This window comes from Mustela nigripes, chromosome 6 (assembly GCF_022355385.1).
Source record: "Mustela nigripes isolate SB6536 chromosome 6, MUSNIG.SB6536, whole genome shotgun sequence".
NCBI lineage: Eukaryota > Metazoa > Chordata > Mammalia > Carnivora > Mustelidae > Mustela > Mustela nigripes.
This window is the reverse complement of record NC_081562.1, coordinates 11,255,980-11,388,581: the sequence shown is the minus strand read 5'-3', so window position 1 is coordinate 11,388,581 and position 132,602 is coordinate 11,255,980. Positions and strand designations below refer to the sequence as shown.

Here is a 132,602-nt window from a genome sequence, read left to right as displayed (position 1 = left end):
TCAGAGACACTGTGGGCAACACAACCCTGAGTCCTTGTACCTCAAAAAGAAATCCCTTGCTGGGGGAACGCCCAGAGGCTCTGGGCCTGCTCTGCTTCCTCCCAAGTTTCCGAAAGCATGAACACCCTGACATCTGCCTTCCATCTGGGGTCACCTGCCTGCCACCCAGGCTAAGCGGAGTCCCCCTCCCTCTCCACGGTTTTGGGGGCACAGGAGGAGGGGAGAAGCAGTCAGACAAACCCGGCTACAAATCCGGGCTGCGTCCCTGCTCCGTGTGGGACCTGGGGCTGGAACTGCAGGTTCCCCCACATCAACAAAATCGTGACAACACCCAATCCTTTCCTGACAGAGCTGTTTGGAGGGAGAGTCCACGGGCAGGGCCACACCCCCGAACTACCCAGGGATCATCCTCAGAGCTGAGGCACATCCAGGGGTTCGTGGCTATGTGGACCCGGGTGTGTGTCTGGGCAATAACCACACCTCGGAGCCCAGATATAGCGGGAACCTGAAGGGAACCTGAAAGTGTCCACGTCCCAGCAGCTTGTGAAGAAACAGACATGTCCGGGCCGGTCCCACTCACCTGCCCACCCTCGGCGGACATTGACTCCCTCAGAGGAACAAGCCCACACCTGACACGCCGGGTCCTTCTCCCTCAGCTCTTCCTGCCACTGACACACTGTGGGACCCTCAGCAAGTGACTCCCCCACCCACTAACACCCTCCAGGGCTTGTTCCCAGCCTCTCCTCTCTGTTCCACCCAACGCACCCCCCACCACCATGCCTGCCTTATTCACCTCCGTGTCCCCAACATACCAGGTGCTCACCAGGTACTTGCCATATGGCGGCCACTAAATGCCATCCAGGTGGCTTCCAGGCATTTATTGATGCAGATCCTCCTGCCAGGAGCACCTGCTTCACCACCTGGAAATAATCAAGCTCGTACTTCAGAGCCCAACTCAAGCATCACCTCCTCTGAGAAGCCCTCCAGCAGCCTCCCTGGCAGAGTCCCTGTGTCCTACTCTGATCTCACAGATTCTGGGAGAGGGGCCGAAATCCCTTTCTTAGGTACCAGTGTCCGTGTCTCCCCCTGACCACATCAGATTTACTCAGGTCTCGCTAGACTTGTCCCTGATGCCAGGACAGCCCCAGGACGCCCGCCCTTGGTGGCCAAGTGCCCCTTGCAAGGCTGCAGATGATTGCGGAAGACAACTGAGGAACCGCTGCTGCTTTCAACAGTGGACAGAGCTGGGGGTGCACCAGGCGCTGGGAGCCCCGTCCACGCAGTCCTGTCTGGTTCCCACAGCAGCTCTGGGAGATCCGGCCCCCTGCACGGACACAGAAGCTGAGGGGGAGGGTCCGTACAGCTTGTGAGGTGTGCAGAGTCTGGACAGCAGTGGGCTTTGCACCTGCACACAGGGAAGCCAACCTGACCCTCCCATCTGGACAAGTGTCCCTGGGCATCGTGTCTCCTCCGCAGGATTGAGGGAGGGACAGAGTGACAGACTGATGACCCAAGGATTGCACCCCAAGGTTTGTGATGATCACCCCATGTGTGGCCCAGGAGTTCAGCCTGAATTGGCAGATGGGGAAAGTCAGGTGAGGGGACAGGTGGTGGTGGCTTGGGTCCAGCCACTCAGGACTGGAGCCGGAAGTGAAGGCCACGCTGACACTCGGACCTCGGACATGTGGTTGAAGTTCTGTTTGGTCCACGACGCCTTCCTTGGTTACTTGTTGCTCACTGTCGTGCGAACTCCCTTCCTCCTGATTGTTTCCCCTTTCCCAAGCTGGTGGTTCGCCTGCCGCCCTGATGGAACCACTGTGAGATGCAGAGCGCGACACGACAACCCTGGGAGCTGCGGCCCAAGGGTCTCGTGCCTGTGTATCATGTCCTCGAAGTGGGTGGCCTTGCCGGGCTCCGGGATCACGGCCCCGCGGGGCGGCAGCCAGGCAGGGGCTGCAGGCCCCTCAGGTGAGGATTCGGTGTCTCTGACCTGCAGGGACGAGTGCCGAGTCTGCCCCACCTGGGGACCTAAATGATCTAGCAGCTATAAAATCAGGCTCCTCTTGACCTCCAAGGATCACAAGGAAAGACACCCAGGATGACCGCAGTTCCAGAGTCGGGGTCTCAGGCAACATCTCTGGTCAATAAGCCACGTCAGCCCTCGGGGACGGGGACCCCGGCTCCCCGGGAGAGTCACCCTCACACCATGGAGGGATGTGTCTGGCTGACACCACAGCACCATCAGACGGAGGCTGGGACAGTCAGCAGACAGAGGCCCACAACCAGCATCCCCACCCCGTCTCTCCATCCCGTGGGGACACATGCTGGGCTCGGCCCTGCTGGACCTTAGGACTTGTGTTTCAGAGCAGGGACCCCACCTGCCGGGTCTCCCTCTGTCTAGGGACTGGGGCGGGGGTGGCCCGTGTAGGGGCTGCAAACTGGACATGGGACAGTGGGGACTTCTGAAGCCATCAGAGTGGCTGCCAGAGACCCACACCTGAGGGGAGGGCGTCCATGCTGACGGCACCTGGTCACTCATGGGACGTGGAAGGGGAGCCACGGGTCAGGGTCACTTGTGACCCAGCTGCCAGCGTCACCCAGTGGACACTTATTGGTCCTTGCACAGATCCCTGATCAAATCCTACTTCAGGAAGGCTCAGAACTAAGTATGAAGATGACAAAATCAGGGGTACCAGGGTGGCTCAGTTGGTTTGGCGTCTGCCTTCAGCTCAGGTATCATTACAGGGTCCTGGGATTGAGACCTGCATCGGGCTCCCTGCTCAGCAGCCGGCTTCTCTGTCTCCCTCTGCCTGCTGCTCTGCTTCCTTGTGCTCTCTTTCGATCTCTCTGTCAAATAAATAAAATCTAAAAAAAAAAAAAAAACCAAAACAAAAGATGACAGAATCCAACATGTCGTCTTCTCACATAGTCCAACAATTCTAACTTTATTATTCCTGGCCTTCCCATTGCTTGTTCCTCCACACTCTCTTGATCTACGTCCCCTGCGTCCCCTTTAGTCCCATCCCCTGTCTGTCCCCAATTTCCATACTCCAGGTTCCTTGTTCCTTCCCCTCTTTGACTCCCCCTGCCCGCTCTGCATTAACCCCTCCCTCACTGGGCTCAGCTTCAGAAATGCCAAACTCCTCAACCCCCAACTCAAAAGCTTTATTTGGCACTTTTCCCCCCTCTAATAAGGCACCTCCATGTCTTTGTCCCACACATGTCCCTGCTCCCGACCCTGCTCGGGGATCACGGAGTCGGGCCCTCCTTCAGAATTTCAAAGATCTCGCTGAGCTTCTCCAGCTTGCTCTCCAGCTCCCGGGCCCGCCACCTCATGTCTTCAGCTGACTCTACCTTTGCTTCTTTTTTCAAGTGCTCTGAGTCTTTCACGAGGTTGACCACATCCATCGCAAGGGAGAGACCGGCGGTGGTCGCACCTATGATCCGAGCTCCTTTGGTCATTGCCAGAGCAGGGCCTCCAAAAGCTTTCTGCACCTGCCGGCCACCTTGAACTGAGACTCTCGGAGCTGTCATAAGGCACCTGGCATTGACTACAAGGCGAGGTTTGACTTTGGCTAGCTTGATGGCATGAATATTCTTTGCAATGTTCTGTAGGGCTCTAAAGCATTTATCTGTTAAGGAACAAATCTGGGGTCTGCGGTCATGCAGAACCATTTCAACGATCTGTCTTTTGTCAAAATTAGTTGATGTCAGGTTGGCTTGGATTTTTGCGGACAACTTGCTTGAATCTTCCACGATGCTGGTAGACACCTGGGTCACAGTGGCTGCTGCTCCCAGCCCCATTCCAGTTGCCAAGAGTGCCAGACTGGCCCCTGCTCTCACAGAAGCCAGACCCAGACCAAGGATGCTCAGGAGGCCAGACACAACACTAGTGGAGCCGGCTACTACGTTGGCGATGGTGCAGCCACTGGGTACCCTGTCCACCTCATCTGCAAGCTCTTGGAGCTTTCTTAGGCGCTCCTCAAGCTCCACATTCAACTGGGGAAACTAATGCAGAAACCTCTCCCTAGCCAGCTGCTCGTCGGCCTCCATAGCCATGGCTCTTTGCAGCTCGTTCAGACCTTCACGTAGGGCTTCTACCTCCTCCCTGTAACAGGGAAGGTCAAGGGATTAGGAGAAGCTTATCCGGAAAACAGGCTCCATTAGATCTAACCTACATATACCACAGAACTTTTACTGCAAACCAAATGGAAAAGAGTTTTACTAATGCAAAGAATCCTTCCTGCAATGTTGCACACATTCCGCACACGGCTCACGCTGCACAACACACCCAGTGGGGGAGTAAATAAGTCCGTGTCATCCTCAGAGGCTCTTAAATAGTGGCTATTGGAGGAAGACGGCCTCATAGTCAAGGACAGGGCCCCACAGTCAGTACCACAGTGTGTGCAGACTGGGAACTCTGTAGATGAAGAAAGGAAGTGCGGTTGGAGTAGGAAAACCTTCGTTCAGAGAAACCTCATGTGTACTGAGGGATGAACTTACCCACAGAGGTCTGCTCTTGCCCTGGGCACTGGGAAGGGAGCGCTAGGCCCCACCTAGGATGTCAAGGGTCCTAAAACGATACGACTGTCTGCCTGGGCCATTGGCCTCGGGACACCCTGACAAGGTGATGGAGTCCTTGGGTCATGAGCTGTCAGTTGTGACCATGGAGGATCTAGAAACTGGCCTCCCAGGGGAGTGGAAGGCAACAGGTGAGCCATGCAGGCAGATGTGATTGAGCCCCAGTAAACTCTGTCTTGAGGTTCAGGCTGAAAAATACTCTCTCCTGGAAAACATGTTACCCGGGCTCTCATGAGCCTCCTCCTGACTGCATCTTGACCATGGTCTTCTGTGCCCTGTCTTTGACAGCCTGTCATGCCCAGTCTGAATAAGAACCCTGTTGGGGGGGCGCCTCGGTGGCTCAGTGGGTTAAGGCCTCTGCTTTCGGCTCAGGTCATGATCTCAGGGTTCTGGGAGCGAGCCCCGCATCGGGCTCTCTGCTCAGCGGGGAGCCTGCTTCCTCCTCTCTCTCTCTGCCTGCTTCTCTGCCTACTTGTAATCTCTGTCTCTCAAATGAATAAATGAAATCTTAAGAAAAAAAAAAAAAAAAGAACCCTGTTGGGTCAGGTTAGCAGGAATCCCCCCACCATGACGTCTCCTCTTAGTGATTTCCCATCCCCTCCCCCCGCCCTGCCAATCGGCTAAAAATCCCTACTGGTCTTCACTCTGTTCCAAGATGAGCCCAATCTCTCTCCCCTATGACATCACTCTTAAGTGACAAGTGTCACAGTAATTGCTTACTTGCACCCTGTGAGCACCCCTGGTGGGAACAGCTCCCTGTGCACTGTCACACACTGAATACAGGACAGTAAGGCCTCCTGAGGATGGCGGAAGCTTTGCACTGGAAACCCTCCCAGACTCTGCCCCAAGTGTCTCTCTCTATGGCTGATGGGAACCTGTATCTTCCCCTGTCACACAGCATAACTGAGGGGACAACTCTAGGCAAGCTCTGTGAATGGTTCTGGGGAATCATCCAATCTCAGGGGAATTTGGGGACCCTCAAATATGCAGCTGGTGCCAAAAGTAAAGTCAGTCATAGGGATTGTGTCCTCAGACTTTGCATGTTCACTAGCTCTGGGTACTTGGAATTTAAAAAATAAGACTTCAGAGCGAGAAAGGACCTTAGTGACCATTTTGCTTGGCAGCTGCTCTCTTTCTCAAGCCTGCTGTCCTCTGATGGGGCCCAGCCACTGCCCCAACTGACTGAGAGCCGGGACACCCACAATCCTGATTCCCCTCGGACTCTCTAGCTCATGTCACCGACTCCCGAGCCACCACCCCAGCACCCCTGACCTCACAGGTGTCACCAGCCTAACTCACACCTTAGCTGGTACACCAAGGCCATGTGCAAGATTACAACATCTCTTAAAGATGCAGGAGACTTCGCGAACCTTCTCTATGAATCACACAGCCTGAAATGACCTGCATCCTGGCAGCTAGCAGAGGAAGTACTTTCCTCTTTGGTGGGGACCTTTGAGGCTCAGAATCCCTCAAGGGTACACAATCGGCAGCTGCACCCTGCGGAGCTGGAAGTTGTCACAAAGTCACACTGTCTCCTACTGGTCTGCAGCTGCACTGTGTAGAAGAAAGGGGCTTCCAAATGGTAGTAAGACCCCCTAGACCCCGGGCAAGGTATGGAAGAAACACCCTCTATGACCCCGTATGCCTGGTGGGGAGGAGATCAAAGGAGGAAGGGAATAAATGTCCCCTGTCCCAATAACAGGACCTCTGCTAGGTCCCTGGTCTCCTCAAGTTTGTGCCCTAGGGCTTCCCTCAGTCCCAGACCCGCTGCCCAAACCTACCTAGTCCTCCAACCTAGATGCCCCCTTGTCCATCCTGATTGTCATCTCTGGCCCTGGTCCAAGCCTCCTGGCACCTTGGACAACATGACTGCACTTGGTTCTTCAGTTTTCACCTTGAAATTCACACAAAGGCCCTGGCCACGATCTTCTTAGATTGATTTACTGTCCCCATGGAACAAATGCCCAATCTGACACTCCCAGACACACAGACCCAGGGAGCTCCAGGGCTGGGCAGAGAGAGGGTCAGGAGCCAACCAGCTCAGTCCAATTCCACTCCAGCCTCTCCACCTCATGGGCCCGCAGGATCCTGCATGTTCACGGAACTGCTCAGATGGGGAGTGAAGGCTCTAATCCGAATCCCCAGGGCCACAGACTGAGGTGTCAGTGCTCCTGAGACTGGTCCCAGAGGATGTCGTGCTTGGCCCTCATCTCCAGGAAGAAGAACCTTGACCCCCGTCACTTCTCCGCAAACCTCTAAAGACTTAACATTAATGGATATCAACTATTGTGCCATCACTATGCTAGGGATGTTACACACATTGTCTTCATTTTCTCATGATAAAATTGAACAGATGAACACATCAAGGCAGAGAAGGGTCAGCTTTAGGTTAAAGCCCAAGGTCACATAACCTGCCTCTGCAGGTTTTGCCTCGCCTCAATCTGAGGCCATTCACTGCCAGTGATTGTCATGGAAAACATGTTCCTCATGGACTGTGGAGAAGGAACATGCTCAACCCAACCCAGGACACTGTCCCGCAGAGACCTGGGTGACCATCCTGCGGCATCTGGGTGGGGGTTGGTTACCTAGTCAAAGTGGCCTTAGCCATGAATCTCTTCCAGGCTTCATGGTCAGTCAGCAGGACATGCAGCATCTCTCTGCTTACTGCATTCTGGAAAGTTTCAATGACCTCCTTGAGAAAACTTCCACTCTCTAGATGGAACGAAAAAATGAAAGTTTTTCTCTCTTATTCCTTTCTCTCTTATTCCTGCTTCACTCAGGGAGAGAAGAAACCAGGGCTTACCTGGAGGGAAACCATAGCACTAAACTGTGCTTTTATGGACTTTTTGTTGGGACAGAGGTGTGGGGTGGTGGGGCAGGAAAATAGCTGAGACTCGGCCTAGGCAGGCGTATTGAGATCAACAGAATCAGTTCCTGCCCCATTTTCTTTTCTGATAGGCAGGGGCTTATAGCTGGGACACAGGACAAATGCCCTAACATAGCCATGGGAGGCCAGGGGGTGCTAGGGGAGGAGAGGTTTTACGTGGAACTAAGAGGTTCCAGGACAAGGGACAGCAACAATACTTAGGGAGGACACACTGTGTAGCAGGCCCTGGCCCAAACACATAAACACATTCTATTTGATCCTCATAACCACAGAAGGAAATACTCTCATTTTACAGGTAACATTAGATAAAACACTCCAGATCACATAGCTGGGAGGTGGCAAAGACAAGACTGGGGTCCAGGTCGTGGCCCACTGACCCTCAGACAACACTCGTGCTGGCAGCAGGGTGAGAGCTGGAGGAAATGGTCTCCATTATAAGGCCCCACAGTCATTCTGAGCCATGCTGGAAGCTTGGACAGGGCAAGAGGGCAGGGGCACGCTCCAAGGTTGCTGGTCTACCCCCTACCCCACCCTGCTGCAGGATCCCTTTTTTCTCCTCCTTTCTGCTGTCCCTCTCCTCTCTGTGGACTGTCCTGGCCTCACTTCTGGGTCATTGATGGATTTGATGGGCAGCAGGGGAAGGAAGGAAGGAAGCACCTCAGCCATGACCCTGAGAAGAAGACCGGTGGGAGGTGCCCCTACAGACTCCTGGGCTGGGGACTCCCCTTGACCTCTCTTGGGGACTCAAGGAAGCTCTTCAAGGGACCGATTCCTCGGTAGGTGAACTCAGCTGGAGGCATCCCCGCAATCCCAGGGATCATCCAGAGAAGTGGAAGGCGACTACCTGGGCTGAGCCCACGGGCTACCGAGGTCATAGTGTCGCCATAGTTTTCCCTACACCTTGCGACCGCGTTGCAGTTAGAAGGAGCTATCGCTTCACCTAGGGGGAAGAGAGAACAAATCATGGGGTCAAATGTGAGCCAGCGGAGGCAGCAGGCCGCAGTGAGGGGCCAGGTCTTGGGGCTTTCCTCTGGGATGGCGACAAATGCCAAAATGGACTTTACCCCGTGTGTTTGTGTACTGGCTTTTGCCAGCTGCTATTTTTTTTTTTTTTTTAAGATTTTATTTATTTGTCAGAGACAGAGGGAGAGAGAGCGAGCAAGCACAGGCAGACAGAGAGGCAGGCAGAGGCAGAGGGAGAAGCAGGCTCCCTGCCGAGCAAGGAGCCCGATGTGGGACTCGATCCCAGGACCCTGGGATCATGACCTGAGCCGAAGGCAGCTGCTTAACCAACTGAGCCACCCAGGCGTCCCAGCCAGCTGCTATTTAAGGAAAGTTACTCACCTCACTCCAGCTCACTCCCAAGCCCAATCAGGGTCCTGTCGCCTGTTGGGGCACAAGAAGAAGGTCATCGGACAAGGAGACTGCCATCTGAGAAGTTACACAAGCAATAAAACCAAACACAGAAGAAAAGATGGGAACAAGTGTGCTGGAAATTCCTTGAGGTCGGGAACGTATGTGTTTACTAAGGGTAAGAGCTAATACTGATCAAGTATTGATGATAGGCAGGCTCCTGATGTGTCCGCTCACTGAGTACCCACTCCAGGATGTGGGGCTCCTGGGACTCCCACTAGTAAGTGAAGGAAACCATCACCTGAACTTAGGTTAGTCCAAGTTCTCACAATAGCGCTAGAGTCAGGACGGGAACCCGAGTGTCTCTGATCCAAATTCTGTGCTCTACTCCCTTTAATCTACAAAAAGATTTATTTATGTACAGTGACCTTTGAATAATACAGGGGTTAGGGCTGCTGACCTTCATCCTCGTGAAGTAAAAAATGCATGCGTAATTTCTGACTGTCAGAACTTAACTACTAATAGCCTACTCCTGACCAAAAGCCTCACCAATAACATAAATAACTGATAACACACCATTTGTATGTTATATGTATTATGAAACGTGTTCTTGCAACAGAGAAAGCTAGAGAAAATTAAAATGCTAAAATCATAAGGAAGAGAAAGTACATTTACTGTACTGCACATATATTTAATGAAAAAATCTGCATATAAGCAGATCTGTGTCATTTAAACTTGTGTTCTTCAAGGGTCAACTGTGTATTTATTTGTAAATGACTCCTCTCCTTCCACAGAGCTGGCTTGCATCGCTAACCAGTCTTTGTCTCACTCAATTTCCTGGTGCCACAGCTTCCCGCAGCCTGTGTCCTCCTTGCTTCTGCGAGATTCCTCATCCCACAGGGTCCGGAGTCCTGCTGAGTCCTGGCGCAATCCCTACAGACCTTGTCTAGGCTTCTTGATAATGTGCAGTCCTCTCTATAGTCTTCCCCCAACTGGGAACCTTAGACTCTTTCTGATTCTTCATCTAAATGTAAATGCAAAGAACAATCTCCTTGTATGAAACACTGCCTGTATTTGAGATTGTTTCCTTAAGACTCTTCTAGAAGCACGATGACTGGGTCAGAAGCTATCAACACATACAAATTTTTTCTTACCTAGAGCCCCACTGTTACAAAAAATGTTATACCAATCACATGCACACTCACAGTACATGAGGGTGTCCCTCATCCTATTTTTTAAAAAAACAGACCGTTGGGCGCCTGGGTGGCTAGGTTACTGACCATTTGCCTTCAGGTCTAGTCATGATCCCAGGGTCCTAGGATGGAGTCCCATATTGCCGCTCTGCGGGAAGCCCTCTTCTCCCTCCCCTACTCCCCCTGCTTGTGTTCCTGCTCTCCTGTGTCTCTCTCTGTCAAATAAATTTAAAAAATCTTAACAATAAAAATAAAAATAAACTAAAAAACAGACCCTTAACAAGAATTTATTTCTATTTTATATTTATTTATATATATATAATTAATAATATATATTATATAAATAATTTATTTATATAAATAATTTATATTTCTTTTAGTTCTGTTATTACTTTGGCTTGGGAGATGAGGAAAGATAGCAAATGTTGATTACATTTAAGCATTATATTTTAAGTTAACTTTTTTTTTTTTTTTAAATAATCTCTATACCCGATTTGGGACTCTAACTCACAACCCCAAGGTCAAGAGTCCCAGGCTTTTCCAAATGAGCCAGTCAGGAGCCCCTTGGCACTATCTGAACAAGACAAAAGAGCATTTAACAGCCACCCCTCCTGAGACCTGACTGAAAGAGAGTAAAAGTACTTATAGGTATAAAAATAACAAATGAGAACAGTGACTCACATTTGTATCCTAAGCTCTGCGCTGGTGATTGCTCTAAGACTTTACAAATAATAACCCGTCTTCTTCCAGTAATCATTGAGCTGCGTATCGCTTGCATCCCTGTTTGCAGATAAGGAAACTAAAGCACAGACTATGTGATTTTTCCCAGAGTCAGAAATCTGGTCAGCGGTAGCCTGGGTGCAACCCTGCCTGCTGGACTCAAGAACCCACACAGCGTCTCTCTTCATTCGCTGCCAATGAAAAAGGAGAACGGGGCCCAGAGGTTGCAGACTGGTCAGAAAAATAGAGGGAATTTCCATCAGAAAAACAGACAGAGGGCAAATAGGCACGAAGAATGGTCTGCTAGGCAGAGCTTCGGAGAGGGAGACCGAAGGTGAGAGGCAGGTGGAGGTGAGCAGGAATAAGGTTATCAGCCCCACACCCAACCCTCTATTCACATCAGCCCAGGTCTACACCAGAAGGGGAAAAGGAGAATTGAAAGCCTCCAGAAAAAAATACCTGTCTTCTGGCGTCTAGGAGGCCCTCATCCAATCACTCTGCATGAAAGCCTGTCAGTCAACTTACCTCTCTCTTAAATACAGATGGGCAATCTAGGTTCAGATATGTAAGAAAGATGACCAGATGAAAAGGGTGGCTCAGATCGATTAAAAAATGACACCAGAAGGGGTCCGTGGCTGGCTGAGGACCAGAGCATGCAACTCTTGATCTCGAGGTCAGGAGTTCAAGCCCCATGTTGGGCATGTAGCTCACATTATAAAAAAAAGTCAGAATAATGGGGCATTTGGGTGGCTCAGTGGGTTAAGCCTCTGCCTTCGGCTCAGGTCATGATCTCAGGGTCCTGGGATCGAGTGCCCCATCAGGCTCTCTGCTCAGCAGCGAGTCTGCTTCCCCCACCCCCCACCTCTGCCTGCCTCTCTCCCTACTTGTGATCTCTCTCTCTGTGTCAAATAAATAACTAAAAAAACCTTAAAATAAATATAAATAAAAATGAAGGGAATGAAGTTAGCTATCATGGTGGGTGACTATCTAATTTGCACCAGGCACCGTTCTAAGTGATTTGGATGCATCAACTCATACATTAGTTCTCACCATGATTCTGTAAGAAAAGGAAATGAAACCCAGAAAGGGTAGGTAATTCAAAGCACTCAGCTAGTGCCAGAGCCACAATCAAATCCAGACTCCTTATCTCCAGAGCCTACACTCTCACCTATTCTGTTCTCCCACTGTAGGAATATCATATAAAGATACTGATTAACCACCTAAAGAAAAAGCAACAAATTGAAAGTGATTCTTTTTAATTGGGAAAGTAGGTTAGCAGAGCCCTCGGGACTAGTGGATTTGTTTTAACCATTTGCGCTTGTTACTTTGATTTCTTTTTTAATTTTAAGAACGTGGAAGTCCCTTTAGAGCAGTGAGTAACAGCTCACCCCAATAATGGGCTGGTTTCTGGCACCACCATGTTCAATATGATGAGAGCCAGTGGATCATTACCCATAAGAAATCAGCCTGACTCCTGATGTGACAACTGACAGCATGGGAGAAACCTCGGTGGTTGATAAAGTAAGTTCTCTAAGAAAAGTGGGATGATAACATAGGTTCAATGAGAATAATCAGCACGAGTGCCACCCTTCCACAGGTAATATATATATATGGACTAGCCATCCCTCGCCCACTCCCACAGGCATCCATGGCTTTTCCTCCACTCAAAGGTAGCAAGACACCTTGGAGGAAAACGGAAATCCAGGGGCCTTCAACAGCCCCTACTCCAGAAGGAAAGGATGCTTCAGGGATGTTCAGAGCGGTACTCAATAGAGTACCCACTGGCGATCCTACCAAATTACATAGAGTAATAATGATACTTGATAATGATTACTTTGATCATGTTTAATTGGGCCAGGCTGAATCTGTGAAAGGCCATGAGTTCCTAATGTTAAAAGGAGAAGAGTTGAGACCAAGTGCACAAAAAAGGTAGATATAAAGGTAAAAAGTTCGTATGCAAAAAGGAGTTAGTATAATGGGGACTCTTTCATGGTTAATTAATCCTAATAAGAAATGGAGTCTTTTTTAAATAAAGATTTTAGTTATTTGAGAGAGAGCGCGCGAGCATGAATGGGGGAGAGGGACAGGGAGTGGCAGGCAGAGGGAGAGGGAAAAGCGGGCTTCCTGCTCAGCAGGGAGCCCAATGTGGGGCTCCCCAATCACCATCACCATTCAGATCCTGAATCACAGACTTAAAAAAAGAAAACACAGGGCCCCTGGGTGGCTCAGTTGCTTAAGTGACTGCCTTAGGCTCAGGTCATGATCCCGGAGCCACAGGATCGAGTCCCACATCAGGCTTCCGGCTCCACAGGGAGTCTACATCTCCCTCTGACCTTCATCCCTCTCATGCTCTCTCTCTCTCTCTCTCAAATAAATAAATAAATAAAATCTTTTAAAAAAAGAAACTTAGGTGTTAAAAAAAAATCCTATAGAGTATAGACTCACAAAACAAAAAAGTATATTTCACCCCATTTCCCTGGCAGTGACATCTTCCCTAACTATGGTCGTTCTCAAAGCAAGGATACAGACCCCGGTTCAAGTAATTGGATGATGGACCTCACTCAAACCGCCCTAGTTTCTGCCCACACTCACTGGTATGTCTGCATGAGAGTCTGAGGACCCATCGATTCACAGGACCCTCACAACACTCGAGACTGTTACATCCCTGCAAGCAAACTCCCTGGCACTCACCTTTTAGGGTCACCTTCCCAGGACTTCCCTAACTCCTGGCAACCACTGACCTGCTTTCCATCTCTGTAATTTTGGCATTTTGAAAATATTTGACAAGTGGAGTCACACAGTATGTAAGCCTGTAAGACTGGCATTTAAAAAACACACCCAGTATAACGGGCTTGAACCCCACCCAAGTTCCTGCCTATACAAATAGTCCTTTCCTTTCTGTGGCTGAGTGACCAGGCTCTAAAATCAGGCAGGACCTTGGGGACCCCTCCCAGCCTCCCACTGTGCCAGGATCCCCTCCAGAGCCCCAGACATGAGGGTTTCGCCTCCAGGAAGCAGCTTTTCCACATCACATTGCTTTTCTGCACAAACAGACCTACCTGATCATGGCTTCTCGCCTCTGCCCTAGTCTTTGGCTGACAACTCCTTCCCTGTCCCCTTCCAAAACATACACTGTGAACTTCTTTCCCTCTCGGCCTGTTGGGTGGGTCAGGCAACCCTGGGACTGCCCATCCCTTGTGGGCATGGTGGGTTCCCAGTCGGAATTTCCCCTGCACAAAGGGCAGAGTCGAGTCACAGAGCTGAAGGCAAAGGACGGATATTTGCAGAGTACTGCAGTGGACTGAATGGTGGTCCCTAAAAGATACATGCATGACCTCATGTCTGCAATCCAATAACTGACATCATGTAGAAAAACCTGTCTTTGCAAATTCTTTAACTTAAAGATCTTGAGATCATCACTGAATATCTGGTGGGCCCTAAATCCAATGACTAGAGTCCTTACGAGAGACACCCAGAGGAGAGACAGCAGGGAGTTGAGGGGAGAAGGCCACGTGAAGGCAGAGGCAGAGATCAGAGAGAAGCCTGGAGTCGCCACAGCTGGAGGAAAGGAGTTCTCCCCTGGATCCTCTAAGAAAGCTTGAAGCACCCAGAGTCGTCTGGTGCCTGGCACCTGGCTACCCCCAGCCATCATCTGCGGTTTCCTCCCCGGGGCCAGCGAGCACACCTGCACCTGTGCAGAGGCTGAAGGAGTGGGCAAATGGAAGCCCACCACTTTCTGTAGCAGACAAGCCGGCCCCACAGTGGTCCCGGGACCCTGGTGGTGCAGAGGTAGGCTGCTTGGGTCCATGCCATAGCCCTTCTCTAAGGGATGCCTTTCCCTCTCCTCCCTCTTGCTCCTGCAGGGACCCCTTGTCTTCCTTGTCCTCGTAGGGCAGGTGCCTGCAAGAGGCCAGGTTCTCCTCTGCCTCTGCTAAAAGAACCAATGAAAGAACAAAAGTTTGGCAGCCTCCTGTTCCAATACCCACAGGCCCCACCACTGGACTCCCTTGGTCTTGCTTATGTACAACTCGAAATGAACCTCCAGAGGGCAGGCTTTGTCTAACAACTAAGGATGTTCCTAATTCAGCACCTAGATTTGGGTCCCTAAACCCCTGTCAAACACACAGTGGGTACTCAGTAACTGAAGTAAACGGAAGTTTTAAAAGACCCTCTTAGCATCCTTGCCCCTGGTCCAGTCTCCCTTTCTAGCTTACCTTTCCTGCACGACTGCCACTCCTCACCCCAGTCTGTGCCTCGGCCATGCTGCACTATGGGAAGCTTTTGAAGATGCTCAAAGGGTCACTAGGCTCAGTCAGTGAAGCGTTTGCCTTTGCCTCGTGTCATGATCCCATCAACCTAGGATCAAGTCCTTGCATTGAGTTCCCCGGTCAGTGGCGAGCCTGCTTCTCCCTCCTCCTCCTCTTGTGCTCTTTCCCCATCTCTCAAATAAAGAAATAAAATATAAAAAGAAGAAGATGATGCACAAAGTGGATGCCATCCCATTCAGGCAACCCGCTCCGGCAGAGAGACACCAGCAGACACACGGCTCGTAGCACGGTACTCTTTATTGTGACGCTCAGTGGAAAACATCTGTAAACCAGCTTACTGTAGTGGTGACAGCTGTAACACATGCTAAGGCACTTTTATTATATAAAAAAGGGGTGGGGCTGGGAGCTCCATTCACTCCTTTGTGACAGCAACTGGGACCTGAATTCAGAGCTTTTTAGGCATACGTAGCTTTCATATATATCTTCATGATTTGTTGAGTTTTTTTCAAAAAAGAAAAAAAAAGATGCCTTCTTTGCCATAAGTAAGTCTAAATGCAGCATATACAAAACAGTTAGGAATACAGGTAAATTCAGCAACCAGTGTAGACCAGTGTAGGACAAGCTACTCTCTTCTAAACATGGTTCCAAAGGAAAGGCAGTGATAAAGACTTGGAATTTTATCATTTATTATAAGGCGAGGGGAGAAGAAACCTTTTTTTTTTTTTGCTTTCAAACACATCCATGCAGATGGCAGATCTTTAAACCATACTGAGTCGACGGTGCAGATTATGTACCCTTGGGCCCCAGTCCTGGAGTAGATACAAGGTCGTGTGGGAGGGCCGCTGGCCCTTCGCAATGCTCTGGCTGTCAGACCTGGGACAAGTCCCTTAACCATTAAATATATTTGGTCCCCAAGAATGTTGGGAGAAGCCCCCGATGGCCTTCCCAGCGTGGCCCCGAAGCCCTGTCTGTGGGGCCCAGCAGCCCCCTGGTGGCAGGGGCCCGCTGCCCTCCACAGAGGAGGGAAGGGGGTCATCATTGCACTTGAGACACTCTGAAACAGGAAGGGGACCACTGTGGCGCTGCCCAGAGCGCGTGGGGAGGGACGGCTCCTTCCTTGCACCCCGCATTCTGTGCCCTGCACAGAGGGGGCAGCCCTGGGCCTGCCCTTACCCAATCACCCAGGGCCCTCGGGAGTGCGGGGCCAACGGGGCAGAGGTCGTGAGGTCGCCGTGTGTGATTGCCAACAGCAAAGGAGGAGGGGGAGCTGGTGGCGGAGGTGGGGGAAGGTGACAACTCTTCTGGGGTGCTGGGCTATCAAAACTTCTTAGTCTGAAGAAAAATAGATTCGTAGAAAACTCTCTTTGCCCATCCCCGGTGGCCTGCCCTCCTTGTCTTGTGCTATGTGGCAAGGGAGGGCCGAGAGCCTGCTGGTCACTCAGTTCCCAGGCCAGGGGCCCAAGACTCTGACTCTTTGGTATCGGGTGCTGGGGGTGGGAGGGTGCAGAAGCGGATGCAGTGGAGGAAGCCAAACACCCTCAGCAAGGCCTGGGGGGCGGGCGGGGAGGCGCAGGCTTGAGGTCTCCTGGCCTGGTGGGACTGGGTGGGGAGGTCACGGTCACGGCAGTCCCCAGAAGGTGGAGGAGGGTGCTGCGGGGGTGGGGGGTGCTGGAAAGGGGAGACGGAGTCATGTGGCGGTCTGTCCATCCGTTCCAGGCAGCAGGAGGAGAGATTACTCAGCAGCTTTGGCCTCAGCCCCATCCGCCTTGCCATCCACCTCCTCGTCCGAGCAGTCGCCAGCACCTTTCCGGGCCATCCGGCGGGGCACGACAAACGGCAAGTCCCCTCGCCTGGGGACAGAGGCACAGGGTCAGCAGGGCCGGCCAGGAGGGCAAGTACAGCTGGCACCCCTCCAAGCCATCTGTAGACGGACACCAGGCCCCAGCGCCCTGGGCAGTGGGCCAAGAACCGGGGAGCCTGGAGAAACACGGGCTCCCACTTCATTCCAAATCACCAGTGAGAAGCCGTGGGGAAGCCGGGGCTGACGGCGAGAGAGAGGCCCAGCAGCAGACGCAGTCACCCGCGCGAGACACACGCCAGCCCGCACACCCGGGCTCCGACGACGCAGCAGCGGGGCAGACGGAGACACGGGGACCGCACGTGGGACGGGACCCCGACGCCTACTCCGGGTCGCGCGCACAAAGCTATCAGCGACGGGCTGGAAGGCGGCCTCCTGTCGCCTTCACGCCGAAGGGAGAGAAGCAGCGGGAATCCCGGGAAAAAGAGCCTCTGCCTGCCCCGCCGGCTCCCCCTCCGGCAGCAACGCTCCGCGAGAGCGCACAGCCGCGCCTCCCCGCGGGCACAGGCGCCGTGAAGGCCGCGGGGCCGCCTCAGCCGGCGCCCCCAGGCCCCCAGCGCGTGCCGGGCCGGCCGGGCCCCCGCGAGCGGCCGCCAGGGCCCCACAGCCAGCCTGGAGCCCCTCCGGGCCGGCCTGGTTCCGCGGGCGGGGTTTTCCCAGAGACGGAGCGCAGGGCTCACCCGGGAGCCCCGGGAGCCGCACGGGCGGAGACGGCGCGGCCCCGGACGCAGACGGGGGCGGCTCCTGGGAGTTTCGTCTGAAACGAGCTTTCCGGCGCCCCGAGCTCAGGGAGGGGAGGCCGCGGCCACGGGGCTCACCTGAGCTTGTTCTTGAGGGTGCTGACCTCGCGGTTCATGGCGTCGGCGGTCTCTGTGGCGTCCTCCAGCTCGCGCTGCAGCTTCCGGCGGGAGGCGTTGGCCCGCTGGGCCTCCTCCTCAGCCTCCTCCAGCTGCCGCTTGAGCTGCTTCAGGCGGGCCGACGCCTTGTCAGCCTGTGGAGACCAGAAGTCGGGTCAGGCGCCACAGCCGGAGAGGCCCACCAGGCCCCGCCGCCTGGTGCACGCGCTCGCGCGCACGCACACGCTCCCACGCACACGCGCGCGCACACGCATGCGCACACACCTGGTCCTTGAACTGCTCGGCGTTCCTCCGCTCATCATCAACCTGCAGCAGCACGTCCTTCAGCTTCTTCTCGGCCCGACGGACCTGTTTGCAGGCTGCCTGGCGCTCCCTGCAGGGCAGAGAGGCGGCGGCTCAGAGACCCCGGCTCAGAGGGTCCGGCCACACCACACTACACCGGCTGGACGACCTGTCCCCGCGCCTCACGGGCATGTCCCCCACGAGGAAGCCCCCAGGCGGAGGCCGGCCCATCTCCACCCAACACCCACGACGTGTTTGGTCTCCTGCGGGGGACGCACGGCGACTACCCCATTTCACAGAGGAGGAAGTAGGCTCCGGGGAGGGGGGACACAGCCCAAGGAGCAGGTACGTAGCAAGGAAAGGGGAAACTGAGATTTGCAACCCAGTGTGACCTTCCCATTACCTCCAACGACACCCCAGTCTTGCTGAGCCCATAGACTAGCTGCCCAAGCAGGCAGCAACCGCCACCTCTGCCTGATTCAGGCCCGAGAGACATTTGTCCGAAGCCCCAACTCTAGAGGTGGGCCCATGGACTCCTACGCAAACTTAGAAGCCCCAATGGAAGGGATGAGCAGCCATCAGGAGGGGGACAACAGTCTCTGGGCCTCGGGCAGCAACAGAGGAGTCTGCAGGCTGAGTCCAGCGATGGGAAGGAACACCTACTTGGTCTCGTTGTCCAGCTGCTCCTCCAGCTGTGCGATCTTGGCCTCCAGGGCAGTGATGGAAGCCTTGTACTTGGACTTGACAGTGCCCTCCATCTCCTGAAGCTTGACCTTGAGCTCCTTGTTCTGGCGCTCCAGCTGCTGTCGCACATTCTCGTTCTTCTGGGCGTGACTGCGCTCGAGGTTCAGGTCGGTATTGATCTGGTCGATCTACAGGAAGGAAGGCTGGTGACCCCAGGAGGGCTGGGGCGGGGGTTCCCTGGGGCAGAAGCTGGGCCACTGGTTCCTCAAGAGCCTCAGAAAACACTAGGCCCTCGGGCCCCAAGTTCATGAGCTCTGGACCCTCCTAGAAAAAGGAGTTCCCCCACAGCCAGGGTCGAGAGAACGAAACCAAGGGAGACCTTCACAGGTGCCAGGACACCCTCTCCAAAGCCCAGCAAGCCCTAGGCTCCTGCCAGCATGGTCTCAAAGGAGCAGAGCCTGGTACGGAAAAACTCCAGGCGGCCCTGGCCCCACCCACCTGCAGGTTTGCCTTCTTCAGCCGGTCGTTCACCAGCTCCGTGTTGCCCTGTTCCTCCTCCAGCTCCTCCTCCAGCTGAGCGATGCGGGCCTCCAAGCGCCGCTTCTCTTCCAGCGCCAGGGCTCTGGGTGAGAGCGGGGAGCAGTGAGACAGGGCCTGTCCCAGAGGATGGGCACACCTGCCCTTAGCTCAACATGGCATGCCACGGCTCACCCTTTGCCACTGCTGTTGGCAATCTCGTCAGCCAGCTCATCCCGCTCCTGCTGGGCCTGGCGCTTGGCACGCTCGGCGGCTGCCAGTTCCTGCCATGAGAATGTGGACTGTGACCATCTGGGACACCCCAAAGTCCCTTGGGCCCCCCCTCCCATTCCTGGAACTCGCAGCACCATGCTCCCCCAGCCCCTTGCCCTTCCTCTCAAACCCCCTCCCAGGTCTGCCTCTTCCATGAAGCCCTTCCTCATGAGCCCCTCTGGCTTACAGGGCTGATTCCTCCCTCTGAGACCATGACTTAGGCACCTCATTTGCAAAGCCCCTCTCTCTAAGTGTTACAGCCAAGTCAGAGTGGGGAGGTAGAGGTAAATAAAAAACTGTCCTGTGCTAATGGGATCTGGTCCCTCTGCATTCTGGGGAGACCGGAAGTCGGGAGGACAAGGATGGGAGTTTGGGTGAGAGCACAGAGTCTGAAAGCCAGTTGGGTAAGGTGGTCCCAATAGAGAGCCACACTTGATCTCAGAGGGAGGGCTGACCCCAGGCCCAGGCTCGAGGGCACAGCCATGAGGACAGTGTGGACGAGGACATGCCCAGACACCCAGCCCCAGTAGGAGCACCAAGTGGCCCATTAACCCCAGGCTGAAGACCGCCTAGAGCAGAGGGAAGGCTCTAGCGATACACCTCTTGTGTGACAGACAAGGCAGCAAGGGGGACACGTGGTGCCGGAGCATTTGGGAAAGCGCCCTCCCCTTGCCAGGCGTAAACACTCAGCAGGAGGTGGGGAGTACCAGGAAGCTTCATTTCATGCAAGGGAGCTGGCCCCTATTTAAATAGTGACAGTTTAACTCAAACACACAGTTTAGTCACACCAGGAAGCCCAGCTACTTTACGAAACCCTGCAGGGACTTCTTTCACGAAGCCAAACCCACCCCCAACCCACTGCTGAAGTTGGCCTGTTGGCTGCCAGCTGGGCCACTGGGCGGCCCAGCCTGGCTGGGCAGAGGCCGTAGGCTGCCCCCTGCTGGTGCCCCGAGTGCCCTCCTGGGGCCTGGCCCACCTCCTGCAGCTGGATCATCTCGGCCTCCATGCTCTTCAGCTTCTTCTCGTTCTCCTTGGCCTGAGCCAGGATCTCCTCTCGTGATGCACGTGTGTCCTCCAGTTCCCGCATGTAGTCCTTCATCTGGGCCTGGGGTGGGCAGGTGAAGCTTGGTACCCCCCACAGCCACCACCCCACCCTCAAGACCTTGGGCTGCTTTCAGCCTGCTGCCACATGTAACCAACTTAACAGTAAAGGGCATAATAATGACACGGATCTTTTTAATCCTTATCATTTTCACACGTTTTTTGACCATCGGGTTTTACAAAGCACACCTTCGGCAGTGTCAGTCACCAGCTACCCATCAGCCCGAGCTGTAATCTGGGCTACACTTTTTACAACGTCCTGTTGACCCAAATGCAGCAGCGCTCCAAGGCTGCTCCCTGGGACACCAGCTCCTCCGGGTCCACACCCACCTGCCAGGTCAGCCCCCACTATAGGGAAGAAACACATTTCCTTTGTTCTCCTGTGATTGGTTCTAACTCTAAAGATCTTAGTCAAATAGGTTTGTTTCTTTTTTTTCTTCTATAGATAAATCCTCAAGTGGGACTCCTCAGGCCAGATGGTAACAGGGACAACTGCCTTACGACCTCACCGACAGACCCTAAACTTTTTCTTTCTGTGGCTGGGTTTCGGTGTGCCACGTGGCTTCGCAGAGCTGTTTTTTAAAATTTATTATCTTTGGGGCGCCTGGGTAGCTCAGTCTAAGTTAAGCATCTGTCTTCAGTTCAGACCATGATCCCAGGGATCAAGTCCAGCAACGGGCTCCCTGCTCAGTGGGGAATCTGGTTGTCCCTCTGCCTCTGCTCCTCCTCCCACTCGAGCTCTCTAATAAATATACAAACTCTTTTAATAAATAAAGAGAATCAAATGAAATTTGTTATCTTTCATGTATCCTGATGATCACAGAGTACTGTATGGACATAGTGATGAATAACTGTGTCATACATGTGAAACTAACGAAACACTATATGCTAATAATGTTGAAGTTATTAAATTTTAATAATACTAAATTTTAATAATAAAAAACATATAAATAAACAAGACCTATGATCTTTACTTATTGGTGAAGTGAGAATTTCCCAAGTGTGCATTCTGTGCTGTGGGCTGCAGATGGGGTCTATGCTCACCTCGGAAGCTTCAATCACTGCCCACTAAGGCTGTATGGGGTCGGGACCTGGGCCATGACCCCAGGCCATGTCTGGTTTACTCTGGAATCTACCACCAAGTACTACATCCCTACATCACTGTGTTTCTAGGTTTATGTGCATTTCCTTGCTTAACACACACAAAATCAACGATCTTAGTGCAAGTTTCTTTCTGTTCCAAGACTGAGGGCATCCTAGTCGGCCATGGAGAGGAGAGGGTGGTGTTCCTCGGCACTTGTCAGCCACCGACTAGTGCCCAGTCCCTGCCTGAGCCCAGGTAGCCGCGCCCCGCATGGCCCGTGGCCTCACCTGCAGTTTGCGCAGCTGCTTGATGGCCTCATCTCGGTTCTTGTTGGCAGAGTCGATGTGGGCCTCCAGGTCTTTCAGGTCCATCTCCAGCTTCTTCCGAGCAGCCACCGCCATCGAGCGCTGCTTCTTCTCATCCTCCAGTTCTGCCTCCATCTCCCGCACCTGGGGGACAGGCTAATGGCTCAGACAGCAGCATCCACACCCAGACCCTGCCCCGCTCTGAGCCCAAGCCAGGCTGCACAGGGCCTCCAGGATCCCATGAAGACTACGGGCCATCAAAGAAAGGGTCCCTGACCCTGGAGACAGGCGACTGGAACCTGAAGGAGTGGAGGAGGAGCCCGACACAACCCAGGGGGAGAAAGGAGAAAGAAGCCTGCCAGAAACGGGGGTGAGCGTGGGGGGCCGTCCACACCTGTCTGACCAGCTGCTTCTTCTTCTCCTCACTCTGCTCATCGCGGCCCTGCAGGTCCCGCTCGAACTGGGCCTTCATGGCCTGCAGGTTGACCTCCAGCCGCAGCTTGGCGTCCTCTGTGGCCTGCAGCTCATCCTCCAGCTCCTCCAGCTGAGTCTTCATCTCCTCCACCTGCTGCTCCAGGGCCCGCTTGGACTTCTCCAGCTCGTGGACCTGACCCCGCCGAGGGAAACCGAGTCAGGAGCTGAGGAATGAGGTCCCCGACGTCCCCAGCCTTGGTGTCCGCTCAGCCCCTAGTCCATGGGGCTGTCCCCACTCAGCCCTCCCCAGAGCCAGCCGCCGACCCGGTACTCACGCTCTTGCCGACGTCATCCTTGGAGCTCATGAGGTCCTCCATCTCCGTGCGGAACTGCTTATTGAGCCGCTCCAGCTCCGCCTTCTGCTCCATGGCCTCCTCCAGAGCCCGGGCCAGGGACAGCGCCTTGGTCTCCTTCTCCCGGGCCTCTGCCTCTGCCCGGTCACGCTCCTCCGCATACTTGGCTGAGATGGTCTTTTCCTCTGCCAGTAGCTGGGGGAGAGGTGGTCACTATGAGCCTCCAGCCCTCAGGTGAGCAAAGCCTCCACACCCATACTCCTTGGGGACTAAGGGTCCTAGGTGCGGGTCTAAGGGGAGGGGACCAGGCTGTCGCCCAGGTTACTTGGCGGGCCCCAAGTGTGGCACATGCCATGTAGCATGTCCTTGTAACCAGACTAGGACAGAGATCACCTCTGCCAGCACCCTGTGAGGCCAGTTTTCATCATTTAACAATCAGCACCCCTTCCCTGAGAACGTACACGGAATGTTTCTCCCTCAGAACTAGAAAAAACCCTGTTCTCCTGAACAACCAGTTGCTGTTTTCCTTAAAAACCATGTCCATCTGGCTGTTTAGAGGCCCACCTGTCGCGCTCGTCAAGGATGCCCATTTATGTTCAAGTTCTTGGGTGTCCACTCTCCGTGCAGGCCCACCCGCGGCCAGACCTCATCACCCCATCTCCCCAAACCTTCTGCCGATACCTCTTTATTCCCCAGCCCCATTTCTTAAACAGTGAGGATCAATGTTCTAGACTTCGCCAGCACCTTGCAGGGGTGCAACTGCGGACAGCAGCGAGGAGAGGAGCGTGGCGGGATCCGGTGCACCTCCACCCCCAGCAACATGTATGGGGCTACACTTGACCAGTTTGCCTGAACTGTCCTACCCCACTGTCTGGATCTCTCCGTAAGGGGCCCCAGAGCTTTTGGAATGAGGCAGAGGTAGGATGTATCAATAAAAATCCTATATCACAGGGATGTCATTAGGACATGTGCATACTTGACGTTGGGGTTTTGAGTTCAAACCCCATGTTGAGAGTAAAGAAAAAAAAAGTCCTATGTAAGAGTCCTATGTAAAAGTCCTATGTAAGACCATCTGAAAGATGTCAGACGTGGGAAAGGGGAAGAACACCCTGCTGCAATGGGGAGCCCTGCCCTCCCCAGCGAGGTGTGAGGTGACCCCAGCCTCGACGCCCCATGGATGTGCCTGACGGGACAGGCCCGGGGGGCAGCCTGGCCGCACCCACCTGGTCGAACTTCTTCTGCTTCTTCTCCAGGTTGGAGGCCGTCTGGCGTTGGTGGTCCAGGTCCACGAGCAGGTCGTCCAGCTCCTGCTGCAGCCGTGTCTTAGTCTTCTCCAGCTTGTCATAAGCGGCCACCTTTTCCTCGTAGCGCTGGCCCAGCCCCTCCAGATCCTTCTGGAGCTTCCTCTTGGCTTCCTCCGCGGTCTCCAGGCACCCCACGCCATCCTCCATCTTTTTCTTCATGTCCGTCACCTGGGCAGGGGCACAGAGTTAGGCAGACGGCCCAGGTCCAGGGCAGGGGCAGCCAGCTCGCACGCCATGAGCAGAGGCCCAGTTACGGACATGCCCCTCTTCAGCTGAAGTGAGAGAAACAAGGTTTCTGCCGAGGGCATCTGCCTAGTGCCTGCAGCCCTGGGGCGGCCTCTCGGTCAAGATGTACACCAAGCCTCTTGCTTTCCATTGTCCTATATCATCCTCCGACATCGGTCTCTTGCCAGGGACAGAGTCTGTCTGCTGCAGGCAGGAGATCTACGGGCATCAATCCTGCAGCCCCCTTCGCACTCGGAGCCAGAGCTGCCACACCAGCCACCAGCTACTCCCACCCAGACTGGAGCACAGACTACACCCCTCTCCCGAGGAGGCAGTACAGATCTCCTGGCTGGCCGCTGAGCCCTACATGAGATGTAGAATGCGACTCTTAATCTATTTCCGGTTATAGACCCTCTGACGGTCTAGAAAAAGACTGTGACCTCCTTATAATGGTGTTTTAATGAGCGTGAGATGCTAAGATCAGCAAGTACAAAAATACAGAAAAATGCAGTTGCTGGGTACTTCTTTACACTGTGACACAGTGTCCATGTGCTCCCTTGTCAGTGTGTCCGGCACGAGCTCCCGAAGCGACGGGCCCACCGTGATGCCCCAAAGCTCGCCACGGCTCAGACACAGCGATCTGTGGTTTCCTTCACACCTCATGTAGTGCTGCTGCCTGCCTCACAGCCTACATGTGTGATCGAACACCACGCTGATGTCAGCCTGACTAGTGGAAAACACAGACAGAACGTCTCCTCCACAACATGTACAGACCCCTGAATTCCACCTGAGACCCTGGCTAGCAGCTCTGGCTGGCGAGGGCAGAGCTTCCTGAGATACAGCGCCCGGGCGGACTCTCCCCAGCCTACAGACTCCCCGCAGCAGCTCCCGAGTCTCAAGGGGGTAGCGGGGCACCCAGCAGGGGAGCGGTACCGAACCTGGGCATGGAGGGTAGCGATCTGCTTCTCCAGGTTCCGCTTGGCCTCCTCCTCCTCTTCCAGCTGCTCCCTGAAGGAGTTCTTCTCATCCTCCATCTGCTTTAGCTTGGTGCTCAGGCTCAGCTTCTGCCGGTTCTCCTCCTGGAGCAGCTCCTACACCGAGACACGCGGGACACCGGGGCTCAGGGCCAGAGCCTTGCAGGCCCCACACCCTCCACGGGAGGGAGGAGCCGGTCCCTCTGATTTGGAGGACAGCTGCTACAGACCTGGCCGGGGGGAGCAGGAGAGAGGAAGGGCAGAAGGACCCGGAGACCCTATAGATACGGGGGAGGATGGGTCATCGGAGGAGTTGGGCCCTGCTGCCGTCTTTACCTGTGTGTCCTGTAACTGGGACTCCAGGGCGGAGAAGTCCTTGGTGAGCTTGCTGGACTTGCTGTCAGACTGGGTGAGAAGCCCCGTCACGTTGTCCAGCTCAACCTGCACGGGGACGGGAGGGAGAAGGCCCATGAGTGCTTTGGCCCCACCTCAGCCGTCAGGCCAACCCAAAGGCCTCCCTGAAAGGGAGCAGGGGAGGAGCTCTGGAGATCCGGGCCAAGACCGAGTCGCGGCAGCAGGCACCCCTGCCCGGGGCCCGGGACGCAGCGGAGGCCTCACCTGCAGCTTGGTGACCTTGTCGGCCAGCTCCGTGCGCACGCGCTCGCCCTCGGTGAGCTTCACCTGCAGCTCCTGCAGCTGCGCCTCGGCCTTCTTGCGCTTGTGCTCAGAGTCCCCTTTGCCCTGCAGCAGCACCTTCACCTCGTTGGCCAGCTCCCCTCGCTCGTTCTCCAGCGTCTGCTTCGCCTTCTCCAGGTTGGCTTTTACCTGTGGGGATGCAAGCCACGAGGTGGGAAGGGGCAGTGAGGCCCTGGAAGAGCCGGGAGAGAGGAGTCTGCTCTCTCGGCAGCAACACCAGCGGGCCAGCCTGGGGGACACATGCAGCCGAGAGCCTCCGGCCGGACGCTCAGGCCTGACCGGCACTCCTCACTTGGCCGGACGGGACACACAGCCCGCGTCCTCAGCTTAGCAATGGTCCCTGCCCAGCTCAAGCATAAGGATCTTATGGAAGGAAGACTTTAGCAGTATCAGAACACCAAGAGAAATAATAGCTGCTCAGTCAGGCTTCCAGTAAAGCCTCTGTGAAATATGTGTTCTGAGTGATGACGTGATGATCTTCCAGAATATCTACGAGTGGCGTGTATAGAATCCACTCGACAGTCCCATTCTGCTCTCCACTGAGCTGGTCACAGAGTCATAGATGTGTGTCAGGGGGCTGCACACATGACGGGGTATGTTGGGAAAGGAAAAGCTGAAGGGTAAGGTAAGGCTTCCACCAGAAGGGGCCTGGATGGACAAGGCACGCCTCTGAGAATATTGTACAGGCCGTCACGTGCAAAAGCCTTTGACCTCTCGGGCTGCATGCTAGGGGCCACAGCAGGCAGAATGTGGTCTTGGAGAACTGTCTGGCCCAGCCCCTGCCTGAGACCAGCAGGATCAATATCCCAAGGCTTCCCACCAAGACTCCAGCTGAGGACGTGGGGGTGCTCCAGAGAAAACCTGGGGCCCTCTGGCACTCGGCACCAGGCCACTCCAATTCATGGGGGCTTTCTGGTCTGGCGGGTCCTGAACAAAACACTAACAGTCATTCTCAAACAACTTGCTGAGTCTTTATCGTTCACTTGTTCACGTGCTTTTACCTGTCATCAACTCCCAACAGTCAGGGATTTGCATGAGACAGACCTATCCTTCGCCTCCTCTACAGATGGGCAGACTGAGGCACAGAGGCAGCGACTGGCCTGAGTCACACAGCTGCTTAGGGCTGGAGCCTGGACTTCGACCCAGGCAGCTGGTACTGGAAGCCACTCTGCTCTGCAGGCCTGGCCCAGGCCTGGCCCACCTCCAGGAGGACTCTGCCCCGCCAGCAGCCCAGTGCCGCCCGCAGTCACGGAGCCCGTCCCAGGGAAGCCCACGCACCCGCTTCGTCTGCTCTAGCTGCTCGGCCAGCTCCTCCACGGCCTGCGAGTGCTTCTGCCTCATCTCCTGGATCTGGGCCTCATGGGTCTTGGCCTCATCCTCGAGGGTCTTCTTCAGAATGTTCACTTCCTGTTCGCGTTTGGACCTGTAAAGAAGCACCCTCAGGATGGAGGCCAGGCCTGGGCGTGCTGCCGCCCTGGGCTCTTCTCCCCAGCTGCAAAGAGCCTGGCAAGAGGCGCCGGCCGCCCCAGCCTTGCTGCCCAGCCATGCTCCCTTCCAGGCCATGAATCCTCCAGCCCAGGCTTGCAGACGCTCTCTGAATCTGGGAGGATTCAGGGCTCACCCAAACTCCACAGCAGTTTCTTCGACCCAGGGAAGAGCTGCTGAGGGGGCCTCACCCTCCCTGCCCACTCCCCACTCCCATCCTTAGCGACTTGGCCCCTCGGCTGCACAACGCACCTGAGCTCTTGCTGGGCAGCCGTGGAGTCCAGAGTGTCCTCCAACTCCGTTTTCAGAGCCTCCAGCTCCTCCCCGAGGTCCCGCTTCTGCTTCTCAGCTTTATTTCTAGAAGCTCGCTCCGATTCCAGGTCCTCCTGGAGCTCAGAAATCTGGGATTCCAGCTCACGAATCTTCTTTAGGGCCATATTCTTCTGGGTGGCTTCTTCCTCCACTCTGTCGAAGAGACCAACATCAGGAGGCTCTTTCCACCTCAGGGAGCAGAGCGTGAAGAAAAGGCCTTGGAGAGGAGCAGCCAAAGCTGCTTCTGGAAATCGTCACCATAGGCCTCAGGTGCTCCTCTCCACAGAAACATATCTGACGCTTCCAGAAGATTTAAAAGCAAAACCACTCTGAGAACTGAAAAACGTCATAGAAGAATCACTTCAGGGCGCCTGGGTGGCTCAGTGGGTTAAAGCCTCCGCCTTCCGCTCAGGTCATGATCCCAGGGTCCTGGGATCGAGCCCCGCGTCGGGCTCTCTGCTCTGCAGGGAGCCTGCTTCCTTCTCTCTCTCTGCCTGCCTCTCTGCCTACTTGTGATCTTTGTCTAATAAATAAATAAAATCTTTAAAAAAAAAAAAAAAAGAAGAAGAATCACTTCATTTTCCAAACTGAAATTCAGTGCTTGAAATGTAAAAATAAGTAAATAAGTAAATGTTAAGTGAAAATTAAAAAGGAAATGAAACGCCGCCTGCACTGCACCATTACAGCAACTAAGGAAAACTACAAAGGTGCAGTACATACCCTGGGGGTGAAAATTACACCAGTGCAGGTTCGTTAATTGCAATTAATGTGCCCCCCCCGCCCTGGGGCTGCGAAGTGACACTGGGCAGGGCCGCATGGGGGAGGTGCGGGGCTGTTGGGGAACTCTGTGCACCTTCTGCTCAGTTTTCTTGTGACACTAAAACGAAGTTTTGGGTTTTTTGTTTTTGTTTTTAAAGCAGACCTATAACCAGAAAGTTTAAAAATGCGAGAAAGGAAGGCCTAGGGCACTGGGGATGACTTCTGGGGGACTAAAAAGGGACAGTGACGAAGCAGCCACACGCATGCCCTAACGGGACACGACCTATCTTGTTGCGCAACAGCTCCAAGAGGACAGCAGCAGCACAGCTTGCATGGCAGCAGGTGCCAGCAGGGTGGACAGACCCTGCTGTGGGCTATGGCCCTCACCTGGCCAGGGCGGCCTGCAGCTCCTCCTCTTTCTTGGCCAGTTGCATCTTGAGCTCGGCGATCTGGGCCTGCAGCTCGGCGATCTGGTCACTGAGGTCAGTGGAATCCCCCTCTAGCTTCCGGCGAGTCTTCTCCAGTTCCTGACGCTGCTTCTCCTCTCTTCGGAGGCGTTCTGAGGAACAAGCCAGGGGACACCAACAGAGCCCTCAGTGCCCACAGATTTTTTTTTCCACCTTTTTCTATTTTTACAAAAAATACTGAGTTTTTGTTCTAAAACATATGTGAGCCTTAAAAGATCACAGTAAGCAGACACTTGTACCCAAGGCTTGGATGAAGGAAAGAACACCCCCCGAGTTGCCACATCCGGTGTCACCCCAAACTATGCTGACCTGCCCTGCCAGGGACCTACGTTCCCCTGCAAGTTGTGTTCACGGCTCCTTTGTTTTCCTTTAAGTTATACCAGGTCTGCCTCCCTAAAACACAGGCTTCATTCAAGAACTTAAATTGTGTAAGGGAACATCCTGTATGAATTCTATACAGTCATTATGGGCGATCAGGGTCCAATGTATGGCCTTATGATTCCCATTAGGATGTCACTCAGGTAACCCCTTAACCTTTCTGTGCATCACCTGAACAAGGATAAGGAGACCACCTGACTCAGGAGGTTGCGAGGCTCGTGGGCATTGGTATTCACGACAGCTCCTAGCCCAGAGTCTGTGCTCAGTAAGGGTCAGCGACTCATTCCTCCACTTGCTTCTGTCACTCAACAGTAAAACCTTGAAACTGAGCAAGTTAAGGGTCAGTGCAACTGAGCTCCATGGACCAGTCTGGTGAATGGACCCCAGCGATCCCTGTGCCACTACTGATGGGCGTTCGGGTCGCGTTCACCGTGTGCCCTCAGGAGCATTGCTGCCATGCGCGCTAGCCCGGAAGCCCCAGGGTATGTGGCCAAGAGTGCTGAGTTGGTTGTAGGCACGTGAAGCTTCAAAGCCACCAGGCAGCACCAGACTGTTCAAGGCCACTACCAATTCCCACTCCCACTAGACATGTGTGTTCAGACTGTCCCACATCTCTCTTAACACTCACCGGTGTCAAACCTGAGCCCCCCTGTGTGTCTGCCCGCCCAATGGCTCTGCCCTCCTAGACCTGGATGAGGGAGAGAGTCCCTGGGCAGCAAGGTCCCTCCAGCACCTTACTTCCCCTTTCCGGCCTGACTCGCCTCAGCCCTTACAAACGTGAAGGGGGCAGGAGGGGATAGGAAAACCCTCCTGGTGCTCAGTCTGGACAGTCTGGGCCCTACACGCCAAGTGCCCTGGGCACACAGGGCTGCCCCGAGTCTCTGCTGACGGAGCAGTGGTTTTTGGCATGAGCTCGGAGCCTCCACAGTGGTCCCCTCTCACCTGTCCCTTTGCTACCTGCACGTCCCAAAAGACACAGACCTGTGTTCTACCTTGTTGTCCTCCCACAAGACAGGGAGACGAAGGCACAACTGGTCACCTGCCCCGAATCAAGCAATGGCCTCTCGTGCCATCTGTCCAGCCCAGCCCCGCATGGTGTGGCTATACGTGTGATTTAGTGTCGTCCCTGTGGACGCCCGTTCACTGTGCCCCCTTGAAGAGAAGAGAAACTGAAGCCCATGGAGATTACGGGAGAGCTGCGAGGTGACACAGCCGGTAAGCGGCAAAGCTGGGGTCAGACTTCGGACCTCTCAGGACGTCAATATTGTGCAACTCACGGCACACGACAAGAGAGAAATGCCGAAGTGTTCTAAGAGCCCCTCACGTGGGGGAATATCCATCCCCAGTCCAGCCAGTGCCCGGAGGCCCAGACACCCACAGGGACCAGAGCTGTCCCCAAGGTCTTCAGGGCAGTCGTTAGGGGCTGCAAATTACGAGCCTGCCTGCACGCAGTGAACACGAGACCAGCCCAGTGCTCCTGCTCCCGGCAGCAAGGTCCAGCTGGGGCCTGCAGCAGGGGCACTTCAGTCCCTGCCCGCTGCCTCTTACCCTCCAGGTCGGTGATCATCGCCTCGTGCTTGTTCTTCAGCTTGGCGAGGCTCTTCGATTTCTCCTCCTCTTCCATGAGATTGGTGGTAAACTCGGCTATTCTGTCTTCCAGAAGCTTCTTCTCCTGAGGGGTGAGGTGGGTCAAAGAGTAAAGTTAGTTGAGCACAGAACACTTTAGCACTCTTCAAAGTATAACTTGCCTGGACATTTAGGACTGAACCAAGGGGAGGACTCAAATGCTTGATTCACTAGGATTTTCTAGATCAAAGGGTAATCCTGAAAGGTCACCAGCTGGCACCTGGGCAGCGCAGGCGGTTAAGTGATGGACTCTTGGTTTCGGCTCAGGTCATGATTTGGGGTCCTGAAATCAAGCCCCAAGTCAGGCTCTACAATCAGCAGGGAGTCTGCCTGAGATGCTCTCCCTCTGCCCCTCATGGTCTCTCTCAGATAAATAAATCTTATAAAGAAAAAAAGTCACTGGCAGCCCTGAATCAGCTGGGTGGGCTTCCTCAAGGTCTACAAATGGGGGTGCCTAAGGCCTTCCTGGACCTGCGTCACCCTTTAATTAAACTCAAGTAAGAAAGACACAAAGGTGGCAGCCAGAATTGGGAAGGGGCTTCAGACACAATGACTCTACCGGCTATGTGCCCAGCCCCCGTCCAATGCGTGGGCTGTGACCTCCGCCTTTCTCATGCGAAAGCTTCTCCAAAACACCCCAGCTGCTCCCCCCACCTTCTGCTGCGTGGCTACCACTGGAGTCCTAATATTAACAAGTCCCCAACCAGGCTGACCTCCCAGGCCCAGAACTAACCGAACACCAACCCCCAGTCCAGGTATCTGAACTTCGTGTCACAGAGTCCACAAGCTGGCATCTTGCCACATCCGCCCGGGCCCCACACTTGGGCTTGGGGGGAGCCTTCTGACCCTTTCAACTGACTCGACTCTGAGCTTTTATCTGCTCACTGGATAAGACTCCGACGGGGACCCGACTTGGCTCTAAGAGAAACAGCCACTACACTGGGAAGGCTGTTGGAGAGCACCCGCGCCTCCACACTGAGCCACCACGGTGCCTGAAGCTCCTCGGAAACGGATGTGCAAGACCCCACAGATGGCTCAGCTGTAAGTCTTGCATCTTGCAACCTGACAGAGAGCTTTACCGAGAAGATATGCCAAACCTTGCCCTTGGGCCCCACTCAGTGGTGAGAAACACCCCATTGAGTAGGACGCTGGCATGCAGAGGCCACAGACAGGCAGGAGGGCCCGTGATCGCCAGACGCTGTGGCCGCAGGAGAGGGAGGGAGGCAGGTGCACCGGGATCCCGGAGCCTAGCCTGTTCCCAGATGCAACCCCCACCTCTGCCCACCATGTGGCTGGGCCCCCTGGGCTTCACCTTGGCCAGCTTGCAGTTCTGGTCTTCCATGATGATCTGGTCTTCCTCCAGCTTCTTCAGCTTGGCCTCGGTGGTCACCTTCTCCAGCTGCAGCTTCTGGCGGGCGCTCTCCTCCTCCTCCAGCTGTTCCTCCAGTTCCTACCGCGGGGCCGGGGAGACTGTGAGCGGGGAGCAGACCACACGGACCAACCCCACCCCACTGGTGGGCTTCCATCTTCACAACTAGGGCAAGCCGAAAAGGGAACCCGGCCCAACAGTGCGCTCGCTGCTTCTGAGGTGCATCCCCGAGCCAGCTGCCCCCCAGCAGCATGAGCCAAGGGCAGAGCCGATCGCCCTGGCTCCTTGGACGGACCACAGTGAGGACTGAGGGTATGAAATCAAACTGCCTGGGATCCCCCGTGTCTGACGCCCATGAGGACTCCCTGCCTGCGGAGAGGAGCTCTCCAAAGAGCGGCCTCCCACAGCCCCGGCGACTGCAGCCTCCTCTCTGGCTCCCGGGGCACTGCACTCCATCCCCTCCACCCCATGTCCTGCAGGCAGCACTACCCCTTCTTGGGAGGAGGAAGGGGGCTGACCTGGATGTTCTGCTGCATCTTCTTCTTCTCGGCCTGCAGGTGCTGGCAGCGCTCCTCCTCCTCCTCCACCCTGGCCTCCAGGTCATGGCAGATCTCTTCGAGCTCCTGCTTCTTGGCGGTCAGGCGGGCCCGGAGCTCCTCCGCCTCGGCACACAGCTCCGTTTCCGCCTGGAGCTGCTCCTGCAACTGCAGCTTCTCTGCCATGAGCTGCAAAGAGCATGGGGACCACGTGAGCCCTGGCAGCTCGGAGGTCCTGGCGCTCAGGCTTCCCCGCCCACCAGAACAGTTCCTGTCTTGAGGCTGCTGAGGCTCCCAGGCACTCCCCAAATATCGTGTTCCGGGTCCTTCACCATTACCCTGTTAGCCGTGCACCACCATCCCCGGTAAATGGATTCGGAGAGATTTACCCAACAACCAGGAACTCTCTGTCCCACCGGGCACCTCCCTATATCACAGAATCCCAGTGGGGTCTGTTTACAGGAACAGCAAAACCTCTCCGGCAACTCCCAATACGCCCCGCCTCCTGCTGGCCAGCAGGTGGCAGCACTGGGAGCGGCCGGCCCAACAACAGGCCAGAGCCCACAGACCCCTACCTGGGACTGGAGGGTCTCCATCTCTGTGAGCCTGTTCTCAGCGGCCAGCTGCTTCTCCCGGACCTTCACCAGCTCCTCCTCCTTGGCCATCATCTCCTCCTCCTGCCGGCTCACCTGCAACAGCGGCTTGACCTGGGAGAGATAGAGGCAGAGGCGCTTGGCTAAGGATACCTATTCAAGCCCTCACCTGCAAAGGGCAGGCTCGAGGGGCAAGCTCCCTAGAGGGATGGCCAAACAGAGCCACTGCGGGGGGAGAAGGAATAGGTACCAACACAGACCATCTTCCTGGAGATGGATTCGGTGCTGGGTGTCCGGGGCCTCTGACCCCGCTAAAATACAGGTCAGGGAAACCACCCGTGCGTGCACAAAGGTGTGGACAGCGTGTTCACATGGATGAAACACTAGGAAGGAGAGAAATACACACGACGGGGAGAGCGGCCAGATAAAACAGGAAGTGTCTCCAGGGGACAAGACGCTGACTTTTAAAAAATAATGCTCACGAAGGAATCCTAAATGGCAAATATACAACACAAGCCTGGTTACACAAGTCAGAGCTCAGCTAGGTAAGACTGCGTGAGTATGGTTTGTGAGCGGAGACTTAAAGAGTAAAAAAGCGGGAATAAACATGCAAACGTCGTCCTGGCACAGACACGGGCTTGGGGCTGAAGGAATCACGTGTGAACGTCTGTCTGCTTCTCTACACTCTGTGTTATTAGTTTAACTTTTCACAATGGCCACAAATTATCTATTACAATCGAAAGCAACCTGAACTACATTCCTGATGAAGGGATTTGGGGGGGGGGGGGGGCCTAGGGAAGGGAAGGCCTGTCCAGCTGGGAGCACCCCATGGCCCTGTGGCTGCTTGGGAGGACAGCACCCCCAGCACGCGCGGCCCCAGCGCCCAGGCCATCCATGCCAGACACATGCCAAAGTGCGCAGGGTCCAGACCCTGCAGGGCAGGCCCAGCCCAGGCTCACGTCGGCAGGCTCAGGTAAGGGGTGGGCAGGGAGGCCCAGGCTACACGCAGCTCCCTGGGCCCCAAGTCCTTCACAGAGGCCAGAAGGAGGCGACGGAGGCCAGCAGAGCGCTGGGGGGGTCAGGAGCGAGGGAAGCCCGTGGGGAACCCACCTTGGTGAAGAGCCGCCACCACTGCCAGTTCCGCAGCTTGAGGTAAGCGGCGCAGTTCCTCTGCAGGACCTTCATGGCCGTCAGCTGCTGCTGCCGCTTGGCAAAGGCCCTGGGGAGAGGGACCCCGTTAGGGCAGGAGACCACATAGCTCCAGCAGATGGGGGAGCCAACCCTTCCCCACCTGAGATGCCTCAAGGCACAAGTGCAGGGAAGGAGCCTGGCCTTGGGGGTGAGTCCTGCAGGTGAGCCCCCAGAAGGTGACAAGGACCAAGTCACCAAGTCTTTGTCCATCACCAAGGGACAAGTATGTTCACAGGGTGAAAGTCCCTTGTGGCTAACTAGCTCTGTGTCTAACAGAACTGCTCGTCACTTAGTAGACAGACTGCAGCTTTCCAGCTCCTTGCCACCCTCCAGTGGGGGCCTTTGGTGGAAAATAACAGCTCGTGTCCTGCAAAGGTGGGCTTAATGTGTCAACTTGGGGATAGGTGAGGACCCCATTTGTCCAAACACCACAAAGCTATGTTCTGTCTCCCAGGACTCCCAGCTCACACTGAAACACACAGCCACAAGCACAGACACAGGGGTTTGGAAGCCCAGTGTGCAACTGCCATAGCCACTGTCCCGCAGCAGGTGAGCCCTACTCCCGAGGAGAAGCTCCAGACTGGAGGACAGTCTCCTGTACTGGGAGCACAAGGGGCTTGGGACAGGGACCACTGGGCATCATCCCTACAACAAGGGACACCGTGAGGAATACTGGGAAGCACAACTTTGCGGCAGGCAAATCAGGCCCAGAGTCACCCCTTCCCTGCCCGTCACTTTAAACCTGAGACACAAATCCAGAAAGCAGGGGGCACAGAGCTCCAGCCCTGGCTAGCATCCGTGCCCCTGTGCGGCAGGAAAGCCAGGAAGCCAGAGCACGGGCAGGCCGGGCAGAGGTGGGCCCCTCCGAGAACTCACTTCCTGGCCAGGTAGCCCCTGCAGCAGGCCTGGAAGCCGATGATGACGTCCGTGATCTTCAGGTCCCGCTCCTCCTCCAGGTGGGCCAGCACGCCGGCCCGGAAGAAGACCTTACTCTGGCCGATGCGGTACAGATTGCTGTCCAGCTCCAAGGCTTTGATCTAGAGGGGAGCAGAGCGGGCCATTCACCACGTGCCACCACGGGGCCCTGAGAACAACGCTGGAGCCAGCGGGCCGTCCCAGCAGTGGCCACTTCTCCGCTGGGCAGCCTGTCCCCCAGAGCCAGAGAAAGGGGGGCTCAGAGATGCCGGAAGGAGGGGCAGGTGGCTTCCTGCACAGGGCAGGGTGACGCACCAGACAGCGGGAAAACACAGAACCTCGACATCAAAGGGACCAAAAGGTCTTCTCTCCTTCCACCTCCCACCTCCGTGCACTGCCACCACGGGCCACCCGTGCCCAGCCAGGCCACCCTCGAACCACAGGTGGCTGAGCGGCATCGTCACCGTCTCCAAGACCAGGACATGCTCCAGTTCAGGCCAAGCCCTGGACCAAACACTAATTAGGGGACCTGGGGCTTTAACCTCTAGGAGCCTGTGCTTCCTCAGCTGGAGAATGGGAACGATACTTTCTTTAATTAGGACAAGAGTGAAGAAATCAAGCAAATAATAGTGCCTCAGCCCCCGTACGGCTGTGAGATCTGAACAGGAAAGCTGAGCTCAATACAGGGCCACATGTGCTGCGGACGGAGCAGAATGAATGCCGTTACCATCATTGAGCGGTCTGGGTATAGTATAGGGCTCTCTTGTTAACCCACCGAGGCAGGGGCCCATCTGTCTGCCTGTCTGCCTAGGAGACAAGGACTGAAACACGACCTGAAAAAGGCAGAGCCTGGGATGGGATGAGTGGAATCCGAACTAGCTTCGGGGGTGTGGGGGGCGGTGGCAAATGGCCCCAACTGTCCTGGAGAGGCCCTGGGAGGAGCAGGGAAGGACACTGCAGGTGGAGTCACCACGGGCATCTGCCCTCCCTGCCCCACCCCTAGCCTGGACAGCCTGGAGAAAGGCTGGCCCACGCACCCTCCCCGTCAGTCCCCGGTCCCCCCAGCTGGTGGCACTGCACAGCAGGGAGCGTTCTCCTCCCTCCCGCCCCCCCCATCACCTAATGCAGAGCTTCGCACAGAGGTGTCTACTTCTTCCTTCCCTCTCCTCTGACAACTCCCACCCCATTCTCTCTCCGCTTTGGAAAGAACACAGAGGAAAGACAACAGGAGGCAGGGGCAGCCCACCCTGACCGCCTGAAGAACAACACAACACCAATACAGTAGGACACAGAACAGAGGGCATCCGGCCCCAGCTCCACCACTGAGTCCCCAGGGGCTGTCGTTCATCCCGACACACTGCTGCCCAGCAGGCACTGCTCGAGGGGCTGAGAGGAAATGTCCAGAAGCACACACTGTGGGGGCCTAGAGCCGTGCTCCGGGCTGGCTGCCTTGCTGGGGGGCTTCCCTTGCCACCCACACTGGGTGTGACGATCCCAGGAGACACGAGCAAGAAAGCACCAGACTGGACCCCAAAGGAAGGGACCGGCTCCCACCAGAGCCTGCCGTGACCAGAGCATTAGTCTCCACACTGCCCAGTCCCGCACGCCATCTCTGACCAGCCCAGGGCCAACAGGGCCGCCGAGAGAGGCCCCGGCAGAATCAGGACTGCGTCAGCGCAGAACAACATAGCGCAGTTGTCATCCAGCGAGAAGGGCCGGGTCCAGGCTCGCAGGCACAGGCCATGCACATGCACACCCACCATCGGTGTCAGCACCCCCCACCCCCTGCCCCAGCAGGAAGCAGAGACAGCAGCTCTACTCACCATGAGCACGCAGGCCTGCTTCCCGTCCATGAAGCCCTTCGGAATGGAATTCGGTGTGAGGATCTCGTATCTGAGGAAGAACGAGAAGCCTGGTCAGTCCACTCCTCACTTGGATTCCACGGGGCCTGGGATGCACGGGAGAGAGGAGGACCATCCCTACAGGATAGCACACACGGGGATTCCCTTCACGAGTCTCCCAGGGGAGGAAGACATTCGGCAAATGCTACCCTGCTCTCTCCTTAGGCTGAGTGACACAGACAGCCTTCAGGCGTTCCAGAAAGTGAACAGAAATTCACACTGAGCTGTTTCGGTCACACAAGGGCAAGCTTTAGGTTCGGCTCACCAACAGCCAATGGCCCAGTGTCCACATCTGTCCCCTTTCCCCCAAGGCGCTGCAGGGGCCTCTAACAAGTGGGACAGTCCCAGAAACAGAGCCGCATCGGGCCAGCAACTGGCACTGAACATAGTTATGACGCACACAGGACCGTGTCATTGATGTCCTGCTCTGCGCACACGGCAGGAAGCCACAGTGCTCTGAAACCTCCACTTCCACAAAGTCCCCTGAACACCCCCGTCTTTGGCTCATTCCTCTTTAATTTCTCCTCCAAGATGCCTGGGCAGAAGCAAGCAGTACCAGGGTCCCCAGTCAAGAGCAGTGACAGCCAGCAAGGTAACAAGACAGAGAAACCCCTTGTCATACAGAGGGAGGCACAGAGAAGGAACGGGAGGAGCCAGCCAGACCCCCGCTCCACGGGGATGAGGCAACCGCTCCCTCGCCCACGCAGCCCGCCATGGGAAGGGCAGGCCCCCAACCCCGGCTCACCGCTGCCGGAACTCCTGGAAGACCACCCTGTTGGGGAAGCCCTGGCGGCAGATCCGGATGCCCTCCAGGACCCCGTTGCAGCGCAGCTGGTCCAGCACCAGGTGGGGATCCAGCTTGCCAGCCTGGAGAGGGAGACAGACAGGGTGGTCTCACGTCAGCGCCTGGTGTGGACGGAAGGAGGCAGGGCAGGCCCCTCGGGACTCCGCGGGGTAAACGCCCCGGGGGGTGGGAGTCCCGGCAGCCTGCAGGCACCCCAGCAGAAGGCAGACCACAACTATAGCCCGTGTGCTCAGGGAGCCTTGTGCCGAGCCGCACGGGGTCTTTGCCGGGGCTCTCAGTGTGTGGTGGGAGGCAGGAGGAGCACGTCTGCTCAGGGAGACAGACGGGGCCAGGCACCCGCACCTTCTTCTCGTGGTTGGGGATGATGCAGCGGACGAAATTGGGGTTGGTGTTCCTCAGTGTGGCCATCAGCTTGGCCAGCTGCTCCTTGTAGAGCTGACCCACGGTCCGGAACATGCCCTTCCGTGTCTTGAAGGCCCCGGGCAGCGCTGTCTCTGACATGCCGGCCACCTGGTCCAGACCAATGATGCGGTCCACTGCAGAGACCACCCAAAAAAGCCCATGAGTGCCCAGTGGTCCTAGTGCGGGGGTGGAGGGACAGGAAAGAGACAGACACCTGGACAGAAGGAGAAGAAGCTACAGAACAACAAGACCGTGTCTACTTAGAATCTACAGAGGGCAAAGGTCAACTCCAAACATTCAGCAAACTTGACTTTACACAAGAGGCGGGAAAGGGCAAAGGGTTTGGAGAGCCTGCAAAGCCACGGCAGGGGGTCCACAGGCTAACCCCACAACCCCCCATTCTCATCACCCTTCTTCAGCCCACCGTGCAAGCTAAGCTCCTCTTCCCAGAGAGATGTAACAGAGCCGCAACAGGATTTCAGGGCAGCGAGCCTGGCCACTACACTAGGCTGGCTCTAGGGAGGTGTTAAAACTTGACCTGTAGGACCCTGCAGTTCCACGTCCCACTAAGAACAACGTAACAAAAGAACAGTACCCTGAAATCACACTGACCTTTCCTAAGGGCAGAGGCTGGGAGTTAGAAAGTGGGAGCTGTTAAGTTACCTGCCATGGTTCTTAGGACTCTGGGAGATCCCTTCACTGTCTGGGGGCCTCCCGTGCAGAGCCCCCTAAACTGGGGACCTAGGGCGCCTGGGTGGCTCAGCCAGTTAAGCGTCTGCCTTCAGCTCAGGTCATGATCCCAGGGCTCCCCTCTGCCTGCCACTACTCCTGCTTGCGCACTCTCTCTCGCTCTGATGAATAAATAAAATTTTTAACAATAACTATAAATAAATAGGTAGGTAGGTTGGGGGCCCAGAGCAGCACACGGTGTCAGGAGCGAAGAGGTCCCAAGGAGTCTGCAGACCCCTGCCCACTCTTGTGTCTTGCAAGGTCTCCGAGCTCATAGTTTTTATCATCTCACACGCCCTCCTGGGACACTGCCCTTGGTTGGCACTGTGGCGCAGGCCCAGAGCAATGAAGGAACCACGTCCTCCGCAGTGAAAGGAAACGAACAAGCAAATCCAACCAATGCGGCTGGTGACCGGAGGTCCATTTTAAGCAAGAGTCAACTTCAAGTTTGAAGCCTTCTGCGCTTGGATATAAAAGCTAAGGACTCTTGGGGCACCTGGGTGGCTCAGTCGGTTAAGCCTCTGCCTTTGGATCAGGTCATGATCTCAGCGTCCTGGGATTGAGCCCCGCATCTGGCTCTCTCCTCAGCTGGTAGCCTGCTTCCCCCTCTCTCTCTGCCTGCCTCTCTGCCTACTTGTGATCTCTCTCTGTCAAATAAATAAATTTTTTAAAAATATTCAAAAAAAAAAGGCTGAGGACTCTGAGACAAAGTCTGTTTCCTACTCCTCTGTGGCCAGAGCTCTGAAGACAGCAGCAGGAGCAAGGACAGACCCGCAAACTGGTCCATCAAAGTGGGAGGCATTCTGGACCTTGTGTACCCAGGGCCCACCCCACTAGCTAGCAAAGGCTTCCTGGGAGTGGGAGGCTTGTAAAGGCTGCTCAGGGTGCTCAGAGGAAGGGTGAATGTGCCCCCACAGAAACCGGCCGTTTCAGGGGAGCATGTCCTGCCCCCTGGAGGCTGGGCCCAGAAGGAGCAGAGCCTCACCAAGAGCGCTGAACTAAAGCACAGAGGCTCTTTGCGCACGCGCATGCGCACGCGCACGCGCATGCGCACGCGCGCACACACACACACACACACACACACACACACACACACACACACACACAGTAGGACACACAACCCCTGAACCTCATGCTGAGATGCCCACAGCCATCCAAGCAGCAAGACAGCACCCCCTTTGGAGAGGGGGCAGCTCTTAAGAAGAATATGAATTTTTATGCTGGATTTTCCCCCCTTTCCAAGATCGAGGTGGAGAGCCTGCCCGCAAGTGGGGGACAGAGAGGGGACAGGGGCAGTCAGGCAGGGAGAGCCAAAGGGCAAGAACACTCAGCAGAAGCGCGTCGCACCGCACACGAGGGTCAGCCCCCCAGGGGGCAGTCACCTGGTTCTAGGTGGAGAAAGGGAAAGCGCTGATAGAAATAGGCCCTCTGAGTGCTCTGTAGTTCTGCAACAGAGAGGTTAAAGCAAAACCAGGCAAAGGGAGAGGAGGAGCCGACAGAAGCAAGGAAGAAGAATTCCAGAGCCACCGGCCTGCCCCGGAGAGGTGGAACCGCAGAAGGGTGTGTGATGGGGGACCAGTGTGCAGGGGATCTGGGCCACGGTGGCAGGCCGGGCCCTCGTCCCAGGACTGGTGAAGGCAGGCAGCCGAGGCCAGCCGAGGCCACGGGGAGGCAGGGGGCGGGGGGCAAAGGGCGTACCATCCTTCCACAGCTCCGAGACGAATTTGTCAGAGGACTGGTGCAGGAGCGTGGCGATGTTGTCGTTCAGCGGGTCCATGTTCTTCATCAGCCACTCATCGGCCTTGTAGTCCACCTGCGAGAGTTGGGGGCCCGGGTCACAGGCTGCTCTGGGGAGACAGGCGCTCCGGAAGCCAGCCAGCCCCATGGGTGAGGAAGTTTAAGAACGCGAACACCCCTCGACCTGGTATTTCCTTCTCCAAGAAAGGAGGGAGTGAAGAGTGTGGCAAGGCCGCAGCAGGACGTGCCCGTCAGCAGTGGGACAGGCGACAGAGAGAAAACTACCCACAACATGAATATCCAGCAACGGGGGACTGGCTGAGAAATTTAGGCTGTGGCAATATAATGGAATCCTATTTTATTTTATTTTATTTATTTATTTAATCGTAACATAAGTATAAAGAAAAAAATTTTGGCAGGACATAACCCAAATGTTACAATATTTCTTTTAATTAATAAAGCAAGGATTTTTGCTTTATCTTTTTAGGATGCCTGAGTTTTCCCTGAGCTTGTATTATTCTTATTTTCTGAAATACATTCTTAAATCCACTGTACTTTCACAGCAAAGACCCCAGAACAAAACCCAGTGCAGGCCGCCTCAGGCCGCTTCAGCCTCCCTCTTCCGAACCCACAGCATGGCGCAGAGGTGACCACTGTCCTGGGGCCAGCACTCCTCTACCACCCCGTCTGGAGGTTCCCCCACAGGCGCCCATCGACAGTGCGGTGTGTGATGCTGGCTTCATGCTACCTCTGGGGAAGTGTCAACGCCCCCGACACTGAGTCCTGGTCGCCTGGCGCAGCCATTACGCCTGCAGCCCAGGCCACGTGGCCAGGTTCACCGTTTAGGCACACGGGCGGGCTTTCCATTGTGACTGGTTTTTGGCATGATAAATAACACTGCAATAAAAGCCCTGTGTGTGCCTCTACACGGGCATTTCTGACAAAGACAGAAGTGGGAATGCAGGCTCAGGGATGTTACCTGTAGGTAACTACAGAAACAGCACTGGTAGTTCGGGGTGTTTTGGTTTTTTTAATGGGTGTTTTTAAAGTCTCGAGCTGTGTGCCTCAGCAACCACAGGAAGCAGACAAGCTGAAGGCCGGGCCACAGGCTGCCCCTCCACACCGTACCCCGAGCAGTGGGCGGGGACCAAGTGTGGGGACCAGGTGTCCCTGGGGAGCAGAGCCATGAGAGCGTCAAGGCTGGCCTGGCCCAACTCATCCCATGTTCTGGCTGCACCTGGTAGAGCTTCCAGCAAGAACACAGAACTTGCTGAAACCAGCTTTATTCGAAGTCCAGAGCTCTGTGCACTTAGGACACCCCTCCTCAGGTCGGGACAAGAGCAATTTTGCCATTTTGTGGCTGGGCAGCCTTGGCCATTAACAGAGCTGTCACCCACAGTGGTGGCTCTCCACCAGAGCCACCATGCCCACCCCACATGTGGCAATGTCTAGAGACCTTCTGGTCACACCAAGGGAGAGTGCTAGTGACCTCTGGTGGGTAAAAGCCAGGAGTGCTGCTGAACATTCCCCAACACACATGACAGGCACAGACGCCACGACAGCGCAGCCCGAGAGCAGGCATGCGAAGGCCGAGCGGCTCTCAGCACAGGCTGTGCCAGCAGCCAAAGTTACATGAACTCAATAACTTTGTACAGCGGGGCTTACTGATTTTCCAGATGAGACGACCATGGCTCAGAGAGGTTCACTGACCCAAAGTGCCACCACTGACGAGTGGCAGGCTCTCATTCAAACTCTAGCATCTGCCTGTAGCACGGATCTCCCTTCCATGTCTAGAAAATGCACCTAACGACCAGACCACTGAGTACCAGTCTGAACGCCGTCCAAGCAGGCTGCGAGCTCCCCGTGCAACAGCGCACAGCACGGGGCTCTGCCAGCTGGGAGAGCCATGTGGATGCCAATCACTGCCACGACGGACCCGCTGGCCAGTCCCTACCCCCCACTAGCCCCCAGGGCTGCCCCGCCCCTTGGCGGGGACAGAATCATCTCCCTCCCCGCCCCCCACGCACGTGCAGCTGCGCGAGCTCGCCTCACCTTGCCTGCATAGTGCATGATGCAGAAGTCAGCTCTGTCCTTCAGTTGCTTGGGCTTCTGGAGCTTCGGGTGGCCACCCTGTTCCTGCACCACCTTCTCCACAAAGCTCTTGTCGGTGGCTTTGGGGAACCAACACTCCTCGTCCAGCAGGGCCAGGATGCCAGGGGGCCCTGCCTGGGAAAAACGCAGCACCCCACAGGTGAGTACAACCTGGGGACCCACCCCACCCATTCCCTTCATGAGAAGCCAGAGGTTCGGGTTCAGAAGCCCCAGAGTGTCAGCAGAAGGTGGTGACACCTGCCCCCACAGAGGGGGTGAAAGGAAGCATCAGCAAAACTCAACTCGGGAACTCCAGTCTGAGGCACCCATTTGGCTCAGGGGATATGGCACATGACTCTTGACCTCAGGGTTATGAGTTCGGGCCCCACACTGGGTACCAAGCCCACTTAAAAATTCTAATTTAAAAAGAAACTTCTGAGGTCTAGGCTGCGGCTGACACACTTTAACCAGATGGTTCATCAGAGTCCGTGCCCTGGAAATCACATGGTGGGTTTGACAGGTGTGTGCCATGGCCCGCACGCCCGGGGCACTTGGAGACACTGCCCCCCATAATGCGTATGCACCCCATGTGGCGAGAGCCCCAGCAACACGCTGGATTGACAAGGAAAACTGAAACGCTATGGAGCTTGGCTAAGCGGACTCCAAGGCAGATGAGGTCCTGCTCACTGAAAACCTCAACTGATTCAAGAAAAACTCATCACAGAAGTAAAATGCTTGACATTAGGCTCAGGAATCGTTTCAACCCCTGTCCCTGCCTTATCACTTCCAAATGCACAAGGTCCCTCCCAAGTCCTCCAGCAACTGGCATGTCAGGGTGTCTCCAGCTGTACCCATTTCCAGCAGCTCAGGACTCTGGGAACGAGAGAGAACCCAGACCAAGAAACGGCTCCAGCTCCATGAAGGAGCACATCCTGCCCAACCTAAAACACAAGCAGGCGACCCCAGCTGCTCTCCAGATACTGCTGCCCACCCACAGCCAATGCCAGGGGCCGGCAGCTCTGGTGCAGAGTTAGTCCTAAGGGGAAAGAGCAGATTCAGCACCTGCAACGGAAGCAGCATTCAACACCCTGGCTCTGCCCATGGCCACGGGGCAGAAGCACCTGGGGACAGGATGCTACAGCATAAAAGCACACCTGTTTCTCTAAGACAAAGACAGGTTTGTTGAGCCCACCCCTCAGGTAAACACTGGGTGGTCTCCCGGGACAGAAGACAGAATACTTTGGCACCAGCCACAGCCCCCCACTGGCCGGCAGCCGGGTGAGGCCCCTAGGCACCAGATTCAAGCCCGAGGGCTTATTCCTGCAGGTGGCACCAACACGGAGCGGAACCAGACACAACACCTCTACCCCATGTCAACGAGCAGCGGGAGGCGGGGCATGGGCCCCCCCTCCCTGGAGGGGAGGAGTGACAAGCTGAGGTCAGAGCAGGTCTGGCTCTTACTGGCTTCTCGATGAGGTCGATGCAGGGCTGCAGGTCGAGACCAAAGTCGATGAAGTTCCACTCGATGCCCTCGCGCTGGTACTCCTCCTGCTCCAGGATGAACATGGTGTGGTTGAAGAGCTGCTGCAGCTTCTCGTTGGTGTAGTTGATGCACAGCTGCTCGAACGAGTTCAGCTGCAGGGAGAGAGTGCGACGTCAGCCCAAGCTGCGGCCCCTTGGCGAGGCGTGGGGTGGGAGTTCAGGATGGACCTCCTCTGGCAGCTTGGTGCGGGCCCCCGGGGAGCCCAGACCCGCAGGCGGCCTTCCGTTACCAAACCCAGAGCAGGGGTTCCTCACTACCTGGGGTCCATGGACCTTTCTAGAAGTTTGGTAAAGCCTTTCTCAGAACAGAGTTTGAAAATGAATAAAATAGATAAACTAATGAAAAAGGAAAACAGTTAGGCTGAAATGTAATTATGAAAACTCTGTGCCACACGAACACGTGGTATTTCCTTATTAACAAGCACAAGCTGCGGGCTCCCTGACTTCCAGGAGGCTGAGGAAGACGAGCGGGAAGGACAGCACGTCATCTCCACAAACTGCCGTGGTGTGAAAGCGTCTGCTTCCCCCCGGAGACAGACCCTGAGCCCTGCTAGGACAACTGCGCTTTGTCAATTCTGCTCAATTCCCAATTAAAAGGAATGGCGTCACATCAACGAGATGTTAGTGACAAACAGAGGTAAATCCCCTGCCCACCGCCTCCCTCAGAGTTCACAGTCTCTCTCTGAAACCTGCCCGAGGCTAAGAACCTCTGATCTACCCCAAGTGTCACTTTTCCAGCCAGACCTCAGTCTCCAGGGCCAGACACAAGGTCTCCTCCAACACTCAATTAACAGTTGCTAGAAGAGTCCATCTGAGAAAGCACCTGCCTGTGCAGGCTCCCAGTGCACCCGCCAGAAGGTTTCGTTCTCGCCAGCACTGCCCGGGTGGGGGGTGGGGGGACGGGTGCTTGCTGGAGCTTAAAATACACCCAGCTGATGTGTCCTGTCTCCACGAGAGGGAGGAGCTGGCCCACTCAGACAGCCGTGGGACCGGAGGAGAGAAGACTCCTTGCCAGGGAGCGGGTGGCCCGGAGAGCACGGGAGGGGAGCTCACTTCAAAGATCTCGAAGCCAGCGATGTCCAGGATGCCGATGAAAGAGGCGCCCTGCCTCTTGGTCTTGTCCAGAGCCTTGTTGATGCGCAGCACCAGCCAGCGGAACATTCGCTCGTAGGTGGCCTTGGCCAAGGCCTCGATGGCAAAGTCCGCCTGGGAGGGGACACGCCCAGGGGGACAGAATGTCAGATGCAAGGAGCCTCTAAACCTTGTAACCCTTTGCTCCAGTCAATCCACCTGCACGGCTGTCCCCCAGAGAGACAGCCCTAAGGATAGGAAGAAAAGCTTCGCGCACAAGTAGGGTCATTGCAGCGTTATTTACAATGACCCGAAACTGAAACAATTTAGGTGCCAGACCATGCACGCACAGCATGAAGTACTCAGACATTCGCAAAAAGATAAAGAGGGACATATGGAGGCATCTACAGAAGAAACGGTAAGACGTAGGAGGTCTCCTTCAATGTGAGAGGTGGGGGAATAAGATTGATGGTGAGCCAAGACAGGCCAGGAGTCGGGAACTCTTGAAGCTGTCTGTGCAACGGGCTCATGGGCTCATTACACTCTCTTATTCTGCAAATGCTGGAACAGTCCCACGGTAAAAAAGCCATGGTGACAACTAAGTTTTAGAAAGAAAAAGCCTTGGGACGCCTGAGTGGCTCAGTTGGTTAAGCATCCAACTCTTGATCTCGGCTCAGGTCTCAATCTCAGTGTCTTGAGTTCAAGTCCTGCGTTGGGCTCCACACTGGGCATGGAGCCTACTTAAAATAAATAAAATAAAAATAAAAATTAAAAAAAAGAAAGAAAAGAAAAAACCTTGCAGGAAATAAAAAGCTGCCCAATACTTGTCACTGACTAGGACTGTGACAATTTTTTTTCTTTATCTAGATTTTCCTGTATTTTCTGAATCTTTTTTTTTTTTTTTAAATTTTATTTATTTATTTGACAGAGATCACAAATAGGCAGAGAGGCAGGCAGAGAGAGGAAGGGAAGTAGGCTCCCTGCTGAGCAGAGAGCCCGACGCGGGGCTCCATCCCAGGACGCTGGGTTCATGACCTGAGCCGAAGGAAGAAGCTTTAACCCACTGAGCCACCCAGGCACCCCTGTATTTTCAGAATCTTAAGCATTCATACAATAGTTTCATAACAGAAAAAAATAAAGGTTCTTTAGTTATTAGGGAAATGCAGTTGGTACTAATTGTGCAAGTTATCTTTTGAAATCAACGTTCCTTGCTATGGTAGGACGGCTGAAAAAGGACTCACAAATGTGAACTTTGAAGTATTTTTGAAAGGTAGGGTACAGCACCTTAGAGCCCCCCCATCGCCAGTGGCAACAGAGGGGCCTGGCTGGGGAGGGATCCCAGCTCCTGGGGGAGGCAGGCCCGCCCATGTGGCACAGCCAAGGGAAGACGCTGCTGTCTCTCACCATGAGACAGCAGACTGTGGGGAGAGAGCTGCTTGGCACGGGCTTCGAGGGCGGTGGGTGCTGCCGTCCCGGCACCAGAATGAGTTATGCTAGGAAACAGCGAGTTTCCCCTTCACTCTACACCAGAACAGGACGAGCCTCCACACTCACCAATCAGTCCCCATGTCGACTCCATGCAAAGGAGCACAACATACCCATGGCCGTTCCTAAGCCAGGGGCCTGGGGCAGCATCTTGACTCCCTGGACCAGTTTTCTCATGTTCTCGCTGGGGGTCAACACCACCCTATTCCCTGAACTGCTGGGAGGACTGAATGAGGGACCCAGGCAAGGTGCCCATCACAGCAGTGGCCCAGACCGGGCCCCAAACCAGCCACCACAGCAACCCTGCCAGGAAAACAGCCCGCACCCCCGGCCCGAGGGCCTACCTGCTCCTTCGTCTGTGCCTTCTGGACGTAGTCCCGGCCCACCTTGATGCGTGGGGTGAGGATTCCTCTGGTGAAATCCGTCACGTTGATACCCAAGAGGTGGGACACTTTCTGGGCAGCTGCGATTTTTCAAAGAGTAAGGAAGGGAGGGGTGAGAAGTTTTAATTAAACCCAAGAGAATGAGTCCCTGTGCTCAACCGAGAGGCGGTAACTGAGCGATCATTACCAGGACAACTGGCTCTGGGCCCTTCTTCAGCCCCGCGCATGACGCCTAGGTCTCCCCTCAGACCCCGTGGTCACGGCCCCTCCTCACAGGGGGCCTGGGGCCGGTTCCTCTGCACAATCCTGGCCACACAATGAGTGTGGAAGTGGGTCCTACCCGCAAATAGGACTTGGAGGAGCAGCCCCCCACCCCAGCCCCGGTGCTAGGGGGTGCAACAGCATACATTCCCTGGGAACATCTCTTACAATCCAAACACACATGTGTTACGTTTTCTCAGAAGCCCCAAGAAGGGCACCTGAGGGCTGACAGCTTAAATGGGGTCATTTGCAGTGACTCAGGGGATGGCAGTGGCGGAGGAACAGATGTGAGGACGGCAGCGGTCGGTTGTCCTGACGTGTTCAGGGGAAAGGCAGCAGGAGACGGAGCGAGAGCAGAAATCATGGTTTTACTGACTGGGACAACCGGTTTGGCCTCCAGAACGACGGAGGGAAACCCTGGTCCACATGACCAAGGGCTTTTCCAGCTCCTTCTGAGGCTTACTCCCTGAGGATATGCCAGGGTGACATTTGTATTTTCTTAAAAGAAAGAAAGACAGATAGATAGATAGATAGATACAGAGCATGGGGCGCCTGGGTGGCTCAGTCAGTTAAGCGCCTGCCTTTGGCTCAGGTCATGATCCCGGGGCCCGGGGATGGAGGGCTCCCTGCTCAGGAGGGAGGACTCTGCCTCTCCCTCTGCCTCAGCCCTCCCCCTACTTCATGCTCTGTCAAATAAAAAGTTAAAATCTTAAAAAAAAAAAAAAAAAAAAAAAGCGACAGCCAGCCATAAATATACATGTAATGTGTATTTAGTTTGGCTGGAATTCCTAAGGCTTCTTTCAAGCAAATCCAAACCCAGATCGCGGGCCCTGTGTTCCAGGTGTCGGAACCATGGGCATTACCTGTGTTGTCGGGCATGGACGCCTGGTCCGTGTTGCGTTCCTTCTTGAAGACGATGTTGCCGAGCTGAAGGACGCCCGAGATGACTCGCAGCAAGCCTTTAGGGGACAATCAAAGCAGCTCAGAACCGGGAACGGAGTGGCTAGAATAAGCCCCTGGGTGGGGCCAGTCCCTCCCCTAGGAGCCCCTGAAGAGGACAAGCCACGAGGTGGGCCCCACCACACTGGAGAGACAGACCTTGGCTTTGGCAGCCCTAATGCTTAGACCCAAGCTCTGTTAAAATTCCCAAAACTGGGGTGCCTGGGTGGCTCAGTTGGTTAGGTGGCTGCCTTCAGCTCAGGTCATGATCCCAGGGTCCTAGAGTCGAGCCCCACATTGGGCTCCCTGCTCAGCGGGGAGCCTGCTTCTCCCTCTCCCTCCGCCTGCTGGTCTCCCTACTTGTGCTCTCTCTGTGTCAAATAAACAAAAACTCTTAAAAACAAAACAAAACGAAACAAAACCTCCCCAAACTTCTAAATCTGGACCAAGAACATGCCTCTGGCCTCAGGGCCCACTGCCTAGTTTTATAAATGAAGTTCTATCAGACAAGACCATGCCCACCATTTACATACTGTCTGTGGCTGAGCCAAGGTGGCTCCAACCCTCATGCCAGAGAACAGGGTGTACTCTCCCTCTCCCCCAATCTTTCGAAAATAAAGCCACAGGCCTCTTTATCCTCCTCCTGAGGAAACAGGAAGGCACAAGCATGTCCCACCCCTCGCCAATGCAAAGATCCCAGCCCTGGCCCCTTCCCATACCCCACAACACAAAGCAAGAATGGAGACAACCCCAGCCCTGAGCAGCTGAGCGCCTGGCCCTATTCCCCTGGGCACAAATGCCTGTGGGGCTGCTGGGAGCAAACAACCCTAATACTCAAGCCTGAGGTACCATTTTCCCACAATCTCAAGACCTTCCTCCCGGCCTCTACAGGACTTCCTCAGACTCCGAGCCAATGGGAAGCTCTCCCCAGGCCTCCCAACGCCTCCAAGGGTGTGTGATGAGCAGCCCCCCGCCTCCCCTCCTTCAGCCACAGGAGGCCCAGTTCTGTACCCATTTGTTCCTCTTCGGGGATGCCCATAATCCTCATGGCCTCCATGGTCTCCTGGAACATGTCCTTGTCCTGCTGCCCGGGGATGGTGACGTGCCCATTGGACAGGAAGCGGTATTTGTTGTACGGCTCCAACAGGAGGTCGGCTGAGAGGGATGGAGGGCAAATGCAGGTCGGGGAGGTGCCATATCCAGTGCTCTAGGCTGCACTGTGACTGCCAAAGTGTGGGACAATGGGAAGCAGCCCTCAAGGCCTGAGACGGCCCAGAACTGCAGAGTAGCCAGGAATGTTTTCCCCTTAGCATGTGAGACTGCCCTCCACAGAGCCTCGGAAAGCGCCGGGGCCCGGTGACTCACAGAGCCAGACTCAACTGCCCTGGCGTTTCTCTGGCATGGTTAGAACAGAAGGCCAAGGCCTTGCGAGGTGATGTTTCCATTCCCCACCTGGAAGGTGCAGCCTGACAGGGGCCGGCAGCCCACAGGCCAGGCCACTGGGCCCACTACTCACTCTTGAGATGCTCTCCAGCCCCGGACAGGAGGTAGTAGAAGATGTGGAAGGTCCGCTCCTCCTTGGCTTGGCGGATGGCACGCGACTTCTCCAAGAGATCTTTGCAAACATTAAGGAACTGTGCATGCAGCAGAGAAGGCACTTTCCCTATCCTGGCCAAAAGCAACTGAACCTGAGCAGGTGGCAAATGGCAAAATAAAACCAACTACCTGGCTCTCTCCTTTGAGGGGTACGGCCTGTTGAGCAGCAGATCTCACACTCACAGCCCTGTCTTTGAGGAGCCCCCTCTCACACAGGGATGGAGAACAGGACACTGTCGCCAGCAAGGCTGGAATGCCCATGCCAGGGAGAAATCGAGTACCACCTGCTCAGACTCCACCCCTCCAGGAACCACACTGGACGGTCTTTGTCATCCCATTCTTTTCAAGACTCAACTTTGTCTGGCTACTAAAGAACCACCCAAGTTCAGGGTCCGGGGTTCAATGAGCTGCTCACAGCACTCCTCCCAACACTATAGGTGAGGCGCCCCAAAAGGCCCATAATAAGGGGTAGCTGCCGAAGCAGCTGCTGTCCACCAGCGACTCGTCTCCTCCCGCCCGGACCCCGGCTGCAATTAACCAAGGATACAAGTCTCAATGTTGGCTCCAACGATATAGCCATTGACATCAAAGTTGATGCGAATGAATTTGCCCTAAGGAAGGCAGAGGAAGTGATCAGAGGCCCCCCACCTACAGCCTAAGGGACAAAAGCAAGAGACTGCCCACTTGGGAGGCCAGGGGCCCTGTGCCCACACTGCCTGAGTACTCCGGACTCAGAGGGCCAGGACTCCGTCGAGAGGCGCCCACGCCCCTTCACTGAGGCAGACGAGTGTCCCCCACTCCTTGAGCCGGCCCCAGCTTCTAACGGGCTGTGGGCTACAGGGACAACTGGTGGGACCAGCAGGTAATCCCCTACTCTCCCCCACTGGCCTTCTGCCACCGGGCTGAAGAAGCCACGTATGCAGAGCTACACCAACTGGAGGGCAACAGGCCACAAGGTGACATGCACCGAGCTCTGGATGGGAGCCCAGGCCCCGCAAGCTGGACACCACTACTCACAAATCGTGAGGAGTTGTCATTCTTCACCGTCTTGGCATTCCCGAAGGCCTCCAGGATGGGGTTGGCTTGCAGCAGCTGCCGCTCCAACTCGCCCTAGAAGGGAACCCGGAGGGGCAGTGAAGGTCGCGCAGCAGCTTGGGCTGCCAAACCTGCTCCGCCAGGCAGCGGAGGACAGCGGCAGAGCCATGTCGACACGCCCATGGTGCCAGGAACGGAAGCTTCCAGACGGGCTCTGGCCACGCCAGCCTTGGCCTGGCCCGTGTCACTCGGGAGCAACCTTCCCACCAGGCCTTTGGAAACCTTCAATGGTTCGGACTTACTTCCCAGGACCGCCCAACCTATGTCCCTAGAAAGGGAAGGTGGGTGGCTCTCCCCGCTGTCAAGAGCCTGGGACAACAGCCCAGACCAACTGTGGAGGACACCTTGGGAAGCAGCACTGAGAACCAAGGAGAGGCGCCATTTCTCAGGGACAGAGTCCCCACCCTCTAGGTACAAGGGCTTCTCTCTGCCCTCCGTGTCTCTAAGCCCCACCTGAGACCCAACAACATTTTTTTTCCTTTTCACAGGACAAGGAGATACGAACTCATTTCATCTGTGTCCTAACACACACTGCATTTTCCTCGCTGGACCCTGTCCCGCCAACCCCAAGCCAGCAGCCGGCATGTCAGGTGTCTGAGCTGGGGGTCAACAAGGCCCACGCTGGGTCCCAAACTGCTTATCAAGAACACTGATGAACTCTACCTGTGGTCTCATGGGACGCAGCGGATGACAAAACACCCCCTTAGGCCTTCTTAACCTTGGGTCCTCCTGAGTCTCAGGTTAGGCAAAACCGGGTGGCCCCATTTCACAAAAGAGAAAACGCAGGTCAAGGGAGCAGACATGATTTACCCGAGGTCACCCAGCACTCAATCCGCAAAGCAGGTACTGACTCGCACCTATCCGTCACCGCCACATCTCCCGCCCCGCCGCAGCCCTGCATGGAACCCTGTTGGGTTCCATCAATTCTGGAAGCGGCCATCACCTTCTGAGCAGACCAGGTAATAACTGACACTGGCCGAGAAGAATTCGGCTCTCATTCACCTTACTACCTGGGCTCTCTCTAGGGGGAAAGAACATCACACGGGGCCAGGCCGGCTTTTGTATCTATTAGCGAGGCTGGACTCAAGCCAGGATTTTCCGGGAACGGCTGCCTGTGAGTGATGAAAGGGAAAACTGGTAGTAGCAGGAGCTCCCAGGAGAGTCGTGAGGTTCGGGCACACCTGCTGCAGAGAAGGCGCGTCTGCAGAACCCCGAGCCAGCGCTGGAAGCCCACCAGAGGCGGGAAGGGGCCCGAGGAGGCCCTCTTCCTCCAACAGCCATCCTTGGCTGGGGCTCCCCCCAAGGGCTCGGGAGCCTTCTGTTTTCACGCCACAGAGATGAGTAAAGGAAGGTCAGCAGAGCCACATAGAGGGGCAGGGGTCGAAGCCACTGGACACACCATTCGTGTGTGCTTGGCACCAGCAGTCCCAGGACGTGCCCCCAACCCCAACGCCCCAAATGGGCTGGGAGGGGCCTGCGAAGCCAGGTTTGGATGAGCACTGCTCCCCCACCCACTAGAACGTTCCTCTCAAAGCACAGGCTAGGCTGCCAAGCTGGCTGAGCCACTCCCATTCCTGTTTCCGTGGATGGATGGGAGCGTGGTCCCCACCAGAGCTCGCCGCCGCCAGCCCCGACTTGGAAGCAAAGCTGAGGTCTCTGTTTTGGGACCGCACGCTGTTGCTGTGGAACATGGGCCGCCGGGCCAAGTAGGGAACAGCCGCTCTGGAGGCCAGAGCCAGGCTCCATGCACACAACGGGGAGGGCTAACGTCTGGGCTCTTCTTTACTGACCCACACCTGGGCACAGAAAAGACCTCTATTTTTCAGCAGTATTTGCATACAATGACAGGAGGAGGTCCTGCTGGTAGTCTATACTGCTCTAAGATTTGGAATCACCCATATGGATTCTGAAGGGCTTCACTGGGTGGTGTTTCTGCCAGGGCTTCCAACTAGTGTATAAAAAACAGAGGGAGAAAGAGGAGGAGGGGCCAAAGGTCACTGCTCAGGCTATGGAGGTCTAACTGGAAAGTCCCTTCCCCAAGCTGCACCTTACCAGCCTGGGTGAAGTCTGGGACATTCCAGGGGGCAGTCCTGGGACAAGTGACCGAGTCACTGCAAGGGACAGCTCTGGCCCACTGTATGCTGTGACAGGCTCCAGAACACAAGAGCCATAAACCAAGTTCAAGCATCTCATGCCCCAGCTGCGTATGGAAAATCACTGTACGGCTTTGAGCAAGGCAATCAACCCAACTGTCTGTGGCTTTTACAACGGAGGGCCTGAGCAATAATCGGAAGCCAGAGGCAACCCATTCAGTCTCTCCAGCCAGGGACAGAGTGCCCGTCACGCACTACGACCTGAGACATAGGATGTGACAAGCTATCACTTATCACCCCACCCCCAGCACATGTCGTCTCTGAGCAGAGTGCCCCGGCCCTGCAGCTTAGGCACATGGGTCTCTGTTCTTGCTCTGTCTCCCATCCTCCAGGGTAGGGACTCCAAGGTCACCCTCCAGAGACCCAGGCTCATACTACGCATTCAACAAATAGCTGGAAGCTGGATTTTACTGTAAATTCAGAGACGGGAAACCACAGCTAGAGGACTCCCAACCTCACAGTTCTGTGTTTAAGAATGGAAAATGGGGGTTGGAGAGAAGGAGCGAGAAAAACTTTATTAGTTTCTAAATATAACTCCTGAGGCCCCACAGAAAAAGATTCAGAATGTCTTGAGAAGTCTGGCACATGAAAAGTTACTTTTGGTGCGATTCCAGAAGACTGTACTCATTAGGACATTTCTGCAGGACACACCCCAGGTCTGCATGCAAAGGGACACACACCACTACTTACTGACACACGCTGCACACAACTCCCCAGTAATGGGGAGCCACGGACACGGCGCAGGTCCCCCCGATGGCTTGAGGGGACACCTTGGGCACTTAGATTGCACAAGGAAGCTTAAGAGTGTGTGCTTGAGAGAGAGAGAGAGAGAGAGCACCACACGGGCATGCTGAAGACGGGATCACCCCCAACCCGGGGAAGCTCCAATGTGGGGGGCCTTCCAGGCGTGGCTCCTGACCGGCACAGGGGCGGCAGTGGGGGGCCAGCCATCCCCATCTGGTCCGGACGCCAAAGGCGCGGGGCTCTGGGGGAGCGGATGCCCATTCCACTGCGCCTCAGTCAGGGCTCGGCATGGAGCCTCACGGCTGCCGTGCTCACGGGAGAGCTCGGGGCCCAGCCACCGTTTGTGAGAAGAGCTTCGGAGACGCAGCCCCGTACCCCCGCTCTGCAGGAGCAGACATTTGAGAGTGCACAAGAGGTCACCGTGTGTCACACCCCGCCCCTTCTCCCAAGACAGTCAGTGAGCCGAGCCTAAGAGAACAGGTCTAGCTGCAGAAAGTGACAATGGTGTGGAGTGAAAAGCTGCTCAGAAAAAAAAAAAAAATACATAATCCAAGGGCACACGATGGGCAGAACACGCATTCCCGGTGCAGAACGTGCAGTAAACGTGCAAGGCTCACCTAGCGAGGACACTGCTGAGTTCGACCAAAATCCATCAAGAGGAAGGGGGAAAAAAAGGGAAGTGAGATGACTTGCCGGTTGCCCTTCCTCTCTTCCCTGGGGGACTGTCCACCCAGAGGCATCTCAACAGCGGGGAAAAGCGGCGGGGACTCAAAAGCAGGCCTGCCCGAGAGGCTGCAGGTCTCCATCAACTTGAGAACCAAATTTTGGCATCTCTCTTCCGACCTCAGGGGCGGAGGCCCAACAGCCATTAGCTGCCGACACGAGGAGCATTGGCTTTGCAAAACCCTGTGGTCTCCCGTTTCCACAGCAACTCGGAAAGTTAGGAGGCTGGGGGAGAAGCGGACTGGCTACCACCGGGCCCACTCCTGGGATGGCCAAGCTGCAGCCGCCACGAGAGTGGGTCCGGCCTCTGCTCCGATCCCCGAAATGCTCCAAACCACGGATCACTAAAGGCTCTTCCTTGGGAAGATCAGGTGCTTCCGTGGGAGGAGACGGCCCGCACTCACCTGGTCCTTCTTGCTCTTGTGTGAGGAGGCCACGTGAGCCAGATACTGAATGACCTTCTTGGTGTTCTCTGTCTTGCCGGCTCCAGACTCACCCCTGCCAAGAGAAGCAAGAAAGTTCTCAGGGGAGAAATGGCCAAATCCCTGAAGTCCATCCCATTCCCAACGCACCCTCCACCGCCCCCAACTCAGTTGGGTGTCAATGAGGGACCCAACCCTAGTGGCAGAAAACGGGAAGATGCAGGTAAGTGCTAAGCTCCAGAATCCTCACTCTGGCTGCTTCCCATGGCTCTCTGGAGGCCGGAGAGCAAGCAGGACATTCGTACACACTGCCTGCCCTGGTCACTTGGCAGCCTTTGTGTCCAAAAGTCTCCAGCATCAGTTTTAGGCAGCTGTTGACTCAGAGGTCAAAGGCACTTATGCATGTCCCTTCGAAACCACTTGGAGGAATGTTCTGTACCATCAAGTCCCCCAGCAGGCAACGGGGCTTATTTATCTCCTTGTTAAGTTCAGAGGACCCAGGCGAGCAGCCCCGGTGCCTACAGCAGAGCAGGTTGAGAAAGCCACCCTTCCAAGCCAAAAGGAACGAGCTCTGGAGGGGCCAATCCGTTCCCAACCCTGCTTTGTTGAGGACTCATGTCCCTCTCTGTTACGAACCTCCCCACACTCTACACAGGCTTCTCTGAAGAGGGCGAGTCAGTCTTTGGCCTAAAATAAAGCTTCCCCGGGCCATGGGGCTGCCAGCAGCTAACCTACTCCCTTAGGGCCCATCCCTTGGGGAAGGGTGGGGCTGGACTAGGAATATTCTCTGCCAGCCCGGGTTTCGGGAGGAGACCTCCGAGACAGAAGACACTGGGGTGACACGAGCCCCACTCCCCAGACAGAAACACTTACGTGCACAGAATGGACTGGTCCTCTCGGTCTGAAACAAAGGAAACATCCAGGTTAACTTCTGCTCGAGGCAGAAGCCTCCCCATCGGGCTTCTGAAAAGCTGCCCGTTTCACAGGAGCAGAAACCCCGGCCTGCTGCCCTCGCGGGGGCCCCGCACACACCAGCCGCCCACACCGACCCAGGGCCTTGCTGGACAAGGGACAGGCACAGGTGCCCGGAGCTCAGACTGCCCACCCTGGTGGCCTGCCCCGCCCCTGGGAGACCACCTTGGGGAAAGCTCCCCAAGAGTCTGCAGGGGCTGAGGGGAACCTGCCCTGATGCTCGGAACACGGGGTGCGGGCTGACAGAGAGAAGGCCCGTGCGGGTGCGGGAAACACCGTCCGTCCCTGTGTAAACAAGGGACGCTGGCTCAGTGGCTGGTGAGGGCTGAGCAGACAGGGCTGGCCTTGCCGCAGGACAGCCCCGGGGTCCCGCACTGCCGCCGCCACCACCGCGACGTGTGTAGGCCCGGGTTCCTGGAGCCCCAGGACCCCTGTGGCGGGGAGAGGCCCCGTGTGGCATCTGGTAGGTGGGGGGTGCTCCATGCCGCCCGTCTGGGGAGGAACAGAAGCCTGTCAGCGCCACAGCCTCTGACCAGTCTCCGTGACAACTTGGGTCTCGAGGCCTGGCTGTCAGGAACCTTCGGCAACAGTCTCCAGCTGTGACCCTGTCGGCAAGGACCGACACAAACAACGCAGTCCCCTCGCGCTGGAAGAATGGCAGCATCCACGCTTCGGAAAGCTAAGGCTGACGGAGATGCCCGCAGATGTGTGAGCGGACCTGGGTGAACGCGGGAGGCCCGCTTTCAAGCAGTAACTGCGAAGACAAACTCACTTTCACCCTCTTCACCCTCCCCCGTGTAATACCCACAACTCCCTGAGGTCAAACCAGCCAAACCCAGGACCAGGCTACTTACTAACATCTGAGCTGCAGGGAGGCGCTTCCTCCCCGCCACCCCAAAGACTTTATTTGTCAGAGAGGGAGAGAGAGAGAGAGAGAGAACGCGAGCAAGAACAAGCACGGTAAACGGCAGGCCGAGATGGAGAAGCAGGCTCCCCGCTGAGCAAGGACCTGCATGCAGGACTCGATCCCAGGACCCGAGCCGAAGGCAGACGCCCACCTGACCGAGCCACCCAGGAGTCCCATGGTGAGGTTATTTCAATCCCAACTCTGGGTATCCTTATCCATAAAATAAATATGCTACTGGTTCCCTGGCAGGATTAGCTCAGAAACCAGAAATAACAGATGAAGTGGGCCTGGCAAGTCAAGAGAATGAATTCCACAAATGGCTGCTATTTAGTTGTCTATTGTAAAGTCACCATGCTGGGTGGTGGTGGGACTGCCAGGGCAGTGGGATACTAGTCAAGGACTAACAGAGGAGTACTAGCTGAGGACTACCAGTCGAGCATTAATATGGGACTACCAATAATGGAGCAGCACTAGGCAAAGAGTAATAGAGAACTACTAGTCGAGCAGTAATAGAGTACTAGTCAATCAGCAGTAGAGGACTACTAGCTAATGGAGTTCTAGCTGAGGAGTAACAGAGGAGTACTAAGCAAGGAATAATAAAAGACTACTAGTCAAGCAGTAACAGGAGTACTAGTCGAGCAGTAATAGAGGAGTACTAGGCAAGGAGTAGAGGACTACCAGTGGGAGAGTAACAGAGGACTACTAGCTGAGGAGTAACAGAAGAGTACTAGCTGAGGAATAATGGAGGAGTACTAGCTGAGGAGTAATAGAAGACTACTAGTCAAGCAGTAACAGAGGACTACTAGAATAGGAGTAACAGAGCCCTACTAGTCGAGCGGTAACAGAAGAGTACTAGCAGAGGAGTAGCGGAGGAGGATCAGCCCGTTTTCCGCGGCGGCACCGCACAGAACGCTGGTGATCTGAAGGACATGCTCACTGGCTGCCGCCGGCCGGCCAGGGCCCCGCAGCATGGGGCAATGGGGAGGGACTCATGGCTTCCTGTGCGCAGGGCCTCGAGAGAGGATTTACTGTTCAACACCGACAGACACCCCTCATCTAGGTCATCTGCCCCTTCACCGGGAGGGCCTCCAACGTGCCCCTCTCTGCGAGCTCGCAGGGCAGGGCATTTGCCACCATCTCTCTTCCCCTGACTCCGGGTCACTCTGGAGGGAAAGAGGACATCCGGACAAAAAGAGGCAAAAGCAAGCCTCACACTCCGCATGAGCGTAGCTGCCCCCGCCCTCCTCAGCAGCCCTCCCTCTAGCCCCCAAAGAACTCAACTGGGGGCGGGGGGACAGCTGTGCAAGGGAACTCAGCCAGGCACCTCCGTGCACACACCCCACACCCGGGGCACCACCGCGGACCTGCTCAGAGCAGGCCCCGGTCAGCAACCCCGCTGCCCACTGGCCTCTCAACCTTCCCACAAAGCAATATCCTTCAAGACCCTGCGCGGGGGCGGGAGGAACCCCCACTGACTCTCCTCAGACAGATGGCACTGGGAGGCGCTGGGGGTACAGGGCTGGGGAAGACAGGGCCGTTTCCATCGCTTGCCCCCCACAGTCAGTGTGGCGACCAGCAAGGTCTGAAGCGAGCAGGGCTGTGATCCCCGGCCCCCGCCCCCCCCCGCCCCTCCTCTTGGGCCGGCCCCAGCTGCGGGCACGTTTAGTCACCGCTCCACAAGCGGGCAAGAATGTACCTGCGCGTGCTGGCAAGCCTAAGGCAGCAGCAGCCGACGCTACCATAAAAGGAAACATTCCCATCCCTTCCAGAAGGAACCGTTTTCCCAGGGCTGTCCAGGCCCCGTCCCTGGGATGGCTGGAATTCCTCTAATTGTGTGAGGAGGAGTCAGATGCTGGATTGCTGAACAACAGGAAGCAGCAGAGCCCACAAACACACACACACACACACACACACGGGGGGGCACGCGTGCACAGGCGCACGTGTGCAGACACATGCACACAGACGGACAAGCTGCGTGGGATACACGTGGCCATGCAGAGATACACGTACATGCATGGACACAGATGCACACAAGTACATGTACACAGATGTGAGCATGCACACGCATGCACAGACACACGTCTCTGGGCACGCACACAGTCGCACATACAGCTGTGTGCGTGAGTACACACACAGAGGCCTGCACACACTTCCATTTCCAATCCTAGCCCCAAACTCTATGCAACCTCCATCCGCTCCATCCAGTCCTTCCTCTCCTGACCTTTCACCTCCAATCCCTGAAGCACCAGGGTCAGCACAGACTCCAAGGGAACACGCCCATACTTGCATTTTACACCAGAATACTCTTCTGGGCAAATATTTCTGCAGAGGAAAACCGATGGAGGCCCCTCTCATTTCCTCAGCTCTTGACCACCTGGTACCCCAATTCTACCTGCCTGCAGTGAAGAACACCGTGACCCCGTAAGTCTGGAAAGGTCTTCCCAATTCTTACAGTGGGTCTGGGCCTGTTACCCTGTGGCTCACAGTAACCCAAGGCAGCAGACAAGGCAGGCACTGTCCCTGGTTCGCGTGTGTGTCTTCTCCCAGCACTTCTGGATTTGTCCCTGAGCTCAGAAGCATCTGTTCTAGGTACTGGGATGGTTAAAATTCTCAGCAACCAGGTAGGTTTCTGCCTGACTCAGTTTACTCTGCCACACCCCCACTGCATTCCAGCAGGGACCCTCCCTCAGCCTTCCTCACACAGTCACCTTGCTGCACACACAGACACGCCAGAGTTCAGCCCGCTCTGTTCTGACTGAAGTCCTTATTTGGGCCTATAAGGACTGAAAGCTTATTTGAAAAGCCCCTTCCTTCCAGCACACCAGGAGAGAGCCAGCTAAACAGGAACCCCATGGTCCAGAACCATGGGAGTGCACCCAGCAGAGACAATCCAGTTCTGGGAAACAGGCTCTTTGCAGGGATGAAGGCATCAGCCTGACTGCAGTCCCTGAGTCCCCGCCTTCCCCGTCCCTAACTTGGTGGGAGTTGGGTAGAGAGAGGCCTATGAATCTCTTTATCATGGTTTTTCACTGGAAGCAGCAGCCTTCCCTCAGATAACAGAAGACAAATACCAGAGCTGCCTGGGTGGTGGAGACAGGGCTCGTCAGAGCACACTTCAGATGACCACTGTCCAGGGGTTTGGAGCGGTGACAGAAGGAAGGGGCCAGGGTTCTGATTTCCGCTCTGTACTCCCCTTGGAGATGACTGGCCCCGTGACCTCTCAGAATCAGAGGCCAGGGCCTCACCAGCAGAGCTGCTCCAAGGACTGAAAGACATCAGGGCCTGAAGCACATGGTACAGCACAGGCCCCTGAAAACACTGTCCTTAACAACCCCAGGCCCTTTGCACCTCCAGAGTTCTCCACTGTGCACCCTTCACAGAACAACAAAAAGGTTTTAAGTTACATCTTCAGTGATGAGGCCATCCCCTCTTCTGTTTTTATTTTAAACCCCAAATGCCCCAAGACTTTCAGAACTGATACACACATCCAATGCAGACACGTGACTCCAGCCAGCTCCGGAAGGCCAGCTCAGGTATGAGGAGGGGAAACCCGACCCCAGGTATCTCACCCCAGGTAGAGACTTACGCTAAGGGCTTTATTTATCGCTCACTTCCTCAGCAAGAGGAGCTGCCAATTCTTGTCCATAAAAGGCCACAAGGCTTGCAGGGTGGTGACATCAGCCCCGACAGGAAGTACAGAAGGAAGAGACTGGGCCTGGTCCACCACCAGCCGCTGCTAGGACTGACTCATCAAATGCTCACTGAGATAAGGCCTCCTGGGGTTCCTGAGAGGCTGCTCTTGGGGTCACACCTGGAATAGCACCCTGCCCCCAGGACCCCTCTTCAGGTCAACCATGCCTTTTGAGCAATGGACATGGGCCAAGAAAAAAGCAAAGCCAATGGCAGGTTCAGGTTGGATGACTCACCCATGTGGGGTGACCCATGACACACAGGCCTCAACCTTCCACCACCCTGGGGTCACTCACTGTGTGAACCCTGCTCCCCGTCGCCTCGCACAGGAAGCATCGGGCTGCCCAGGGCCCATTCCTAGACTCCGGGGGTTAGTTCTCTTCAGACCCCCACAAGTGTCAGGGTCTTGTGGGCCAAAATGCAAAAGCCTTTCACCAAGTTTGAAATGTGGAGAGACCTGTGAGTTCAAGCTCAGAATCTGGAGCTGGGAAGGCCCCGGGCCACCAGCAGGCCTGCTCTGGTGCTGTGGAGAAGGAGCCGGCCACTCTCTCAGGAAGTGTTCTGGGGGCCCTGCAAACTCATGCAGGGCTTTCCCCAAGGCCAGCCCCCTTCACGAGCGTGGGTTACAGGTGCTTGGGAGGCAAGTCGAGGGGTGAGAAAGCAGGTGGACTGAAGCCCCGTGTCAGCACAGGCTCAGGGCCCCCAGTGTCCCGGGGCCTCAGGCAGCCCGCCCACCGGGCCACCCAACCCGCCAGTGGCTCCCAAGCACACTGTGTGGTTGCTGGCTCTGTTCTTTCTGTGGCACAAAGTTGGCCCCAGACCAGGGAGGTGCCAGATCAGCAGCCTCCCCAACCAGCAAGCAGCCAGCCTTGACCCTGTGTCTCCTCCCACAACCCCCCCAACAGGTGAGGCCGTGTCTGAACCCCGCTGAGGAGGCCCACGGCTCTCACTGCAGGAGGCCGAGAACGGGCGCCTCCCCCATCAGGCACCCTCGATAATTAGAAGCCCCAGGGATGGCACTTAACTCTCATTATGGCAAAGGGCAGGCGAGGCCCCAAACCGGCCCTCTCTAGGCTAAAATGCATGCCGCCGCTCACACAGGTGAGCTCCCAGGGCACAGGCAGACCCTCCAGAAACCACTGCGGGCTACTCAGACACCTCGTCCTTGGGCGGGGCTGGTCCTTGGGTGGGGCTGCTGCAGACAGCTCTGACAGGCTGGTCAGGGTGGAGGGAAATTCAAAAGTCACGAGTGAGTGCTGACAGCCCACAGTAAATGCCGCCAGGACACTGGGAGGTCAGCCTGCCTTGCTCTTAAACAGGAATGCAGGAAAATCCCTGCCAGGAGATGAACAGCAATGGCACCAGGAGATGCTTCCTCAAGAAGCCACTGGCTCCAGTCGCCTGGAGAAGGGGCCACCCAACACAGCAAAAAGCATGTTGGTAACTGTTAGGCCAGGCTTTGCTCCTGGGACACGATCTCTGCCCTTGGCTTTCAGCTTAGACCTTGGCCCTACTGTATTTGCCCACCAGCTCAGGGCAGAGAACAGATCTTCATCAAGTCACAAAGCCTGGCTGGAAAGACACCTTGGACCCTGGTCAGCACGGGCTGTCAGCCAACAGAACACCAAGGATCCTCTGAGTTTACTGCAAAGGTGGACTCTGGGCCAACAAGCCTTGGTCAAGACCGAAGGAATTTTACAGAAGCCACTTAGAGAATCCTGCCTTTCACACCTGCAGACTTCAGCTCTCTTCTCTTTAGTTTTAGAACATCAGTCTTGTTCTCATCTGACAGCTTAATTCCAGCAATCAGCCGGGAGAAGGAAAGCAACCCTTTTCTCTTGAGTACACCAACGTTCAGTCCTGACCTCCTGGCACAAGGCTCTGTTGGGAGTCTCGGAGCCAGAACGCAAGAGAACAGGAAAAACGGCTGGTGAGCGGCGTCCACAGGCAGCGGGGAACACGCCCAGGGAGGGTACACGCCCAGGGAGGGTACATGCCCAGGGAGGGTACACGCACAGCTCGTTGCTGCCGTTACAGACTCTGCAGGTGACTTTTGGTTGGTTGGGGTTGGGGGGGCCTCAGAGGGGAGGCGCACAGAGACACAGAGCCATGTTTTCAACCACCCTCAAAATTTCAGGGCTCCAGGAGGGCACTTTATTCTTGTCCGCCACTTTAGGTGGCTCGGAGCAGAGCACAGCAGGCCTACTGGGTTGAATTAAACACCGAACAGAAAAGTAAGCCTAAATAAAGCTGAATCCTTGAAAAGGATCCATGAGCCACTGATTCTTCTTCTAGAAAGATTTTACCGACATGAGACCAACAGACGGGAATACGTTATAATTAAGCAGCCTCATTCTGAGGACAGGGCTTTCCTTGGGGGGCCCCCAAGCAAGCAGCTTCCCGGGATTGGCTCCACTGGGCCCGGGGCTGTGGGTCATAGTGCAACCCCCATCCCAGGTCCCGACCACATGGACAGAGGACCCCTTCAGTGGCGCCAGAAGGCCACCTCCCGAGGGCACGACGTTTTCCTGAAGCCCCACCAAAGCCAGGTCAGCCCCTGGATTCCTGCGGCCCATGGGCCATGGACGAGATGGGACAAGTTGGAGACCGCATCTGCCCACACACGCCCCAGTGCTATGCGGCTGCTGCAGGGAGGCAGATGACAAGCCATTTCCTGTGCGTGCTGCCACCGGGAGCCCCAAGTGTCCCAGGCTACTCCAGGAGGAGAGGAAGGAGCCGCCTGCAGGAAGCACTGGTTATCACCTGCATCCAGCAGACTGGAGCGCGCCGGGAAGAAGGCTGACCTGGGAGGGCAGGGCAGGGTTTGGTCAGGAAGCTGCATTTCCAGACTCGTAGGGCACCTTCCAGACCGCCCTTATTCACTACAGGCCAGCACCGTGCACGAGCCTCGCTCCACCCCTGCAATGACCCTCTGAGTAGGATTCACTATGCCAGGAGGCCAGCAAGGAAAGGAAGGCTCGGGGACAGTGGCCCCAGTCAGGGGGGACGCGACAGAGCCAGGCACCCACCCAAATCCAGGGCGAACCCAGCACACTCTTCTCCGCACAGCTCTGGCTCACAAGACCAGTCATTCCTAAGACCAAGGCTCACAGAGGCCCAGCAAACTGGCGCCAGTGACCTACCGTCGAGGCGCCGCATCACCGTGTCACCAGTCAAAGCCCTGCATGCTCACCCCACAGCCCCCAACCCAGCTCTCCCCCCCCAACCCTTGAGCTCCCTTCCCTGCCCCTCAGGAGCTCTCCAGGGGGCACGATCTTGCCGGGTGGGCCTTGGGGCCCAGCTAAGGACCTCCCTGCCAGCGGTAGGGCCTCTGCAGCCTGAGCCTCCAGGCCACGCGTTCCTGCTCCGGGGAGTTACCCTGTCTGCGGCTTCCTCGGCCGCCTGGCCCGTGAGTATGTTCACAATCATGCTTCACTGCACCCTCGAAGCCCTTCCCCGGGGCCTCACCCATACGGCGCTTTTTAACTCAGAAAGGCCTTGGAAAGCAGCTCCACAGGAGCAAGGGGCAGGGAGAACGCGAAGAGGGAATGAGAGCTGCCAGCCAGCCATCCTCCAAATAGCAGCCCAAGAGCGAGGAGCAACAGTGCCCCTGGGGGACTGGCAGGGCCACCAGGAGACCCTGGCTTCTGGGTCCGACTCTGCAGTCACTAGACAAGTCAGGGACATTTATTTCTGGGCCTATCCCTCCGCCCATGAATAAGAAGGATCACATTCAGATGCAAAGGCAGCATTAGAATTCTACTCCTTGTCGGCCCACGATGGTCAGTCCATCACCAACAGACCTCAGAGGCGTACCAGACCCAAGCAACTGCCTGGTGACCAGCCGCTGCCTGTGCAGCCTCCCCTGAGAGTCAGGGCCTGCACAGAGCAAAGGGTTAAATGGTTCTCAGATTAGCAGAGGCCTGGAAGGAAGGCAGACCCTGCCACTACTCCCCCCAGAAGTCCTGGGAGCTCATTAAAATACCATGAAGTCACCCCAAGTGACCCAAACCTGTCATTCTACCTCATCAACAGAGGGGAGGTTTTCTGCTTTCGCTGGAGAGAGGACTGTGCTCAAGCCGGGTCCTTTAATGGGTTGGTTCTCCTCTAAGAACACGCATACACCCTTACCCCTAGAGGGAGACCCCGGAAAGCCAGGCCCCAGAAGAAGCCAGGAATGCCATTCCCAACCTGGTCACCCCTTCTATAGCCCACGCGGGGCTCCTGCTCGGGGACATGCCCCACTTGTCCTCTGCCTGGCGGGCAACAGCCAGTTCCCACTTCTTCACACTGCGGCCAGCTTGACATGCATTTACTGAATCCCTGAGGCAGGAAGACGCATTAATGGCCGGGACAACAGATTAACCAAACAGAAAGGCCTGGGTTGGAGGGTGAACCAACCAAGTCACGACAACTCTAATTAAACCCAAGATCGAGACTAAGGACAAACAGAACTGCCGGGCACATCTAGGCTGCCCAGAACCACCCACTGATACATACCTGCCGGCCCTTCCACAGGATCCAACCTCAGCAGGACCTTCCCGGCCACGCCAGGCCTCAGCGGCCACGCCTTCCCCCCAAACTCCCGAGACACCGGACACCTGCTGCGGCCGAGCGGGCACCAGGTGTGGGTAGCAGCTGGTCTCGTTACGTAGCTGCAGTCCCAGGTATCTGGGTACAAACACATCTCATCCCTCCACCCGGTCTGCCAGAGCCTCCGGTGCCAGAATCATGTACTAGACCTCTTGGTGTTCTGGCACCTTCTACCTCCTAGTTCCACAGAATAATCCAGGGCACCAAACGCTGCCATGCCCCATCCCGTGCCCATGGCAGACAGCACTCGTCTCTCCCAACATTCCTTGGCATCATGAGTCTCGGATCCTCGGCCACCCAGGCCAGAGGCACTACTGATCCAGGGAGTTGACACGCCATGAAACTAATCTGCGGGGCTCAGTCCAGTGGGTCTCAAGTAGGGGCAGTCCCCACCTCTGGGGGAACATCTGGTAGTAACGTCTGGGGACATTTCCGGTTGTCACCACGGAAATGGAGGGAGCAGCTGGCAACTGGAGGCTGGAGGCCAGGTTGCTGCTGAGCATCCTATGAGGACTAGGACAAGCCCCCTCCCCCGAGAGGATTCTCTGGCCTCAAAGTCAATCGCTGCCAAGCGTGAGAAACCCTGGTGTGGTCTGACAATCAGGTAGCGTGACCATATAATCTATCATCCAAACTGGCTGCTTCTGAAAGTGGAAACGAACACTAGTAATGCTAACTGACAACGGGAACGCATCAGGACTCACAGACAAACCAAATGAAAATCTCCTAAATCCTTCATTTAGGAGATGAAAGAAGGGGAGGTCCCAGCAACAGGCCAAGAGCTCATTTCATAAAAGTCCCCAAAGACACCAACTACCCTATTTGGCTAGTATGTCATAAGCCACAGGCGGTGCAGGGAGGAAACTTTTTCCTAGTTCCTGTTGAGTTTAAAAAGCAGAAAAGGACCAGGCTGGTCAGAAAGTGGCAGAGAGCAACCCCATTTTCCCGCAGAGTCAGTGCTAAGGAGCTCATCCCTACTCCCCACAGACACCAAGGCACCACAGCACCATCCACACCTGACATAGGGCGAGAACCACAGCTCCTCTCTGGAACTTTCTTTACTGGTGAACCTTCTTACCGTGACTAGCAACTTCTGTTAATTAACTTCCTCTCTGCTCCAAGAACAAAAAACCTGTTGTTAAATGCTGCGCAGGTCAGCTGCGTATGAGAAGGGACTGGGAAATGTTCTCAGTCGGTCCCCGTGGGGCTCAGGCTGCAGCAATCCAGCATTATGTGGAGGGCAGGGAAAGCCTCGTGGACTGAGAGCTAGAAATTACAGGGACCCCGCATTTGCAGAGAACATTCCAAGGTAGCAGCAACACCTCTGGCTTCCTGGGCCCACAACAGATTTCCATCCCAATCTCCAAAAGATGGAAAAATCTGCCTACTTGCTCTCATAATTTGGGGAGATCCCTACTTCCTGTCAAGGCCATTTGGTTCCAGCTGAGACTTCCTGGTCAACACAAAGGAAAGCTCCAGCCCTCTGCTGACCCCTCTCTTTTTTTCCAACGACTTCCCCAACCTACTGCTCTGGCTTTTGCCTCTCAAAGTTTTCTGTTGTTGGATAAAAATGGGACAAATCTCTTTAGGAAGGAGACGTGCAGGCTGTCGGAAGACTGGAAGTCCAGTTCCAAGGGCTCCAACTGCTGGTGCCGCGCTCTATGTCATGAGGTTGTTCTCACCCCAGAGAACTTGTGGCTTACTGAAAGTGAAAGAAGCCCACGTGCTAAAAAACAGTTCAAATCCAGGATCCAAGGGTGGAACTGCCCTAATTCAGCAGCACAGAGCTCAGGAAGACTCCGGGGTGAACTTGCACCAGGCCAATTAAGACAGCTAGGAGAAAACTGACTCATAGCCTCTAGAGACACAGACTCAGGCTCTTCTGGAATCTCACAGAAGTTCTCCCACCAGACTGCTTTAGTTAGCACTCTGAAACAGACATCCTACTTTAAAACTAAAGGGCTGGCTTCCTCCAGAAATTTTCATAGACATAAACAGAAGCCAAAGGCTAGGCCAAAATTGTACGTCCTGAATAACTCATCAAGTCTGGCAACGAAATGCCTTCCCGCCAACGCTGTGGGCACGATATGGGACAGCCGCGCTCATCGCCCCTTCAAACCACTACACGGGGGATAAAGTTTGCTAATGCAGCAAGGTTCTTGACCACCACTGCCCAGGTTCGCTGCAAAGTTTAAAGAAAGAAGCCACACATGAGTATGAAGATTCAAGAAACCACTATCTATATGTGGTTGTGAGCATACAGCCCTGCCTGGGAGTTGGACCTGACTGGGAATTACATGAAATGCTACCACATGCCAAGCACCTGGCGGAGCTTGAGAATCTAAAGGCAACATGGGCCCCGTCCATGTCTAGGAGAGAAAAACAAATTTGTGAACACCTAAGCCAAATAAAGTGTCACCAAATCTAGCCCAGACATCTTCCCTGGAGGGCAGGCATGCTTCAGCTTTGTCTTTAACAGAGATTAGGGACCTGCCAGGCATCACAAGCAGCTGGCACGGGCAAGGCAGCTGGACACAGAAAGGCCAGGGACAGAAATGTAAGCAGGTCTGTGTGGCGGCCAAGTCAGGGGTAGGCGGGAAGCCAATTACAAGGGGGACCTGTGTGCTGCTGGTGGGTTCAGGGGTTATCTCTGGGGTCATGAGGAGACTTTTCGAGATGTTTTTAAGATTTCAAAATTGGAGCGGGGGGGGGGGGGGGGGGGGGGGGTGGTGATCAGCTTTACATTCTAGGAAGATGACCCTCTGCTCAAAGTAGAGAGAGGGCTCTATTGAGAGTGAAGGTTAGGAGATCACAGAGACAGTGCAGGCGACAAGCTGTGGAGGCCCTAACTGAGGACAGGGCCACCGGCTAAGAGAGGAGCAAGGAGATCAGAAATATGAAAAGAGATAAAATCTACAGACGGTGCTGATGGACTTGTAAAAAGGAGGGAGAATGAGAACGGACAGTGGAGGGCGAGCCAGGCTCTGAGCTCCAGTGGCTGGGTGGCTGGAGAAATGGCAGCCAGGGCCAAAGGGCTGTCAATCTGGCGACAGGCCCAGTTCTCAGCCGGAATGTGCCGGTCAAACCACTCCAGTGGATGGGTCTGTCATCCAGAGGAACACTGGAGCCAGCAGAGAGACCTTGAGAGGCACCGATGAGTGGGGGCAGGGGAGAGGCAGGAGAGAACCAGGCAGAGGGGTAGGCAGAGATCTAGAGAACCAGAGAGAGGGTCACACAGGAAGGAAGGGCTTTCAAAAGGAGTGGTCAAGATTGTCCAACGCTGGGGATAGGTTAGGCAAGATAAGAACACGTGAGTACCACGGATTTAGCAACACAGAAGGGAGGGTAACCTCTGTCAGACAGTCTGGAGAAGGGCAGGGAGGCCTGTGGAGCAGACACTTCCTCTACAAACCTCCACTGTGATGAGGGCGCAAAGACAAACCACAGGGGGTACAGAATCCGGGAGAGACTTAGTGTCTGTTTCTTTCTCTCTCTTTTTTTTTTTAAAGATTTTATTTATTTATTTGACAGACAGAGATCATAAGTAGGTGGAGAGGCAGAGAGAGAGAGAGGAGGAAGCAGGCTCCCTGCTGAGCAGACAGCCCGATGCGGGGCTCGATCCCAGGATCCAGGATCCAGGATCATGACCTGAGCTAAGGCAGAGACTTTAATCCACGGAGCCACCCAGGCATCCCTAGTGTCTGTTTCTTAAAGATGGGAAAAACCCAAGTACGTTTCCAGACTATGAGGGAGGAGCAAGAAAAGAGATGTGAGAAGCGAGGAATAGGAGTATGTGGCATAAGAAGGGGCCTGAAGTAAGAGGACTAGCACAGACAGTCTACAAGAATGAGAAATTGTGATAATTAGGAAGTGGGTTGTTGTTGTTGTTGTTTTTAAACCTTCTAGAACATTCTCTCAACATTTAAACATGTCCTTTGATAGCCATTTGCCTTGGCTCTCTCACAGTGACTCAGAGACTGCCAAGATGCACTGTGCCACCAAAGGGCCATCAATGCTGATCAAGTCCCTAGATCACCGTGCACTGAATGTGACTGAGGCCCTGCAAAGGTGTCCGCAAGGCCAGGGAAGGCAGGGGAAGGCCGAGGCACTCACCTTGCATCATACTCCTATAGGCGGTGTCTGTGATAGCATAGATGTGGGGGGGCATTTCATGCCTCTTCTTGCCCTTATACATTTCCACGATCTCTTCAGAGTAGATGGGCAGGTTCTTATAAGGATTGATGACCACACAGAACAGGCCTGAATAAGTCTAAAGAAAAGAGCAGCGGACAGAAATGGGTTAGGAAGTCTGGACTCTCGGCAGTATGCAAACTTCATGGCAAAGAGTCTGCCACCAAGGACCTAGAGTTGGGCTGACGCAAAACACCCCCCGCCCCCGACTCCCCTGCAGGTGGAGGGCCGCCAGCCCCGACTCTGCTCCTTCAGCGAGGGTCCTCCCTCGACTGTATGACCAGCTTTGCATGCCAACAAGCAGGTGCCTCGGGCAAGATCCACGGCAGGACACAGATGACAGAAGTCCAGTTACAAAACTCAGACCCAAGGACAGTAAGAGATGTGACTATCATCGTGAGAGGCACGGAGAGAAAAGGATTTGGTTGCAGCATGCAAACTGTGCAGAACCACAAAGTAGTCTACCTTGAAAGACTCTTGCAGAGATATTCAAGCCTCAATAGAGATCTAGACAGATCTGTCTTCAGTGTCTTAAAGTAAATTCATATTAATTTGTGACTACTCTTTTTTTCTAATAACCTTTCCCTTCCCAGATCTTTCTCCTCAGCTCCCCCCCCCAAAAAAGAGAGAGAGAGAGACTCCTAACAAGCTGGGCAGGACTCCGGAGACCACCCAGGTGACAGGTGTTCAGGTGGGAGGTACAGCTGTGTTTAAAGTCTCGAGAGCAACCCAAGCACCCTCTTCTGAGGACAACGTGCCGCAAGCCCAGAAGCAGCCGTGCAGGGCCGTGATTCACACACACCTGCAGCCCGGACTGTTTAATGACAGCTGAAGGTCCTAAGGCAGCTAAAGGTAGGGTTGGGAGAGGCCCTAGGTCTCCCGCCACCCCTAATCCAGAGCATCCCGGTCAGGGGCCAGTCCTCTGAACTCTTGTCTTTTTGTTTTCATCATCACATTACCTCACTGCCCATGGTGGCACCCCTCAATCCAACAGCAGCCAGCACCCTAAGGGGAGTTGCGCTCTGTGCTGGCCCCACCCCCAGCCCTGCCACAACAGAAGACGGAGCTAGTGGCTGAACCTAAAGGTGGGCTCCACTAGAACCCGGGGACCAATCGGGAGCACAAAGCCCCTTCCCAGCCGTGGCCAAGGGCTACAGCACTTGGACTTCCCAAGCAGAAGTTAAGAGATTAAAAGCAGAACTCAGAGGGACCCAGTAACCTCCAGCGGACTGCCTGCGGAAGAGCAGCCAAGTTTGGAAATGACCAAGTGTGTCTGGCTGCCTCTTTTGTAGGGAGGCGGGGACTCAGGGCCCTCGATTTTCTTTCTTCCTGGGATAATCAGTCAGTCATTTGTTTTCCCTCCAACTCCTCTTTCACAAGGGACCAGAAAGCTCCAAGCAAAGAGGTCTGCACATGGTGTTGGCCACCTGCGGCGCGGGTATCACAGGGACATGAGAGAAAGGCGGGAGACTTCTGGTTTTCCCTCCGTGGGACTGTCGGGCGGGGATGAAGTGGAAGGCCAGGGAGCAGTGAGGTCATCCCAGGAGCTCAGAAACAATTGAGCTCTGTTCCTGGGGTTTGAGAAAACCCACACTCTAGGAAATCAGCCTGATGAAAGCCAGGGACACACTGCCACACTTTTAGGGCGTGCCCCAGAGCCAGATGTGTGCCAACAGCTGGCCGTGACAACAGAAGGGGACTGGGGGCTCCTGGGACAAGGCTTTTGGACAGCTGGGTGGGCAGATGGTCCTGTGGATGCCTCTCTCGGCAGAGCTTCAGAGTTCTCTGGACTAATCCCATCAAACCAGCAGGGTGTGAGCCCCGCAGCTCAGGTGGGAGGAAGCAGCCTGCTGGCAGAGGGAGGCTCAGGGACCAGCGGACACAGAGTGAGTGGCTCTGCCCCTCCATGGCCACGCCAGGGAGCCGCTCCATTCACGGGCCACAGAGGCTCTTTGTGCCCAGCCGCCCCCTAACCCAGGGCCTCACCCCCCGGGAAACAGACAGAGCAGCTGTGGCTCAAGATTAGCCACGCCGCCCACACCACCAGGCAAACACACTGCACAAAGGCTCCCGGGTCGCAATTTGGAACGTCGTGCGCAGAGAGGTGGACTGTGAATGAGGCGGCAGCCCTTGCCCAGCGGCTTTGATCCCCCTGCCGCTCTGCACCTGCTGGGGTCCCCAGTAGGGCAACTGCAGAGACCATCGACTTCCCTTCTGGGAAAGATGTTTAGGAAGGAGGCTGGGCTGAGGCAGGAGGAACTGCACATGGGAGGTGACAGAAACAGGAATGAACGTTTCCAAAGAGTTCTGCCTGCCTCCACAGTGAAACCCACGCTTTCAGAGCAAAGATGAAGCCACTAACACTGAACGCATTTCAGTAACGTTTCCCTTTGTGGGACAGGAGACGGTCTGCAGCCAGTTGACATAGGCCAGCACAGGACGCCCAGTGGGTGCCACACTCAGAAAATCCCTAGTAACTACACGAGCTGAACAGGAACACCAGGGAACGCCAGGCAGAGGACCAGCTACCTTCACTGAGAAAAGCATGGCCGCGGAGCCCTGCCCTGCCATGAAGCAGGTGTGGGCTGGCACATACAACAGGCTTCTCACCAGGGAGGAAGAGAGGCTCCTTGTGGCCAGGCCGCGTGGCCGGGGAAAAGATCTGAACCAGGTCCTGGAGGCTCCGCCTCCCATGCCCTATACCAGAGCCCATGCCAGCCCCGGGGCACAGCAGAGTGGGTACAATAAGCTATGGAGCCTCCTCAGGGGGCGTCCCACTCCCAGGCAATCAGCCTTGGCTCCCAGCTGCCCCAACAGACAAGTAATGCTTCCTTCCAGGCTCCTTGTTTTTCTGCATGTCACCAAATGCTGAATTTCAGTGATCAAGATCCCTAGAAACAGAGGCTTTTAATTTTGTCCATACAGTGCTCTCACCAAGAAAGAGAGACCTGGGCTGAGAGTCCAGAAACCCAAGTCCCAGTCGAAGGCTGTATGACCCTGCGCTGGGCTCTGCCCCTCTCTGGGCCTCAGCTCTCCTCACCTGCCGTATCAGCAAGCCGGACTAGGCTGGTCCACAAGGAGGACTCTTGCAGGAAGCCCTCTCTGTGTACGGCCTCACTGTGTACGGTCCGGACTGATCAGGCTCATCCCCAAAGGGAGGTCACCGATGGCAGAAAACAAGAACCTCGTGATCCTGCGCCAATTTAGCAACCAGCAAGGGAACGCAGTGCTGGCACGCAGTCTGGCCCGGTGAACAGCTCTGGGCAATCCAGGATGGCCCGCGGCCCCACAGAGGACTCTGGCACATCGCAGGGGACTCAGGGATACCGGTCCAGTATGGTGGAGAAGGGCCCAATGGACATGTGTGCTGACGTCAGCCTGAGGTTGTATAGAAAATAAAATGGCTGACTCTTTGGGGGCCCCTCAGCGTCCCTGGGCCAGGATGAGCCCAGCCCGTCCTTTTATTACATGTGTGATCATGGGCCAGCCCCAGGGTCCAAGGCTTGGCCCTCCCACTGAGAGGGCTGTAAGGCTCTCAAGATGTTTTCTTCCTCCCATTCAAACAAATCTTGAGAACCATTGTATTCAGACCAAGAAGGCCAAGGTGAATATATAACAGCATCTTTAAACAAAGAGCTATTTTAGGAATAACAAGAGCCAGATATTTCTTTCCTACCTGAGACCGAAACTAGACTAAATACCCTGGAGCTGAAGAGAAGAAATAAGAAATCAGAAAGAACTCTGTGACCCTAGGACCCTAAGACTGTGGAGCCTGTTACACAGGAGATGGAAAAACGTCCCTCTCCGGACATTTCCTAAAACAGGGATGAGCAGTCTTTCTGCGCAGGTGGCCCCAATGCCCAGGGGACAGAGAAAGGGCTGCTCCCTCTCCTTGGCACGCTCTGGGCCCTTCTGGGCCACTAAGCCTGGCACAGCACCAGAATGGATGGTTCAAGCCTCGCTCTCCACGTTCATCTCTGCTCAAAGCATCCTGCCCGGGGAAGCAAGGCATACCAACAGGCCTCTAACAAGAACAAGAGGACAGAGTCTAAAAAAGAGATGGGGCCATGGGGAGGAGGAAGGGGACCAGGTGGTACAGGACGAACGAGGTGGGAAACCAGGACGTGGCATTCCCTTGCTTTAGAAAGAACCAGCCTTCCAATCTCCACCAAGACTAGGACCCAGGCCCGTGGGAGGGCGCACACCGTGATATTCACCCTCCGTGCAGATCTGAAACAGGCTTCCTGGTGTGTTTTGGCTATGCAGAGAAAAACCAGAACATTCCGTGAGGACACTCCCATGCCTAGTTTGAGGATGTTACCCCTGCTTTCTTCGAGCCCCTCCTCTCCCGAAGCAAGAGCACCCAAGCAGGTGAGGGGGATGGGACAGAGCCAGGCCCCCCACCTCCGGCCCCGGACCCCACTTACATAGATGAGCCCCGAGTAGTAGCGCTCCTTGAGGTTGTGCAACACAGAGGCTTCGTTGAGGCACGTGAGCTCTGCCATGTCCTCCACCTTGGAGAACTTGGGCGGGTTCATCTTCTGGATGTCATCCTTGTTCACCTTGACCTTTTTCCCATTCTCCACCAGCTCCACGATGGCCTCCTCCCCCACCTCCTCCTTGAGGCTGGCGGGCTCGAAGCCGCTCTTGTCGGAAGGCACCCATACCAGCTTCTTGGCAGCCCAGTCAGCCTGGGCCAGCGGGTTATTAATGAAGTTTTTGTCCACGTAGAGATACTTATCAGCGGCTTGCTGCGCCATGGCGACTCACAGCCAGGACCTGCGGGAGAATCAAAGGGGAGAAGTTAGATACCACGACCTCAGCCACACAAGGCCTGCTGACCCCGTCTGATCTCTGCAAACAGGGCAACGCTGGAGTAGACAGAGCAAAACTTCTAAAACCCGGTGGCAGGGCTGCCAGTGTCTTCCCGCTCTTCATTTTTGGGAAGAAGATGTACACGACTGATACAAAAGACAACAAGTTGTCATCACATATTTTGTTAAGAAGTTCACAGGAAGGTAGATTCTAAGACCCATCCACAATCAAACTGATCTACAAAACTACCGTGACACCGAATGATGAGTCAGACGTAACCACAGTCACTCTGCTACATGAGCTGAGACAGTTAAGACACTACACAATTTAAGAGGACTTCCAACAAAAGCTAGTTTCTAATTACCTACCCGCCCCCCCCACCGCCCCAAAAGGCAAAGAAAAACAACCATGCACAGCGGAAGTTGCCAGTTTAAAAAACTTTTTATTTCACGGAGTCAACCAAGAGGGGAAAAAGAAATAAAACACCAACACACTAGTATGTTGCCAAGAGATGCTAATTCCATCTCGGTTAACACAGGCCAAAGAAATAAGGCAAGAAGAAAAGAAGTCAGGCTCCAGGAAATGTCAGAACAGTTAGGAGCGCTTCCCTTCTGGACCACTAATGTGAAAGGCAGCCTGCAAACCCATGTCCAGAACGGAAGCACCATGCGTCTCCTTTTTTCAAAACTCATTTGCAAAATAAAGAGGATTAAATAATCCCTTAAACCTGTGTGGTTCAATGGTTTATGAAATGGTTGCACACGCACTTCGTTATCTCAAAAGATTCTCATGGGGTGCCCGGGTGGCTCGGTAAGTTAAGCAGCTGCCTTTGGCTCAGGCCACAATCCCAGGGTCCTAGTATGAAGCCGCGGGTGGTGCTCCCTGCCTTCTTCCCCTCCTCCTCCTCCTCCCTCTCCTCCCTGCTCACGCCCTCTCTTGCTACCTCTCTCTCTCTCAAATATAGAAATGGAATCTTAAAAAAGACCCTCATCATAACTCTGTGTGGTCAGTAAGAACTATGCTACACATCCCATGTTACTGACAAGGAAACAGGAACTCCCTGGAGGTTCAAGGGCTTGTGCAGAGTCACCCAGGGGGTACTCGGGACTCCTAGTCCCATGGCCTTCACACAGGATAGCCACAGTGCTTATTCCTGCACAAAGGCAGAGGCTGGGACCCACCGGGAGGACAGCTGGTTTAGGTAAACAGATCACAGGACTTCGAAACCATGGTCTGAGACAAAGCCAGCCCACAGCCCCCTGAGAAGCAGCCCAGAAGCAACACAGGAAGGCCTCTCTTTTCTGAGGTCAAGGCCTCCATCTCCAGGCCTGGGAGGCCAGGAGGACCCCAGATCCAAATCCAGAGTCACACGGGCTTTCACACATCTAGACTCCAACAGGGACTTGGATGCTAAGGAGGCTGAAGGTTTGGGAGGGACAGAACAAAAGAAGCCTGGGCTGCCCAGGCCTATCTTATCTGGGCTCATTAAATGCTTTCCAGATCAAGACTAAGGGGCTCCCCTGGACACGTTCCAGGAAAGGGGTTGTTTTCCAGGAAATCTGCTCACTCGCCTCCCCACCCCCCACAGGAGGGAAGGCAAGTCCATGGAACAGAGCCTGGCAGCCTCCCCAGCAACCTCAGCTGGTGGCTTTGTTTATAGTCCCAGCCAAGCAAACCCTAGCAGCCCCTCTTGGGGGACCAGGGGCATTTATCCACCTGCAAAGACTACCCCCCGCCCCCGGCCCTGAGAGAAAACAGCAGTCCGAACACAGCAGTCCGAGAGGCAGGAAGGGACGGCCTGGCCTCACCTTCTGTTTGTAGGGACTGGGATCTCCGAATGCCCACCAGGCATTCAAGCAAATGGAAGGCTTCTCTCTGCCAGAGGACACCCCAGCCACCCTCTCCCTCTCTGCCATCCAACTGACCACTATCTAGCCAGGCAGCCTCCTCAGTCCTAGGACCCAGGCTCCCGAAACCAGTCGCCCCATCCCCATGCCACTGCTCTGCTTGAGGACTTGGAAGGATCACAAGAGCAGACGGCTTCACAGGCTACTGTTCTAAACCTTTCTGCAAACTTCAAACCCAAAACGGATAAGACAATCTCCCATCAACATGCCGCAAGGGATTCACTCGAACCCCGTCCCCCCAAATCTTGAGTCCACTGCTGGTTATGAATTCTACTACTCCAGGGGCGCCTGGGTGGCTCAGTCAGTTAGCCGTCTGCCTTGGGCTCAGGTCATGATTCCAGGATCCTGGGATCCAGCCCCTGCTCAGCCAGGAGTCTGCTTCTCTCTTTCCCTCTCCCCCACCTGACGTGTGCTCTCTCTCTCTCAAATAAATAAAAATCTTAAAAAAAAAAAAAAAAAAGTTCCACTATTCCAGCCCAATGAATAACACCCAAAGATATTCCATGCCCTTTATGAGATCCCTCCAAGCAGAAAAAAAGGGAACAGTCATTAGGTAGCCTAACATTAACCTCACTGAAACATCAATCACCCTACAAAAGATCATTTATTATCCCCAATTTATAAATGAGGAAGTAGGCTCAGAGAAGGCAAGTTACTTGCCCAGAGCCGCCCAGTCCAGTCAGGGTGCAGGGCTCTAACCTAGATCGCCGCCGCCGCCCTCCCCCCCACCCAGTCAGGGCTCTCCCTGGCAAACTTGGGCTGGGGACCCACAGAACAAGTCAGGCTGGCCTCAGAGCCAGGTCAGACTGCCCATACGTTGAGTGGGACACAGGGAGTGTGGGGGAACACATTCCACAGCATCCAACACACTGGGTGCTATCAGAGCGCAGTCAAAATTTTAACATTCTCACTCCCTGGCCTGCTGCTGTCCACGCAAGGACTTCTGGCCTCATCAGACTCACTTCATCCCAGCAACACCAGCCCTGGCGGGACCCACACAAAGCAGCCGTCTGGCGGCCTGGCAGCTTGGCAGCACATGAGCTCCCTCTGGGCTGCAAGTCCTGGGCCATCGGTCGCCCCTGGAATGCCATCAGCAGGTATGCACTGGAAGGCCATGCACACAGCGGCTGCTTGCTGCCAGGGGCCAACCTCCCCAGCCCCTCGCCCTGCCCTCCTTTCAGGCCGGTCTACCCTTCATGAGACCTGGAGTCTACACTTCCTGTAAGACAGGGGAGTCTTACTATGTCCCCCCAGAGCTGGGCCAACACTGATGGCTGCACCCCTCTGTCTCGAGGGGTGCCAAGGCTCCCATGCAGGGTTGGCCCAAAGCCTCCATGCCCCTCTCTGAGCAGAACTTTTCATTACGCCCGGCTGAGCCCCGTTCGGCCAGGCCAAGGACAGAGATATCTGGTGTCAGCAGCTCACAGGAATGACGTGGGTTAGCAGCAGCGCCAAGATCAATATACATGGGCTGGACACGGGGGTGGGGTTTATGGGGTCACCATAAACAAGGGCGTGTATTAAAGCCCTCCCGCCAGCACAGATGGGTACATTCACATGCAGTGACTGTGGCTGAGCTCCGGTGTCCACCTGAGTTGGGGGGCAGGCCCCGGGCCCCAGCGGCTATGGATGCATGTGTGCCTAGTACAGCTTCCAGTGATGCAGATGTGAGCAGTGACCTCGAAGGGTGCAGACAGAGAAAGCTATCACCAGCCTGAGGTGTCAGAAATGAAAGGGGGCATCAGAGAAGGGACGCTAGGGAGGCAGCAGCTCCTTCTCCCCTCCCTGTCCTAGGACCATACTTAATGGCCTCTCTGACACTTTGTACAAAAATAAGATGAAATCAGAGAGGGAGGCAAACCATAAAAGACTCTTCACCCTAGAGAACAAACTGAGGGTTGCTGGAGCAGAAGGTGGTGGGGGAATGGGGTAGCTGGGGGGGATGGGCATTTAGGAGGTCATATGATGTGATGGGGGTGGGGGGTTTCATGTAACTGATGAATCTCTACCTCTGAAACTAATCACACACTGTATATTAATTCATTGAATTTAAATAAAATAAATTTCTTTTAAATCACACATAATATAAAAGTTTTCAAAATGAGAGGCACCTAGGTGGCTCAGTCAGTTCAGCATCTGCCTTCAGTTCAGATCATGATCCCAGGGGTCCTGGGATAGAGCCCTGCACTGGGGAGCCTGCTTCTTCCTCTGTCTCTCCCCCTGCTTATATGTGCTCTCTCTCTCTCTCTCTCTCAAATAAATAAAGTTTTCAAAAGGAAAGAAAAATATCCCCATAAATTCCTAAGACCCTCCCCCTAAAGTCAGTTTTCTCTTTTCCTCCGGTCCTCCTAATCCTTATTCACAGAAACACTGAAGAGATTTCATGATCATAGGCAGAGCATGGGGTTTCACATTGTGGATTTTTCCTATTCATTGTGACTAAAAACCCCCACAGGGCCACAGTTTGCCTGACCATTTTTATCCAAAACTTCACTTTCCAGCCCAAGTCGCAGAGGCTCTAAGAGGAGAGGGAGTGATCCCACTCGGTTACACACCTAGAGAAGCAAGGACTCAAATTCAGGACTCCTGACTTCAAGGTTTTCTTGGGAAACACTTTTAATGGCTGTATAATATTCCAAAGTGATGGGGCGGGGGAGGGGCTTAAAAAAAAAAAACACTCATTAGGTTTTTTCCTTATATTATATGGTGGGCCACCTTGAGATAAATTCCCAGAAGTTTAATTACTGAAACAAAGGAACATTTTTATAGCCTTGAGAAGTATTACCAAAATGCTTTCCAAAAGGGTTGACTGGTATGCACAGCCACGGGAATAGCACACCCATGCGGGGGCAGCAGCCACACTAGCACTAGGAAAACTGTGGGAAAAAGCTCGGGGGTCTGGATTAGGGGACCTCAGAAAATTGTGGCACTCTGCAGGGTTCACAGGCCAGCAAGGAGTTAAGGAAAAAGAAGGCAGCTTTCCCCACTGGAGAGCAGATCCGGTGGAGGCCGGCCCTTTCCACACCAGCTTCCTGCGGGTGCCAGCCCAACTCCAAGAAACCCAAGTAGTTGCCTTTTTAGGCCATAATCGAGAGGACACGACCAGAGGCTAAATTAGGACTCTCAGGAAATGATGAAACTGAAAGAAAATAGGTTGACCAAAAACCTCTGCTTTCTACCCAAAATGTAATTCCTTGATTGCCTGCCTTCTCCCTTTCCCTCTCTCCCCAAACATCCATCTGGACCTTTTACTCCTTCCTGTTTTCCCAAAGACCCCCCCCCAACCCCGCTCCCTCCCAGCTTCCCACCCTTCACTTGGTTCTCTTTTTACTGACTTGTGTGCTTGTTTGGAAAAGAAACAGCTAGCCCCTTAAAGACAGAATTTATTCGACTGGGACAAATCATTGGTCCAAACACTGTGAGCCTGTCCATTCCTAGACAACAAGGGTCTATGTAAAGGCTTCCATGGCCAAGTTCTGGGCCTGGAGCTGCAGTTCCTCCCATCTCATCTCAAAGCTATCCAGTCTGAGGGCCTTTCTCCATCCCCAAAGGTGAGGGCAAGGAGGCCCACACAGGTCACAAAGCCCAGGTTCAAACTCACACCGGCCGGGGTTCTGCCTCAGCTGCCTCCCCCCAACAACCCCGGGAGCTCTCTGGGGAGAAAACAAACCCAGACGCCCTGGTTCATTCAGCAAACCAGGGACACAGACACTACTCATGCTAACAGGAAGCTGCAAATACCCGCCCCCTCCTGGTGCTGCTTTGTACCAGGGCCCTCAAACTCCCACCTTAGACTGCTGGCACTGAGAGAAGGGCCAGGGGTCTGGTCTGTCTGACCTTGGGTGAGCCACCTCTGTTCTCCGAGCCAAGGATCCAGTTCAGAGACCCCGTGACCTCAGCTCAGAGACCCCGTGACCTCAGCGCAGACACTGGCAGCCCCATTCCAGCTTCACCACCCCTGTCTGCCAGCAGGCTCCTTGCTTGGCTTTTTTATCCCCACCCCCACCCGGAGAGCACAAGGGAACACGTCCCTTCTCCTTTCTTCCTGCAGCCATTGCTTCTGAGTTAGCAAAACTAGCAAGGCGCCTGAGTTCCATCGTTAAGGAAGGGCCTGTGAAGGCGGCTGCTGAAGTTACCCAGAAATTGTCGAATGCCTGAAATTTACTTATTCAATGAACTACTACATACTGAAGGTCCACGTGCAAAAATATGGTGACAAAGGTACAAAGGACCTAAGGAGTTTATACTAGTGGAACCTTCACTGTAGAGGGGAAGGCCACATAAACAGTCAGCGCCAACACAAGACTCAATGAAGAAAGACGAATGAGTCAGGCACTCATCGCAGGAACAGAGAGGAAGGCGTAAGGTGAGGGAAAACTCAAAGCAGCAGGGGGTTCACGGAAGGGACGGGATGTCAACGGAGTCCTAGAAGATGGGACCAGGACTGGTGGGGGAGGGGAAGAGGTGGCACCAGGCCAAGGGAGAAGGGGGGGTGGTTCTTCAGAACTACACAGTGACGTGATGGGTTAAAGCAGGGCTCCCCCGCCTCAGCACTGCAAACACCTGGGGCTGGAATTCTTTGGGGGAGGGGGTGCTGTCCTGTGTACTGCAGGATCTAGCAGCATCTCTGACCTCCACCCACTAGACGAGAGTGCACTTCGTCCCCAGGAGAGACAATGAAAATGTCTTCAGACACTGCCCAAGATGGGGACTGGGGGAGCAAAATGACCCCCAGTTTGAGGAGCACAGACTGGAGGGGTGAGCTGCAGGAGTAAACCTTGCAAAGAAGCCAGACTTCAGCTCAGTAAACGCTCTCCCGAGTCCGAAGTACACACTTCTAGAAACAGAAGTGGCCCAGTGAAAAGTGATTCCCAGAACCCACCCACTATGGATGGCTCCAAGGAGTGCTTGTCCCTATAATGCACTGTTCTTTTAAGGGACCTGACCTGAACCCACTACTGGAATGGACTGTAGAGATTCCCAAATATCTGGCAAAGGAGACTCCTGTGCTTCCCCAGGCAGGGCATGAATCTCCAGGACCCCTGACGCAGCTCCTCAGCTGCTGAGTCACAACCTAGTTCGCCTGCTGGAAGAGGTCCAAGTCCTTCATGGAAGGCAGGCAGCAGTCATGCTGGGGGGCAGGGGGGTAGGGGGGCCCGGGGGGGTGCTCCTCTGGCTGTGCTGGCTTACCCCATATCCTGGGAATTCCAAATGCCATTCACTGAAAGGTTCTGATACATCAAGACTGGTCCCCAGGAGGACACCCAGATAAATGTATTCGACCCAGAAATCTCTTGCAAACCCCCTCTAATATATCTGAGTGCCTAACACTCAGTCCATGTCTCCACCCAGAGAGTCCACAAGCACCATCTCACCTGAACTCCCCCAAACCCGGACTCTCTTCCACCTCTCCACCAAGACCCCATCCATCTGGTCACCTGAGACCATAAACTCCTTCTAGTGGATCAGCAGAGCCCTCTGTCAAGCCCTCAGGCCAGCGCCCTGCTGCAGGACTGCGGCCCTCCTCTCTACCTGCACAGCCGCCCCTTCCTGGCCTTCCCCCGAGTCATCCACCTCCTTCCAATCCGTACCCCCCGCTGCCTTCAGGATGGCTCAGCAGCTCTGTTTCTGTGCGTCCTACACCCTACCGTACTGACAATTACTCACCAGTTCCAAACAGTTCGATGGCTCCACATCTTCTCCAGTAAAACTAACCATATTTTCATGGTGAGTGGGCCCTTCTGAGCCCACCCCTCAATCTCCGTGCTCCGGCCCCTCCTCATAACCAAGCCCAGCTCACAACTGCCTCTGCTGAGGCCTCATCCTCAACACCAGGAGCCCTCTCTCAAATTTCAACCCCAACGTCCTCCTCCATAGCTACAAAGGGACTTCCCGTGAGTAATCCAACAGCTGAACTGTCGTTATCTGCAGTTTCATCTGAGCATGGGAGACAGGTCTCATTCATGTCCTTGATTTTGAAAGTCCAGCACAATGCCTGACCCCAACAGGTGCTCAGTTAAACTTACCTGAATGAATGTATGAGGAACACCGCAAAGAGAAGAAAGGAGTAATGGGGAAGCTTTCGAAGAAGCTGGAAAATCTCCCTGAGACCCAAGCTGGCAGCAAGCGCAAGACTCCCAGCCTGCCATCTCCCAGCCACTCACAGCCACTCGACTGTGACAAAGCCCAAGTCGTTTATGGGCTAGTTCTTATAGCCCCAAAACAAGGGTGGAAAGAAAGTACTGGTGGGGGGTGGGGGTGACTTTCAATTCACAGAGAGAAACAGGAGTGAAGATAATTTATTGGTTCCCAAGAAGCTTTCCGTAAGGTTAAATAAAACCATTTCTGTTTTCTGGAACCTTCTAACCCCTCCTGACTAATCACAGGGAGGCACCCACCATCTACCACCAGACACACCAGAGAGGCCCTTGGCTGGTGTGGTGTGGCCTCTGCCCTGGTCGGGAGCCGTGCGAAGACTTCAGGGGCAGCCTTCCCTGCCTCTCCCGGAGCCCTCGGGCCACATCTAGCAAGCACAGCAGACATCCATCTTTGGACCAACTCCGAACAGACAGAAGGAACTTGAGAAAAACCACTGCAATGCAGCGCACCAATTCTGCAAATCCCAAGGGAAGTCTGTAATGCACTGTACTCGAATGGAATGGGTGTAAACTTGGAGTCCCACAGACTCCCCCACTCAATTCCGGTAACCTTGAAGCTGTTCACACCGCACCTTCCCAGCTTCACTGTGAGGGGAAAATCTGTGTCAGAGGAGCTGTAACTCAAACAGCCAGGGAAGACTTGGATACCGAGTAAGAACTTCTAGGTCTCATCCTCCTAATTAACCCTAATCCTTCTCTAGAAGGACACCGAAGGCCCATGGAAAGTTTCCAGGAGTTTGGTGACTCTTTCTCCAGGATACACGGGTCCCCAGCTAACACCACGGCACAGTACGCCAGTAATTCACCACGAAGGAAGAGGGTTTCACAGCCACAGGAGGTTGGACACCTGCCTCTCTGTGGCCCTCCCGCACAGGAAATGCTCCAAGGAGCCTGCAGACAAGGAAGCCTGCTCAAGTCTGTCTAATCAGGCAAAGCACTCCAGGCCAGCCTGCAGGAAAACGCTTCCTCAGTGCTGGCCTGGCCGGGTGTGCACGAGGCCTTAGGCAGAAGAGCCCGATTTGAGTCAGGCTCTCAGGCTCCAACAAGATAATGGGCCACAGAACCTAGTAGAACAAGCATCTTTGGGGGGGGGGGGGGGGGCGGGCCCCGTCCCCCCCCCCCCGGGCAACACAAAAGAGGACGCGCCCCCCAGGGGGCCCTTTCCCGCGGGGGGGGGGGGGGGGGGGGGGGGGGGGGGGGAGGGTCCTCCCAGGTCCAGAGCCCAGGAGGCAGAAGCCGCTGAGGACTGGAGGATGGGCCCCCTTCCCTCCCACCTCAGGAATGCTGTTTGCTTACAGAAGAAGCTAGGACTTGTGGCCGTTAGCAGTATTCCAACCCAAGCCGGTGTTGATGTTCAGCAGATAAGAACAGCAGACCAGAGACAGCCCAGAGAGGAATTTAGCACCAGAGCCCCAGAACCCACACTCTCTGCCCTTCCTTCCACAGAGGCCACATGGAGAGGCTGCCGAGGACTCCTCCCGGCCTGGGGAACACTGAGAAGGGCTCACGTGTGCCTGACTACAGAAGGCAGGGCCTGGGGTCACTCTGCCTTTGCTCTACACCCATGAAAACCAGACCATCAAAGAGGACACCAGAGGGGCGCCTGGTGGCTCGGTCAGTTGAGCAGCTGACTCTTGGTTTCGGCTCAGGTCATGACAGCAGGGTCCTGGGATGGAGCCCCGTGTCCCGCTCAGGAGTCTCTCTCCCTCTGCCCCTCCCTGTCCCCATACGCACATGCACTCACTCTTTCTCTCCCTAAGATAAATTAATTAAAAACAATAAGACACCAGAACCTTGTGCACAGATTCCCTCCTCCTCCTTGGGTAAGAACGGAAGGTGGGCGAGGCAGGGAGGGGGGAGTAGCCCTAGCAGAGGAGAGGCTGGAGGCTGGAGGCTGGAGACTGGAGGGGACGAGCGCAGCGATTCCCCCAGGATCTTATCAACCATGCTGAAGAATGTGGATTTTAGTGGAGGGAGAAGGGGAAGCCACCTGGGGGTGGGGGTGGGTGACATCATCGGATCTGAATTTTAAAGAGATCACCCTCTCTGACCTCTGCCTCGGAGTGGATAGGAGAAGTGAGCAGCTGCAAAGCAGCCCAGAGGAGCCAGGAACCAGCTTGCAATCTAAGAGAGGGCAGAGTCCCAGGACAGGGCCAGGGAGAAAGTGGTTGAACAGAAAGGGACAAGGGAAGGCACCTGGCGGCAGCCCTGGATCTACCAGCGCACACAGCCCAGCTCAGAGAGAAGCAGGAGTCAATGCACACTGCAGCCATTTCCTCCCAAGTAAGAAGTGACCCGGCATTTCCAGAGTAGGGCCCAGGCACCATACGTCACCCAGACTGAATGCCTGAATGGGTCTCCTCCTCGAAGATACCATCCCTGTCTGCTGGGCCACAAGATCCATTCTTAACCAATGACTCAGTCAACCAATCAGGGCAGAAAGCAGAGCTTGAAGCCAGCCCCTCGTTCCATTCAAGTTCTGCCACGGAGCGTGTCCATCCTGCCTGGAGAGAAAGACTCTCATGGCCTTTTTTTTTTTAAGAGTTTATTTATTTATTTATTTGACAGAGAGATCACAAGCAAGCAGAGAAGCAGGCAGAGAGAGAGAGGAGGAAGCAGGATCCGTGCTGAGCAGAGAGCCCAATGCTGAGCCCAGGGCAGAGGCCTTAACCCACTGAGCACCCAGGCGCCCAGCAACTCCTGCACCCAACGCGTCCCAACTGTGCTTCCAGCCCCACCTCTCCTGCCTCCCGCCACTCTCCATTCTAGACCCAGCTCCGCAGGAAAGAGCCTCTGCTCCTCAGCCAACTCTCCCCATCATCTGGGCAGCCCGTCCTAATATCCCAGTAGATCTTCATCTAGCTTCCTCCCCTCCCCAGACCGATTCCAGCATAATCTGCCTTGTACCAGAACCACCGCTTCCTCTCCCTGTCTTCCCATCAGCCATCAGACTCCCTGAAGGCAGGGACTGTCCCCTCCACCCCCCAAGACCCTGTAGGCAGGAGCTGACTGAGCCCAGGGTCCACAGAGAGGGTCCCCCATCAGTGTCTCTCGTTGTGTCTTCTGGAGCTGTGCTGTCCAAGAGAACAACCAATTCTAAAGGTAAGTCTCCCAAAACCTCCTGTCCAGTGCTGGGGGGCGGGGAGCACAGTTTTCACTCGGGGGTTAGAGGCGGGGGGCGAGGCCCCCAGCTGGATCTGCAGTAAGTCATCCAACACCGGAGCCCTGACTCTGCATATAACTGGTTCAGCATCTACGTAGTGAGATCACACATGGGCTCACCTTCTCAGTGATGAGCACTCAGCCACCACACCGAGGGAACTGCAAAGAGAAGCCCAAGGCTCCAGATAGGAGGCGGTGTGCCCCCCCACACAGCCAGGACTCTGAGCCCCAGACCCGCCCCCAGGTGTAACAAGGTTGACACAGCCGCTTGGCCGCCTCCCCGTTAGGAAATGCGTGTGCACTGGACCTGCAGACCCTGCCCTCCCACTGAAGGCATCATCACTAGGACTTATCAGAGACGGGGCATGCGTACATGAGGGGCAACTTGAACCCTTCAGTCGCCTGCAGCAGAATTACTCCTTCCCTCTGGTTCTGCTGATAGGACGGTTTTTCTCTCCTCAAGCATGTGAGCATAGTTTGCTGAAACCCAACGCAGAAAAATAACCATACTGAGAAGATCTAATTATACGGCCGCCGTCTCAGTGGGAAAGTGCAGGGCACTGGGTTTTCTGAGTCCACATTGGGATGGCAGGGAAATGCAACCCCACATGAGAAACTAGGGGCAATTTCTGAAGACCCCTGCGCCCAGATCCGGGCCAACACCAGCTGGTTACTCCGAGTGATGTTTAAATAATACAACACACACACACACACACACACACACACACACCCCTACAACAAGCTCTGAGGAGTATAGCCACTACCACCAACAGCCATCCCAACCCTATCCCTGCGGGGCTGAAAACTCTAAGGCCTGGATGGGTCCCAGGCACTGAATAACCCGGGGAAGGTTCCAGCCTCCCTAAAGGTCGGAAGTCCAGAGGTCAAACACCAGACTCTCTGCCAGCCATTCGCAGAGTGCCTGGCTCGAAGACCAATAATCCTGCACCTGATCGCCCGAACAGAAGTGATTCTGCTGTGATCTGTCGTCCTCCACCCTCGCCCCACTCCGAGCAGGCAAAGGAAGGAGAGGCTCAGAAGAGGTGGCCGCCAGGACCATGTCAGTGTCCTCTTCCTTGTCACCAGTGCCCCTTCCAGCTATACCTGATGTTCATTTGTTTCTAAGAGACACACGACTGGACTGGCCGGGGGTCAATCTTCCTGAATCGATCAGGTAGTCATTTAAGTCAACTCTGATAATGAGCTTCATCACTGAAAGGAGACAGCCCTTCCAAAACAGTGATAACTTATTCATGACCTTCCCAGAAGGCGTCTTAGAAGGAATCCGATTCAGGAGGCAGCCAGACAGGCCCTAGAACACCCCAGACCTATCAGTTAACAGAACAAATTCAACCTGGCTGCCTGGGCCCCCTGGGCCTTAATTTCTCGCTTTATAAAAGGGAGGTGCTACCAGCTCCCCCCCAGGACAGCTGTGAGTACTGGAGAGCCTGTGGGGGTGCAGCCCTCCCCGCCCCCCCAGGTCTAGCTGACAGTTCCAGCTCTGCAATGTGGTCAGAGCACTGCTCCTCTCACAGAACTATTGTGAGGATCACAATAGGCGAGCGGAGGAGCGGTGCTTGGTGGCGCCCCGGGCCTACAGGCCCAGCCCCCGTCCCCCCAACAATCTTTGCCTCTTCTCTCAAGAAGTCTGTGTCGTGGCTGAGCTCATAATGAGTCAGTCAGTCACTCGCACTGCCCTCACACAGCCCACTTCGGGGGGGTTTGAAGTCACATCCTGCCTAGCCTAACTCGACATGATTTATTCCACCCCAGGAATGCAGCTCATTTCCCAGAATTTTGTAAAGAAGTTTAAAGAGTTTGATCTTGCAAAGGACTCCATTTACAGGCTCAGCTGGAGTGGAGGAGGAGACTGGGTTCGGCTCAGACCTGTAGGCGGGAACCACACAAAGTTGGGGTTGAAAGAGGCCCCCTGAGCATCTCATTCTGGAGCGCCAACAGTTTTTTTGTTTGTTTGTTTGTTGTTTTTTAATTTCAACCCACAGCAAAAAAAAAGAAATTTTTTTTAAATTTAAGGGCTTTTAATCCCCCATACACCCACAAACAGGTCAAACGAAAGCTCCACAAAATGATATATACTGGCCACTCACCTTGGTATTTTCCACTGGAATCTACTTTGTTCGGTGCCTAAAAACACTGGCTGCCACCTGTGAAAGTAACTTCATGACCCACCAATGAGGTTTCAGCTGATGGTCTGAAAAAATACCAATCTGACTCGGCTGTCACCGGGCACATGAGGCTCGGAATGGTCCAGTGAGTCACCCAAGACCACAAGTCAGGTCAAGAAGCAGCTCGAGGGGCGCCTGGGTGGCTCAGTGGGTTAAGCTTCTGCCTTCCGCTCGGGTCATGATCTCGGGGTCCTGGGATGGAGCCCCGCCATCAGGCTCCCTGCTCAGCGGGGAGCTTGCTTCCCTTCCTCTCTCTGCCTGTCTCTCTGCCTACTTGTGATCTCTGTCAAATAAATTTAAAAAGAAGTAGCTCTATCCCAAAGCCAAAGCAAGGCTCTTGGGGGGTCAAACCTCCAGCAGGTAGGACAGCAGTCACCTGCCATGCACTGGCTGTATTCAAGGACCCCTGCTCCATCACCAGATCCCAACAACCTCAGCAAAGCCCAGTGTGCTGCCTGTGGTCCTGCCCTATTCCTCTTCCCCACCAGCCCCTTCAAATACATACTCAGAGGCTCGGAGAGGTGGAGCAAACGGCATGGATATGGGCATTTAGGAAATGTCCTTTGAGGACCCGGAGCCAAGGACAGCGCTCTGTCGGTATGCAGAATCCCAGCAGATCTGATCTGCTACAATCAGAACATCACCCCTCCAAGCCCCAGCCCTAAACTCAAGAGACGCCCAGAAATGACATGATATTAACAGCTTAATGCAAGGAAGATCACTATCCTACAGGGATAAGCTCAGAGAGGCTGCTCTCCAAGTACTTATATCCCTGGGGAGGGATAACCTAACCCTGTAATGAACAGACCTTCATGCCTGCTAACAGCCTGCTGATGCCATCTGTTAACACACACACGTGTACACACACACGCTCTAGAAGCAGGAAACCCAAAGTTCTCTCTGGAACAGTGGTGGTGAACACTTTCATCCAATAGGGACCCCTTTGAGAATCGATGGGAGGCAATGAACCCTCCGCACACCACCTCACGGAACTCACCGAGATGCTTCCGTGCACTCCGTGGCCTTCCAGAAGCCCCCCAGTTACAATTTCAAAGACAAAAGGACACCAGAGTGGCCTCCTTCTCCAGCAAGGCAACATGAACAAAGACTTGAGAGGAATTTCTTTCTTCATTACCCTTCAGAGGGGTAATCAGAATTTCACAAAAGGGGTCGGAGTGGGCAAAAGGCAAACTCTGCAGTCAGACAAGCCAACAGTGAGAGTTGCTGTGGCAAGTGTGGGACTTGGGATGAAGGGGGCAGGCGGCCATTTCCCCTGAGCTGCTTGGGATCATCCTGGACTGCACAACCAAGACCTCCTAAATGATCAGCAAACAGCCTCTCCTCCCTACATCTTCATTGCTCAAGACGATTCTCAAGCGGGCTAGCAGGTACCACCCCCGGGCACATAGGCTGCCTGGAGGACGGAGCCAAGCTCTCCAGAGAAACCAGGGGCGACAAGCAGCACCCCAGGGCCTTTGGCCTCCCTGGGGAAAATCACCCAAATACTAGTTACAGATTTAAGATAAAAACACACCTATCTCCCACGTGACAGAAAGTCAATTCCTGGAGAAGACTAATGAATTCCTAGAGAAGGCTGTGGTAGCCCCCGTGTCTGCAAGGCGGGCCCACCCAGCTGTCCTTGAGCAGGAAGCCTGGCTGTAGGGATGACCTCACCACGTCCTTCACCAAGAACCTGGCGGCTGCTTATTTTACCACCCACCAAGAACTGCTCCTTTGCCCCAGCCACGGCCGTGGGTTGGCTTCCAAAGGGGTCAAGGCTGAGCTGCGCTCAAGAAGGGAAGAGCGGGGTGCCTGGGTGGTTCAGCGGGTTGAGCCTCTGCCTTCAGCTCGGGTCATGATTCCAGGATCCTAGGATCGAGCCCCACATCGGGCTCTCTTTCTCCCTCTGTCTGCCTCTCTGCCTATTTGTCATCTCTGTCAAATAAATAAATAAAATCTTTAAAAAAAAAAAAAAGAAGAAGAAGAAGAAGAAGGGAAGAGCAGCAGCCCCTGCCCTGACTGGGACGGGGACTGTGGGACTGGGAACGAACCCACACCACAGGCACGTGGCACACACACAAACCTGGACACACGCAGACATGGGCATGCACACAGACCTGTGAGTGTGTAGCCCAGGGATGTGGGATCGGGGCAGAAGGTGACACTCATGGAGTCTGGCCACCTGAGGCTGATCACCGCAGTCTCTACTCACAGGCTGAAGGAATGTCTGGGGACGTCATTTGAACACCGCGAACCTCCCTTCCTTCATCTGTAAAATGGGCATCACTGACAAGTAACTGCCAGCACTTGCTTCTTCTGACCAGATAGCGACCATGGGCAGTAGTTCCCGCCGAAGAGGAAACTGAAGCCCAGAGCATCTAAAGGACTGGCTCCAGGGCACACACTAGTGCAGCACACACTAGTGCGGTTGGTGTGTGTGTGCCCTGGAGCTCCGCCTCCCAGCCGGCTCAGCAGGTGCTGAGGAAGCGAGCCCCAGAGGTTTGCCCTGAGAGAAATCATCAGGAAGGGGAAGGAGTCTGAGGTGACCCACAGCCACCTGCCCAGTCACCCACGGTAGCAGCAGTCCTCCTGGCTGGTACCCAGCCCCTGGGGCGGCCGCTGTTTCCCTAGCAAACACCTTTTTAACCTGACTCCCCCACCTCCACCAACCCCTCCCAGCTGTCCCCTTCAGTACCCACTGAAGAGCCTGGAATTTAAAGCGCCTGTCAGAGACTTCCAACCACAGCCAATTCGGAATGTCCCAGGTCCAGGAGCACAAAGGCTGCCTGGTAAAGCCCCCGGAAGAGCTCAGAATCCTGCCCCTGATCTTTGCTCAGGTCCACACTCAGTATCACATTCTTCAGATTCTTGTCTGAAAGCCAGAAAGGGGGGAGGGAGAGTGGCCTCCACTATTTCAACCTAAGGATAATTAGAGCCTGTGGTTTTAAAGGGGTAGAGGGCCAACCTTTCCCAGCCTCTCGAGTACACCGGTGTGATACTGCAACCGTCTGCACATAAGGGGCTTTGCAGCCTGGAAGTGGTCTCACTTTGAAGAACCGGGGCTCCAGTGCCCATGGCTATTAGGTGGCGGGGAGGGTCGCTGCCAGATCCTCGGTCTCACCCTCAGAGGCCCCCTGTCCATTCCTTCTCCAACACGAGGCTCGAAGGGCTAGCCAAAAAGTCAGCAGAACTAACTCCAGCTGGTTTGGAGGAAGGAGTCTGGTTGGAGGTGAGAAGTCCCAACACTTACAGGGTCCTGTAAATGCCACAGAGCCCAGCGGCCAGTAATTAATCCCATAATGAGGCATTTTTCACGAGCACTTGGCGCGACACAGCCAGCCACCTCCTCCTCAGCCTGCCAAAGGCAGGAAACAGAGGGCGGCAGGCTGGGCTCCAGCAGAAGGCAGGCCGAGCGCAGGGCGCTGTCGGGGGGCAGGAGGCTCAGAGGAGATGGCACTGGGAAGCAGAGGGAGAAAAGCTAGTTTCCCGCAGGAACCAGACTGACCATACCTCACACACCTGGCCACAAAAACCCATCTGCCGCCCACTGACATGCCTCAGAGGCTGCACTTTACACCTGGCCCCATAAGCCAGCGAGGAAACACCAGGCCTCACTGCTTTAAGGCTGTATACAAAAGCCAGACCTACAAACCCCCAACTTCACAAACATCACCCCCCCCCCAGCCCACACTGAATGCATTCATTGGGTGAGAGGGCAGGGGAGGCAATGAAAGCAAATACGGACATCCAGGAGCAGGAGAGGATGTGAGCTCTCCCTCACTATCCGGGGAGGTACTTAGGTTCTTTGAGTCTCAGTTTTCCCAACTACAAAGTGGGAACATTAATACCCCCCCCTTCATGGGATTGGGAGACTTTCATTGCAATAACCTGAGCCTGACTTTAAACTATAGTGACAGAAAAATTTGATAGGAATAGGCTTCTTAAAATGGATAAAAATAGATATATTTATAACAAACTGGCACCATGCTGGACAAACAGTGTTAAGAACAGGGGCGCCCGGCTGGCTCTGTAGGTGGAGCATGTGACTCTTGATCTCAGGGCTGTGAGTTCAAGCCCCACATCCGGCGTGGAGCTTGCTTAAATTTTTTTTTTTTTTAATTTGTGTATGAAATCAAGCACATAAACAATAGAGCCAAACTTTAATGAACATCAAAATCCTCTATGGGGACTCTCATTTTGTCATCCCACACACAAGGAAAACAAGTGCAGAAAGTGTGTACGGCTTACCAAGGTCAAAGAGCTGGCAGGTGAGAGAATCAGGATCAGGACTAAGGGTCCGGGTTCCAGAGCCTGCTGCCTATTACGTAAGTACGAGACATATACACATCCCAGTGGTTGAGACTCAGAACCAAAGCAATAAAGCTTTCTCCCCAAGGTCACATGCAGCCAAGTGCTGGCGCAGACGCTAAGCCAGCACACTCGGGAAAATATATTCACCTGTTTCTCAAGCACACATTAAGTGCCGCCCACAGGCGAGGGTCCCAAGAACAACAGGGGAAGCAAGACCCAAAAGCAGGCCAGAAGGACAAGTGCCAACAAGCCCCCGGTCCAGGACAGTGTTGACACCGCGAGGAAAGCATTGTCTGGCTGCAAACAGGAATTTATGTTTCAATTCCTACACCAGCATTCTATAAAATGTTACTCATCATCCCTCGTGCAAGAACAGTGTCTGCGGCTCATCAGAGGGAAGCCACCTCTGGGAACAATGGCTGGTCAACAAGGCCTGGGTAAGGCAGGAGATCACCGTGGGGGATTATCAGGAAGAACAACTCCGTCCCCTCCACAAGCCCCACAAGCCCCGTTACCCCGCACCTGGATCAAAGCGCACTGGACAGCTGAGAGGAGGAAGCAGGATGGAGGAAAAGATGCTCTGGTGAATGAGGGGCAGGTGAGGGGACAGGAGAGGGCATGGGACAGACACGTACTGGGACCCACCATGAGTGGAGTTCGTGGAAGGCTGTGAGCCTTCCCACCTTAGCGACTCAGGATACTGACATGGGTTTTATTAGCCACTTTACAGAGGAGGAAACTGCAGCTCGAAGCAATGAAATAAAAACCTGGGGAAATCACAGAAAGTCCCTCGCACCTGGAAGAATGGAACGAGTGGCCCTGGATTGTGGGAGAAAGCGCAGCGGATACACACACCCACTCCCTTCTCCCAGTCTGGACTAAACTGCGCCCCACACCTCTCCAGATTCACCTGTGGAGGCTTTAACACCCCAGCACCTCAAATGGGACTGTTTGGGCCATGGGCCTTTAAAGAGCTGATGAAGGTAAAACGAGGGCATTCGGGTGGGCTCCCCAATCTGCCCGGCGTCCCCGGAAGCGGGGGAGGACAGGAGCCACGGGGGCTGTGCACACGCAGAAGGCAGCCGGCTGTAAACAGAGAGAGGCCTCGCTCGTGGACTCTCAGCCCCACCAGCCTCCGGGGCTGGGAGACGGAGATGCCTCTTGTCCAAGCCAGCCTCGGGGACTCTGAGCACGCCCTTGCCTGACTGTGACTTGCCTGCCTGGCTGCTGTCTGGTTCGCCCCCCCCGCCCCTCCCCGAATAAAACCACAGACTCGCGCCCCGCACCAAAGCAGTCTCCAACACACCCCCAGCATTTAGACATATTTAATGAACAAATAAACTGAGTGAAAAATAACCCAGCTGCTGCTTGGAGAGTCACCCACTCCCTTGCCCACAGCCCGCTGACTCCCTCTGCTATCTCTAACTCCCTAGTCCATATAGTCACCACCCCAAAAACACAGGAGCTAGCATCTCACTGCAGACAGTAGAAATTCCAAAATAATCTCTAGCTCACAACAAGCACCAAACAGTAGTGCAAACTACGTGGATAGGCAGGAATCTACTAAGTGCTGAAATCCAGTGTGTGTGAAATTCTTAGTACCGATTTTCAGTCAGTCTGTAAAACGAGTGTACGGTTAGGTTAAGGTGCTGGTTTGGGTTGGGTTTGGTTTTGGGTTTTCTGAGTGTGTGTTCAACTGGTGGCACTGAGGACGGGGACAGAAACTCTCCTCACGCAACGTCAGGCCCAAGCAGCCCAGTACTGACCCAGATCGCTCGGCAGGCTGCAGAGGGGACTCAGGGCGATGGACTGAGCCATACTAGCAGGGCCAGAAGTATCCACTCATTCCTTGGGGGCAGGGGCGGGGGTACAAGCCTGTGGCTCCTTTCTGAACCAATAAGGGCTGCTCTCCAGCTCTCTAGGAAAAGGGTGTCATCCAGGGAAGGCTCCCTTGAGCCAGAAGCTGAAAGAAGGGGACAGCACAGGGCTCAACAGGCAAGGAACACCTGCAAGCTAGCCACTAATCTGGAGCGAAAGAAAATACCAGAGCAAAGACAGTCTCTAGACCTGTTTCCAGTCCAGCCTCTAGACCCCCTGACCACCCATCTTCTCCCCTCATGCCCCAAAGAACTCCCTTACCATTATAAACATCTATCTGCTCCAAAGCAGCCACTAGGATTCTGAAACTTTCTCTTCACAACAAAACTAAACTGTTGCAACTTGTTGCTACAATCCAGTGACTTCCCTGGTCTGAAGGAGCCACAGCAGAGCCCGAGTGGCCTGCCTGTGGCTTCTGGACATTTCTGAGACCACCTCTGCCCATCATCCCCCTGCTGCCTCCTACCCAGTCAGAGAGAGGTCTCTCTTTAGGGCCAGGGAGCTATTTCCCCCGCCTCCCGGTGGACAAGACTCCTTGGCCCCTCTGGCCCTCAATTCCTCTCCAGTGAAGACCACCCACGGCCCAGCTACGAGCAGGCAGGCACAGTGGCCAGGATGGTCTGTCACCTGCCCTCCCTCAGGACCAACCACAGGCATCTGAAGAATGGCCGGATGAGGTTAAAGGTGATGTCAGCAGCCAATGCAATGTTAGGGTAGCCATCCGCACAACAGGATGGAGGCCCCACTCTGCAGCAGCTAGAAGCTCTGCTCCTTTCATTAATTCTTGGCCAATAGTGCAAGAGGAGGCCTTGGGGACCAGACCAACACTTATCACCACCAAGTGAGGAAACACAAGTTCAGGAGTGAAGGGCAGTCACATGGGGGCATCTGGAATCAGAGCGTTGGGTTGTGAACACCTGCTCAGTCTTCTCATCTGTAAAATGGGGGTAATTTCCTACCTCATGAGGAGGTAAGACTTAACATGAGATAATCCACGTAAAAGCACCAGCAGTGCGCCTAGAATGCACCACATGCTCAACCACATCTAACTACTGGTACTCTTACTCTCATTAGCACAGTTGGGACTTCAACCCAGACCTCCTGATTCCTAGGCCAACGCCCTCCCAACAGAGCCTCTTCCTTCCTTCCTTGCCCCCCACCTTCTCCATCTTTCCACCTCCCCGCCCAGGTAATTCTAGCCTCTGGGAGGCTGGCTCAAGAGGCTGAGAAATCCCCAGGCACGGAGGGTTGCAGGGGCCTGCCTCCTGGGATGAGTGGTCTGTCCCTCCCTCCTCCCCTCCAACTTCCTGTCACAGGGGAAGATTCCTGAGGCCGGGGATGGGCTCTCTGCCCTCCAAGCCCCACCAAGCCCAGCATGGTGAAGGCCACACAGCAGCAGCCCAAGGAGTCTTTTGATGACTGAGATTCACCAAAGAAATTTGGGGTCAATACCCTTATCCCATTAGCTGGTCTTAAATAAAAGTAGATGAAAACTGGGGGCCCCTGAATGGCTCAGTCAGTTAAACGTCTGACTCTTGATCTCAGCTCAGATCTGGATCTCAGGGTGGTGAGTTCAAGGTCCCATGTTGGGCTCCATGCTGGGTGTGGAGCCTACTTTAAAAAAAAAAAGACAAAATTTTTAAAATGACTCCCTGCCACCACTTTTCTTCCCCAAGATTTCCAGACAAGTGCCTGGCATGTGCGCTTTGTCAAGTGAAAAGATGAGCAAATGGCATTCGAAAGCTCTGGCTGCCCGGGCCCCCTCGTCCCCAGGCTCACAGAAGAGCAGCGAGTCCCAGCACTCCTGACGAGGAGCCACCTCTGCACCAGGCCCCAGGGGCAGAACCTAGGGATCTAGACTTGAGGATGGACCCCACCTCTGACCCCCCAGGACCTCTGACCTCCACGTCCTCAGACCAGCAGGTTCTAGCATCTATCCCCATCCCAGACCAGTTGGACCGAGTCCCCCAAACCAGTTCCACTGCGTGTCTTTATGTTTATCAGACAGGAAGCTCCCTCTCCAGCCCAGTGACTTCATGCAAAACACAGGAAATGCAGCGGCTTTTGAACACAGGCAGCTCCAAATAAAGGAGCCTCCACGGCTGTGTAACAGCCTTTTTTTAAAAAAATGCTTCACTAACACGGCTCAGATCAGAGCGACAAGGTAAGCTGTACTGTGTGCTAAGAAGGAAGCGAGGGCTGAGACAGTGACAACTCAGCCTCGGACCCAGGAGATGGACCTTCTGGCAGGTTCCTCAGCCATCCTCAAACCCACACTCTTGTTATCAGGAACAGACTTGCTGGACGCATTTAAAATCTTTAAAACCTGACCACATATTTCCTCCTGCCACCACCCGAGGACAGATGATATTGATGAGAACATGAAAAAGAGGTGAGAGGAAAGAACCAGACCGCTTTCGGTATCTTTACATGTCAACTGTAAGCCCCGGAAAAACCAGACAACCTCCCTGTCGCTGGCGGGTAAACTGAGGCAGAGGTTGAGCAGCTGGAGAAAAGGCGAAGAGCTGGTCGCAGCTCTGCCCCCCAAAGCCCTTGTTTTGCTCCCTCCACTGGGGTTTCGTATGGAAAATACAAGAAATCGATCCCTTCAGTCCTTACATGACTTAAAATTGCTAGAAATGAGCACCAGCTGACGGACACTGGAAAGCCAGTGTGGCCCTCTGAGCGGCCCACCCGGCTGCCTGGCGCTACCCCATGTGAAATATTGATTTTTGAGCTGTGGGAACTTTCAGCTGAAGGGGCCCTGTCCAACTGGAAGAAGTTCAGAGAAACCGAGAACACTTCCCACCCAATTTCTTAACCGGAGCGCCTCTCCCCCCAAAAAGAAAAAGACGAAGGGTGTGGAGAGTAGACTCTTGAGGAAAGATTAAAGGAGCTAAGTATGTGTTGCTCAGCTAAACAGTGCATAAAGGCCAAGAAAGGGAAGATAACACTTTAAAAACACTTTTTAAAGGAGGCCACGTGATTCTGAGAGGCAAGCCTCTGGCGCTGAGTGAAACCAGGAGCCCAAGCTTTCTACCAACTCACAGGCTGAGCTTTGGGCAAATAGCTCCTTCTCGAATGGGGGCGGGGGGGGGGGGGGGGAAATTATCCCTAAGAGCCTCTCCAGCTCACGTGTTCTAAAATTCTAAATAAATTTGGCAGTGAGGGTTTTGTTTTTTTTTTTCTGTTGTTCATTCTTCTTTTAAGCAGGCCATGCTTTAGAGTTACGGGCCACATGAAAGGGAAATCTCGAAGATGCAAAGGTCCCAGAAAGGGAATGTCTGTGGGGAGGTGGAGGTGAAGGAAACGCCCTCCAAGAGGCCCCCTTTCTCCTCTGCGTGGGACAGACTGTAAGGACCAAAAGGACCTAGAACCTCTGAGAGGCCTGGAGGAAGCGACGCAAGGGCGGGGAAGATAGGCTGCACCTTCCACTTCCCCTGTAGGCCTGGGCCCAACCTGCCCTAGCAGGAAGCCACACCCTTCGGTGGCTACTTTCTGGAAGGCCCGGCAAGGCTCCCTCCAGCCACAGTGGGAGGGAGCCCCGTGGAGAAGCTGGAGATGAAGGCCACACCGCCAAAGAGCGGCAGTCAGGCCCAGAGACACTCCCAGGAAGGCCTCGCCCTCAGCCAAAGGTGATCCAAGAGCCTCTTTTTGGTCCACCTGCAGGGGGCCAGAGCTGTGTCCCCTTGTGGGAACTGAATCACCTCAGGCTTGAGAAACTAGAGGGCAGAGTGGGGCCCCAGAGAGTGGCCAACGGAAGCCCGTCTCAGTTACTTTTTAGAGAGGCACACATCAGGAGCAGGAGGGCAGCTCCCCACCCCCTGCTTCCCAAATATTTGGAGTGTTCACAGCATGAGGTGGGGAGGTGGGGACAGGGGAGAGGACACCATCCAGCATCCAGCCTTCAAGCCATCTGCCCATGTGGTGGCAGGCCCATTTTAGCCCCAGGCTCATTTGTGTACTCCTGTGTGACTCATGCCATATCTCCAGGAGGCCCAGAGGCTGCCAGGCAGGGACACAGACCTGTCCAAGACCCTGATGGGGTCTTCTGCTGGCTTTGTCACAGGAAAAAAATCCAACTCTGGTAGTGAGCAGAGGGGGCAGCTTCTCCAGTCCTCACAGCATCCAAGGCGAAGACGGTCTTTCTTGAGAAGGCAACTGGGGCCCTCCAACGCAAAACACCCTTTTGATCACATTTTCTCAAGAATTTGGGCTTTTCCACTGTTATTAATACACATTAAAAACCACAGGCCAAAAGCCTGAGGGACAACTGAGGACAGAGGGAGAAGGGGCACGCTAGTGGTTTCAGGGACCCCGAGTTTCAATAAGAGAATCTAAGTAAATGAAGGTCTGGTTTAGCCCTAGGGTCGGAGCGGGCTCCCCAGGAAAGACCAGAGGATGATCTGGAGCCAGGGGAATTGTGGGAAGCCTGGCAAAAGGGCATCCCAAAATACTTTCCAGACACACACTGCGGGCTTCCTTTTCTCATACAGCAAAGAAAAAGCAATCATCTATCATTTCCCAGAATACAAGGGAGTGGATCAGAACAGGCGTTTGTTTAAAGGGTTACTCTGGAAATATGATGTCACGGGGAAGAAAACAAGACCCAAAATGTTCTAGCCGTGAGAGCAAGTCAGTCCGTTTTTAAGACCCTTCCTTCTTCCATGCACACGACAGACAATACGAAACTGCGAAATCGAAAGCAATGCATCGGTGATGCTGAAACCTACAAGACTGGCCAGAAGACCCCCTGATCCTGACAGATAATAAAACTAAAAAGGCCAGGTAGTGAAAAGCAATGCTCACCCCACTCCTGCTTCCGGGGCCCTCCTCCCTTTCCGGAGGCAGCCACAATTACCAGCATCTTGGTCTCTTTCCATGCAGAGCCCCAGCGACACACTATGCCTGACCAAAAGGGGAGCACTGGACATACTACTTTGCACCTAGTTTTTTTCTTTCCACTGGCAACCTATCTTGCAGATCACACCCTATGAGCACTTACAGCTCAGCCTCATTTTTCTAAGGGCTACACTGCAGGATCCCCACTGGAGAGCTGTGCCATGATTTATCGGACCCTTCTGATGGGCAGTTTGCTTCTTTCCTGTCTTTTTTTTTATAACAATGCCGTAAAGAACATTCTAGGACACTTCCTCTTGCATTATTTGAGTTTATCTGTGGGTTGAATTCCTAGAAATTAGTCAGAGGGACTATGCTCTGGCAGACACTACCAAACTACCTTTAAAACAGTTTCAGGGGCGCCTGGGTGGCTCAGTGGGTTAAAGCCTCTGCCTTCGGCTCAGGTCATGATCTCAGGGTCCTGGGTTCGAGCCCGGCTTTGGGCTCTCTGCTCAGCAGGGAGCCTGCTTCCCTTCCCCTCTCTCTGCCTGCCTCTCTGCCTACTTGTGATCTCTATCAAATAAATAAATAAAATCTTTAAAAAAGACAGTTTCATCACTTCTCGGCCTTTTGGTTAAGATCAAGTGTAAAAAGACAGTTTCTTACAACATATACTCCCATCTGTGTAGGGCATGAGCACGTGCCTTCACCACAGGGGCATCTCAGAGAAATTAAAATTACTGAATTTTCCAGTTTCCCAGGCACTCACTCTTGTGTTTAACAGGCGGGCACATACACTAGAGTCATGTCTTTGTAAGATGACAGGGACCTTTTTATCAAAATCAGATTTTCCCCCAACCAGAGCCAGAAGCCAGGTCTCCAGACCCTCAAGAGCTGTGCTCTTTCCATGTCACCCCTCTGGCTCTACCCTAGACCTCCTGGATCACAGGAAACCAGGTTTTAGAACAAAAACCGCAGACAGTTTGCACACCTTCTGCCTGGGCCAGAGCCCTGAAAGGAGGCTATTCGGCACAAGCTCATCGTTGAGGGCATCTAAAAGCATCAGCAGATGCCGCCCTGCCCCACCCACCTCTGCTTCACAGTCCACAAGCACTGTACACACTCGCGAGCGAGCGCGCGCGCACACACACACACCCCTTTTGAGAAAGCAGAAAGAGCACCAAGCAGGAGCTAGGAACACCCACCCCACCTACCCTTCCCTTCTCTGCTTCCTGACCTGAGGACCCAGAGAGTTGAGACCTGTCATTTACATATTTTCTTAGAAACTGACACAGCCATTGTATATCGGCCCTACGCACACCTTACTTCTTTCAGTTCTCACACCTAACCCTTCAGGGTACGTACCCATTCCCATTGACAGAGAAGGGCCCAGTGGCTCCAGGAGGTGACATGACTTGCCTAAGGTCCTAAAGCTAATTAAGTGGCAGGGTCAGGATTTGAGCTCTAGCTCTCAGGCTCACCACCCCCCACTTCCCATCTCTAAGACTGGCATTCTAGAAGTCACGGGAGCACCCCCCCCCCACTTCCCAGGGGGTGACCAGGGCTCCATTCTGTCCTCACCAGAGGACTTGAGCCCAGTCTGTCCTCACCAGGGGACTTGAGCCCAGGAGTTCAGCGCACCAAGGGTTAAGGCCGAGAGGCAGTGACTCTCTGGGGCTGCACAAAGGGAAAATGCACTTCCTGCCCCTGCGGGCAGAGATGCTGTTTTATGCTCAGCAAATTAGGACGTTTGTTTAATTAAGACGACACACAGATTTTGTTATTCTAAATATTTTTGGAACATGATGCTTGGGAGGAAGCTGTCAAGGCATGGATTTTTTTTTTTTCCTTTCTTTCCCTGGCTTTAGGTTTCTTTCTCCCCCTTCAAAGGAAGGGTAAGGCCAGGCTCAGAGGAAAACAACAGCCAACCCCTCCCCTCCTTTTGAAATAAAGATGTCAAGCTGGTAAAGGCTGTCTTCAGTACTTGATTGAAGGATTAGCTAGAAGAGGAAGTGAAGAAAGCACAGAGAGCCAGGTTTCCAGCAATACCCTAGCAGGCGACACAACAATGCCGCATTTTCTGAGTGTGCTTTTCTCTCTCCCCAAAGCTAACAGATCCTCGTTTTGTTTTTTCTGGAGCAAGAACAGGCAAAAGGCAGCCTGTGATTAACATGCTTCCTTCATTCTGCAAGAGGAAAGTTGTCCCATCTCCCACCCCTTTGGTTAAAAAGTTTAAAAATCTTTATAAAAGTAAAAACTCAGAGAGCCGGGACCCTGATCCTCTCTTTCCTCTACCCTCCTGTGCTCTTCAGGCAAGCAGCCCCACAGACCACCTCTGGAGTGGAGCTGCCCTTCCCGCACAGAGCCTGCCAATCCAGGCACCTGGATCTGCCCACAGGCACTGGCGGGGCTCAGGGGCTGAGTGTGAAAAGCATAGCTCTTCGGGGTCACCGGCAGCCAAGAGGGGGGCACGGTGACTCTCAAGTTACACAAAGCAATCTCTTGCTTGCTCAGTTATGCAAGTGGGGGTGAGGCTGGGGGTGGGGGGACGACTGGGAACTCCTGGAGGGCCGAGGCCTCTGGGACCTGGGCAGAGTGGGCTGGCTCCTTGCTCTCACAGTCCCCATGACTCACCGTACCTTTCTGAGGACCATGTCATCTTCGTCTCATATTAGAGTCATCTGCAGATTTGTCTCAGCATTCCCTAAGTGCCGGAGGGCAGGGGCCAGGTCTTACTCAATCTCCCACCCCCCCCCACCACCTGCCAGAGTCCCTGGCACAGAGCAGTCAGTTAAATATTTGTTCAATTACACATCTATGTACCCTCCCTCTGCACCTCGCAGCCTTGTATATAAATTGACTAATATTAATCGAGTGATTGTCTAAACAGGCCTTAAAGCAGCCTCTCTCCTCACCAAAAGGGGAATAAACCACCAGGTGAGGTTATCAAGCAGGTCTCCGCGGTGTCAGAAATGGCCACAGTGTTGCAGGAAGGAGCAAAGGCTCGCTTCCCCTTCAACAGTTACTCAACAGTTACTTTGAAATCCTCTTAAACCTAGAAAAGGATGCACTGAACCGAGGAGTTGTTGGGCCTCTGACCGCCTAGCGCAGAAGGCCGCTGGTCTCCGGGACCTGCCAGGACCTGGGACTTCCCAGGAACCTTTCTCCCCACACCAGCTGGGTGGGGCCACAGACCGCAGCCGGGCCCTCGCCCCGCCCCCACCTCAAGGCAGCCGGCAACCCAGTCCCGGTGTGTTCAGCGTTGTTATAAACGCCTGGGTTCCCTGCAGGGATAAGGGGGTGCAGTCCTGCCCCGGGCGTGGCCCCAGGACAGGATGGCATGAGGATACCCCCACTCCTCCTCCGACGGAGAAAAGCGGAGAAGGCAGGGTAACAACCCCGATGTGGCCCAAACAGGGACGATGCAATAGCGCAGGTCTGGTCCTAAAGGAGAAGGGCCCAGCTCCCCGCCCCCGCCCGCGTGGGGCGGCCTCCAGGTGCGGTGGAATCAGGTGCGCTCCGGACCGCTCAGATGGCTGCGGGCATTCCTGGGCCCTCCTCCGCCGGGTAGCGGAAGTCAAAAGTCAACGGCTGAGGGGCTGGGGGCGGGGGGAGTTTGGGGGGGTCCTTCCTGTCTCGCCTGGCACCCGCCGGGTCCCGGTCCCCCACGCACCTACCGCACCTCCCCGTTCCCCTCCTCCGCCCAGCCGATCGCAACCGGGCGAATGAGGAAGTCGGGAGCGGAGGGCGGAAACTGAGCCGAGTGCAATGTCTGCAGCAGGACAGTCCGATTCTGACTCAGGCGGACGCCCTGACAGCTGCCAAACGGTCCCTGCCTGCCCGTTACCTCCGTTTCGAAAACGCCTGGAAACTTCCAAAGCAGCCGCTGCCCCCTTGTCCCCCATCTCACGCTCGCTCGGTCCGGTCCTAGGGACAGCGGCTCCCCGGAAGGGGTTAAAAAGTTTGCCCAACTTGGGCTCTCCGCGAGGCGAGGGCGGGGCGCGTGCCCCGGCCGCAAGGGGAGGTCGAGGCTCCCGGTGCCTCGCCGGGGGAGTACGCCGGGCAGGCAGGGGGAGGGGCGGAGGGTTTCCGGGGAGCGCCGGCCCCAAAGCCTTGGCCTGCTCCCGAGGCCCTGCCTCCAGCGGCGCCCTCTCCGAGAGTCGCGCAGGGGGTCCTCCGGCCGCTCCCGGAAGGATGCTGTGCCCGGGCCCGGGCCCGAGGCGTTCGCACCCTCCCCCCTTGCCCCGCGCGCCGGTCGCCGGCCGCGCAGAGGCCGAAAACCACACGTCCGGCCGCTCGCCCCAGACGCCGCGCGTCCCGTCGCCACCACCCCCGCCCGGGGCGGGACCGGCCGGTGCGGCTAGCTCACCTGAACCTGGATCTGCGCCGGGGAACGGGCGCTGCTTCTCCCGAGAAGGCTTTCTCGAGCGCTCGGGCGACGGCGGGGTGGGGCGAGCACGCGAGGCGGGTGCTGCAGCAGGTCAGTCTCGCTCAGCCTTCCGTGCCCTGCCCGGGAGCCGCGGTGATCTGCGCGCCTCACCGCACCCAGCTCAGCTCCTCGCCGCCTTCCCGCCCCGCCCTTGCGGCCGCCCGCCTATTCCATCCCGGCGCCGGCTCGAGGGCGGAGCCTGGAGGGACGACACCGCCCCCTCGAACCGCCTCGCCCACTCCAGCCCGTCCCCGGTCTTGATGGACAGACATCTGGGGCCTGTGGGAAGGGGGTGGGCGGAGCCTCTGGGTCCAGCGGGGTGGGTATTCATCCTCGCCAACCGCCCCCACCTCCACCCGCCCCACCTTCCTCCGCGCTTCCTAGGCGGGAGCCCCGCCTCATAGGGCGGGCCCGACGAACAGCCATGTTCCAGGGAGAGGATTGACACAGAGAAAGTCCAATCAGAAGGAGGAGGCTCGCAGAAGGCTCAGGCCGGGATTTTGGTGCATTGCCGAGGCGGGGCGAGGCGGGGCGAGGCAGGGCGGGAGCCGGCTGGGAAGGTCTGGGGTTCTGACACCCCGCCCCTCGAGCTGTTTTCCCGGTCCCATGTCATCCTACCAGAAGAACAGATATTAAGTACCATATATGGAAAAAGTGCTATTTTACATAATTATGATGGCCTGTGGGGGCGGGCATGGACTCAGCCCCGGATCCGGTGAGGGCGCCCTGAGTTCGATTCCTGACCCTCTCTTTAGAGTGGGCACGGCGCGGTCTTCCAGCCTTCAGAGCTGTCCTCACAGGGATTCCTGGGGTGGGGTGCACTTCCAAGCATTCTCACCTGCACCTGATTAATTCGCACACTTCTCTTTAGATATGTGTTACCAGTGTTTTCTTGGATGTTCTTTTTGGGTAGGCAAAGAGCCACTCTTTTTGGTTACTGCCTACTACACGAGGATAAAAACCTTTTTTATTAAAAAATTTTTTTTAGGGACTGGCTCAGTGGATAGAGCATGAGACTCTTGATCTAGGAGTTGTGAGTTCAAGCCGCAGTTTGGACGTAGAGCAAATAATTTTTTTCCTAAATAATTTTTTTTAATTAAAAAAATTGTTTCGCAATACAAAAATTAAAAATTTTTTAAAAATTTTTTTGCTCTTTTAATCCATCTGGAATCTGGTTGTTGAGAGAGGGAGAAATCTAATATAATTTTCGCAACAGCCAGTTATCTATTCTTTATTCATCACCTTTCCAACTTGTGTGTGCTTGAACCTGCTTCTGTGTTTGTATCCATTGACCTTTCTGTGTGTTCCTGTGCTATTTCCAAAATACTTTAATGATGGTAGCTTTATAATACATTTTCTATCTACGAGGGCAAATTTCTCATGACACTTTCCTTTTGGAATGTTCATACTATTATGACTAAACTATAACTTGAGGGAAAAAATGCATGATGTAAAAGCAAAAGAGCACTGGAAAAAAGAATTTTGCAACCCTAATATACAATATACAAAGCGCTCTTCTCAGTGATTAAGAAAAACCCTGAGTACTCCAAAACAAAAATGGCCCTTAAAAAGGAACAGAAGTAAGAAAGAAGAAACATAAATGGCCAATAATTATGAAAAAAAATAATTATGAAAAAAAGTTATTAGAGGGGCGCCTGGGTGGCTCAGTGGGTTAAACCCTCTGCCTTTGACTCAGGTTGTGATCCCTGGAGCCCTGCATCCCCTGCATCTGCTTCCTCCTTTCTCTCTGCCTGCCTCTCTGCCTACTTCTGATCTCTGTCTGTCAAATAAATAAACAAAATCTTTTAAAAAAATAAAAATAAAAAATTTAAAAATTTAAAAAAGTTATTGGAAATGCAAAGAAATGCAAACACAATATCACAAGATACCATTTTTCACCTAACAAATTTTTAAAAATTAATGAAACTATAAAAATGTCCTGTGTTGGCCCCGTTTAGAGATACAGGTAGGAAAATAAATTGATCAATTCTTTCTGAGAATTCACCATAAAAAAATAATTGGGAAAGTGCAAAGATAGTAGTTTAAAAGGTACTCTTTTCAGGGCACCTGGGTGGCTCCGTGGGTTACGCCTGTGCCTTTGGCTCGGGTCATGATCTCAGGGTCCTGGGACCCAGGAATCCTGGAATCGGGCCCACAACAGGGCTATCTGCTCAGCGGGGAGCCTGCTTTCTCCTCTCTCACTCTGCCTGCCCCTGCCTACGTGTGATCTCTGTTTGTCAAATAAATAAATAAATAATCTTTTTTTTTTAAAAGGTACTCTTTTCAACATTGTTTAGAGTCACTAAGTATTAGAAATAATTGTATAAGACATTGATTGCGTAAATGTTGACACATCTGTATGTTTCAGAATTAAATACCAAAAAAGTCACTAAAATTTTGTTTAGATTTGTATTTATGATTTCAAATATACTAAGTAAAGAAAAGCAAATTATATTTGTTTTATATTATAACAAGATTTCATTTATTTTTGTGCAGTGTTTGTGTGTTTATCTGGGGTGTGTGTGTACGCACATGGGTGTGTGTGTACGCACATGTGTGTGTGTCTCAGAGAAACAGAAAATGAACTTTCAAAAGGATTATATTAAAGTGTAAATAAGGTTAATGTCTTGGTAGAAGGATTGTGATTATTTTTTTCTTTTTGCTTATCTGTGTTTCTAACACAAATATCACTTGCATAATTTTATCAAAGGTAGAAGAAAATTACTCACTCCGATGTCACCTCTTCAAAAATGTCCTCCATGACCCTGCAGGCCAGTTAGGTGCCTGTCCTTTGTACAATCACATACCTTTCCCTTATCTCTCTCACTGCACATTAGATTTTAATCCTCCATCTCCTAGCTGTTTCCTCTGCCCAGGTTGGGAGCTGTGTGAGGACACAGAGGGACTGTGCCTTATTTGTCTCTGTGGACCTGGAACCAACACAAGGCGTGGCATAAAATAGTCCTTAGTGAATACTTGGGCAAGACTCAGTATCTATTTCCTTATCTGTAAAATGGGTATAATCACACCCTTATACCATTTATGGAAATAGTTCAGGATGGATCAGAGTCCTAAATATAAAAAGCAAACAACAAAACTTCTAGAAGAAAGCATAGGAGAATTTTTCCATGACCTTGAAATAGGCAAAAATTTCATAAGACACAAAAAGTATAAACTATAAGAAAAAAGACTGTTAAATTGAACTTAATTAAGATTAAGAACTTCTGGGGGCGCCTGGGTGGCTCAGTGGGTTAGGCTGCTGCCTTCGGCTCAGGTCATGATCTCAGGGTCCTGGGATCGAGTCCCACATCGGGCTCTGTGCTCGGCGGGGAGCCTGCTTCCTCCTCTCTCTGCCTGCTTCTCTGACTACTTGTGATCTCTCTCTGTCAAATAAATAAATAATCTTTAAAAAAAAAAAAATTAAGAACTTCTGGGGCACCTGGGTGGCTCAGTCGTTAAGTGTCTGCCTTCAGCTCAGGTCATGATCTCAGGGTCCTGGGATCAAGGCCCACATCGGGCACCCTGCTCAGAGGAAAGCCTGCTTCTCCCTCTCCCATTCCCCCTGCTTGGATTCCCTCTGTCGCTGTTTCTTTCTGTGTGTCAAATAAAGAAATAAAATCTTAAAAAAAAAAAAAAAAAAGATTAAGAACTTCTGTTCAACTTCTGTTCATCAAAAGACACATTTAAAAGAGGGAAAAATCAGGGCACCTGGGTGTCTCAGTTGGTTAAGTGACTGCCTTTGGTTTGGGTCATTATCCCAGGGTCCTGGGATAGAGCCCCACATCAGGCTTCCTGCTCTGTGGGGGAGCCTGCTTCTCCCTCTGCCTCTGCCTGCTGCTCTCCCTACTTGTGCTCTCTCTTTCTCTGTTGTAAAAATACATTAAAAAAAAAAAAAAAAAGACTGACAAGGTGCCTGGTGGGTTCAGTTGGTAGAGCAGGTGACTCTTGATCTTGGGGTTTTAAGTTCAGACCCCAAGCTGGGGGTAGAGTTTACTTTAAAAAAAAAAAAAAAAAAAAAAAAAAAAAAAAAGAGGGTACCTGGGAGGCTTAGTGGGTTAAAGCCTTTGCCTTCAGCTCAGCTCATGATCTCAGAATCCTGGGATCGAGCCCCACATCAGGCTCTCTGCTCCGTGGGGAGCCTGTTTCCTCCTCTCTCTCCCTGCCTGCCTCTCTGCTTACTTGTGATCTCTGTCAAATAAATAAATAAAAATCTTAAAAAAAAAAAAAAGAAAGAAAGAAAGAAAAGAAGAAAAAAAGGTAGAAAGGAAGAGAAGACAGACAACCCAACTTTTTTTAAGTGGGCAAAGAGTTATATGGGCACTTATAAAAGATGATACCTAATTACCCAGGAAGCAACAAAAAGGTGCTAACCATCATGAGTTATCACGGAATGCCAATTAAAACCATAAAAAGATAGCACTATCCCCAACCAGCAGGATTAAAATTAAGATACAAAATGTTGGCAAGAATGGGAGTTACTGGAACTCTCATAAATGGCTTGTGGGAGTGAGTGTAAGTTTCTACAACCACTCTGCGAAAGTGTTAGTTGAATATACGTGTATACGTGTATATCCAATGATCCAGCAAGCCACCCTTAAGCATATACCTAAAAAAAATGAGTACAAAACAAAAGTAGGTACAAAAATGTTCATAGCAGCTTAAAATAGCCAAAAACCAGGAGGAGAGAAGAATACCAACGGTGAAAAAAATATATGGAGTATGTTCATGCAATGGACTAACACAGAGAAGGGGGAAAAAATAGTTAACATGTAAAGAAATATGAAAATGTGGGGCTCCTGGGTGGTTCCGTCGGGTTAAGTGCCTGACTTCAGCTCAGGTCATGATCCCGGGATTCCAGGATCAAGTCCCTCATCGGGATGCCTGCTCAGCAGGGAGCCTGCTTGTGCTCTCTCTCTCTCTCTGACAAAGAGATACATAAAATCCTTAAAAAAAAAAAAATACAAAGATGTCAATGTCCGTGAACTGACAAATGAATGAACAAAACGTAGCATCTTTGTACAATGGAATATTAGCTAGAAAAAGGAAGGAAGCCCTGACGCTTGCTACAACAAGGTTGAGCCTTAAAGACAGAATGATGAGTGAAAGCAGCCAATCACAAAAGAACACATTGTTTAATTTCATGTATATGAAATGTCCCGAATAGGCAAATCTATAGAGACAGAAAACAGGTTAGTGGTTGCCAGAGGCTGGGGAGAGGAAGAAATGAGAAGTCACTGCTAATGGCTAGGAGGGTTGGGTTTCTTTGGGTATTTGTTTTGTTTTGTTTCTTTGTTTTTTTTTTGAGGCAATGAAAATGTTCTGAAATCAGATTGTGGTGGCAGTGGCATACTCCACGACTATGCTAAAAGCCTACTGAATTGTATACTTTAAGGAGTTGGGTTTTTTTTCTTTTTCTCTCTCTCTCTTTTTTTTTTTTTTTAGATACAGACAAAGAGAGAGTGCAAGCGAGCAGAGGAGAGGGAGATCATCTCCAGCAGACTCCACACTGAGCACAGAGCCCAACACAGGGCTCGATCCAAGGACCCTGAGATCAGGACCAGAGCAAAAACCAGGAGTCGAATGCTTAACTGACTGAGCCACCCAGGTGCCCCTGAATTGTATATTTGATTTACTTATGTATTTATTTATTTTTAAATAGGCTCCACTCCCAATTAGAAGTTTGGACTCACAACCCTGAGACCAGGAGTCACAGGCTCTGCTTGGTTCCCTCCCCTCCTGTCATTTTTTAAATTTTATACTTTAAGAGGATAAACTTTATGGTGCATGACATATCTCTATTACGCAGTTGTTTTGTTGTTGTTGTTGTTGTTGTTGTTGTTTTAAAGATTTTATTTATTTATTTGACAGACAGAGATCACAAGTAGGCAGAGAGGCAGGCAGAGAGAGAGAGAGATGAGGAAGCAGGCTCCCTGCTGAGCAGAGAGCCTGATGTGGGGCTCAATCCCAGGACGCTGGGATTGTGACCTGAGCCCAAGGCAGAGGCTTTAACCCACTGAGCCACCCAGGCGCCCCTGTTTTGTTGTTTTTAATGATGGAATCTCAGAGACACACTGTTGAGTAAGAGTTTAGATTAAAAAAAAAAAAAAGTAGCTACTGTATGAGTCTGTTTATGTGAAGTTCTAAGACAGGCAAAATCAGGGTTCCTGGGTGCCTTAGTCCTTAAGCTCTTCGTTTGGCTCAGGTCATGATCCCAGGGTCCTTGGAAAGAGCCCCACAGCCAGCTCCCTGCTGGGAAGCCTGCTTCTCCCTCTCCTACTCCCCCTGTTCGTGTCCCTCTCCTGCTGTCTCTGTCAAATAAATAAATAAAATCTTTAAAAAGAATGTACTGTCAATAAAGGAATAAATGTACAACAGGAAAATAGGTGACATTTTTCCGGGTTTTGGACAGCAGCCATCCTAACTGATGTGAGGAGGTATCTCATTGTAGTTTGGATTGGCATCTTGGCCATTTGTAGGTCTTCTCTGGAGAAACGTCTACTCATGTCCTCAGCCTATTTTTGAATTGGGTGGTTTGTTTCTTGGTGTTGAGTTTTTGTGTTTTTTTTTGTAATATTTATTTATTTGACAGACGGAGATCGCAAGGAGGCAGAGAGGCAGGCAGAGAGAGAGGGGGAAGCAGGCTCCCTGCTGAGCAGAGAGACTGATCGCACCAAGCCTGATGTGGGGCTCGATCCCAGGACCCTGAGATCATGACCTGAGCCGAAGGCAGCGGCTTAACGCACTGAGCCACCCAGGCGCCCCCTTGGTGTTGAGTTTTAAGAGTTGTCTATATGGGGGTGCCTGGGTGGCTCAGTGGGTTAAAGCCTCTGCCTTCGGCTCAGGTCATGATTCCAGGGTCCTGGGATCGAGCCCCGCATCGGGCTCTCTGCTCAGCGGGGAGCCTGCTTCCTCCTCTCTCTCTGCCTATTTGTGATCTCTGTCTGTCAAATGAATAAATAAAATCTTTTTTAAAAAAATAAATAATTAATTTAAAAAAATTTAAAAAAAGAGTTGTCTATATGTTCTAGACATTAATCCCGTATCAGATATACGATTTCTAAGTATTTTCTCTCAGTCTGTGGGTTGCCTTTTTACTCTATTGATAGTAGATAATGAGGCACAAAGGTTTTTGATTTTCCTAAGTTTTAATTTGCCTATGTTTTTGTTGCATGTGTTTTTCGGTCTTTTTATCTTAATCGACATTATTTTTTAATGCTAGAACAACACATCCTAGACTAGACAGAATACCTTGGGGAGGATATATAAGAAGTGAGGGACATGGAGGTTTTTTCCTTAGAACTGGGGGGCTAGGAAATTGGGGTGGGAGAATTTTCACTGAAAAACCCTTTTAAATCTCTTACATTTAGACTCATCGGAATGTATTATCTATTTATAAATCAAACCTAAATATGAAAACATATGCTACATATCAAAATAGACATATAGGGGTGCCTGGGTGCCTCAGTTAGTTAGGTATCCTGGAATGGAGCCGGACACCAGGCTCCCTGCCCAGTGGAGAGTCTGCTTCTCCCTCCCCCTGCTCTTGTGCTCTGGCTCACTGTGCCTCTCTCTCTCTCCCCTTCTCAAATAAATAAATAAAAACCTTAAAAAATATATATATACATATAAAATAAAACAAATTCATTTTTAAAGTTACAAAATATTTTTTTAAACACAGAAAAATATCTAAATTACCTATAGTTCTCTTACCCAAGACTCTCTATGTGTTTCCCTATTGTTCGGTGTCTAAACGATGAACTCCCACCATCCTGGTTCCTGCCAAACCTGTCTGTGCGCCTGACTTCAGCTCTACTCACATTTCCAGCCTCTCCATGCCAATCAGACTCAGACCCAGAGGCCTCCCTCGGCCTCCTTCGTCCCTAGGAGCCTTCAGTCCTCCGGAGACCATCTCACCCAGGCTTTCTTCCTTCTTGCTAGACTCTCACTGCCTTCTGTCGCTTGCGCTTCCCTCCTCGCCTCCAGACAATGACCTCAGCGTCAGAGGTCTCCTCCCACTTCCCCTCTCCCCTGGATTTTCACATCCTGAGTTGATTGCGCTGAAGTTTAGCTAAAAGCATCAGCCCAGCCCAGATTTACTGAGCCTTTCTGGGCAGGCATGATTACCTTATTACATCCTCATCTCAACCTTTTGATGTGGGTACTATTACTCTCCCCCATTTCCCAGATGTGTAAACCGAGGCACAGAGGCGTCAAATAATGTGCCTAAAACCACAGCGGATCTCTCAGATTCTAATAACGTTCTAATTGCGATTTGTTTATTACTCTCAACAGCCCAATTGTTATTCTGACTTTTTTTCTCCTCCTTTTGCAGAGGGGAACACTGGAGCCTGGAAGTGACTTGATCAGAGTCTTTGGGCTTATAGGTGGCTGTGCTGGGATTTGAATCCAGATACTCTGGTGGCACAATATCCAAAAGCTCTCTCTTGGTAGCCTGCCCTGGCCCTCCATGACCCTAGAGCACCTTCCACTTTTATCCAGTCCAAGAATCTTTCTAGAAGCTTTCTGGACAACTCCTACACTGAGAGCCTGGCTGGGCCCGGTTGGGGGGGGGGGGGGGGGGGGGGGGGGAAGGAGAGGGTGATAGAAGAGGGGGCATCCAATAGTTTCCAACCTTCTGGTAAGCCCTGATGGGTGTCCAGCCATCAGACACGAGAATCCCCGGCAAGAATTTATTTATTTATTTTTTAAAGATTATATTTCTTTGACAGAGAGAGACACAGCGAGAGACAGAGAGAGAACACAAGCAGGGGGAGTGGGAGAGGGAGAAGCAGGCCTCCCACTGAGGGAGCCCAATGGGGGGCTCAATCCCAGGACCCCAGGATCAGGATCTGAGCCAAAGGCAGACGCTTAATAACTGAGCCACCCAGGTGCCCCCTCACCACTCCCCCGGCAAGATTTTAATGAAGGCAGTCTCAGGAGGTGTATCCTGAGCACCTGTATTTTATAAATCTGATATTCATGCAGCAAATGATTACTCAGCACCCGTCACGTGTACTCCCTCACTGGGCCCAAGCCTTCTCCTTCCCTGGAATGGCACTCAGGCCTCTCCAGCATGTGCCCCGTGAACCTAGTGCAATGTCTCTCATGCCCAGCAGACATCTTCTGTCTCCAGGGTTTCCAGACTCCACTCAAGATCTCCATGTCCCCCTTTCTCTTACGTCTTCAAGGGTGATGAGTCCCTCAGGAGGCCTCTCAGACCCTCCCCGGGGTGAGCAGAAGTCCTCCCCTGTGCTCCCACTGCACCCTGGGCTTGCTTCCATCATGGATGGGACTCTCAAGCCAGGGCTTTGTTGCTGCTGAAATCCCCAGGACCTGGTGTGGTCAAACGTTTGAGGAGCAAATGAACAAATCAATAAGCTAATAAAATAAGAACAGGGGCGCCTGGGTGGCTCACTCAGTTAAGCATCTGCCTTAGGCTCAGGTCATGATCTCAGGGTCCTGGGATCGAGTCCTCCCTGCTCAGCAGGGAGTCTGCTTCTCCTTCTCCCTCCGCCCCCTTCCTCCTCCCCACCTCCAATTCATGCTCTGTCTCCAACTCTCTCTCTCTCTCAAATAAACAAATAAAATCCTTAAAAAAAAAAAAACAACCTAAGAATAGAGGTGAAAACAGTACACGAAGACTAAGAAATACAATTATCCATTCATGGGTGCCCCATGGTATCTTACCACAGATGGGTGCTGAAGAATAAATAACCATTCTTTTGGGGGTTTGGAGGGGTTTTTTTGGACAGTTTTATAGAGATATAATTCACATACCATGCATTTTACTCATTTCAAGTGTACAGCTAGTTTAGTGGTTTTTAGTATGTTCACAGGGTTGTGCAACCACCACCACTCTTTAATTCCAGAACATTTTCATCACTCCAAAGAAACCCCATATCCATTAGTAGTTGGTCCCCGTTAACCCCCTACCTTCTCCCCCACTCCTAGGCAGCCACTCCTCTACCGTCTGTCTGTCTGCCTTTGCCTATTCTGCACATTTCATGTAAATGGAGTCATGCAGTCTGTGGTCTTTTGTGTCTGGCATGAGTCTTCAAGGGTTGTGTCTGTTGTAGGACGCATCCGGACTGCCTTCCTTCCTATTGGTGAGTGACACCCCACGCTATGTTTCCCCGACTCGGCCGATGACAGTCCCCGACCTTCACGCGTGAACGTAGCTTTTAGCTTCTGCAGCAACATTTTCATCCTATCTCACTGCGTCTGGACGGTTCCTGTTGGAGGAGGACGGTGTTTATCCCCATTGTGCTGATGAGTCAAGTGAGGCTAGACAGAGCAATGGTGTCTCTGCCAGAGACCACGGGCCGTTCAGTGGCAGTTGTAACTCAAAACCCTTTTTCTCTGGGCCCATTCTGTCTCCCTCCACCATCCAGTTGATATCACATGTCTCTTTTTCCCTCATAGGCCCGCTGTTCAGGGCGTCCACAGTGCCCTATGGCCACCAGGCCTTGGGCACACAGACGTTTGGGTGTGTGCTCGAGGTTTTTAAGTCTTTATCTTTCTTGTCTGGGTTTATAAGCCAAAGGTCTGCCCTCGCCCCAGTCTCAGAGCAGACAGGCCATTTCTACATCCTGGGTGTGGGTGGTGAGGACATGGCCAGAGGAGACCATGCCCCGGGAGTCCTGGGTGCCTCGCTGTCCACGCTGCATGAGAGGGGCCTCTCACAGACCTTCCGACAGCCACTTCCTTCTCCTGGCCATGCCCCTTCCTCCCCGACCACGGAGCACCTTCACAGCACTTATAAGCACATCGGGGTTCAATGTGTTTTGCATCTACTCCCCCAAACCTGGGAGCTCCGGACGGCAAGGGTCCTAATCATCTCTGTATCACAGAAAGTGATGCTTCCTAGAATTCAGCCAGTGTCGGTGGCATGGATGGATCGCCCCATGCTTTAATAATAGTGCCTACAAGGGGTACCTGGTGGGCTCAGTCAGTAGAGCATGAGACTCTCTAGATCTTGATCTGATGAGTTTGGGCCCCATGTGGGGTGTAGAGATTACTTAAAAAAAAAAAACCCAAAAACTAATAATAATAGTGCCTACGATCTATTGCGTGCTTACCACAAGACATTTTATCCTGACAGCAACGCTCTGATGTGGTATCCAATCTCCTTTTCGCAGAAAAGGTAAAGTTGACAGGCTCAAGGTCATAGACAGTGAAACAGACCTGGAATTTAACTCTAGACTGATTTAGGGAGCCTGGGTGGTTCAGTTGGTTAAGCAGGTGACTTTTTTTCTTTTTTAAGATTTTATTTATTTATTTGACAGAGAGACATCACAAGTAGGCAGAGAGGCAGGCAGTGGGGGCGGGGGCAGGGGGGAGCATCCCAGGACCCTGAGATCATGACCTGAAGTGAAGGCAGAGGCTTAACCCACTGAGCCACCCAGACGCCCCATGACCTTTTTTATTTTTTTTTTTAGATTTTATTTATTTATTTGTCAGATAGAGAGGGTAACTGACCGAGCCACACAGGCATCCAGAATGTGACTCTCAATTTCAGCCCAGGTCATGTTCTCAGGGTCCCCAAGCTGGACTCAAATCCACACTCAGCAGGGAGTCTGCTTAAGATTCTCTCTCTCCCTCTCCCTCTGCTCCTCTCCCAACCCTGTGCTTTCTCTCTCTCTCAAATAAATAAGTAAATCTTTAAAAAAAAAAAAGAAATCTAGGCGCGCCTGGTTGGCTCAGTGGGGTAAGCCTCTGCCTTCGGCTCGGGTCATGATCCCAGGTTCCTGGGATCAAGCCCCGAATCGGGCTCTCTGCTCAGAAGTGAGCCTGCTTCCTCCTCTCTCTGCCTGCCTCTCTGCCTACTTGTGATCTCTCTCTCTCTGTCAAATAAATAAATAAAATATTAAAAAAAAAGAAAGAAAGAAAGAAAGAAATCTAGACCTATTTGTCTCCTACTGTGCTTCTCTTTACCACCAACGGGACCCCTCAAAGGGCAAGTGGGAATTGAGAATCAGACCTTTGGGAGTGCATGAGTTATTTTATTTAGAAAGCATCCTAGAGCATGGGGGAGGAGGAAGGAGCCGAGGGAGAGGGAGGAGAGAAGCAGACTCCCAGCTGAGCTTGGACCCTGAGGCAGGGGCTGGGTCCCAGGACCCTGAGATCTTGACCCAAGTCAAAATTAAGAGTGGGATGCCCAACTGATCGAGCCACCCAGGAACCTCCCAGAATGGATGATTTTGGCAAGGAGGGGGGCGAGATTACCCAAAGCTTCTCAAATTCTACTCACCTGTGATCTCTACCAGGAGATCCTACGTCAGGTCTCAAGAAAGAAACCAGCTCAGAGAGGTAAAGTGTCTACCCAAAACACACAGCTCAGTGGAAGGACCCGCCCTCAAGGCCAGACCTGCCTGTTTGCAAGGGCAAGCTGGCTTCCACCTCACCGTCACTGAATAGCTATTCTCCATGGCATTGCTCAGACGGAGGGCTCGGTTATGGTTATGGAGCAGCTTTAGAAGTAAATTAATAAATTCAAATCGTGGAGAAACACAGCCCCTTGTCCCTTGCACGTGGGTGCAGCCACTTTGGAAACAGCATGGCGGTTCCTCATTCTACTAAACAGTTACCGTGCCTAGAAATTCCATGCCTAGGTACTGACCCGGGAGAAATGGAGATGTTTGTCCACACCATCCCGTGTCACAGCAGCATTATTCGAAGGAAAGAACTCAATGTCCACGAACTGATGAATGGGTAAGCAAAACGTAGCCTCTCCATACAACGGGATGTTATTTGACAATAAAAAGGAGTGAAATTCTGCCGTGTGTTACAACACGGACGAACCCCTCCCTCTTTGAGGAAGTGAAGGACGCCAGTCACGAAAGACTGCATAGGGTGTGATCCCATATATAGGAAATGTCCAGAATAGGCAAATCTATAGAGTCACAAAGTAGAGGAGTGGTTGCCAGGGGCTGAGGGGAGGACAGAACGGGGAGTGATGGGTGTGGGGTTTTTTTGGGGGGTTGACAAAAATGTTTTGGAATTTGGTAGTGGTGACAGGTGCACAGCTCTGTGACTGTATTATTGAAAACCATTGAATTGTACACTTTAAAAGGGTGAATTTTATGGTATGTGAATTATATATCAATAAAGCTGTTATAAAAAGAATAAAACTAAATAAAAATGAAGTGACCTTTGTCATCCATGGACACAGGAGCTTGAAGGTCAGAACCACCAGCCGCTGGACCCCTCCCACGCCCATGCTTTGACAGATCGTGGCCTCCTTTGAGCCCCACTCATGGCCCCTGCAGGCACCCTTGGCCTGTTTGACTAGTGGGAGTGTCCCTCCCCCACTCCTCCCTTCGAGTCACATTTGGTCCTAGTTTACTTCTGTGTGGCAAAGAACTTCATGGTCCTAGTGCATCCCTTGCTGGGAGGTCAGGCCACATGGTGTGACGTTGGTCCCAAGATGGGCGAGCCACCTTAGCAGCCCAGCCCAGCTGGGTGGGCAGAGAATCAGGATGACATCACAGGATTTCAGCCATTCCAAGCAAATGCAGCTGGGACACACCCCCCGGCCCCCATCCCCATTCCCCCACGAGGAGGGATCCGACTGACAGCCAGATATCTGAGTTTGAATCTCTGCTCTACCATCACCTACAAGCTGGGTGGTCCCAAGCATTCTCTTAACAGCCTGGAGGCTCCAGTTGCTCACCTGAAAAAACAAGAGTGATGATCTCAATCTCACAGGACACTGAGAAGTTCCTGGTTATCCACACTGGATGGTCCATGGAGCCCAGTGGCCTCAGCATCCCTGGGAGCTTGCTAGAAATGCAGACTCTTCAGGTGCCTGGGTGGCTCCCTCGCTAAGCATCAGCCTTAAGCTCAGGTCATGATCTCAAGGTCTTGGGATGAGTCCTGTATTAGGCTTCCTGCTCAGCAGGGAGTCTGCTTCTCCCTCTACCCCTCCCCCAGCTTGTGTGCGTGAGCACACGGGCTGGCTTGCTCGCTCTCTCTCATTCTCAAATAAATAATTTGCTCTCTCTCTCTCTCTCATTCTCAAATAAAGAAATAAAATCTTTAAGAAAAAAAAAAAAAAGAAATGCAGGCTCTCGGGCCCCAGCCTTGACCCCCGAAATCAGAACCTACATTTTAACATCAGGCCCAGGGGATTCATATGAAGGCAAAATTTGAGAAGCGCTGGTGAGAATCAAGCAAGACTAGGCAGGTGAACACCTGGTCCACACTAGGTGCCACCCGCATGGAAGTTATGGTGTTTTATTGTTATTTAGAAAGAGGATTTTCCTGGGACGCCTGGGTGGCTCAGTTGGTTAAGCAGCTGCCTTCAGCTCAGGTCATGATCCCAGCATCCTGGGATCGAGTCCCACATCGGGCTCCTTGCTCAGCAGGGAGCCTGCTTCTCCCTCTGCCTCTGCCTGCCATTCTGTCTGCCTGTGCTCGCTCTCTCCCCCTCTCTCTCTCTGATAAATAAATAAAATCTTAAAAAAAAAAAGAAAGAAAGAAAGAGGATTGTCCTTGCTGTGTGATCCTAGGCTAGTCACTTGACCACTCTGGGCCTTGGTGTTTCCGTGCCCCTTCTCACAAGATAGATTTCATGAAGTTCATCTGATAAAAAACGTGTGGGAAGTTGCTTTAAACATTTGAGGGCTGTATGCATGCGCGGTTATCTTAGCCAGTGTGGAGAGAGGGTGACTTGCAAGATTGTGGAGATAAGAATAGGTTTGAAACAATGCCCAAACACCAGGCAGAGCGGCAGAGGCCCTGGCAAACAGCCAGGAGTGGCTGGGGGAAGTGCCCTACGGACCACCAGAGCCCTGTTCACCTTGACGTCCTTGAACCCAAGGGAATGGGGGCAAAAGCACAAAGTGCTGTCCGGCAGGGCAGGGCGGGGAGGCAGCGGCCAAGGCGAGGTGCGGGCTCACAGCTGGGCCCTCCTTGTAAGCAGGGTAAAGGGCTCCCGCGGCAGACGCTTCCGGTAAATGCCCAGGTCCCGTTTAGCAGGTCTGCAGGGGCCTGGGTTCCTCCTCTGCTTACCTGCGGCCACTCTCTCCAGGGCTGGTGCCTGGGGTGGGCCGGAATGTGTTTGCTGAGAACACTCCCACGTATTCATTCCCGAAACGCTCACAGCAGCCCTACGAGGTAGGTCTCTTTCGATTACAAATGGTACAAATGAGGCCTCGGAAGCAAAGAGACTGAGTGATTTGCTCGACACCACAGAATTAATAAGGGTTGGAGCCAGGAGCTGGGGCCCCTTTCCGAGCAGCATTTCAACTGCATCGAATAATCAATGTAAATAAATAAATAAAATAAAATACTCTATTTTTGTTTTTTAATTTAATCTATTTTTTAAGATTTTATATATTTATTTGACAGACAGAGATCACAAGTAGGCAGAGACACAGGCAGAGAGAGAGGAGGAAGCAGGCTCCCCTCAGAGCAGAGAGCCCCATGTGGGGCTCCATCCCAGGACCCTGGGATCATGACCTGAGCCGAAGGCAGAGGCTTTAACCCACTGAGCCACACCAGGTGTCCCTAATTTAATCTATTTTTTTAAAAAGATTTTACTGAGATAGCTTGAGAGTGAGGGGGAGGGGCAGAGGGAGAGGAAGAAGCAGACTCCCGGTGTGGGGCTCAATCCCAGGACCCCGGGATCATGACCTGAGCTGAAGGCAGATGCTTAACAACTGAGCCACCCAGGCGCCCCAAAAGACTTTATGTTTTTACAGCAACTTTAGGTTCACAGAAAAATTGGAGATGTCCCATATACCCCCCAGTAGCCTCCCCATCGTTAACATCTCTCACCCAGAGTGGTTGTGATTTTGTTATTTGTAAAAATACATATAGTTGGGGACGCCTGGGTGGCTCAGTTGGTTAAGCAGCTGCCTTCGGCTCAGGTCATGATCCCAGCGTCCTGGGATCGAGTCCCACATCGGGCTTCTTGCTCGGCAGGGAGCCTGCTTCTCCCTCTGCCTCTGCCTGCCATTCTGTCTGCCTGTGCTCGCTCTCTCTCCCTCTCTCTCTCTCTGATGAATAAATAAAGTCTTTTTTAAAAAAAAAAAATACATATAGTTGGTCATTCAGAGAACAAAATATTTTTCTCATAATTGCTCTCGGTCAAGGTTCCAGGCTCACAGCTCCCAAACCCTTTGGAATTTCCTAAGTGTTGACAGCCACAGAAGTGTCTTTTGTTACGTTAATGAGGTGACTTTCTCGGAAAGCCCCGGTGGGGGCTGGTGGCCGGTGGAGCCAACCCAGAGCAGAGAGGGTTGGAATTTTCATTCCCACCCCCGTGACCTGCCTGGAGGAGAGTGGCGCTGGAGGTTGAATCAGGGGTTACTGGCTAATGATTTAATCGGTTGTGCCTCGGTAATGAAGCCTCCGTAAAAACCCAAGAAGATGAGGTTCAAAGAACTTCCAGTCGGTGAACACAGAAAAGATTCCAAGACTGATCCAGAAGGTCTGTATCCTGTCCCCACACCTTACCCTAAACCTCCCTTCCCTCTGGTTGTCCTTGAGTTACAGGGCCTTTTATAAAAAAAATTAGTGGTCTAGTGAATAAACAGGTTTCCTGAGTTCTATGAGCTTTGGCAAATTAATGGGACCCAAGATGGCGGAGGGGGAGGTCTTTGGAACCTCGGATCTATATCTTGTGGGTCAGAGGCACAGGTGACAACCTGGACCTGTGACTGGCATCTGAAGGGGGGTGGGTGTCTTGTAGGACCGAGCCCTTCACCCATGGGATCTGGCCCTGTCTTCGGGTAGAAGTGGCAGAATTGAGTTGACTTTCAGGGCCCTGGTGTCTGGAGCAATTGCTTGTTGGTGTGGGGGAACACCCCCCCCCCTGCAAACACACACACATACTGGAACTGGTGACCAGAACCCTAATTAGTGGGACATTTGTTCCAAGTGATGAACCTACACTGACACATCGTCACCCAAATCCATGTTTACATTAGGGTTCATTCTTGGGGTTGTACACTCTGTGTGGGTTTGGACAAATGTGTAATCACACGAATCCCTCATTACAGTATCATACAGAGTCTTTCATTGCCTTAAAAATCCTGTGTGCTCTGCCTGTTCCACCCCTACCCCTGCAACCACTGATTTTTTTTTTTTAAACTGTATCCATAGTTTTACCTTTTCAGGTTGTTATATGGTTGGAATCATACAGTCTGTATGTGGCCTCTTTGGACTGGCTTCTTTCACTTGGCAGTATGCACTTAAAGTGCCCCCATGTCTTTTCATGGCTTGATAGCACATTTCTTTTTAGTGCTCAATAATAGACCATTATCTGGATATACCATGTATATCTATTCACACGTATCTATTCACCTACCAAAGGACATCTTGGTTGGCTTCCAAGTTTTGGCAATGATGAATAAAGCTGCTGTGAACATCTGTGTGCAGAATTTTCTTTGGACCGAAGTTTTCACTTTTATTGTCTTTTAGCCTAGAGATGGAGATGGTTGGTTGGAGGCTGGCCTGAGAACCATGAAGCAGAGAGATCAGGGGCTAGATGTGGTCTTCTAGGACCAGAGAAGGGAGGAGGAGGAGGAGAAGAAAGAGGAAGTGGAGGAGGAGGAAAAGTACTAATCCAGTAGTCCTATTCATAGCATCAGTCCAGCAGAGAGGTCTGATGAATGAGGGTCTCTGAGCAATTCAATTTCAGGTTTGCTGCCTGGTTAATTACATTCCAATAACAGCCCCAGTTGCAAAGCAGTACATGCAGGTGCTTTACTCATGACAGTGTCCAAAACAGCGTACTTAAGATTTTTTGTTTCTTTACCTTCAAACATCCATATATTTGAGGATATATCTTATAATACAAATACACTCACATAGATGAAACAGATTTCCCCCAAATACTCTGAGATCTTCTAATCTACTTCATTGTTTAAAATGCTGGTCACAACATTGACTTCATAGCACCTCAATGGAATTTTTTATTGACAGTGTAGCCTTTGGTAAGTTACTGAACCTTGGTCAGCCACCAGGCATCCCTCAAAATGTTGTTTGAGTAGTAAGAGAGATAAGGTATATGAAAAATTTAACACAGAATCTTTCACACACAAACCAGGGTTGAACCCTGAGCTAGGTTCTCCTTCCCACAATTCCATACTGCCTCTCTGGAGAAGCCCAACTTGCTGGGTGTGGCTTCCAATGGTTGTGCTACTGGTTACAGCTGGCCTTCAGGTAGAGGCCAGGGTAACCACTCCTGGAGAATATAAGCTGTCCTCATGCCCTCCTGGCCCTCACCCTCTTGTTCGATTTACTTTATTCATTTTTTATTATTTTTAAGTAATCTCTATACCCCACACAGGACTCAAACCTACAACCCCAATACCGAGTCACATGCTCTTCCAACTGAGCCAGCCAGGCGCTCCTCCGTTGTCCAATTTAATTCACCATCCATTTGCTGGACACTGACTAGACACATGACTATTTCGCTTTTCCCTTCCTCAGCCTGGAACTCTCCAGATACTGCATGGTGTCCTCCTCTTGTCATTCAGATTGTTCCTAAAATGTCACCTCCACACAACCACCCCTAAAACCCCTAAACCAAACAAGAATCAATATCCCTGTCTAGGGTAGTCCCTTTCCCCTGCTCTGTTTCTGAGCACTTGTCACCACCTAACAAACTGTGCACTGCGTTGGTTTATCCATTAACTCTTTGCCTTCACTGAAACATGAAGTCCGGGAGAGCAGGAACTTACAGAGTTGGTTCCCTAGTCTATCCCCAATTCCTGTGATAGCAGCTGGCACAGAGCAGGAGCTCAGTGTTTGTGGAATCAGTAAATGACACCAGGCCAACGCTGGGGAGGTGGGCTGATGAAACAAGGAGGGCCGTGGGGACCGTGTGGGGACCGTGTGGGTAGACATATGGACGAGTGCTCTCAGACAAGTACAAACCAAGTGCCTGGAACACAGAGGAGGCAGGGACCAACTCCTAACTGTGGATCAGGGAGCAGGCTGAGTGATCCCAGAGGCTGGGCAGAACTTCAAAGACGGAGTTTTAAGGAGAGAGAGTGGTGTGGAGGCAAAGGCAAGGACAAGGCTGGGGCAAAGTCGGGATAGAGAGGTGGTTGGGCACAGAGATCACTCTGTCAGATGGTAGCTTCGGGGTCAGGGTTGATGGGCAGCTGGGAAGAGGCCAGGGCAGTTTGTAGAGGGCTTTGAATGCCAGGCTAAAAAGTTCTCTGACAGTGTCCTAAGAAGATCCCTCCAGGGGCTCCTGGCTGTCTCAGTCCGTTGAGCATGTGACTCCTGATCTCAGTTCAGGTCTCCATCTCAGGGTCCTGAGGTCAAGCCCCATGTTGTGCTCCAGGCTGCGCGAAGAGCCTACTTTAAAAAGGAGAAGGAAGGGGCACCTGGGTGGCTCAGTGGGTTAAAGCCTCTGCCTTCGGCTCAGGTCATGATCCCAGGGTCCTGGGATTGAGCCCCACATCGGGCTCTCTGCAGGAAGCCTGCTTCCTCCTCTCTCTGACTGCCTCTCTGCCTACTTGTAATCTCTGTCAAATAAATAAATAAATCTTTAAAAAAAAAAAAAAAGGGAGAAGGAGGGGGAGGGGTGGGGGAGGGGAAGAAGATTATCCATCTGTATTTTATATCTAACAGATCTATGTCAGTACACACATAGGTAGAACACACATATATATACACAACACAAGAACCTACTAAAACATAATATTTAAATATATATGCAATTTTTAAAGTTATATATAAAATTTAAAATATACATATTCATGGGGCGCCTGGGTGGCTCGGTGGGTTAGGCCTCTGCCTTCTGCTCAGGTCATGGTCTAGGGGTCCTGGGATGGAGGCCCGCTGCAGGCTCTCTGCTTGGTGGGGAGCCTGCTTCCCCCTCTCTGCCTGCTGCTATGCCTACTTGTGATCTCTCTCTCTTTCTGTCGAATAAATAATAATAAAAATTTTTTAATCTTTAAAATAATACATATTCTTAATTTTATTTTTAAATTAATTTTTTAAAATTATTTTTTAATGTAATCTCTACCCCCAATGTGGGTCTCTCAACGACAACCGGAGATCAAGAGTCACACGTTCTACTTACTGAGCCTGCCAAGCGCCCCCCCAAAATAATGTACATATTTTTATTTTATTTATTTATTTTAAAAAGATTTGTTATTTATTTATTTGACAGACAGAGATCACAAGTAGGCAGAGAGGCAGGGGGAGGCAGGCTTCCTACTGAGCAGAGAGACTGATGTGGGGCTCGATCCCAGGATCCTGGGACCACGACCCGAGCTGAAGGCAGAGGCTTAACCCACTGAGCCACCTAGGCGCCCCTAATGTACATAGTTTTAAAGTTATGTTTTAATAAACTCCCACGGATCACAGTTTGGGCATAAAAAGCTTTAGGTTGAAAATCTCCCTCCCACTCCTGCCCTCCCCTGCCTCATCTTCTCCCCAAAGAAGTCCCGCAGAAGTAACCAATGTTACTGTGTTTTGCTACCCTACAGCCGTTTCGCGGTTACCACCGCCGCTTTCCACGGCCGCACGTGCCGAAGCGGTGTAGTGTAGGCGGTTCATGGCTCTGACCATCAACCAGCCGCCCGGCCTCCTTCACCGCGGCCCGGTGGCCCTTCCACTTCCGCCCAGAAACACAGCGCGCGCCACCCTCTGACAGGTAGATTTAGTTGAGCCCGCCCACTCTGGTCGCAGGAGCCAATCCAGCACGTTATGCAAATTTGAATCTAATTCTGCTCCCCAATGGTAGCAAGGTGCAGGGACAGGTCAGCCGGGTTCCCCTTTACTGCTCGTGCCCTGAGAAAGTCTGGAAGATTTGTGCCAGCGGCAAGAAGAACTTGGAAACCGGGGAAGCGGGAGAATTAGGGGCAGGGACTTAAAGGGGACTGACAATTGAGGCTTGAAGAACAGCTAGAGGTCATTTCACCTGGACTCCGGTTTGACCATCTCTCTCCCTCCACGTCCTTCCGGCCAGGTGCTCGCATAATCTTTGCTGAAATCACTACGTGCAGACTTGGCCCAGCTGATGTGAAAGTGGGACGTGACTTCCTGGGAAGCAGGTCCAAGGTCTGGCTGCTGGGTGTGGGGGAACAGCCCCAGAGAGAATCAGAACAGGCTCAGATCCCGCCTCTGCCACTGGTTAGCTGTGTGTGCCTTGGGGCAACCCTGCCATCTTGCTAAGTAAGGCCTCAGCTTCCTCACCTGGAAAATGGGAGCAATAACACTACCCTCCTAGCTCCAGTGTTAGGATAGATGGGCTAGCCGAATGAAAACGCAGATTTTGATCTCTGCAAGCCATAGTGCTTGACAATTAGAAGAGTATCACTTTGGGGCGCCTGGGTGGCTCAGTGGGTTAAGCCTCTGCCTTTGGCTCAGGTCATGATCTCAGGATCTTGGGATCAAGCCCTACATGGGGCTCTGCTCAGCAGGGAGCCTGCTTCCCCCCAACCTGCCTCTCTGCCTGTTTGTGATCTCTGTTAAATAAATAAATAAAATAAAATAAAATAAAAAGAAGAATATCACTTTGAGGTTAGACCAGGTGATCCATTCTTGGTTTTCCCGTTTATTTGCCATGTGATGTCAGGCAGGTCACTTTGCCTCTCTGACTCTCGCTTTCTTAAATTCTAAAGTAAAAAATTCTGAGGGCTGTCATTAGGATTAAATGAATTCAGGTTTATATGGCACTTGGCACACGGCCAAGTCACGTGTTTCTAGAACCATAGGTCCTCCTGGAACCTCAGTTTCATTATCTATATTCTGGATACAACAATACAGTCATTCCCTACCTGCCCCAAATGATAGTCATGAGCCTTAAATGTCTTAGGACACAATTTATAAATAGGAAAACATTATACCAATGTTAATTAGTGATATTGCAAGGCAGTCAGCACACTGGAAAAAAGTGTGATGTTGGCCCTGGCTCTGCCTTTTATTCTGGGTGACCTTGGACATGTTATTTTATCTGTCCAAGGGTCAGTTTCCTTTCCTGTAATATACCAAGTTTATAGGGTCATTGTAGACATTGGGAAAATGGTGTGTGGAGAGTGCCTGCTGTATGCCCAACACACAATAAATTTTAATAAACCGTACCTATTATTACCAGCAAGCTTTCCTTTCTTTCTTTCTTTCTTTCTTTCTTTCTTTCTTTCTTTCTTTCTTTCTTTCTTTCTTTCTTTTTTTTAGATGTAGGGAGGGGGAGAGGGAGAGAGAGAATCATTAAGAAGGCTCTACACCCAGCACAGAGCCGGACAGGGGCTTCAATCTCACAGTCCTGAGATCTTGACCAGAGCCGACATCAAGAGTCAGATGTTTCACCAGCTGAACCACCCAGGTGCCCCACTAGCAAGTTTTTCTTTAAATGTCCCTGGATTCTATTTCCAGAACTGAGGTACTGGGAGATAAGGGTGAGTGACAAGACTGGCTTTTCCCTGTACATCTTCCTAGGCTTCTTCCTGTATATCGTTTGACTTGTATTATGGGAATGTATTAACATTTTTATTTTATTTTTTTATTTATTTATTTTTTTCATCTTTTTTTTTTTTTTTTCCAGGGGAAAGCGCGAACGCAGTCCCCCACTACCACAAATTATGCAGTCGAGTTTCCCACATTTGGGGAAATCGCAGGGGTCAGCACATCCGGAGTGCAATGGATAAGCCTCGCCCTGGGAAAACCACCTTCGTGATCATGGTATCTCCCCTGCCAGGTAAGTATTGTATTAACATTTTTAATGATTTTGTCGGTTTATTTTTGCAAGGTGGGGAGGGGCAGAGGAGAAGCTGAGCAGGGACCTCCGCCCAAAGCAGAACTGGATCCCAGGACTCTGGGATGATGACTTGAGATGAAGGCAGACACCTAACCAACTGAGCCACTCAGATATCTGGCATGTATTATTTTAAAAAAATAAAATAAAATAAAATTTGGGGCACCTGTTAAGCGTCTGCCTTTGGCTCAGGTCATGATCCCAGGGTCCTGGGATGGAGTCCCACATGGGGCTCCTTGCTCAGCAGGAAGCCTGCTTCTCCCTCTCCCACTTTTCCCTGCTTGTGTTCCCTCTCTCACTGTGTCTCTCTGTCAAATAAACAAAATATTTTAAAAAAATACATAAATTTTAAGGGACTCCTGGGTGGCTCAGTGGGTTAAAGCCTCTGCCTTCGGCTCAGGTCATGATCCCAGGGTCCCCACATCAGGCTCTCTGCTCAGCAGGGAGCCTGCTTCCCCCCACCCCCCACCTGCCTCTCTGCCTACTTGTGATTCTGTCAAATAAATCAATAAAATATTTTTTAAAAATACATAAATTTTAAATAAAAAATGGAAATACAATTAATTATGTAAATATGATAAATGATAAAAATCAAGACATAATGAATTAAAATTTAAAACTGATTTTTAATCTCATGGGTAGAGGTCTTGTCTGGGGTAAGGGAAGCCCAAAGGCAAAGAGTGAGCTTGTGTCCACAAATACTAGAGTTTACCATGCAAAGGCAGAATCCTGATTTGTTTTCCATGACCCATGGGAAAATGTCCAAACCCTAACAAGGGGTCACCTCTGAAAGCAGTGACCATCCATTGGTGTCAACATTCTCAAAGCCACTCTGAAGTCATGTTCTATGGAAGGAAATGATCTGGACAGGGCAGCCTTTGGACTGAATTTCCCTGAGCATCAGAGGTATTCAGGACTCAGGGTGAGTCACTCCTCCCCGCTGGGTTTGCCCTCCATCCCCGATAAGGATAAATACCTCATTATGGAGTATTAGCGTTCCCCCAACCCTAGTGCCTTACATGGGTATTGACAAGCCATGGGGTGTCCAGCCAATCCACGCCCACACTTCTCCAGCTGTCCTGGGATGCCTCTGGCCTTTGGACGGCCTCCCTGTTCCTCGTTCTCTGGAGGCCACGGTGTGAACTGACCACCACCGCTGGGCCCTGGAGGTTCCCATTCAGCCGGAAAAAGGCAGGAAGGAAGAATATCAAGGCCCCAGCCCACTTTCCCTCCTGTGCCCACTGTCACCTCTTTACTATATGTGGCAGTGACCCCGAAGTTCAGGTTCTGTTCACGAATTATTCATCAAGGTGACAGAGAGGACATGAACTTTCAACCACCTCCTCCTGGACGGAACATGTGTCCTTTTCACTCACATCTCATTGGCCAGAGCCATATGGGGCCCCGCCCATGTGGAAAGGTGCAGGCCAGGGCTGGGGAGGGACAGGAGTATTTGGTGAGCACTGCTAGGTCTGCAACCATCTTTCTGCTCAGCCTTTGACCCATATTGATTCACTTTAGAACCAGAGGACATTAGAGTGGGAGGGACCTTGGGCGTCATCTCATCCCGTGACTTCTGAAAGTCAAAACACATCAGAATCTTTGGGTCCTTGTCAAAAATGCAGAGTCCTTGGTCCTTCCCCAGAACTCCCGAGTCAGAACAGTCTAAAATGGTCCCAGGGAGGGCGCCTGGGTGGCTCAGTGGGTTAAGCCTCTGCCTTCCGCTCAGGTCATGATCTCAGGGTCCTGGGATTGAGTCCCTCATCAGTCTCTCTGCTCAGCAGGGCACTGGCTTCCCTCTCTCTGTCTCTGCCTATTTGTGATCTCTCTCTGTCAAACAAATAAAATCTTTAAAATAAAAAATAAATAAAATGGTCCCAGGGAATCTACATTTTTTTTTAAAGATTTTATTTATTTATTTGACAGAGAGAAATCACAAGTAGATGGAGAGGCAGGCAGAGAGAGAGAGAGGGAAGTAGGCCCCTGCTGAGCAGAGAGCCCGATGTGGGACTCGATTCCAGGACCCTGAGATCATGACCTGAGCCGAAGGCAGCAGCTTAACCCACTGAGCCACCCAGGCGCCTGGGAATCTACATTTTTAAAAGCTTACCAGTTAGTTCTAGCAGCAGCCCAGTTTGTGACCCACTGATGGAATCTGACCCTCTTTTACAGATGAGGGAACAAGCTCAGAAAGGGACAGTGACTTTTAGGGCCACTCAGGGAGTGAGTGATAGAGCTTGGACCAGAGTCTGGGCCTCTTCATACCTGTCTCTTTGTGCCCCGGCTTCTGATAACAGCACCTCAGTTCTTTGGGGAGCCACCGATCACCCTCTCTCAGTCCCCATGGCAGAAACGGGGCTGACCCACTTCCCAGACTGGAATGGACCCGTGACTCAGACCTGACCCGTCAGAAGCCCAGGATATGTTGTGAGGTGGTTTTGAGATCAAGTCTGGGAGGAAGGAGGCAGCCCCAGGATGTTTGCTGTGACTGCTTAGAGAAAGCGGCTCTCTTTCCACAGAGGTTGCTAACTGGTTTGATCTGAGACTGGAGAGCTGCGGGCTGTCTGCTGTCATGTAGGGAGAGCCCACCAGAAAATAAGCCCTAAATGCAGGGAAGCAGGGTTAAGCGACGGAGGGAGGGATCCAACCACAGCATCCCAGACCTGTGTGCAGCTCTACCCAGGCTTTTCCCTGGTGTGAGCAATTTCCTCTCGGTTTCCTGAGGTTGGCAGCTTCCCTGCAAACTGGGAGACTGAGCCCTGGGGTCCAGTAGCACCACTGGTCAGATGATGCGTGTCTACTGAGGGGCATCTATTGAGGGTCAAGTGTGAGATGCTGATCCTGCCCAGGGACACAGGACCCACACAGAAGCAGAGCAAGTGAGGCCCAAGACAGGTTCTAGATGGGCTTCGCAGACATTCGGGTCTCACCTGATCTCCTCCCTGGGAATTAAGCAGGGGAGGCCTATCTCTGAATGATGAAAAAAGCTAAACTCGGAGAGAGACGGTCACTTGCCCAAGGTCACACTCGAAATGTGGGTTCTGCCCTGCCTAGGTGTAAGGCGGATGTGCGCTGAGTGCCTATCCCCGGCCTGGCACCGTTCTGGGCCCTTCTGTGGTTTGCTCCCACGTTCCATACACAAGGTCCTGAGAGGGGATGGTGGGGATGACCAACCCATGTTACAGTTCAACAAATAAGGCCCAGGGTGGCTCAGGAGCTTCACCGAGGCCATAAGGCCAGACAACGTCAAGGTCAGAGTGGGCCCCAGAGAGCCTGGGTCTTGGCAGGTTGTGGCTGGAAGGTCCCTTTGGGGCATGTTACCTTATCAGAGCAGACAGGAGCATCTCAGGCTGAGGAGAGTGGCTCAAAAGAAGCCAGTGTCCATGGGGGGCAGGCAGGAAGGACCGGAGCCCCTTCTTGGATCGCACAGACTTCCCCCGGAACGGCTCTGGGCCGAGTACCCCTGTGAGGAGGCATCGCAGAACAGCCTGAGAAGCCGGGGGGTGGGGGTGGGGGGTTCTGCTAAGAGGCAGGTCATGGGGTGAAGCACGGTGCGCCCCTCGGAACTGAAAGCAGGGTCTGCAAGGGATAGGTGCCCATCCCTGTTTATAGCGGCCTTGTTCCCATATGCCAAAAGGCGGAAGGACCCTGGTGCTGGTCAGCAGCGAGCGGATAACCAAAGGTGTGGTCCACACACACAGTGGACTCTCACTCAGCCTTAGAGACGAGGACACTTCGGACCCAGGCTGCGGCGTGGATGAACCCGGAAGACATTCCTCTTCATGAAATAAGCCAGTCACCGAAGGACAAATATCTTATGATTCCAGTGGGGTACCTAGAGGAGTCAGCTTCGCAGAGACAGGGAATAAAAAGCCGCACGGGGTGCCTGGGTGGCTCCGTCGGGGAGGCATGATCTCAGCTCAGGTCTGGATCTCAGGGTCCTGGGTTCAAGCTCCGCACTGAGCTCCATGCAGGGGGTGGCGCCTGCTTGAAATGCCCCTTGCGAGGGGCTGCAGGGAATGGCAGATAGCAGCGGTGGCGGGGGTGGGGGTGGGGGTGGTCTCTGTTCAATGCGGACAGAGCTTGTTTGGCAAGTGGAAAAAAGTTCTGGCGGTGGAAGGCGGGGACTGTTGCAAACAGTGTGAATGTGCTTAGTGCCACCAGAATATTCGCTGGCAGACGCTTAAGATGGGAAAGTTTATGGGATGTGTGTTTCACCACAATTAAAAATTAATTAATAGGGGCGCCTGGGTGGCTCAGTGGGTTAAGCCGCTGCCTTCGGCTCAGGTCATGATCTCAGGGTCCTGGGGTCGAGTCCCGCATCGGGCTCTCTGCTCAGCAGGGAGCCTGCTTCCTCCTCTCTCTCTGCCTTCCTCTCTGCCTACTTGTGATCTCTCTCTGTCGAATAAATAAAAATAAAATCTTTAAAAAAAAAAAATTAATTAATAAATTAAAAAGCACTTTAGGGGTCCCTGGGTGACTCAGTAGTCGGTTGAGCGTCTGACTCCTGGTTTCGGCTCAGGTCATGATCTCAGAATGGAGCCCTGACGCCAGCTTCCGTGCTCAGCCTCGAGTCCTCTTCTCTCCTCCTCCCTCTCCCTCTGTCCCTCCCCCAGTTCGCTAGCTCTTGCTCTCTTTCTCTCAATCGCAAATAAATAAATGAAATCTTAAAAAAAAAAAAAAAAAAGCGTGATCTTTTTTTAAGGGACAGCTTCATTTCCAATCCTAGCTCTGCCACTCATGCGCTGTGTGACCATGGGCAGGTTTCTTTCCCTTTCTGTTCCTCAGTTTCCTTACTTGTGAAAGGAGACTAGTGCGAGCACCGAGGTTGGAAGGAAGAAGTGTGGTGAGGTTTCGATGTCTCCATACCAGCAAAATGCTCCAAAGCCCTCCTCAGGGGTGTTGGCTGGAATTATTTTCATGCCAGTCCCTGGAGCCCGAAAAGGAGAATACTGAGTCTGCCTTCTCTAGGCTCTTAGTTACTTCCCCTAAGTTCCAGCAACCTAAAGACACCAAACTGTCCACGCTTCAGGCCACAGGGTGGGCTTGTGGGAAAGGTGGTTGTCACAGCCCCCCAGTGCGAGGCTTCCACTCCACCCCTCCTCGTGCTGCTGTGCAACTTTTTACCTCTCTGTGCCAGATTTTCCTCACCCGAGAAACAGGTGATCTACTTCCTATCTCACTGGTGGAAGTGACGAGTATGAGAAGGAAAAGGAGTGCACGGGGCTGGCCCCCAGGAGGCACCCCACACATCTCCCTCCTTTCTCCCCCTAAACCACTGCCAAGGCCTGGGGCAATGCGTTCCTTCTCTTCCCAGGCCGTTGGACTTCAGTCCAGGTGACCAGGATGAGAGTCTTTCACACAGGGCCACTAGCCCTCCAAGGCTTTCCAAAGAGCTTTTGTCTTCCTTTTAGGGCCTAGGTGGGGATCTAGAAGCTGCCCAGGGCGATAAATAAAGAGGAAGAAAAAAACAAAAGGAAAGAAGTGTTTACTCTGAGATGAAAGTACATTGCTAAACACTAACCACAAGGACTTCTGTACGGAAACCACACGTTGGGGGATGCCCCGGAATGTCACAAGCTAGGGTGGCCAGGAAGGCAGGCTGGGCGGGGCCCCAAGAGGCAGGCACAGGACCCCACCCACAGTAGCCCTCTTGGGGACCCTGGCACCCTCCCGTTTCCAGGTACCATAGCTCTCACCCCCGAGCTCCCACAACCTGAGCCATCCCCACCACCTCCCTGAAGGACAGCCCCTCCTCTGTAGGGCCCCTCTGCCCATCTAGGGCGCTTTTGCACCCCCCCCAACTCATCCTTCAAAACTGTGTTTAGACACTACCGCTGCTGGGAGCCCTTGGCTGACCCCCACCGCACCCCCAGATCCTCATAACTTCTATGCTCATCTCTGCGGCTACAATTCTCCAAGGCACCTCGGTCATCCGTGCACTTGCGTCTCTTTCCCACAAAGCTGCAAGCACTTGAGGACATGGATTTGGAGCCAGACTGCCACGGTTGGAGTCCCAGTCTCCAGCTGTGTGCCCATGGGTGAAGGACAGAATATCCTATGCTTCCGCATTCCCCTCTGTAAGATGGGGATGGTAGCGGCGCCTGCATTACGGGGACTCTGCCAGTTGCCGAGGATGTCTATTCCAATTGGACGTTCTAGAACTGGGGAAATACCACGGTGTGGGTTTGGGGACCCATCTG

The 132,602-nt window shown here is 53.4% G+C and overlaps 2 protein-coding genes and 1 non-coding gene across 3 annotated transcripts; all 3 read right to left on the bottom strand.

Moving 5' to 3' along the window:
• Positions 1 to 3,219: 3,219 nt before the first annotated feature.
• On the bottom strand, positions 3,220 to 7,399 carry LOC132020234 (apolipoprotein L2-like). Its single transcript, XM_059404444.1, is given in 3 exon segments — positions 3,220 to 4,120; positions 7,167 to 7,291; positions 7,385 to 7,399. Coding segments are annotated over 3 exon segments (1,011 nt in total). The 3' UTR covers positions 3,220 to 3,249.
• Positions 7,400 to 15,281: 7,882 nt separating this feature from the next.
• MYH9 (myosin heavy chain 9) lies at positions 15,282 to 103,827 on the bottom strand. The gene is made up of 41 exons (XM_059402106.1): positions 103,617 to 103,827; positions 74,419 to 74,770; positions 69,914 to 70,070; positions 56,512 to 56,539; positions 55,621 to 55,714; positions 51,519 to 51,611; positions 51,049 to 51,112; positions 50,422 to 50,520; positions 49,917 to 50,060; positions 48,830 to 48,925; positions 47,667 to 47,785; positions 45,820 to 45,972; positions 44,686 to 44,859; positions 43,186 to 43,359; positions 41,095 to 41,209; positions 38,608 to 38,801; positions 38,206 to 38,327; positions 37,383 to 37,452; positions 35,521 to 35,681; positions 34,564 to 34,672; positions 33,436 to 33,567; positions 32,843 to 33,049; positions 32,268 to 32,405; positions 30,878 to 31,001; positions 28,872 to 29,043; positions 27,666 to 27,878; positions 27,207 to 27,351; positions 25,851 to 26,057; positions 25,569 to 25,673; positions 25,197 to 25,349; positions 23,953 to 24,201; positions 22,712 to 22,924; positions 22,357 to 22,569; positions 21,945 to 22,106; positions 20,449 to 20,577; positions 19,395 to 19,483; positions 19,182 to 19,305; positions 18,663 to 18,871; positions 17,982 to 18,090; positions 17,679 to 17,851; positions 15,282 to 16,852 (listed from the first exon to the last, which is right to left on the bottom strand). The coding sequence occupies exons 2-41, from the start codon at positions 74,749 to 74,751 to the stop codon at positions 16,735 to 16,737; spliced, it is 5,883 nt and encodes a 1,960-aa protein (XP_059258089.1). The 5' UTR covers positions 74,752 to 74,770; positions 103,617 to 103,827; the 3' UTR covers positions 15,282 to 16,734.
• Positions 103,828 to 126,186: 22,359 nt separating this feature from the next.
• LOC132021053 (U1 spliceosomal RNA) lies at positions 126,187 to 126,350 on the bottom strand. Its single transcript, XR_009405231.1, has one exon. It is a non-coding gene; the product is annotated as a U1 spliceosomal RNA (small nuclear RNA).
• Between the last annotated feature and the right edge of the window lie 6,252 nt (positions 126,351 to 132,602).

Excerpts from the sequence above, each read along its gene's own strand:
- MYH9 (XM_059402106.1), bottom strand. The coding sequence starts at position 74,751 with ATGGCGCAGCAAGCCGCTGATAAGTATCTCTACGTGGACAAAAACTTC. Across the intron at positions 22,107-22,356 it reads AGAAGCAGCTGGTCAGACAG|GTGCGGGAGATGGAGGCAGA; the intron begins GTGTGGACGGCC and ends CCTGTCCCCCAG. Across the intron at positions 18,091-18,662 it reads CAGCTGGACAACGAGACCAA|GGAGCGCCAGGCAGCCTGCA; the intron begins GTAGGTGTTCCT and ends TCTGCCCTGCAG.